The 144,179-nt window shown below is 43.4% G+C and overlaps 3 protein-coding genes across 3 annotated transcripts; all 3 read right to left on the bottom strand.

Annotated features, from left to right (window-relative positions):
- Positions 1–66,517: 66,517 nt before the first annotated feature.
- Positions 66,518–70,821, bottom strand: RPS15A (ribosomal protein S15a). The gene is made up of 5 exons (XM_058035617.1): positions 70,765–70,821; positions 69,572–69,709; positions 69,336–69,415; positions 67,793–67,878; positions 66,518–66,653 (listed from the first exon to the last, which is right to left on the bottom strand). Exons 2-5 carry the CDS (start codon positions 69,702–69,704, stop codon positions 66,560–66,562), a joined length of 393 nt encoding a protein of 130 aa, XP_057891600.1. The 5' UTR covers positions 69,705–69,709; positions 70,765–70,821; the 3' UTR covers positions 66,518–66,559.
- A 554-nt stretch (positions 70,822–71,375) lies between these two features.
- Positions 71,376–77,706, bottom strand: ARL6IP1 (ADP ribosylation factor like GTPase 6 interacting protein 1). The gene is made up of 6 exons (XM_058035899.1): positions 77,628–77,706; positions 76,011–76,144; positions 74,253–74,372; positions 73,326–73,443; positions 72,656–72,740; positions 71,376–72,436 (listed from the first exon to the last, which is right to left on the bottom strand). Exons 1-6 carry the CDS (start codon positions 77,661–77,663, stop codon positions 72,318–72,320), a joined length of 612 nt encoding a protein of 203 aa, XP_057891882.1. The 5' UTR covers positions 77,664–77,706; the 3' UTR covers positions 71,376–72,317.
- Positions 77,707–81,212: 3,506 nt separating this feature from the next.
- On the bottom strand, positions 81,213–142,168 carry SMG1 (SMG1 nonsense mediated mRNA decay associated PI3K related kinase). Its single transcript, XM_058035161.1, has 63 exons — positions 141,918–142,168; positions 132,996–133,159; positions 129,879–130,034; positions 127,204–127,340; positions 124,908–124,966; positions 123,993–124,206; positions 123,142–123,267; positions 122,975–123,047; positions 122,200–122,297; positions 120,553–120,726; positions 119,348–119,572; positions 119,135–119,236; positions 118,424–118,693; positions 117,747–117,877; positions 116,895–117,056; positions 116,341–116,459; positions 115,829–115,916; positions 115,645–115,746; positions 114,978–115,118; positions 114,486–114,685; positions 114,045–114,241; positions 113,222–113,389; positions 112,298–112,452; positions 111,701–111,846; positions 110,824–111,025; positions 109,783–109,892; positions 109,245–109,392; positions 108,719–108,878; positions 107,998–108,118; positions 107,115–107,363; positions 106,546–106,830; positions 105,408–105,552; positions 104,998–105,136; positions 104,477–104,707; positions 104,207–104,384; positions 103,427–103,588; positions 102,935–103,152; positions 102,606–102,760; positions 101,470–101,692; positions 100,512–100,758; positions 99,697–99,926; positions 98,896–99,144; positions 98,376–98,514; positions 98,179–98,288; positions 97,355–97,573; positions 96,734–96,924; positions 95,963–96,135; positions 95,300–95,579; positions 93,465–93,737; positions 92,670–92,904; positions 90,965–91,191; positions 90,148–90,298; positions 89,866–90,055; positions 89,176–89,645; positions 88,085–88,219; positions 87,076–87,228; positions 86,565–86,744; positions 86,135–86,362; positions 85,492–85,703; positions 85,184–85,290; positions 84,680–84,859; positions 84,442–84,548; positions 81,213–83,769 (listed from the first exon to the last, which is right to left on the bottom strand). Exons 1-63 carry the CDS (start codon positions 142,004–142,006, stop codon positions 83,692–83,694), a joined length of 10,986 nt encoding a protein of 3,661 aa, XP_057891144.1. The 5' UTR covers positions 142,007–142,168; the 3' UTR covers positions 81,213–83,691.
- Between the last annotated feature and the right edge of the window lie 2,011 nt (positions 142,169–144,179).

Below are 144,179 nucleotides of genomic sequence, written 5' to 3'. Positions count from 1 at the left end.
CCTGCCAATGGCTCAGCAGCCTCTGGGGTGTCAGAGGGAATTCAGACTCATGAGCTCTGCCCTGACCAGTTTGGTGAGGATATTATTATTATTTTGGCAAGCCTGCCCTGCAGCGCTGTCCTTGGGGTCCCACAGGCAGCCCCTGCTCTGCCTCAGCTCTGGCTGAAGGTTTTCCTCCTCCCCCATTAATTTTGGGTGATCTTACCCACCTGATGAAAGCCATGGCTCATCTGAGAGCACAATGTCCTACATGACAGCTGCTGTGTGGTTTTTTTTATCAATTCTTTTAAAGCACCGTATTCTGTTTCAGCTGGAAGCAGGACGCTGACTATGAAAACTGGCTGATGTGCCAGCATGGAGTCTGAGTAACACAGATTGAATTAACCTCCTGAGGTGTCCCTGTGGGGAAAAAACCATAACCATTGCTTCTGCTTAAAGTCTGGGCTTCCCCAAACACAGCTTTGAATTGAGGGGCATTGGAGAGGCTCAGGCACTGCAGGCTGCCCACAGGGCACAGCTGCACACCTGCCCAGCTTTCAGTCTCTGGTGTGAATGTGGACTCAGCAGGGACCAGCCAGGAGCCCCACAGCACAGGGACTGCCAGGTCTGCCCAGATAATGCAAATTTTCTGTCTGCTCCAGCTTAACACAAAACTTCTCACTCTAATGTAAGAACAACCTGGTCACAGAGAAGCCTCCAGACTCCTCAGTGTTATTTTCCTTCCAACAAATGCACAAATATTTCCCTTTGACAACCGTTATTTAGGCTGATACACAACAATGGGAGAATCCTCTGGTTACACAGTGTTGGTGCTGCAGAGCCTGAAATTAAACTTTGATTCCTTTACAACTCAAGACAAGTCCCAGACAGTGGGCTGAAAATACATTTCAAACAGATCTTCAGCATTCAGGACCATCTGTTTCTTTTTTGCGTGAAGTATTTTTATTTGATGCAAGTAATGATCTTAAACAGATTTCAGGAGATTTGTTATTAATAAAGGAATGTGAAAAATTTACAGGAAGGCAAAAACCACATTCTGTACCTGCGCCTGCTCGGGAGCCTGGGCATTGCTTTGAAGACTGTGCTCTATCACATCCTTAAATCCAGATTTAAGTTTCTGAATAAAACAGGTTTCATCTCCAGCACTAAACCACCCTTTGTGTAACATTGTTCAGGAGAGGGAGAGAGGAGCAATTTCCTCACCTGAATCTTCCTGGGGAGCATTCAGCCTGCTGGGCAGAGTGCAATTAGCAGGCTGGAGTATGGCCAGGCCATTAAGGTTAATGGCCCTGCTGCTGCCAAGTGGCACAGGATGTTAATGAGTGCCAGCAGCAGAGCAGCCCCAGCAGGTGACACCCAGAGCCTGGCACCTGCACCTGCCTGCTGTCCTGCCACAGCCACCCTGGGGACAAGGGACAGCCTGCTGCCACCCCAAACCCACCCAGGAGCCAGGGGACAGCACCAGGGAACACAGACAGGGATTTAAATGGGATAAATGGGATAAATTTCCTAAAATCATATGACAAGAAGCTGTATCATCGCTGGACATTCAGCAAGGATTTAATACAACCAACACAACCTTCAGTCAGTGCTTCCTCACCACATCTATTATTAAAGCTCTGTTTTGGCCAAGACAGATGTATGAAACACATCACACCAACTAGAACAAAATGCATTATCTGCCTCATTAAAAAAAAAAAAAAGAAGAAAAGAAAAAGAGCTCCCCTCTCTTTTCAAGGTGCAGCTTTGCTGCTATGACCCCTGTGAGCAGCCAGGCCCAGGGGAGGGCACAGTGAGGTCCCTGAAGGAGCTGGGAGCACTCTGCTTTAAGAATCCCTGCATGGGAAGGGACAGATACCCCATAGCTTAAGGAAGACATTTCCCATTCAATATCTGTATTTCCTTACAGATGCTGGAAGAGCCCCTGCTCTGTGCTGTGCACCCCCCTCAGCCCCAGGACAAGGGCACTGCTCCACCTCTGCCCTGCTGCTGTCACCCACAGCAATGGGATCATTACCTTTGGGTGGGGGCCACTGCTAATTCCAGTATCTGACCCAAAATAACACACTGGTACAACAGCCATGAAATGCCAAAGCTGGGCCATGTCAGCCAGTTACTGACTGCAGTCAGTATCTGTTTTGCAGCTGCTGTTTGCATAGATAATGAATCAAGCAATAAATCTGGCAGGATGACCAAACTCTTCCATTCAGCTGCTCTTGAACCAGTTAAATTCTGCTGTGTTCATATGCCCCAGCCCCAGGGAGACACTTCTGGGGAAGGGAGGACTGGGGGCTTTATTTCTGTGCCCTCTGTGGAGCATCCAAAACCAATCCCCCTTCAGCTGCAATCCTGCTTTCTCTCATTTTTATTGAGGCAGGGAGCAAGACTGGGACTCTTTTGAGTGACTGTCTTACCCTCCTCCAGGCACAGGTCACTGATTCCAAGACAGAAATCTCAGATGCTCAGGTTTGCTTTTTAATGAAAATCTCTGTTGCCAGCTTTTTGACTGAGGCAATGCCACCAGAGGTCTCCTGCTGTTGTCCTTCCAGCCAGAACCTGTGCCACAGGAGGGTCACGCTGACCTGGTGGTGTGGGGAGATGCCACCATGTGCCACGAGGCAGGGCTGAGTGCCAGGCAGGAGCTGCTGGTGACCCCAGCCTGAGAAGAGCCTCTGGCACCAATGGCAGCAGAGCCTGGCAGGTACAAACCAGCAAAGGTTTGGTAAATTTAATATACAAACAGCCTCCAGATAAATAACAGTCAAAAAAAGATGTCTAAATAAAGCCAGGTTTGTATCTGGAAAAAAATCCCTTCCTGTTTCAATTCATTGCTGTTTCTGGATTGCATGAACTGCCAAAGCTTTGTGTTTCTATAGTAGCTTTTTCCAGCAGAATGACCTCTTTCCATGACATGGATTTTACCATTTTCTGCAGTCCTTATGCCTTTTCTGGATCTCATCATGCTCGTGGCATATTACATGAATTTCTGCTTGCCCCAGCTGACTGACTTGTTAATAGATCCTCTATCTTTGGCATATTTCTTGCCATTTCTCCACTGTTGAAAGAAATTATCCTACATAGCACTGAAATCACAGTTACACTAATGATCAGCTCTGTAGTGTGATTTTTCTTGTTTTAATCATCAGGAAGAAAAAATCAGCATGTTCAACATGCTATTCAGCTACCTTTCTGTCATGTTTTTCTATTTCAAAATAATTTCTATTCTTTTACCACAGGCTCAGTTTGCACTTTACATATCTCCTGCATCTTCATTTTGGCTTTGGGTTTTTTCTTTGTTTTCACCCTAAATCTTGAGCAACCAGTCTGGGGGGCATGTCCCTAAAATGTGTGAGACATCAGGACTTGCCTTTTATTCTAAAGCACCAGGATTTTTTTTCTTTTTTTTTTTTTTTTTTGCCATCCAACTTTTTTTTTATGCAGGAGCACTTGATATGCAACAGTGCACAGGCTGCCAAGGAGACTCTGACCTGGGACAAATCTCCAATCTGTATTTTGGATTTGGAGCCATAAACACAACATGCTGGGAGCTCAGTCCTGCTCTGTCCTCCAAGCAAGCCTCTGTGTTCTCAATGGCAGATGCAATCTGATCCAGCCCACTGCACTTGCTATTAATACAGAACTAAGGTGTGCTTTATCAATGGCTGTGAGTCATTGTTCTCTTTAGGAAAATCCAAAACAGTTTTAACCACTACCCAAGGAAATTCGCAAATTCATTTATTTACAAAGAATAAAAGCTCCTTTTTTCTTGTTCTTAGAAGGCTTTTTAAACTGCCAAAATCTACCTGAGAGAAGGGTAGCAAAGATTTACCCAAAAACCTCAATAAAATTCATTTGGCCCTATTTACAAGACAGAATCTACTTGTCAGGTATTTTTTAAGAGCTCAGTTAGGAAAGCAGTAAATACACAACCCAAGTTTTAAAAAAAATAAAATAGCATGGTATTGTTCCCCACACTCCATCCTACCTAACAGTGCTTTAAATGTAGTTGTGAAATTCTCTAAATCAACGTGAATAAAGCTGCACAGTCAGTGCATCAGTGCCCAGTGCTTGGGCTGGAACAGAGGCAGCAGAGCCCCTCTGAAAAGAACTGACAGCAATTGTTCCACAGGCCTGGGGTGAAACCTGCTGCAGCTGGAGGTGGGATGTCTGCTTTCCCATGGCCCTAACCAGGCTTTCTTCCCACCTTTCTGTCCCAGTTTCTCCCATGGCTCCGCACATACCCGAGCTCTGGGTTCAGATACCTGGAAATCTCAGGTGCCTCAAAGCAGCCCAAGCCATCCCTGGTGGGGAAGGGCCCATTTACCCACCTGAAACATGGGTGAGGTGGGGTGGACAGGACATCTGCAATGTCCTTTCCAAGGGCACTTTTGAGGCCAAGCCCAGAGGGGTTTTCTCTCAGGCCCCAAATGAGAGCAAACAGCACAGACAGGTGGCCAGAATGGCCTTGGGCCAGCTCAGCTGCCAAAGCCAGGTGTGCAGGCAGGGCTGCAGCTCCCTGTGCCTCCAGCCTGGCACACCCAGAGCTGTCTCATCCCCTGGCCAGGCCCATGGCGGCTCTGTGCTGCTCCCCTTGCACTCTCCTCTCTTCTGCTTTCACCAAGCAGACAGCAACAAATTGCAAGCAATCACCAGGAAAACCCCTCAGTCAGTTCAGGGAATGCTGTTACCTCATGGTGTCCTACTCCATAAATGATATTAAACTGCTTCTTCCATCAAAAGGGGGATGGATACTGTGCCTGTGAGCCCTGCAGCTGTGGCCACATCAGAGGATATCCATGGAAGTCATTAATATCTTTTAAAATAAATACTTCTTTTCTATTGACATTCTCTTAAATGTTTTTAGTCTCTAGAACTTCCTTCCTTCCTCCTTCAGCACATATTAGCCTTTCCCTGCCAGATCTTCAGCTGGAATAAATCTGGCCTCCCAGCCCTGATTCATTAAATGCTGTGAATTTGTGTGTTCAGTTAAACAGGCCATTCACAGCCTTAATGCTTAGAGATGAATTTTGGCTTGCTTGGCTTGAAAGGTTTGGCACGTGTAGGGCTCCAGTTGCCATTCCAATAAGGACATGCCAGAGCCCAGCCTGTTCACCAACACACCTGTGCCACAGCACATTCCCCAAAGAAGTTTTTCCAAAGCAGGAAAGACCCAATTTCCCAGGCTCTTGTTCAATTACTGCCAGATATTGTGGAACACAAACATCACTGAATAACATCATTCCTTCAAACACAGAACAGTGATGTTTGAGTAACTGGAGCATAAATATAATTCACCTCAGGCAGGAGATAAATTACATTAATAAAGTGTGGTAGTGTTCTTTAATTAGTTTGATTAGGCATGACAGAAGATGGTATTGTTCAGAAAAGCTTCATTTCCTGAAGTAAGGAATTGTCACTGTAGATCCCAGTCTCTGGGGTTTCGGTGGTTTTTGTGGGTTTTTTTTTTTTTTTTTCACAGAGCAAACATTAGCAGGGGTTGATGCTGCTGCACCTGTCCTTTGGTATCCATGACCCATTTCCCTCTCATACCTAGATCCAGTTGTGCTCCTCTCCAAATGGATCCTACAGATCCATCTTCACACTCTGGGGAGGTTCCAAGGCTGCACTCTCCCTCCTATTAACCTCTCCCAGACTCATGGGGAGACAGACAGACTGTAACTCACAGTCCCCCTTCTACAAGTCCATTTATACCATCCCTCTTCTACAAGTCCATTTATAATATACAAAGAGAGAATTTTTTTTAAATAGAGTTGCTATTCATCAAGGTAAATGAAAACCTTCCAAAGACCCTGCCAAGTCACCATGCCCATTCTCAGTAAGACACAAAGTTCAGACATGGCTCCCATCCTCTCTGCTGCATGTTATTTATTTATTTACTAAATTTCCTGTGCCATTAGGGTCAGTAAGACCTGCTGTGATGCTCATGCTTTGCAAAAGTTGGAAAGTGTGAAGTGTCAAGTCTGGAAGATGTAGTTAACAGTGGCTTTATGGTGCCAGACCTGGCTACAGAGGAATTGCTCAGACCCCTGTACCATACTCTCCACTGTAGCCCTGAACTTAAAAAAAAAAAAAAACCTGTGTGCAAGTTCCTAATCCATTCATGTACATGAATAAATAAATTCCAAACCATATCTTTATGTACCTAAATATTGCTCTGCAATCTGTGCAAATTCTTCCCTTGATTTTGCTGTAAGAAAAATCATGCTCTTTCTAAACTCAGCAGCTGATTTTCTACTCACATACAAGAAGACAAGATTGTGGTTAAAATTTAAAAATTATCAATATATGGTTCCAGAACAGCCTGTGTTCCCAGACAGGCGAGAGCCTGTCCTGCCAGAACGTGGCACCTTGCTGCCACCAAAGCCTGGTGCTGTACATCAGCACTGCTGAGGTGGATAAAGTGGTCTTTCTTGCCCATTGATCACACAAATCCAATTTGTAGCCTTGTTTTCTCTACATGACAGTTACAGGAGACAGAGCTGATTAAATATTTCTGTTCTGATCAAGGAGCTCTCACAGGCAATCCTGTGACTGCACAGCAAATCCCTCCCCAGAGCTCAGCTGCACACTCTGCCTGATGGGCTGTGCCCAGCTGTGCTTCCTGCTGCCCTGCTCTGACAGCCATGCACAGGGAGTTTGGAACTTTAGGAGCAGGGATGTTCACACTTGGACAGCCATGCACAGGGAGTTTGGAGCTTTAGGAGCAGGGATGTTCACACTTGGACAGCAATGCACAGGGAGTTTGGAGCTTTAGGAGCAGGGATGTTCACACTTGGACAGCAATGCACAGGGAGTTTGGAGCTTTAGGAGCAGGGATGTTCACACTTGGACAGCAATGCACAGGGAGTTTGGAGCTTTAGGAGCAGGGACGTTCACACTTGGACAGCAATGCACAGGGAGTTTGGAGCTTTAGGAGCAGGGATGTTCCTGTCCTTGAGATGCAGCAAAGACTGCTGGAAATTGAAGGACACTCCAGGTTTTCACACCTTTCCTGGAGCACACCCAGGCAGGATTTCAGGCACTGCCCAGGCTCTCTGCTCACTCTCTCCCAGTTAACCTGCTGCAGACCCAGTGCTTTATGAGTGCCCAGCCAGGGCCAAGGCTCCATGTGCTGTTTATACAGCAGCACCAAAACTGTACTAACAAGATGATATTGAACTCTATTTCCATTTCAAGTGCAGCCTGTTCCCTACAGCAATGTTTCATTACAGGTCTTCTCATGGCAGGAGAGCAACAACGGGTGGAACACCCTTCCTGCAGCCAGTGCCTGTTTGTTTGTTGTGTTTGTGACTGCTCTGTAGTGGGTATTACAGCCTTGATGTTGCTCTCAATTGAACAATTGAAATTAGCTCCTGTGACAGCAGTGTGCAGCTACCCCAGCCCTGCATTTGGGATCAGAACAGGCACTAGCAGAGCTGAGCAATTACAGACAAGTAAAGGATGGCAGAACTCGTTGGCTCTGCTGCTTTCTCCCAAAGGCTCAGTGTGGATCCTTGTGGAGGAGTACAACCCAAAGCCCTGTTCCCACGGGTGACACCAGTGCCCTTGCTGTGGTGCAGAGCCTGGCAGCTCAGAGGGAGCCAGAGCACTTCCCAGGGGGATCACAGACCCTGCAGCGTGTTCTGGTTCCTGCCCCAGCCTCTCCATCGTGCTCAGCCCATGGCTGGGCTGCCCCACAAATCTGGCAGGCTGCAGCTCAAACCACTCTTCTCATCCTTCAGCTCCTTGAACAATTCCCTGACCTATTTCCATGTCATCTGGAACATCTGAAGTTCTCCCTGACATGGGTTATTAGATGGATTTGAAAGAAAAATTCCCCTAAGAAAATTCACCTTTGAAAAAATTCTTACTGGAAAATTTAGGAGTTCCCAATGGAAACAGGGACAGCAGGAGGAAAGCAGATTTCATTCTGCTAGAAGTGTTAAATAAGCTTTTGATTCCAAGCTAAGTTATACATTTTCGTAAATGGAAACACAATTTAAATAATTTCTTTTTATGCTAAAAAAAAATATTGTTTTCCTGCCAAAATACCTCATTTTAATTGGTTTTTCTAAGATGACACTTTAAGGCACAGACAAGACCAACAGCCCTCCAAATTCTATTTTCATAAAACCCTTTCATTGCATTTCTTTTAGGTCATCAATACTTATTACTTGTATTGAAAGAATAAGCAATAAAGGCACTTTGTGTCTCTCCCTTGCTACCTTTTAATACAATCTCTCCACCACTCCAATTGCTCCATCTTGAAGCATTTCCATCTCCAAAACAAAATTGCATTTTACTGCTAGGATATTCTCCACCCAAATCCTTAACAGCTTGTAGCTAAGTATTAATCCATAAAAAACAGAAAACAATGTCTTATTAATTCACAAAAATCAATATTCCAGTACACTTTTTGGTGCCAGTTCATTACATATAAGTCTAGATTTATATGCTGCTCAATGGAAAACTGTCCAAAATGTATCTGTTTACCTATAATGAGATGAACTTATTGCTAAGCCTCATTCCACCAAGAACAAGCTTTGTGACAGAACTGTGGTTCAGGGAAAAAGAAAAAGTGATCTTAGAGTGTGTGTAATCCTGATGCAGTGGCTCTTTCTTCTTCAACAGAGGATGGAACAGGTATCCTTTGGTTTTCTTGCTCTTCTTCCCCTGTGGCCAGGATATTCTTTTATAAAAAACCCAGCTCTGTACTTGTCCCAGGGGCAGTTAATCATGAAGGTTGTCAATGAAAAACCCTTGAAAAAGAGATGTGGCATGAGAGCAGGTTTAATTCCAACAGCCTGGGTGTCCCATCACATTCCTTTGAATACTGAATCCTATAAAGGCTGCTTTTCCTAAATAAATATAATTTCTTCAGAAATACATGGGGAAATAAGAACAACCAAAAAAACCCCACTTTTAAAGACTGTATATCCTATGGAGGTGTTTATATCAGCAGTCAAATGCAACAGCCATAGATACTGATAAGGATTTCTCCACTGGTTTCAGTATATATATGAGCTGAGATCCTGAAAGCAAATGAAGCTTGACATTCCCAGAAATAGAACTCCACTATTACAGAAAAAAATGCTCATAGATATGTATGTATGCATATATATGTGTATATGTATGATAAATGATCATATTTCATTTGCCAATAATGGGAAGAAATCTATTTATTTTTATTTATGTATATAAGTTTTTTCATTACTGACTACTGAAGTCTGATCGTTTTTCATATGGTGACATCAGGCTCTAAGAGATTCCTTCCCTTTCTTTTTAGTTCCCAGAATGAAAGTGGTTCATGAATCATGAAGGTTAAATACAAATAACTTGCATTACCACTCACAGCAGACATGTGGTTAATTGCTGTGTGCCTTTATTGTTAATTGCTGAACATCAGTGCACTGGCACACCTACCACATGCTTCTGAAGATAAACACACTATGCCCTAATTGTTTGTGTTCCTTTTACAATACTTTTTCTTCCAGAACAACATGGGTAAAATTCACAGATCATGCCCCTTTAATGTCCTTTCCTTTTTGCTTCTCATGGATTTGTCTGGCTGGTCACTCCTGTGTCACACCAAGGCACACAAGGGCCAGGCCAAACAGAAAGGCTTCAAACAGCTCCAGTAAATTAATCCATCCAAGACCAAGATTTCCTCCTCAACCCTTTCCCATACACAAGCTTTGGATAAGTTAGTTCTTAGTTAGTTGGATAAATTAGTTCTGATTCCTTTGAAAATGCTGAGCTGATGTTCCTTCTACCCCCAGAGTATGACATGATCATACCAGACATATCCAGCTCTGGAAAAAACCCCACAGGATGGAGGAAAAAACCCTCACCACAGAGGGGTTTGGGGAGATGGAGGAGTTCCACCATTGCATCAAAAATTTCTGTCCAGTTTCAGTCCCTTGGAAAGAGGAAGGGATTCCTCTCCTCAACTGTGCTGGTGTCTGCAGCCCCTGCAGGGTCCCTAGGCCCTTCCCTGGGTTACCTGAGGGATTTCTCATGACCAAAGAAGTAAAAAGATGGCTTATCCAGGACAAGGGGCTCTACAGGACATGAGGGCTCTGTGAGACCGAGCCTGGCCAGGCAGGAAGGCAGAGCTGCCCTGTGGCAGCAAACACTGCCCTGCAGCCCCTGGTGATGGAAATGCCATTGGAACCACCAGATGAGAGGCATTGTCAAAGCATCTCTGAAAAAGAGCTGCACAGATTAGAGACAGCTCATTTCTCAGATCAGATCAGTGGGTTCAGACAGGAAAATAGCCCAAGTGTTTGCAGGGAGGATTTGCCATCTGCCTGGTGTTTCTCTTGGGTTCCCATATTGGGTTCTCATTAACTTCCTCACTGCTAACCCCCGCCTTTTTTCCTCCCTTCTTCATGACATTAACTGAGTTCTGTTAGAGAGCAAGTGCTTCTTTGCACCGAATTTCATTTCCTCCCTGTAGAAACAGACTAGCAAGAACCATATTTTCCAGTCTATTCTTGGCCATAACATGTTCCTGACAATCAGGCTGAAAAAACTTAGAAGGCAACAACCTTGCCAAAAAATTCAGGTTGGGATGTAATGGAGATAAAATCAGTAACAGAAGTGATTAAGGAGTTGTAGGTGCTACTTTTCCAGGAAAGACTGAAAAAAATAATCTGTATAACCAGGATGAAGGATAATTAAATTAAATCAGCACCTTTACAGAATATTGAAGCATTAAAGGCAAATCTCCAAAGACATGGAAATCAAGAGGATTTGGGCCCCTGAATGGTTCTGAGAAGTCAGGTGAACATGCCAGATTAATTCTTTTTTCTCCTCAGGCTTTTGAGGAGAATTTTATTTCAACTTCCTGTCATTGAAATCATCAGAGTCACTGGAACCTTAAATAGCTCCCTACTTGTTACAGAAAAAGCAACAAAATTACAGCTGAAGAAATTAGAGGATGTTTAGAGTGATCCATGGAAATGCTACCAAATAATGGAGTAAAAATGAAAGGAAAAGGTCAAAGTATAAGGTGAAAATCCTGTATTTGCAGACCAGCGACACATTGAAAATTGGAGTGGCCAAAAGATGAGTGAGGACAGTGTTGCCCTAGCAAGTGAAGAAATATTTATACCCAATTTAAATTCTGTATTTATAAACTGCTTTATCACTCAGTAGCCATTTCTTGAGAGACAGAAAAGGGGAAAGGAGGAAGGAGAGGAAAGGATGTAAGGAACCCCAAAAAGTCAATAGTCAAGAACACATTTAACAGGTATGGAAAGCCTGGAGCCTCCCTCCCTTCCTGGAAGGTATTTGGAGGTCTCACCCCTCCTCATTTTCCTGTAGGAAGAAATGGAGCTGGGGAGGGGGGTGCCCTGAGTGATGGGGGGCACCCAGGAGACCAACAGCAGAAACAGCAAAAGGCCCCAAATCTGCAGAGCCCTGCCCTGAGCCCCTCCCTCTCCTCCCTGGCTGTTCCCATTCCTGCTAGCCATCACTCGTTACAGATGTCATTAAAACCCAAAGAAAACACAGCAAATACTTATTATTAATTTCCAAAAGAATACAGGCCTATTTTTCCCATTGATTCCTGGCAGATCCTTTCCTGAAATTTGCCAGATTGGTTCAAAAACAAATACATATAAATTAGCAATATACGACACGACATGAATGAGAACATTCACTCTCTCTAATCATTCCCACAAGCATTTTGTCATTTTTCTGTCAGTTCTGCTGATAGGAAAGGAAACTGCTTTGCAATTTTAATTTCTTTTCCCTGAGCACATTTTGTTCTTAAAGTTCACTGATATAAAGCGAACGTATTGGAAACGGGGGAGGCTGGTGAGAAATATGGAAGAGTTTTTTTTGTTTCTCCCTTTTCCAGAGTGAACAAACATCCACTGGCACTTCTTCAGGCATCTCACTCCTGCCCCCATCTCCTCACCTCCTTAAAACACGCAAAGGCATCTTCTCTTTGAACCTCTCTGAGAGGAAAAAGGGTGGGTACTTCCTCTTGATTAATCCAAAAATTTGAACAAAGCCACAGCTGACCTTGGTGTCAGGCTCAGAACTGAACAACTGTATTTTCATATGTTCAAAACTAGACCACATCAAAGGCATCTACACATTGCCTGCATCTTCATTTTCTGGCACCAATTACGTGGAAAAAAAGAAAAGAATGGTGAGCTCAAGAGTTGGTTATGGGCACCATGGCCACACCATCCTCCCTGCCCAGCCCTGGGGAAGGCTTTGTTTATTGCCACATTTGGATTTCAGTTTCTCATGTGTTTTCTTGCACACTACAGAGAAAGCCTGGAGCTCTGCACAGCATGTCTAGAGATAATAAAAAACTGATGAGTTTATGACACAAGTGATGTAATTTGACATGCTGCAATAATGACTATTACACTGCACAGAAGGGAACAAGAATGGCTGGGAAAACACAAAACTATAAATTATATCACTATTTGTTTGTCATGAACTGAGTAAGGTAGCCCAAGAAAGGAAGGGATGAAGAACTGCACCTTGTGCCCCAGAAGTCAGAACAACTCTAAGCAGCTGCAACAGATGTTGAATGGGGCAGCAAATGAACAGTGAAGCATTGACAGATTTTGGTTAATTGGGCCCAAAAACCTGGAGTAATCTTCCAGGGGGGAGTCTAGATCCATGGGATCACGAGTTTGGGTCCCTCAGATATGGAATTTCCTCTTCAGAAAGGGAAACCCCCGCATAACATGTCCAAAACACATTTTATAAACCAGAAAGACAATGAGCTCTTGTGAAAGAAGGTGTTCAGCCATTCCCCAAATCAGAGACATCTAATAAAAATCTGCTCTCCTATCAGTTTAGATTGCATTTCTTGGCCATTTTCTATGAATATAAATTACGTTTTGTGCCTATTGCTTTATCTTTTTCATGCCTCTCAGACCCAGCTATTATCCATCTTGCCAATAGTTATTTATTACTTTGTGATTATGGGCAAAGTAGGTAATGACCTATTAAATCACAAACCCACACTTATTATCACCAAACTCAAACTCCAATTGCTAGAAAAGAATTGCTTAATTTCATATTCAGTTAAGAGTTTACTTTCCTTGCAGCCAAGATAATAGATGGCCATGGCAAACATTTTTCCCAGGAAAGTGGCAGTTGGAGTAAATAGTCTATAGCTCATGTTTAAACTGTAAACAGAGGGATTGCTCTCGATACATATTCCAGGAACAGACCTATACCCAGGGCAGCAGAAAACAATAGCAATTATATTTCAGGTTTTATATTACAATGTGTTCTGAAAAAGTGCTGGCATTTGTCAACACTTTCTCCCTTGGAACAGCTACAGGTGGGTTATGCAGACAGGCACAAGGCGGGGACACACACACAAACACACCCCCTTCCTCCAACCATTTCACATTCTCCCACAAAAGCAGCATGACCCCCTGAATGAGGGCCAGATCCAGCACACGGGCACATTTCTCCCCTTGAAACAGAACAAATAGAGAGGCAAAAAGAGCACCAAGCTCAGCATGACCTTCCCATGGAGATGCTCCTTTTACCAAAGAGCCAAGCACCATCACTTGTGCATTGATGTTTTTGGGATCCTTGATGAATTATTAGTACTGGCTCCGAAAAGGACACAATCCTATTGTGGCAGATACAAACCCTAGCAAAAAGTATAGCAAGAAACAAACATGACAGATATTTAGATCAAGTGCAAACCAGCTGTGGGTGTTCTACATGAGAAACTATATTTAACTAGTAATGAAATAATTATCCAGGAAATTCAGTTAGCCAGAGGTTAAAAAAAATCTTACTTGGAGAAAATTCAAAATCAAGGCCAAATTTAAAAAAAAATGAAAGTGTAGTTAAATTTGACATGCTTACACGAAAACTTTTGTGATAAGTAGCAGCAAGTCTCCTGCCAAGGCCTGACTGACTGCCAAAAGGTTGTATTTAGAAAGGTTGCAAGCAAACCATTGGCTCAGGTCTCTATCCAGAAACCTGTGGAGTTGTAAAAAACTCTTTGCAATGTTCAGTGACTTACTTTCCCCACTCCCAAACGGCAACTCATGTTGAAAAATAGCATTTATTAAGCAAAATAAGAAAATTCCAGTGCAGTAGGTAAGCCCATCACATAATATCTGGTTCCTGAGATTTAATTAAAACTATTTCACAGTTTCTCCTCCAGCAAGGCAATCCTTACCACAGCTGGTTGTTATCTTCCTTTTGCAACAGCCCTGCAGCCCCAGGCCGGGTCTCAGTGAGCAGCAAACCTGATTGGAGTCAGCTCTGCAGGGGCAGGAGCTGCCCCTCTGCTGCCAGGCCATTGCCCCCTCCTCTCTCCACCCTTGCCAACCTTCCCAGCAAAAACACACTACCCCCTTCAGAGTTAAATTTTGCTTTCCAGGTTCCAAAATCCATCTCGGACTTCTCTTTTTCATGCTCAAACCTTTGCATGCTAATAGCAGAAGCCACTGCCTGGCTGCATTTAGGGAGACACGGAGCACACTTGGGCATAATAAATCACATGCTAGTACACTGGAGAACCTTTCATTATTTTATGAGCCCTTTCTAACAGAAATTTCTCTCACAGAATAAAAAGAAAAAGAAAAACATTAATGTTTCAGACACTTTGGGCCCTCACATTTATCTTTCCTTCCCTCCACCAGAGAGTTTTGACTGTTTTGGGATTGCCTTGCCTCTGAAAATCCAGCTCTAGGGAGAGAATCAGTGGGGGGTTTCTTTTGTGTGAGACTGCAGTCCCCAGGCCTGTGCAGCCCAAGACAAAAAGCAGCAGGGCATTATTCCTGACCAGTTTGGATCCACTTCTGCAGCAGCATGGGATTTAAAGTAATTTCTTGTGCTCACTCTAAAGGCTGAATCCTCAGCTGATGTGAGCAGGCACAGCTCTGCTTTGACTCCTGCACGAGGTGTCAGATGAAAATGTGTCCTGATAGCCCTGGAGCCCAAAGTCAGGTGTGACCCCACAAACAGCCCTGCAGACAGAGGGGTGCACAAATATGTTACTTATTTCTCCTCCAGGAATGGCCCTTTTAGCCTGTCAATAAAATGGCTTTTTCAGAAGTAGTCAGTTGTACAATGGAGCAGAGAGATCCAGAAAATCTCCAAGGTGCCAGCAGAAAACAATGATGAGATTCCTCAGTCCAAGAAAGCACATAAAACATATTAAGTTGCAGCATGTGGAAAGTCCTGCTGACTTCTCTCTAAAGAGCCCAAAGGGCTTTAGATTCCAGGAAACTGCTTGCTGTTATGGGTTTGTTAACACTGACGTGAAATTGGGGTGCTTTGGGCTTTGTCTGTGTGAGATCCAATGGAAAGATTAACTGTCCATTTTTTTTATTAGAGCCAAATGCTTGTTTTTCTTCTCGCTGTTCTAGGCACTTTCAAAAGTGAAGCCCAAGCAGAAATGTGTTCTGGGGGTTCCCAAACTCCTGCAGCTGAAAGAAAAGTGCAAGGGAATTATTACTAATTCTATTTATTTATTTAACTTGAAATGCTGCCCAGAATGCCATATGTCACGATGGGATGCAGGATCTCTACAGAGAATAATGCAGTATGAATAAAGGACCAGCCCCTCTGGGTGCTCACACTTTGCCAGCCACTTCTCAGGTGTTATCAACGCAGATGCCACACCAGGACAAGAAACACAGATCTTCTTTTTTCTGTGCCTGTGCATGGGAAAAGACTGGGAGGAGTCAGGCTGTGATGCCTGGAAACCCAGCACAGAGCAGAGGCACCCCCTGAGCTTTCCTACATTTGCCGGATTGTCCTGGCAGCTCTTTTCTGCCTTCCTTGCCAAGGGGCTGGAGAACCTTTCTTCTCAGCCAAGGTTATGTGCAACCCATGCTTGCAATACAGCAAAGAAACACAAAAAGTATGATTTCCATTTAAAATGGGCTATGCTACGTTCTCTGCACAAAAATAGTCTTTAAGAAAAAGGAAAATATCTTTACAAGTCAGAGATACTATGGACAGCATGCCTTGGTAGAATTTCTCTTCTCACCAAAAGAAGCTCAACAAAAGAACTGGAGAAAGTTCATCTCCACCCTGAAAAGCAATCTCCCTGTTTGCTCATTGTTGGCTGTCAGTGCTGTCAGGTGATTCATTGGGAAAATTTTTGATAAGAGTATTTGCCAGAACACTTTAAAATGTGTTAAATACTCACAGAACCCACCCAACTGAGAAACAATACACAGAAACAGTTGTTCTGCTGAGTCCAGATTCAAAGGCCATGATATTTATAATCTCACAGCATTACAGATATATTTTAAGTCTTATAATTTCTTAAGGAAAATTGTAGTTTAAAAGAGCGATGCTGGGAAAAAAATCTCTGTGAAGCCACAGGAGCTCACCTCTTTTGAATTCCAGCATATATTTACACATGAGTGACTGAGATGTATCCATTAGCTGCAAATACACCTGATAAATTCCTTTAACAGAAACCACAGGCCTGGAAGCTAGTGCATCATGTTAATGTCTAGTTCTTTCAATTTCAGAGGGAGTTTCTGCAATTATATCCCCTGCAGCCCAGTGATCTATACACCAGTGTGTAGCAGGTGCTCCTTCATGCCTGGATGTTTTGAGAGACCCAACCCTGAGAACTCTCATCCCTGCCTCACCACAAAAAATAAAAAAAACACAGAAAAACAACAACAAAAAACCCAACACAAACACAAAAACTCCCAATTATTTCCATCCTCATCTGGTGAGGGTATGGCTGCCCCTGTCTGTAGCTCTGGGAGGCAGTGCCTGCTTGCACACCCAGTCCTTCCCCCTCAGCATCCTTTTGCTTGAAGCTACCTAGTACCTGCAGAATCCCACTTGCAAATCCAAGGGCACCAAATTCCCTTTAAAAATACCTTCTTTTTTTCATTTTCAGAGCCTTTTTTCAGCTGAGGCAATCATTACTTGTCATAAATAAGAACTGCCAGCTGTGAAAAACATTCCATTCGCTGTTCTAAAAATGCTTTCTAATTGTTTCTTTCTTCAGCAGAGAATTTTCTGACTACTCTGTGGTGCATTCAGACAGTCAGGGGATGCAGTGGGAGGATTTCTGATCAGGCTATCCATCACTGTCACTCAAAAGGATTGGACCCTCAGAGTGCACTCACAAGCAGAGAGGTTTGCAGCACGCTGGCAAATCTCAGGATCCCACTGCAGGTGAGGATGCTCAAGAAATGTCACCACACTGAATGAAAAATGGTGTCCATCATGCTAAAATCATGCCTTTATCAGAGCTGGGGTTGGTTCTTTGCTTCTAAACTGCCATTCTGAAAAGAACATGTGTGGATTGTGTGAAGAAACAAACAAGTGGTTCTGGCAGTTAATGCCCAGGACTGGCTGAGGATGAAGACTGAGGCTGAAGAAGACATGAGGGCTGCAGACAGCACTGCCTGCAGGTGGAGGCTCCAAGAAAGAAGCCAGCTGACTGAGAAAATAGATCTTGCCTTAAGTAACTTTTTTGCAGTGGCTGAAAGAGAGCTGGAGCATGGGAAGAGGAGCTGCTCAAACTTTGCTTGTCAAAAAATTCAGATGAACTCAGGCAGATTTTAGTTTGTGAGAGTTTTACATTTCCAGATTTTTCCTTTTATATTTATAGGTTCAACAATCCCAAAACGCAAAGGAAAAGAAGTCTTAGTTTAAATGAATGGGGCCCGGCAACCAAGAGAAGTGATGCTTCATTCACCTTTCATCATCCTCTGAGATTTGGGCTTTTTGAGAAAGCCCAAAAGGGGGAAAGAGTTGGAAAAATCAGCACTAATGAGTGGCTTCACTTTGCTTGATCTACAAAAAAGAAAGCCAATCGGAGAGCTTAGTAGTCTTTTTATATATTACAGACCATTATTAAAGGATGATGAATTCTAGGTTATATCCTGCCCTAGTGGCTGAAAAAACAGGAAAAAAATAAGAAATAAAAAGGGGCTTTATTAGCAGCAAAGGCTCTTTTAGGATACTAAGAAAAATATTTTCTTAAGGTAATAGGGATTGAGATACACTGCCTTTGGATGTGCAAAAATCCCCTCAGTGCAGCTGTGGAGAGCAGTTAAAGTGTGATGTGTCATGGGAGCTGTGTGGGCTGACTTGATCCTTCCTCAGAGCAGCACCTTGGGCTAGAAAGCCTCTGGAGGCTCCTTCCAGCCTTTTCCTCTCAGCTTCCTCTGTGATACCCTGATGCAACATCAAGGGGAAACATTAATTCTGCCAGAGTTACAGTGGTAAATATCTGACCAGGGAATTGAGAGGAAAACATCTTCCTGCCAGATGAGACTGTGGATGACCAAGATGGCCTTTGGGCCAGGGCCTGGAAATGAGGGAACAATCACAGAAATGCTCCCAGCAAACCCAGCTGTAACAGGCAGCCCACAGCCTGAGCAGAGGCAATCCAGCTGTGAGGGACAGGATTTCAAGGGGAATTAGCACTGCCATGGAGAAAGGCACAGGCTTTGTGAAATGAAATCATCTCAAATGAGGTCACGGTTTCCACAGCCAGGTTTTGGTGGTTGCACAGATGCCTACTTCCACTACAGGAGAATGCTGGCTGAGAGGCACACTGAGTTTGTAATGCTGGGTCTCACTGTGCTGTCAATAAAATCCAAGCACTTCTTCTCCTGCCCAAACCTGTCAGCTCTTGGAGGCTATTCCAGCTCTGATAAAACACAGGCAGGAACAATCCCTCCCTCACACCAGGCAGCACAGTCACAGTCCTCCTAAACTAATTGCATCTTCTTTCAAAACTTTGGGATGAAAAAATACTAATTAGTTATTTTAGCATGGCTGCAGGGAGAGCTGGATGAGAGCCTGTGCTCTCCAAGGTGATTTGTGAGCTTAGATCTTCCTAGGCTTGGGAAATTCTAACAGCTCCAGCTCCAGGAAGCCAGGGGACCACATCCTTTGGGGACACATACATTAGGATGTGGGTCTGAACATGAGAGGCCATCTCAAAACTCAGCAGAATCCCAAATGCAGAGTGGTGCTTAAGTCTAAGCAATCCAAGAAGAAGCAGGGAGCTGAGGAGTCTCAGGTGGAAGAGCCACATGATCTGTGTGCAGAGGTACCAATCATGGCAGAGATCCAGCTTTGAAACACTCAGCAAACAGTTCAACACCTCAGTGGAGCAGCAGAATGCAATTCCTCCTGAAGGTGGCTCGGCCATATTAACAGTGAAACTGCATTTGTCCTCGGAGCATATGCCTTCAAAATGCTGAGAAAATGTAAATCTGTGTCAGATGGCAGGACCCAGGATGGGTGATTTGGATCCCTCAGAGCCTGCAGGGGAGCTTCCATGGCAGGGCAGGAATGTTTGCAGCTGCCCAGTGCCACACACAAAGCCAGCCCTGATCCAGTGGTTTGTGCCCAGTATTCCCAGCTGGGAGATCACACAAGGATGTGACAATACTGTGTCAGCTAAGCAGGATGCCCAGGAGTACTTAAGCATGGATTACACAAACCATGGCAAAAGAGAAACACATCCCCTTGCCAGGAAAGCACAGAACATCAATAAAATAGGTTAGTTATTGCCAATTCAGGGAAAAAATATTCTCAGTTTGGCCTCATAAGCAGCTGCCTGGTAATTTGACCACATCACTCTTCCTCTTCATCCCCTGAGATCCCCAGGTACAAATACATCATCCCAGCACCTTCAGTGCCCTGTTCACCTCTGCCTTCCCACACCATTCCTCTCTTGCCAGCTTTCAGGCTGGCCCCACATCTCCTCAGTCTGGGGACAGTCCTGCTGTCACAGGGTCCACTCAGCCCCACCTTCACCCCTAAAGGTGAGGCTTTATCCTCCCATTTTTTGTCCAAACTGATGGGGCCACTCTGGACAATCACTTTGGCCACAAAGAGAAATGAATCACATGCAAATTGTTCCTTGCAATTCCGTTTCTTCTAATCCCTGCCTGACTGCTCTGGCCTCCTTCAGACCATTCCCAGGTCCCTGAGTCTGCTCAGACCATGCTCTGGCTGCAAATTCCACAATTTCTTCTCCCACCCCACCTTTCCCCCTCTGCAGCTCAGAGTGACACGCAGCCCACCCAAGGGATTCGTTGGTTTGGGAGAGAATGACAACAAAAAAACCCACCCAGCCAGAACTGCAGAGGCAAGGTGGGCATACACAATGAGGAAAAGTGCAGGAAAATGACAGGAATGCTCAAATACTTCTTTAATGCAAAAGCTAAGACACATAAATTTTCCCAGCCTAATTTCCAGCAATGCTCATCACCTGTCACTGATGGAACAGCTTCAGGAAGAGCCCAGTCATAGCCAGCAAACACCTGACTTTCAGAGAGGCTTTCCATCAGTTGTTTTGCAGGCTGTGATTTGGATCCACAGCCTTGTGAAGCTCAGAGAGCTAAAATTTGCACTGTCAGACAGGTGCAATTAGCCCCATCTGTTCCTGCAACTCATTTACTGGTTTGTGTAATTTCTAGTGCAAAACTGAGCTTGAGGGGGAAAAAAGAAAAATTATTTCAGAAAATCATAGGAGATAGGATTTGCTGTTTCTACAGTCTTGAGTGATGGGACAGGGAAATCAAACATCACTGTGCAGTCAAACCTTACCCACAGCAGCTTGGGCAGTCCCTACATGCATTGCTGAACATGAACCTGCCCAAAACCACAAGGCTGAGCCCAAAAGCTGCTGCCCACGATGCTGTTACTGCCCAGTCAGGGACTCTGCAGGGCCAGGCTCACTCTGCATTCTGTGCCCACAGCCCAGGAGCAGCCCCAGACCCTCCCTGACCTCCTGTCTGCTGGCAGCCAGCACTGCACTATCACCTGTGATTCAGTGCTGTAAGGTGGGCTAAAGAAAACTGAATTAACAGCAAACTCACGCTTTGTAAATTTGGATTGAATTCAGGCAGCACTTAATCAAAGAAGGAGAAGCACTGAAAGCCTACTAGCCTTACTTTATATTTTCAAGATTCATTACTGATATTGCATTCCACTGAAATTTTGTTCTTTTCTTTTTTGCAGCAAAAGCAAAAGGCTTAGATCATTTGAAAATAAAATTACTTATTCATTTCAAGCTGAATAAAACATCTGGGTTGGAATGATGTTGGGTTTCATTTTACCTGCATTTCCCCCAGAATTAATTTTAAAATGTTGTCCTTGTAAGAGGCAATAGCATGATTGTGGCACCCACTGTCTTTCAAGGAACCTCAGGCTGGTGTGTTCATGGTTTGAAGCCAAGAACCAAAATCCTGTTTTATATTTACAAATGGATGCACAAAGGGCTGTTTGTGTACCACAGAAAATGACAGCTACCTCTGCTCTGCTGCTGTGAGCAGTGAAAGGGGAGCTGCAGATCCATGTACAGCTTAGATCTACAAATATCTCAATTTGTTTTGGGTACCAAGGCATTTCCACAGATCCTTTCATCAACCTGCAGAGAATGGATCCCACCACATCATCTTACTGGTATTAAAAACAATGGGCTGTATTTCCATTATGACAAAAAACATTCCCAGCAAGTATCACTGCTTCTATAGGAAGGTTTTTATTCTCTGCATCAAATCACATTATTTGAATTGTTATGATTTAGCCTGTCTTGGATACAGGTGCCCACACCTTTCTAAGATGGTGGAGTGACTGCAATGTTATAAAGATGAATGGATGATATTAGTCATCTCTGTGATACACAGTATTTTTGGAGGAATTGTGCATAAAAAGGACAACCAATCCCTTCTTTTCAGGTGTATGAAGACACAAAGGAGTGGAGATGGAGCAGTGCAGGATGGGTGTGGGGAGTGAAAAGCACAGACACACCTCTCACCTCCACTGTAACACCACACAGCTGATTTCTGGGTGGCCCAGGGCTGGGAGAGGTTCACACACCCTCCTAGCACTGATTTATATCAATTTTAGTGTTAAAAGGGACCAGAATGGTCACTGATTTCTCCACCTTGCCTGTGACAGGATTTCCCCTAGTAAGTCCTTCACCAGACACCATCTCAGCAATGATCTTATTTCCAGAAAAAGCACCAGGACTACACACAGCAATGAATCCAGCACAAGCCAGTGTAAATTATTCAAATAACCAATTCCTCTGGCATCAAAAACATTCACACATTTCTAGGCCTGATACACCCATTCCTTCTTCACTGGTTCTCCAGTACCCAAGAGATGTTTGCACACCCTGCTCTAGTTTTGTGGCCTGGCCAGGAGCAGAGACAAACACAAACAATGGGAGGGTGCTCAGAGCACAAACCCAGCTTGTGGTTATAAATGTGCAAACACAAATGTGCAAACACAAAAGCTGCAGCCCAGGAGCCTGTGCCTCTCTCTCCCTGCCAGGCAGAGCTCAGCCTGCAGCCTTGCACTGCTGAGCATGAAAGCTCAAAACTTTTCCATCTTGACAACAGCAGTGATTTACAGCAGCACAAAAGCTCCGTAGAGCAACTTAAAGCAAGGCTCCATTAGTTACCAGACAGAAGATAGGAGTAATCAATTTTGCTCAGTCTGGACTGAGGTTCTGGAACTTTCCTCAGGTTCAGAAGAAACAAAAAGGTGTTTGAGCATCATTTTTTAACCTATTGAAGAGGAGATGATAAAAAAAAACCTCATAGGAAAAAACCCCACAGCTTGCCCTTCTGCTCAGCTCTTCAGCATGTATAAATGAAATTTAAACAAATAGCGACTTTTCAGCATGTATAAATGAAATTTATACAAATAGTTGTTGAGATAAATGAGGATTGAGTTGAGAGTTTTGTGTTTCTCCTGGGGCTACTCTTTGCCATGCTTCCTGCCATTAAGTAGGACCTTGTTCCTGAAACAGTTCATGGTGAACAGCAAGATTATTCAGAGAAAAAACTCTTTATACAGAAGGCTACATTAGACTAAAGGGAAAGTCAGGATTTGAATAAGAGGGGGCTTTAGGCAACTGGACTTCAGCTGTGCTGAACTATATCCTTGGACTGCTCAGTGTGTCAGCTGCATATTGTCTCATTTTATCTTCAGTAGGTGAGTCAGAAACCATGGGAAGAAGCAGAATAAAGAAAACAATGAGAAGGAGACTAAAGGAAACAATGAGTGATGATGAGGGCTTTGAACAGGAAGAGGTTTGTTGTGGTTCTTTAAATGAAATACTTTCACAGAAACGTTTAACAAAATTTACCTATGCTGTAATACCCTGCTAGATTAAAGGCTTAAGCACATTTGCAAAATGAAAATGAATCCTGTGTTTAATCATTCTATTATAAAATTCATTAATATTGCAACAGCTTTGAATTACACAAATATTTTGCATTCTATGATTTGATTCAGTAATCTCATTTATTTTAGATTTTATTAGCTATTTGCTTCAAATTGTTCAGTGAGATGCTCATTTGCTGTGCTTCAGAATGGGAAGGATGATTTCTCCTTCCTAATGGGAAGATCAGAACCAGCCCTCATACCTCAGGGCTGTTCTGGAGACCAAGTTTCTTCTCCCTGGAGCATTGCTCCTCTCAAGGAAATAAGTTAATCTCCTACCTTTTCCTAATTTTCTTGAAGTCGAGGAAATGGCTTGAATAAACAACTGGTGCTTTTTGCTTGTGGAGCTCCTACCAGCTCCCCAAGGGTGCTGCTGCTTCTTCCCCTCGCTGATCTGGGACCCATTGTTGTCCCACAGGTGACAATCCCTGTCCCTGGGCATCTCCCCCACTTTTAATGATTTCCCCTCTCCTCCCTGCACAGCACAGATGAGGAGCAGGGGTTTGATGCTGGGATCTGCTGCTGGGGGCACAAAGGGGCTCAGAACTGCTTGGGCTGCTCTGCTGCTGGTGTAAAGGGTGAGGGAGGAGGATGCCTCAAAGCTGGGGATTTCTCCAAAGCCTCAGAGGACTTTGGATTGACTGTGCAAAACTTAGAGACCATTTCCTCCCCCAATACACAGGGATTAAGCAATTTAGCTCATGATTTTAGGTTAACAGTCCAAGTACACAAAAAATACCAAAATGAAAGTCCCCATGGGCAGACCCCCACAAACACAAGTACTCTTCCTGAGCACCGGATCTGCAAAGCATTTTGTTTTAACAATTTAACAATCAATTATATGGAAAATATACCATTTTAAGTGTATTTGCAAAAGCAATGGTTCCATTTCCTCATCTACTGCTGAGGCATCTCCACTTTAGAGATGACTTAAACATCTGGAGACCAAGATCACTGGGTATAATCCTTCCCTGGCCTTAGTGAATCTGTAAACAGATAAGAAATGATCTCTCCAGCAGGTCAGCCTACACACACATGCACACACACACACTCTCTTCCTCTGTTCTAAAGGTTCAGAGTATTTTGTTAGCTGCAGGTAGGATTAAAGAAGAATTAAGTCCCCCAAAGCCTTTCCCTAAATGTGAACATGTGATAAGACTTTGAGTTGAATCATCAAAAGCAGAGAAAGTTGGGACTGAGAACAATAACAAAGTCAGTACTGCAGATTCACATGAGCAATGATTCACATGATCAGCTCTTTGTAGGGGTTAAAAAATGGATCTAGCAGGATTATTGCAGCCAGCCTGAGGCTTTGAAGGCCCACACAGACACATTTCCAAGGTAGAGGGCTTCATTCCAACTTGAAAGGCAGAGGGAGGAAAGAAGAAAATAACAGGTGTGATGTTCTAGTGCATTGAGAACTGAAAATCTGCTTTCCACATTCATTACAGAAGAACAAACCTGGAGTCACAACATGATATACCCACACGAAATTAATAAGATTTGCAGTTTATACAAGAGTTTAAACCAAATTTTCAAGCCCCTTTAGGTATTTCTAATTCGTAGCACTCATGTATTTCCCTAAAATATTTGGGATGTATACCTCATTGTCTCACACACACACAGGTAAGGTGGCATAGATGTTAACCAGAGTGCAAATCTCCCTGTAAACTGCTCTGTCCTGTGAGAGGGGTGAGGGCTGACCCTGTTCTGAGCACCTGCACCACCTCCCTGCTGCAAAGCCATTCCAGGAGCTGCTGGGGGACAGGGCATCCAAACTGGGCTCACCCCCCTTGCCTGCAGACACAGCACCCTGCAGGAACACCAGCAGCAAATGGACTCAGCCTAATCCCCCTCCTAAGGGAAAGGAAAATCTCAGGGAAGGCTTGGCAAGACAGCAGTGCCTGTCAGTGATGTCTCAATTGTTATTGGTGGAAGGCTAAAGCACTGTGGAATTCTCACCTCCCTTTTTCCTTGTGAGGGTGGTATCCAAACCTGCTCCCAGCACAGGCTTGTGGTGCTACAAAGATGTAGTTCAGACACCAGCAAAGGTCTCAACAATTTCCCCACACTGAGAAAGCTCAGCTGCCTTTGGGGGCAGTTTTGCCCCTCCCCAGGAAGAAGGCTCACTTGCTTGACACTCCACAAGAGCCTCTCTCAGGGTCAGAGTGAGGCATTGATGGGAAGGAGAAATTCCCAGTTCCAGATGTTCCCTGCTGCTGCCCATCTATGCTGGTGGCCTCCAAGCTAAGAGCAGCACAGCCAGGGTGTGGAACCTCAAAATCCTGCTCAAAATCCCCACTGCCCTTGGGAGGTTCCTCACTCCTCCCTGGTTCTCAGCACTGCAGAAGGGATCAGGTGTGCTGCTTCAAGTGTCATCCCCTGTGAGCAAGCCCTGTCCCTTCAAAGGACAATAATTTATAAATATGTAAGTGTGCAGCATTTATCTGGAGCACTGGCAAACACAAACAATTGCTACAAGGTCACTCAGACAAGAATTTATAATACTTCACATCACCTCTTTTCACTGGGTATCAGTAAAGAATGGCTCTTACTGCCTTTGCAGACCACTTTTAAATGGTTCAATTCTATAGAGTTTGTACACAGAGCATTGCATTTTGACTTATAACTTACACCAAGATCAGTAAGCCTCTATTTCTTGAGGGTAAAGTTTCATTTTTTCACTTGAAAAAACACAAAGTCACTTCAAGGCAGGGAACATCTTCATATTGTGTATATGGGAACCCCAGTCCCTGCTTAGAGGGAGGGAAAAACATCCAAATGCATCCATGGGCAGCATCTCTGCCATGATGCAGGGCCTTAAGATGGGTCTTTACATGCACAAGGAGCAGTGGCTGTGGCTGAATGAGAATCAGGCCATTTTTTTGTCACTGAAGCAAAGCTGCAAGGTTGATGATGAACTGAAGCAAATTTGATATCACTGCCTTATATCCCAGCACACATCTGCTGGGTATTTCCTCTGTCCAAGCCCCTTTCCTGGCCCTGGTGCCACAGTGCCTGGGAAAGGGGGTGCAGAAAGATTAAATGGTTTGTTCAGAGTCCTGCAGGACAGGTTTGAGCTCCAGACTGCTCCATCAGCTGGGCAATCCCCCTGCACTGAGCTGGGCTTTATTCAGCACCATCCAGCCATTCTCAGCCTCACAGAGACACAGAGCCAGCCACGCATGGCAAGGAAATGACTGTGCACTGCAGGCAGGGGGCTGCCACTAGCAGACATCTGAACCACAAAACCAAAACTAAATTAAAATTAAATCTCCCTTATTAAACTTCTAATTGTCGTGTGATGCTGTGTAATCATTTTTAAACCACTGGCACATTTTTTTTTATGTGACAAAAGTAGAGGAAAATATGGGCTGAATCCAAACCTTTGCTTGGCTTTATTATGTGCAATTCCTTTTTTAGCATTCTGAGCATTTAACCTTGAAAAATAGTGTTGTTTTGCTGCTGTGTTTTCTTATTGTTAGTCTCAAGGCATCTCAGTGGCATCTTTATAAATCTGCTGTAGCTGGTAAATATTTCTTGTGGTCCAGAGCTGAGGACTGAAAAACCCAGATCACTTTTAGCTGTCAGGCAATTAATGTAATCCAAAGGAAATGAAAGGTATGTGCAAGTGGGACTGCTTTTAATAACACAGGGTTCCTGACTCATGCTTCTAGGGGAACAAGGAAAAACATCAATAAAAGAAAGCATAGACAGGGAGCTGGAAAAGATCTTGAGACTCTGAATGCCATTTCATTGCAGATTATGTGACAATATTGAGAGAGAAAACACTATAAATGTATTTATTGATATCCTGCTTCAAACAACAGCCATATTAGAGTTGCACAGGGCTGCATCACCTCACACTATCAGTTTCTAACTCTTCCTCTTTTGGGTCATTCCTTTTATTTTAAGTAAAGCCAAGCACAGGAGAAAAGTATTTAGGTTTAGAGATGCAGGGCCAGTACTGATGGCTGTTCTCAGCCAAAAGACAAGGGGCAGAGGGAGCTAAACTGAGGAGATACAAAGGTAGTAAGGCACAGGAGCAACACACTTTGTATATAAGCCAGGGTCAATTAACAATTAATAATTAGAAACTATATCAAATAACAATTAGAAACAAGCTGCAGGCTCCTTGTGGGCACAGAGCTGCTGCACCTTCAATCTGGACTGCAGGGGCAGGGATTTCAGCCTTCACCCAAGTGGTGCCATCAGCAACCTCCCAGCAGGTACCAAGGGAGGAGTCAAGTGCTTGGCACTTCAAAACTCAAACCAAAATCTAGGGATATGGCAATCTAACAGCAATTCAGGAATTTGGCAATCTAACTAACAGCCTTTTTATTTGGTCCATAAACACTGCCCGTGCCACAGAGGACATGCAAAAGGAGTGAGTTCAAAAGCCTGGCTGGGGCAGGGCTGGAGGTGAGCAAATCAAGGGACAGGTTTGGTTTTGTGAGCTTCTCCAAAGTCCCCTGGCCCAGCTGGGGATGGTCCTACTTGAGCAAAACAGGGGCAAAACCTGGTGGGACACAGGAGAGAATCCTCTAAGCTGGACAGTCCCCCTGAGCAGAGCTGGGACAGCATCAGGGCCTGTGGCTAGCAGGACACAGCCCCTCTTCTCTGGATTTTCCATGCCCTTCACCCCCAGAGCCTGGACAATGTTTCCCTGCCCAGTTCTGCCCTAAACACTGTACAAGAAACCTCTGGGGCATCTCTGCAAGCCCAGAGCCACAGCATTCCCACCTGCATCTCCTGGGTAGTTCAGCTTGCAGCTCCCCCTCCTTTCCTCCTCTGCAGTCAGCAAGAATATGTCTGTGTTAGGGGGGCAGGATCAGGCCCTTTTATGGTACTGCCAATATAGAATAATTAAAGCAAACTAAATGAATAATTCCAGCAGATGAAAATTAACTCAGCCACATAGGCAGATAAAAGCATCTCCTTTTATTTGAAGTGTCTGTGGAGCTGCACCTTTAAACACCATGGCAACCAATACCATTACTGAGTTCTTTTTTAGCTCTCATTTAAAATGTAGGAAAATTGATGCTTTATTCACTCTGGGTTCTCTCTTTTTTTTTTTTTTTAATGAAAAAAATTTTATTTGGGTATGGTCCTGCTTTTAACAGCTAAATCCCTTTTTCTTGTAGCAGCTGTCCTCACCCTTCTGCTCACAGCTTTTCCTTCTCTAGCTCCCTGCAGGCTGACCATTTAACCAGCACCAAACATTCCTCCCCAAGAACCCCTCATTGATCTGTTTTCTGCTCTTCACCACATCCTTTCCCAGTTCCAAAGGCTGCACTAAAAGCAAAGTTAGTACAATTTCATCTTGGCACCTGATTCTCTCAAGAGCCCACAAATGCTACGTGGTTTTAATCAACAAAACAATCCCTCATTAGTCCTGTGTGCTGACTGGGAGCAAGAATTCCCCTGGCTGGGAAAGGGCAGTGCTGTGCTCACCCTGCAGAGTGAGGGGTACAATCCCACACAGCTCACTGGGGATTTGCTCTGCCTGGGTTCTGTGTGTGAGTTGTGGTCAGCCATTCCCTCTCAAACACCACTGCAGCAGCAGCAATGGACAGAAATCTGGATTTTTCTCCCAGAAGATTGAGCTTTAAGCACAGGAAGGCTGGAAACAGGAATTGCTGTATGGGATTCACCAGCCAAGTCAAGCATTTGCTGACCAGTCCCAGACACCTTGGGAAAAGCTGATTATTACCAACCTGTCATGAGAACAGACAATCTGCCTCTCCATCACACTCTGCTGTCCCTGCCTTCACCGTGGCTGCTCTGGAAGTGCATACAAGGAGTGAAAGGTGCATGAGAGCTGCCAAAAACCAGACCAAGCCTCTGGTTTGCACAGACCCAGCCACAGGACAGCAGGCAGCTCTAGGACAGGCTGCAGCAGGACACAGGAGATCTGTTCTCATTCCAAAAAAGCTTCACCTGAGCCACCAGTAAAGTTTAATTCACAGCCTGAAGGACAGCACATGAGGTCCCTTCCATCAGCCTTCAGGATGTTTTTGCTACTGCAATTACAAGTTCAATCCCCTTTTTATTCTTTCTGTGTCTTGGCTGCAGTGCTGCTGCTCCAGAACTTAACCCCACTGTTCCCACCCTGCTTGCTGTCATTATCTCACTGTTCACAGCCTGCTGAAAAGGCCACAAGGCTGCTGCAGCACTGAAATATACAGGAGGCACTTTATACCAGAGTCAAATATAAAAAATCCCCTTAGGTCCAGCTATAAGCTACAACAGAGGCATCACACTTTTAAGTCAAACTGTTCATTAAATAAATTACTTGCTCAAGAAATTTAGCCCTTCTTCAGCTCATTAACTGTTCCTCCAAAAACAGATTAATTTTTACATGTTTGTTCATTACTAACAGCTGCTCAATATATTCAAGAGCGTAGACAGCTCCCAAGGTGGATATAAAGAGAACCTGAACTGTTGGTGTGTTTGCTGCTCTGAATTTACTTCTGTGTGCCAGCGGCTACTGGGTGCCAATTCTCCCAGCTGAATTGAACACTTCTGATTCATCCCAAAATAATTTTTGGTTGTTCTTGATACATATTCTGTTTTATCAGACCCACAGAAGGAGTTTGTCTTACCTTGAAAAATTCCCTAAATTAAACTGAGCAATAGAGGTGTCCATGAACAGTAAAATGGAAGATGAACAAGCAAATAAGTTACAGCAGAACTTATACAGATCTATTTTCTCCTCAAGAGAGTTAAAAAACTGCTGCAAATTCTGTTATTTGCACTTTTCTACTCATTTAACATAAAAGTAATAACATTTTCTACTCAATTCTGCACACTCTGAGTTAAAGCAGCAATGGCCAGCTCTGAGCTTTCAGCTCAGGGGAGTAAGGTCACTCTTTGCCACCCCAGACAGAGAGACAGAAATGTTCAGGGGTGCAGTTTGCACTGCTGGGCTGCCTGTCCTGCTGGCAGAGGATGCACCACTCTCACCCAGCTGGCAGTGCTGACACAGGTGCTGCTCAGGTGCTGATAGAATATTTCCCAGGAAACACCACACTGGTGCAGTGAATGCTTGATCAGCCAGGATCAGAATATTGGGAAGAAAATTCAAATCAACACCACTTAGGAATTTCTCTTGCCTTCAGCTTCCAGGAAATTTGGTTCTACTGCATGGCTGGAAGAGGAGCCCAGCACTTCACAGAGCTCCATCCTAAGATTCAAGAAAATGCTAAGATCAAGAAGGAGAGCTGGGTGAGAGAGTGAAGGACTTGCTTTGAATGGTTGATTTTTTGAGATTTATTGCCAGTTATCAACAGGCTGTTGGATTGGTGTGGCTATGCTAAACACAGGGGCAGGAAAAACAACTTTATCTTTGCTGTTGGAGAATGTGTCCAGTCAGTCTGAGCTCCCCTCAAAGCCATCTGCAGACATGGAGCTGAACCAACACTTCCAGTTGCCATGACTGTCATCCACAGTACCAGTAACATTTTTCCACTAACAGCTTGTTTAGCACATGAGCTATTGCACCCATCTACCAGCAACATTTCAGATTTCCTTGGTAGCAATTTTTTTTAAATGTCATTTGACTGAGTGACCTAAAACATGTCTGCCACCACTAAATGTGCACATGGATGCATTGTTAGAAAATATTCTGAAGAACTGAGGAAAATGAAATATTGTGCTATAAGCTGAAATGCAATCTTCACAGAGCTTCTTATTAAAATCTGAGAAACAGCCTTTTTAGTGCTCTTCCATCTACTGATATATGGAGAAGTGCCCAGGATAGCAAATTAACTCCCCTTGGTTGTTTTTATCAAATAAGATACATTGCATTTATATCTGTGATGTTGTGTGCACTTATGAACACTTGGCCAAATTTAGCCCTGAAATAAATGTGTCATTACAACTAAAAATCATCGAGCTTTTCCTGTCCAGAAAGGAATTTGTCCTTTTGTCCTTAAGGATACATTTTGTTAGAAGGTCACATGCCTTCATGGAGCTGTCTTTGACCCCTACATGGGGGAAATAGGAAAAACCCCAAAACTCTTGCTGACCTCTGTATACAGCTGGCCAAACACTGAGATAGATCAATACTGTTTCTATTGAAACAAACCATGATATCCCCTGGATTTTCCTTCCTGAAGAGAAAATAATTTTTTACTAAAATAAAAATTTTCCTCCAAATTTATTTTTATTTTGAGGAAGCAGGAGCAAGGGGTTGCTTGGGCATTTAGTTTGAGGATTTTGCATTTGCAATCTACAGGAAAGTTCTACCAAATAAATTCCTGTTACAAAATCAGCACAAATTAATAAATAAAATCCACAAAACACAGTAAGACAGCCCTCACTCAGCTGATCCAATGTAACTTCCTATAAAACCCACACACTATCTTGCATAGGTGAAAAAGATCAGCTTCATTACAACTTGCTGACAGCTCTAATGTGCTGTACATATGTTTTGTAGCACAGAAACTCAAACATTGCTGATGTGTCCACACCTCCATGTCCCACAGCAACACACAATCAATCATCCAGAGTCACTTTTGCCATCACAAACAAATCAGATGAAGTTCCATGACAAAGATATTTCTATAATAAATAATTGACACCCACAGAACCCAAAATTTTCCATCCTTTGTGTACAGACTTAAGCTCTGCAGGTGCCCCTGATGAATTTCACAACTGCATTTAAACTGAGTAGAAAAGTTCTCATAACCAATGAAGATTTGCATGCCCACAAAATAAATATCAAGTGAGGTAAGACAGTGCTGGGATTTCAGAGGGGTACAGTGGGACACATAAAAGGTTCTCTGCTTTCCCCCAGACCCTACTAATATCTGCTTCCACAGTAACTCCTTACTCTCTCTCAATGTTTCACAAAATAAACGTGGTTTAACAAATTTCCAACATATAAATTGTAAGAGGATGTCTTGGACATGCCATTAAGGTTCTGTTTGGCTCTACTGGCTCCATTATTTCTCCAGAAGAAGCATATTTATTGATAAAAGACTTCATTATTGCCAAGATGCCTCACCCTTCCTAGGTCCTTTCTAGGATGCTGGTGATACAATGACACAGAATGTGTCTTGATGGCATCAGCAGCAACAGGAAAAAGACATTTACTAATTTCCTTTTGGCTCCAAAACAAGCAGGTCTGGCTGTCAGAAATGCTGCATTAGACAGCTCCCAACCTTCACAGTCACACACTCAGGGGATGCAAGGAGGCAGAGGGAGGCTTGGAGGTATAACTGGGAAACAAACCACCAGCAACTCCCAGGCTGGGCAGAGAAGGAAGGGGCCAGCTCATGGGGAACCTCTGGAGACAAATCATCTCCTGTGAGGAGCAGGACGAGGGGCTGAGACACCTTATTCACCTCCTGAAGGGGATAACCTGCGCAGGATGAGGGGCTGAGACACATTATTCACCTCCTGGAGGGGATAACCTGAGCAGGGTGAGGGGCTGAGACACCTTATTCACCTCCTGGAGGGGATAACCTGGTCTGACCTGCCCAGCTCTACAGCTGGTTCCACCAGGGTGGCCCAGTGCCTTGGTGCCAGCAGCATGTCAGGTAATTCACCTGCCTATTTCTTACATTTCCCCATCTTCTGTTCTTCCACCCCCCCCCCCCCTTTTAAATCATTCTCTCAGCTTTCTGCTGCACCATCCTCACAAGCAGCCCTGAGGAAAGGATCTCTTTGCAATGGGATTTTCTGCCCTGACAGCTCACTATAAAGTTCCTCATCAGCCTGGCTCCATCGTGCCTGTGCCACTTCACATCACAGCTTAAACAATAGGAATAAATCAAGTAAATGAAAATATGCATCCTGAAGGCCTAATGCAAGTGATTTCATCCATTTTAAGAGTCACCAGCTATGATTTACCTTAGAACCTTGCTTCTGCCTTGAGGGTGCCTCTGAAGTACCCTGTGACTAATGCCCCTATTTTTAGTTTTGTAGCAAAAGCCAAGGAGAAATTAAAGAAATAAAATGGAAAAAATAATGAGAGCTCATTTCAGCTTATAATGGTATTTTCTCAGGTGACTAAACATTCATTTGACTTTTGGTAGTGTTGAATTTGTTCTCCATTAGGGCAAATATGATTTGGAAGCTAGCTTGACCTCTGAAGTGTAGAGCTTTCCTTTATCTTTATTGCTGGCTCCAGTTATTTATCAGGTCAGTGTGCCTGCCCAGGTTCCAGGAAAACAGAGCAAAGAAATGAAATTAGCACCAAAGACAAACAGTTGGAGAAGCTGGCTGCTCACTCAGATGAGCAATTCCTTTCAGACTGTCACTACCCGCAATACAAGATGAGATGCCTGTCAGAGTCCAGTATCTGTCATCTAAAGATTCATTTCACTGAATGATGGGAATAAGAAAAAGCCTTTTTCTTTTTTTAATAAAAGAATTTAATCTGGAAGCATTTACAATATGCTTCACATATACTTGCTCCTTTTTGCATGGTCCTACTTCCATAGAAGTATTTAGAAAAATCTAACAAACCCTAGGATACATATTTTTAGGAACTAAGATTGCTGTGAAAACCACATTTATTAATAAATTTCATATAGAAGAAACAAATGTTCTTCTTGAAATGCAAAGTCAACCCATACTCTGAAGGTGGACAGCTTATTCTGTCTGTTCATCTGTGAAAGAGAGAAAAAGAGGGACCTGTTTCAGATTCTCTGTGAGAAAATGACAGATTTTTCTGATTCAGATCAAAACATTTCTGTATCTGCCCAGCAGGTCTGAGGCCACACGTGGGGAATTGGCTGCATTAAGGCTCAAACACAGCTTTTCTCCCAGCCCTGCTTCAGGCTCCCAGGAAGTCTGAACCACCCATGGGGGAGAAGAGATTTTGCTAAGTAGAGCATTGCTAACTTATTTAGCAAAAAGTCATCCAGGACAAAGACCTTGCTGGAGCCAGTTTTGCTGAGAGTTGTGTTATGAAGGAAGAGACTAAAGTGGGTTGGAAAAAAGCTATTAGTAATCCTGCCTTGTCCCCTGAGAAACACTAAGCCAGATTCAACAGGACTAAGAAGCTCTCTGATACAAACAAAAATGGTTTCCAGTTGCAAGGAAAGGAAAAAAAAGAGCAGAGCCCAAGCTGGCTCTGTCAGTGGGAAGTGCTCCATTTAGCAAATTCAGTTCTTAGAAATGCAAAATGCAAACTATAATGCTCCCTGTTGGATAAACAGCACAACTGGCTACCTTTAGCCAGTCTATATGAAAAGTGACATTTTTTCCCAGGAATACCTCTTGTAAAATTAAGGATTTTTGGTGGTTGTTTTTTCACAGATCACAACAGGAATTTTTGCACTAGTGAAAGGTGCCAAAAGCAGCTGCAGATAGTCAAATCCAATTTATTCCTCAGCATGAGCAGAGCAGCAGCAATGCAAGCCTCTGCAAACATGCTTTGAAAATGTCCTTGAAAGAGCCATTCCCAGAGGTGGCCAGGGAGCTGCAAGTCCCAGCTCCACAAACATCTGCCTCTCACAGGGTTTTGCCTGCAGGAGTGTCAAACACAGCCTCTGCAGGGCACAGATGGGAGGGAATTCCTCACCAGGGAACAGGGAGAGGGTACAGCAGATTTCACCTGAAGGGAAACAAAGAAAAGGTGTTTTTCAGGCTCTGTCCGTCCAAATCTGCATGAGGAGGTCTCATGCAAGCTAAGCACTGCTAGTGGACCAAGGATCTGATCTGCCACCAGGGCATCAGGGGGACAAATTGTTCCTCACTCCCTGCCACCCTCACTCACCTCATGGGGAGGGAAAAAGAGGGGGCTTTGAGTGTGAAAGCTAGAAAATGAGGAATCACCTCCATTAACTGAGAATAGATTGTGTAAGGAATGATTTCTGGGTGGCTGTGCCTCTCTCAGTACACATTATTTACCTGCTGGCCATGCTGTTCAGCTCAGTGCTTCAATTAGATGTAATGTTTTTCTCAACTGTTTGTGGGGTTTTTTTGAGAAGATTCTTCCCTATCAAACTTCTAACTCCACTCTGCTCCATCCTCTGCAGATCCCAGGTGTGTCCTTTGTTCCAGCCCCACGAGCAGCAAAGGAAGGATGACAGTGACTCTGTGGAGTGTCCCTGTGCCCCAAACAGCCCCAGCTGTGCTGTGATTAATGGTGACACAGCCCCCTGGGCAGAGGGCTGCACAGGGGTTGGAATTAATGCTGAAAGGATAAGGGGGATCAACCTCACTGCTGCACCAAGGGCCAATACATGACAGATCTCTGCTTGAGGTTCCCAATTAGATAGAAGAGAAATTAATTTTCTCAGGAACATCCTCTTTGGGATGACAGGGATGACCATAATGGCTATTTCAGCCTCTCCAAAGCAGCACAGCAGTCCACAGAGCAGTAAATGAGAAGCAGAGGGTAAGATACTCAGCTCCAAGGGCAGACTGTAAGAGATCAGGACCTCAGCAAATCCTGCAAGAGCAGTATTCACTTTTTGAATCCTTTTCAGAGAACTGAGGATTCCTCCCATCAAGAATTCCTCTCTATGAAAACACTAATTTCTTGTCTTTTAAAAAAAATTAGTCTGTGAAGGCAGCTATCCTGCTTTGGGTAGGATTTCAGCTTTTGATAGCTGCTCCTTCCACTTATTTAACAATGTAAATTATAGTCACAGTGCCATGTCTTCATTCCACCAGTCTAAGAATTTTGCCTCCCACAATGAATTAGAAAATGCACATTAGGAAAAAGCTGGCAGACAGATTATTGTGATTATCTTAACAGCAGGTATTTAAAGCTCATTGTCACTAAAGCTCCTTGCCAATGCCCAGATTCTTTGCCACAGTGCAAGGTCTGTGCTGCTGGGATGCTGCCCTGACAGACATCACCTCCACTGGAGCTGCTCCTTGTTTGGACTCTGAGAGCAGCTCAGCAAGGCTGCAGCAGTGCCACGGTGACATGGGCTGCTCACAGGGGGAGATGTGACCTGCCATCTGCTCATCCTGCACTTTATGGTCTTTAAATTGCACTGTAAGGATTTCCTGGCTGTCATCCTGGAAGGAGATGCAAGCAGTGTGAGTTCAGCCAGCCAGCAAGGCGGAGGTGAGCAGAGCTTTCAGGCATTAAAGAGGAGAATTATTCAAGCATCAGGTGCTGGAAAGATTCTCTCATCTTACACATGGATAAAATGAGAGGAAAGGAATTATCTTCTGGCCTCCAGCTTTCCCCTCAACATTTGTTCACTTTGTAGCATGTGAGGTGTTTCTGAAGAGGACACTCAGTGGGCAGGGACTGGTCTGGATCCAGCCCAGGAAAAGCACAATGACAGAGGGAGATGACTTGAAAAGAGTTGCAATAAACAACTTCCCATCACTCAAATACCTGGGGCTTTAAAACTCTGAAGTTACAAAGCGTATAACAAAGTACAAGGTAGTTAAGGGCCAGCTTGGATCACAGGAAGATCACCTTGCACCTGAGGTTTTGAATAAGAAAGCTGCACCCCAGGAAAGGTGTGACACAGAGGTGCCTTGGGCTGGGGAGGGTGAGCTGGACAATGTCTGAGGCTGCTGAACACAAACACCAGGTCAGAAAGGCAGGGAAGGGCAGGACTAGTGCAAAGCAAGAGGCAGAGTTTGCCTCCACACAAGGCTGCACTGGATGCAGACAGGAGGAGCTCCCAGCAGTGTTCAGCATTCCCAAGGGAAGGGGAATATGTCTGAAAGAGGAAAAAAGTGCTCAAAGACTGAACACAGACCAGGTTATGATTTTTGCCTTCTCTATTATTTTTCCTTATTGAACAGATTAACAGCAATTATGAAAGCTCAAATGCTAAAGGTCAAATTTTTAAAAAGAGGCAAGAATAAAAAATTAGCCAACTTCCAGGGAAACAGTGTTATTAACAGTGCAGACACAGCAAACACTGGAGCACAGCCCAAGGAAACATAGGATGCTGGCACGAGAGTCAGATCATTTGGGTTTCCTTTAGTTTTTTTAATTTCCTCTCCTCTCCAGCAGCAGGCAGGGCTCAGCCTGAGCTCCCTTGTGGCTGCAGCACCTCACACCAGCCCTGTGCTGTGCTGGGAGGCAGCCAGGTGACAGCAAAGCTGGGTTTTAGGAGGGAGGAAGGGAAGGTGAGAGCTGTGAGGCCACTGGTGTGCAGTTCTGGGTCTGGATGTCCCCAAGTGCCATCTCCCACAGCAGCCCCAGCCAAGCAGCCACAATGGCAAATGCTGGCACTTGAATCACTCCTGCCCAGGGAGACTCTCATTGCAGTCAAATGAAGAGAAATGCACAGGGAGAGCTCTCAGGTTATTGCAGCTGGGACAGCTCTTTACCTTTCCTTGCCAGAAATGTCAACACAAACAGGGTGAGCTATGAACTCAGGAGAGTTGCTGGTATTTGCCAGCTGGCTCCATCAAACTTCATGAGATGTGATAACAGACATGCCACACTGCCTCCCATCAGCCAGCTCCTGTCAGCCTCATCACAAGCAGAAATTATTGCTGTTTTTAAAAATTTATGTATTTATCTATTTGCTTCTTCCTTTTTGGGAATCTGTCCAAAAAAGTGAAAGCAATTCTCCCTTTTCCCAAGCCCCAGATTAAAAGAGATCAGAAGCACTTAAGAATGCAGCATGAGAGGGACTCAGACCCTACAGCACAGGAATCATTGTGTTGTGTGTGATACACATTAAAAGTGTGAGGTGAAGGGAGGGTGTCCTGTGAGAGATGCAGGTCAGTCTGTTCTGTGAGATGCAGAACAGAGAGGGTGGTTTGCAGCACAGGACCCGAGGCAGCTCTTTCTCAGGGCTAACCACCTCAAGGGCATCAGGCCATACCCTAAGGAACATGCTGCTTTGTTCCAGGTCACCCTCCCCTGAATCCTTGTCAGGACAGTGGAGTGTGCTCCCATGTTAATGACCAAGTAGCTTGAGACAGAACCTACTGTTTGAAATAACCCATTATTCCTGCATTCATTAATTTGGACACTTTAGCAGTAAAGGAAATTTACAGTGGGATGCAGCACGATATGTTTGTGCTTATATTTACAGAACATGCCATGGTGCATTTTTGTCTCCCCAGTAAATCACACAAACTGCTGCTGTGTCTCATGTACTCCAATATATTAAATGCAATAGTCTCTTTTATATTCTTCAGCACAGAGGAGGATCTCACACTGGCTATGGAGATTGCTCCTAATGTCATTGAAAGTCAGCAGCCAAAAATCTCTGAAGTACTGAATGTCACTGGCAATATTATGGTACATGGACAGATGAACGTGATGTCAAGCTCCATGTCTGCTCCAGAAGCTGGAAGAAAAGCTCTGTGTGGAGAACAGCAGCCTGAGCAGGATGGTGGCTGTGCTGCAGAGGGATTCCTGGAGCTGCTCTCATGATAACTCTCACACCACAAATCCTCGTTTCACAGCACTGCTAGATAGCCTCATCTCCTAAGGGATGATTCCTAGAAAACTCTTATCAGCAGTGCAGAACTGGCTGCTCTGCAAAGCCACATTGCAGTTCTGAAGTCCTGGACAGCCACTGCCACTCAGGGCATGCCAGGCTCACCCAGGAAAGGCAGTGCAGCTCCCCATGACACATGGGTTCTGTGCTGGTACTCGGGACAGCCACTGCCACCCAGGGCATGCCAGGCTCACCCAGGAAAGGCAGTGCAGCTCCCCATGGCACATGGACTCTGTGCTGGTCCCCTGCCCCTTGGAAACATCCTGTGACTTTCACAGAAACCAGAACTGGAACATCAGCTCTCCCCTTGCAGAGCGCATCAGGGCACTTCCATCACAGGGATGGGGACACCCTTCAGTGCCTGGTGCCAGCAGCACAGGGATGGGGACACCCTTCAGTGCCTGGGGAAGGTGTCTGGAGGCAGCAGCAGCCCCAGCGCTGGGCAGAGGTGACACTGAGCACTCCAGGACTGGAACCTTCCCGCGGGATCCCTGCCAAACACGGGTCACACAGCCCCAGCCTGACCACGGGGCCCTGGCAGCAGAGATTAAGGCGACAAAAGGTCCCCCTGTCATTGACAGCAGATCTGGCCAGGAGAGAAGCCAAGGCCGAGCACGGAACCCTTCCCGAGCTGTGCCGCACCGCAGGTGTGACAGTGCCATCTGCTGACCCTGCCCCGGGCACAGGGACACTGCTACCCAATTCCAGAGCTGCACAGCACAGACAGGGGTGATGCACCTCCCTGCACCCAGCCAGGTGCAGGACAGATCAGGAGCAGGAACCTTTGGGGTTTCACTAATTGTTACTCCTGTGTCTCTCCACATCAGCAACCATGGCACAGATGCAGCACAAATCACTCAGCAGGGCTCAGCTGTGGGGACAGGCTGACAGACACAAGTATGTCCTCATGCTTTTAAAAGCCACAATAACATGCAATAGTCTTAACTTATTTTAAACTAACAGAGGCAGAATGAACTAATTGTTGATGCCAGTGCAGTTGGTCTGGGAGCTGCATTAACCTAGGACAGCCAAGGTTCACAAAGTGAGCAATGTGACACTTGCCACTGAGCTGGTTTGGATGGGGACAGGGGCAGGAGAGCAGTAAAGCAGCAGCAGTGTGAATGCCAGCACCTCCATCCTCATCAGCAGCACTGCCTTTGTGTGAACAGCCCATCCTGAGCCAGGCAGGCTGCAGTGGGGCCACACGCAACTCTTGGTGAGAGGAAGAGTGCTGTGAAACGAAATTTAGACTACAGCAGAGAAAATGGTCACACCAGCCTTCATACCAAGCTAGGCAACAAAACCTCCACAGGCAGAAAGCAGCACAGTGCAATACAGGAAAAAGTGCTGTCTCCTTTTTACCATCCCGTGGTGTTTGCAAACCCCCGGGGTGAAGGAATGCAGATGGAGCTCTCTGACAGCTCCCTGCAAGGAGCACAGAGGAGCTGAGGCTGCAGCAGGGGCAGAAAGGGCTGCCAGCATCACAGCACTGAGCCCAGCCCTTTTCAGCTGCTGGCACAGCTGGTGACATTTGCTGTTAGGCTCCCATTAATATTTTCAGCTCCTCTAACATTTGCTAGCTGGACAGGCTGGGTGGTGGCTTGGCATCGGAGTGCTGAGCCACAGCAGCACCACCAGACACAGGCGACGTGGCCAGGCTGTCCTGGCTTCCCATCCTGAGGCCGCCTCTTCCTCAGCTCCCAGCCACACAGCACTTCTTATTTGCTCTTTTCCTCTCCTCCACCAAAGAATATGCCCATATTTTTTTTCTTTTCACTGGTAATATTTAAAATTATCTGTTGCCAGAGACTGATCCCATCCTGCTAAAACCCCAGTGCATGGGCCCTCTGTGCAGGCAGCCACCTGCCCTCTGCAAATATCCACCTGAAGGTAGGTTCTGAACACCACACCCCTCTATTCTTTGGGCTCAGTCGCTCAAGTTAATCAAAACTCAGGTCACAAACCAACATCTCAGTTTTAAGCACAGATTAAAAGCAAGTTTTGTGCTACCTGCACTTCACACTGACTGGGGAACCTGAATCCATATATTAGCCACTCAAGAAACTAATGAATTCCACTTGCACATCATGAACAGCTTGTTCTGGTCAGACTAGGAATTACTTAGGGAAGAAATTCAGAATTTTCTGCAATGAATTTTTTGAGACTTTAGCAATCTGCTCACAGGCCATTTTCAGAGAGAACAAAGGAGGAAGTCATCCAACTTAATAATTGCAAATTAATTTCTCATGTGTAACAAAAGGACTTTCCACTGAGCTGTACCTCCTATGCAAAAGTTTCGGAACACTTTGCACACAGCAATGCAGCACAACTACACTAAGAAAGGAGAATCTTGCTCTGTTATAGAAACTGAAAACAATGGACCAAAGCTAGGCACTAAAAGTAGCTAAAATACCCAAAGAAAAGAGAAACTGGAAATTGGGACTTTCAGAAAATGAGAGCTCAAAAGTTTTGTGGGGGAAACTGCAGCTCATGTCCTGCAAGGGGAAAAACAAAGAAAAAGAAAACAAAAAAAGACATTTCCCCTTCCATAGTTAATCACAAAAGTCAGGTCAAGACTTCAACATCTTCACAGACAAACAAAAAAAAAAAAAAACCAATAAGCTTTGAGGAGTGTCATCAACTATCCTGGATGCTCTATTGCAGAATCAAGCAGATTTGCCAAACACATTTTAAAAACAGAACTTTGAATCCTGTTTCTTCAGTTTCAGACAGTCCCCAGCAAAATCTGGTTTGGGAGACTTGCAGGAACCAGTACTTCCCTGTGACCTCCCTTCCTGAAAAACACTAGAGCATTTTTCACTCTAATGTAAAACATTAGAGTCCCTACTTTAATTCCAGAGAGAATTAGAACAATCAGAAGCACCCAGCTGATAAAACTGAGCTGGGATGCAGGGGGATGAGCATGACCAGAGCTCTCTGACCCTCCTGGGACGGTGGGGGACAGCAGCACAGGGTGGGGGATGGCAGCACAGGGGGCCCTGAGGAGCAGGAGAAGCCCAGGTGTGCTCAGAGAGCAGCCAGCCCAGCCCAGCCCAGCCCTCCTGCAGAAGGTGCCAGGCACACTCAGGTCACCATGGCCAGCACAGCCCTGCACAGGCAGCACCCAGCCCAAGGCACCTCAGCTGAGCAGCTACCCCCAGGAAAGGCTTTGCTCTTTGCAGGGTAGTGAGGTTAAACATGAGTGGCTGTGTGTGTTCCTGGGCCAGCCCAGGCTGATGGCTGCACGTCACTGAGATCCAGAGCTCTGTGTGAGAGTGCAGGTGACAGCAGCTGCTGGTTTCAGCCACCAAAAATGGCCTTTACACTCCAGCAAAGGCTCACACAGAGTGAGGCCTTAGACATGGAGCTACAGCTGAATTCACTTTCTAAGAGATACAGGTACAGTCACAGCTGTGCTCCCCTTCACTGAAAACTGATTTCTCAGCTCTGTGCTGAGCACTCTGCCACTGTCAGTGACACAAACCTGACTCAGTGCATTCTGGTTTCTAGCTTTGATGGACACTTGGATGTGTCTGTTTTCCCTCCTGGAGGAGAGAGGTTTGTTTTCCTCTGTGTCACCAAGGTCTCCTCACCTTCCAGAGTGAGAAGGCCAGGGTGGTGCTGAGAGGCTTCACACAGAGAGGTGAGAGCACAGCACACAAGGACACAGCCAGAGGGGTTTCACCCCTTTGAAGTAACACTACCAGACAGCTCAGCTTCATCCAGGCAGCTGGGAGCAGTAGGGCCCAAAATGTGTATCAGTATCCTCTGCTTAAACCACTCAAAATCTGAGACCTCTAGTGTCAGGCATAAAATGGATCTTGCATGGTGATGTACTTATCTAAAATGCACCCTTATATTTAACTTAACTTTCAAAAATGCTCAGCTAGAATATCCTGTCAAAGGATAAAGCAAAGCTGGAATTTCAGAAGAGGCTGTTCAGTTGTTTTAATCATCTACTCCAGTTCTAAGTTCCTATTGTATAAATAACATGTATTTTAATCATGTCATATAAATTAACTCCACATACAAAAGTGAAATCAAATACTTAATTAAGGTTTGTGTGATAGAAATATCCTCATCTAAATGAGCTCAAAGGAAAGCACTCTCAAGACTCAAAAATCATTTTCATTCTTTATCTCAGCACAGAGAGAACAGATTTGAGTTGAGGAGGTTGGGGATGTGCTGCTCCAGCAGTTCAGGGTGTCCCCAGTGCTTTGCAGAAGCCCTGAACCTTCTGGCCCTGGCTGCCCTCAGCTCCTCTCCTTCTCCCATGTCCTGCTGTGCTGAAACTGCTGCACCAGGCTCTCCTCCCACCACTGATAATGCCCCAAGCCCTGCCGAGGAACACCTCTGAGAAACACCTTTAATTTCCCTTATCTCCTTGGGGTTTGGGCTGTGTCCCCTGGGACACCCTGCACCTTTCCCACAGGGGCAGCTGCCTGGATCCACACCCAGCTCTGCTCCCCTCCCTGCCACAGGTGTCAGAGACCCTAAATCACTTGGTGATTAATAACACAGCATTTAGTCCTTGTCCCAGCAAAAATCCCACACCATCTGCAGCCCTGAAAATACCTTGCAAAAGCTTTATCATCATCACCTGAAAATTCCCAGCTCAGTGAGAAACCCAGTGTTCTTCCAAAAAGCCAGCACAGGATTTTCTTGTAACAAAAGAACAGGTGACATCAGTAGCCCAAGAACTCCCATAGATTTTTTTAAGAATCCCTCAGATTTCAGAACAGTTTTGGCTCTCAAAACCTCTGCCTCACAAAGGTGATTTTTGTGGCTACTTGAAAGCAGAGCAAACTCCAATTGTCACACAATCAGCACAGCCAATTGAATTAGAGAAGCATATTTATGCACCTAACAAGTTGAATCTGAATCTGCACCTAACAAGTTTGAACCTGCTGGGAGCAATTTGAAAAGACTAATGAGACTTTTCCCATCAGCAGATGGGTATATTCTCCTTTAAAGGTTTATGAGCATGTCATTTCGTTTCACTACAGCTTTTGCAAAATCATTAATGAACTTGTTAAAACAATTAGGGAGATAAAAGGCCAAGAAATTTATGTGTTAGCCTGAAACCTCTGATAATTCAGAGTAGGCTAGGCAGAGGAGAATGCACTGCTTTGAAGGCATCAGACAGAAGATCCTAGTGCCTTATGCCTTTTAAAATTATCATTCCTAGTTTTGTTCTTGATAATATTTAAGTGGAAAAATATCTCTTTAGAAATTGATCTTGGAGACTCTGTTGCTTATTAGAACAAGAGGGACAGCAGAACAATCTCATTAGGGTGAGCAGAAAGACATGACTGTCAGGCCATATAAAACACACCTCATTAATATCTGCATGAACTGAATGGCAGAGCCATGAATGCTATAAAGACTGCATCTGCCTTTGATCTTTTGAAGCTACCTTTGAATAAGTCCCAACCAACTACAGATTGCAGAAGAAAAGCAAATGTTCAAAGGGAGAAAGGACCCAGAATCACAGACTCAGTGCCACAGCAGTCTTTTCTTACTCTGGGCATGCATGGATTACTTTAGCAAATGAGCCCACCAAACGCTGTAACCAGTGAATACACTGAGTACTTTCCCTTGCAAAGGCATTTTCTCTTCTTTGCCAGGATTTCAGGAACAGACACAGAGAAAGCCCCATTCTGCTTTAGAACACCCCATTCTCCCTGTGAGCCACTCCAGCTCCCAAGCAGCACAAACATCCCCCAGGAACGTCTGTGCCCATCAGAGCTCTGGGCACCAGCACATCTGAGGCTGCTACACCTGGGCCAGGGCTGGACATGTCACCAGGGCAGCACATGTCACAGCTGAGATGGCCACAATACACAGAGTATCACCACAGAGTTTCAGAAGGCTTTTAGCATTCCCTCAAACACAGAAAACACCTTACCTCATCTGAAGGCTTCAGGCACCTGCCCACAAAGAGTAACATCCCTTTGGAAGGGTGCAAGCATCTGCCCTGCTTGTCCTTCAGCCCAGCCTTTTATACCCTCCTGTTGATGCATTGCACCTGTGTGCCCCTCATGGCTCATGCCCTGCACCTGTGTGCCTCTCATGTTAATGCATTGCACCTGTGTGCCCTCTGCTCTGTGATTACACACCTGGGCACTCCATGGCTCGTTGCTGTCAATGCTGCTCACCTGCTTCTCACAGCTGTAGCCCATTGTGGATGAGGTTCAGCCACAGCCACATTCCAAATTACCCCAAACTGTGTGCCTACAGCCACCAGGGCAGCCCAGGGTGCTGTCACCAGCCCAGGACTGAGCTGCAGACAGGTGTCCCACCTCCCTCCAGCTGTCAAACTTCCCCAGTGACCTCCTGGGCAGCCCTCAGCCCATCTCCTGCAGCACAGACAGGACCTGCTCTTCAGCTCAGTGCCCGTGCTCCACCCGATAGCATAAAACTCTTATTTGTCTCAACCAATTAATTGTAGAGAGACTGCTCTGGGAACCAAAAAGAAAGTAATGACCAGCTTCCTAAAGTGACAAGCAAGCTACAATTTTTCTCTTCTGTACATAAAGATTGTTGGATTTTCAGCCCTGTGCAACTGAGCCTGTGCCCTGGCATTCACCATCATTCCTGCAAGTGGTTTCTCTTCTTCACTGGCTCCTTTCAGACATACAATTGCTAATTCAGAAAATGCAGACTGCAAGCTTCACCTCTTCCCTTTGTAGCACCACAAGTTTGGCCAGCTATGTGGCAAAAAATACACCTAAATACAGGTCAAAAAACAACATTGATTCTGGGTGATTTACTGGTTAAGCTTGAAGATAAACTCCAGTAGAAACTCGCTGTCTCTGGGAAAGTCTGAAAATTGAATCCCTTCTCCTGTGCACATTAATGACCTGGAACTGGCACATGGGATCCCAGCAGTCTGTCCCATCCCAGCCTCAGGGCTTAGGTAATGTCTGAAAAGCATCTGCTCCACAGGAAGGGGAGTGTTCCCAGTGTGGTTTCAGGGCTTAGGTGACTATGTCACTTGCAGAAATAGAGCTTGGCTGCCTCTGTGATGCCATCATTTATAAGTGGTTTAACCTACGTGCTGGGCTCTCTTTCCCAGTAGCTATGGACAATTCTAGCCTGGGTCCAGAGTCCCAAAGCTCTGGACAAGCACACTGAGCTCCTGGCTGGGAGTCAATCATCTTGGAGCAAGAGAATGAGTACAAATGGCTCAGAGTCAACAAACAGGGATAGAAAAAAGTAGGACATTTTACCATCCCCTGCACTCACACAAACTGGACTGCACTAAGCAGGATTGGTCCACAGCCCAGAAAAAGTACTGGAAATATTGGCAATGACTCCAGTGATTTTAAATCACTTTGGTGGTGAGTGAGAAACCCTAGCTGGGATCTCCAGCCCCTAGGATCCACCTCCAGGATAAAGCTGCATTTTATCTTCTGCTGCAACAATCAGCATCCTGCACAGACCACCCTTGTGCACACAGCTGACACTGCAGGCCCTGCTGCCACTCTGTGAATCTGCAGGCTCCAATGCTGGCTCCACACATCAGAATCTGGCCCAGCCTCTGTGTCTGGCAGGGAAATTTGCATTCAAAGGTTCTCCACACTAGTCATTTCTTCCTTTGTCAACATGCTCCAGTCTTCTAATTGCCTTGTTTGGATTCTCCTCTCATGCCTCAAATCTTCCTGATGGGAGTAAAATACACAGTAGATGACAACTTTCAAGTAATTTTCATGTCATGTCTGATAGCTGTGGTAGGAAGGTTATTGATACTGTTATTAATTCTTTCATTTCAATTTCCCCTATACATTTCTGCCCCCAGCAAACCCTCAGTACAAAATGATTTCCTGAACTGTTTCCAGCCTGTTCCTGATGTTGCTCTCAGAATGATCTGGAGACAGATAATACAGCTGTCATTTCTCAAGGCTCCACTGCCATGCTTTGACAAAACCCAAATTGTGGTTTTGATGGTGCCACACTTTACAAGCCTATTAAGCTGTCTCTGCCAAGAATGGTTTTCCCTTTACAAGTTCTGGGCTGACACAGGGTTTCCATGCTCTCCACAACATTTAACATCCCATCTCTGCCCAATCCTCTGCCTTTTTTTTTTATTATTATTTTTTCTTAATCTGACTGCCATTATAGCAGCAGACTCAAATGAGAAAATCCACAGCACAGTCACAAGGAGCAATCCCTTTGTTTGTCCTCAAGCAGGGTGTCAAGGACAAATATTTGCATTTAAACAGGAAAATATAAGCTATATATAAGATACCTGCCTTCTGGTTTGGATCTCTGTACCTTTTCCTCCTGCTGAAAGATCTCACATTCCCTCCTAAATCTCACAAGTCCCTCCTAAATCTGAGAAATCAGAAGCTCTGCATATGGCCAAGAGCTGCACTGAAATCCCAGCAGCTTTAGTGAGCCTCAGACCCTGCAGACAGTGGAGATGTAGAACAGGTGGGAGGAACAAGACCTACATTTCATCCCAGCCCTGTCTGATTTCTTCAGACATTTACTCTTCTCATCTGCAAACTGGGTCTTTCAGGACATACCTGGCCTTCTCCAGTCCCCCTGGATTTTGCTCACTGTAAAGGGAGCAGACACATCAATTTAACCTTTACTTAAACATCAGCTCCTGGGTGTGCCACTCATCTTCTGAGAGCTTCCAAGAGGCTCACCAATTCTTGCTGTAAGGTGCCAAATAAAAGAGAGTTTCTAGCAAAGGAAAATTATTCACCAAAAGCACAGGTGGCTCCCCTGACCCCAGCACAGCCTGCCCATGGCAGATCTGCTTTGAGCCACACTCTGCAGCTGTTCCCTGGAGGTGCCTGCAAAACCTCTCACACCCAAACCAAAGCCCAGCAGTGCCCTCGTGCTCCATGGCGGGTCTCAGACACAGCTCCCCCTCCTCATTCCCATCCCACTTTCCCCCAAAGCCCAGTCAAAGGAGAGAGAGCAGCTCCTGCTCCCCCTTTGCTGAAACCTCTCCAAGCCTGAAGACATTTTCTAGCTGGGAATTTTCTAACTCTGACAAACACCAATTCTGTTGCAAAGCAAATTGTTGTGGAATGGAGGCCACAGGGAGAACTTGCCCATTTCCAGGAGTGCCAGACAACAGAGCTGGTGGAAAGCAGCAGCCTGGCAGGCTGTGCCAGACCCATGAGAGCCACACACCCCAGCTCCAGCCAGCCCTGCTGTGCTGTCTGCAGAGGTGGGCTCAGGCATTGCTGGATTTCCTCTGCAGGGTAAAACACAAGGCTGTAGATTTGGGATCCAAAAATTCAATGTTTTCTTTACAAGACAGAAAATGAGGATTCAGAGAAGAAAGTAATGGTCTCTGCAATGCTGTGTCATTTTTGCATGACTGAAGAACCAGGCAGCATGAAAGAAGAACCTGGAGAACCATTCCTGCAGACAGACATAAGGAATTTAATGTGTCTGAGTAAAACAAAGGCACAACTCAAATGATACTCACCAGTGCTTGCACAGGGAAGAGCCAAGAGTGAGCCTCAGCAAACAGGGCCTGATGGGCAGAAAAGAAATCCAGCTTTAAAATAACAGCTTGTTTCCCAGCACTGAGAGTAATTAAACTGTAGCTTCTCTGGGGAAGTGGCAGACTGGGAAGTGTTTTCCTCCTATCCTTTGGTCTGTTTCACCTATCCCTGCACATCCAAGCATGCCAAACAGACATTGTTCACTGGTCCCGTCCCACATGGCCTGGCCCAGGGCTGAGGGCTTACCTGGGTCCTGCAGTGAACCAACAATGCGAAGCCCAGGGGCACCTTCCCTAGGCAGGGCTTGGCTCCCACTGCCCTGGCTGAGCCAGGGGGAACCTGGGGACCTCCAGGCTTGGAGCTCCTGAGCTTTTACACCCACAGACACATCCTGTTTGGGGTTTTTAGAACTATGAACTATGCTGAATAAAAAGTTATATCCAAGCACTTATAAGTGAATCACATGACAGATTGCAGGTCCCTCAGCCATGCCACCACTCTCCCCTTCCTTAGGACTCTCTCAGTAGGTGCACTCTCTGGAAGTGGCTGTGGTCCCAGAGATGTTGGGCTTTGCTGTCTTTCCTCATAAAAGGGTCTTCTCCCAAAGGTCATATTCTGGCCAAAAGCTCCCAGAATGACAGCCCAGCACAGAGAGGTGATGTGCCCCTGCCAGCAGCACACAGCCTGTGAGCTGAGCACACCTGCAAGTCTGCCCCAGCTCTGCAGTGAAAGCAAAAGGCTGGGACTCTGCACTGGCACAAGGGAGGACAGACAGACACAGCCATCTGTGCCATCTGCTGCTAGACCACTTAGACGATCCCCAAACTGTGCACTGTGCCTGCATCATGGAACTGGCTCATTTTCCCAAACACTGAGGCAGTGCCTGCACTGGAATGTGCTTCCCAAGTGCACTGCTAGGGCACCCAGCACAAGTTTGTACTCTGACTAGCAAGACCAGAGTTGCCTTCAATGCAAGGTTCAGCAACACAGTTCACTTCAAATTCTTCCCTTCCAAGCTCCTTAGACACCTGAAAGAGCCAGCAAAAAGAGGGGGACAATATTGCTTGTTCAACTGTTTTTCCATTAGATCCAAGAGACTGCTCCAACTAGATAAGCAGCTGAGCCACACTTACACTTGCTCCTAAATCACAGATTTCCCACTAACTGCTTTAGAATGGCAAGAACATCAGGTTAAGAAGCAGTAATTTTCCATCATGAAGAGATGAGGTCATATCTGCCTATTCTGCTTTAGATTTTCCAGTGCAGAAGTGAGCTGTTGCTTTTTATGCATTGCCTTTCAAGCATACTGTAAGTTGTTTTCTAACGAGCTGGAACATCCTGCTTGATGACATCTCTGTTTAAGTTGTTATTTTCCTCCAGCTGGGTCAGGGCTTTCTGACTGATACAATGAGAAAAGCACACACATTTTCCATGATTTATATATTACAAAGGCTGGAGCGTCCACGCTGGCAGATGCAGCACTCTGGCATCCACCCTTCTTCCAACCAGTTGCTTCCCCTTTCTCCCAACAAGGGGATATTCCCCTTTCTCCCTTCAGCTTCAGGAGAGCAGAACCAGGCACATGATGGTGTATGTCATTTTCCTGTCTGGCCCACTATTGTATTTGCTGGGAAATGCCCTGACAAAGGCAGGAATGATGAATCTGACTCCATGTTTTCAGAAGGCTCATTTATTACTTTATAATATTATATTAAAGAATACTATACTATATTATACTAAATACAATATAGTATAGTATATTATACTATATTCTATTTATATAATATAATAGAATAAAGAATTTCTAATTCTATTATAAAGAATACAGAAAGGACACTTACTAAAATGCTAAAAAGATAATAATGACACCTCGTGACTCTTTCCAGAGTCCTGACACAGCTTGCCACTGATTGGCCAAAAAGTGCAAACAACTCACAGCAGAACCCAATGAAACAATCACCTGTGGGTAAACAATCTCCAAACACGCTCCACATGAGCAAAACAGAGGAGAAGCAAATGAGATAAGAATTGTTTTCTTTTTCTCTGAGGCTTCTCAGATTCCCAGGAGAAAAATGCTGGGATTTTTCCAGAGAATGTGAATGCCACAGCCCAGCACACCGTGTGACAAAGAGCCCAGTCTGGCCCTGGGCAGCAGCAGCAGCACGTGCAGCAGGTGCCCTGCACAAATGTGTCTGTGCCAAGCAGCCACCAGCGTGTGACACAGCCAGGCTGCTGCCAGCTGAGCTCACCTGTCACAGCTCTCAGATCCTCAGCCAGCACTTGGCCAATTTGCAGTTATTTGCTTTCACAGTGTCTCTTGCTTGACAACAAACCTACCCCTGCTGCAGGGTTTCACAAACAGCCATGCAGGGCTTTTACCTTCAAAGGAAATCCCCACTGAGGCCACTGCTTCCACTCCACTGCTCTTCCTGCACCGGCACCAGGTGTCCACCCTCCCCAGCAGGCACAGAGCAGCAGATGTGTGCCAGAGCACATTGCACAACTTGTTAGATCAAGGCTAGAAAAAGCAATAATAAGCCTGTCTCACGGATAAGCAGACCTGTTTAATTACAGGTGTGTTCTGACTGAAAGAATTTGCCATTCAAGCCCTTCATGGCACTCTCCCAAAAATAGACAAGGACCCCAAAAACATCAACAAACATTTCCTCACATCACCTCTGCTGGGTGAAACAAAATCCATTTTACAGAGAGGAGCATGAAATGGGGTCTGTGCCTGCAGAAATCCATGACACACAGAATTCACCATCTCTGATGTCACAGCAGCAGAGCCCTGTTGGAAAGTGAGGCCTCCCATCACAGCTGGGCAACTCATTTAAGCCATGTGCAACATTCTACCTAAAATGTCACACTGTTTTATTAAGGTCTTGCTGTTGTGCTTGATTTATCATCAACAAAAAGAGAGTAGAGGTGATTCCTGCCTTCTTTCCACCCTCCTGGCCTGCCTTCAGATTATTCAGTAACTGGACAGAATGCAAAATCCTTTCTCTCTTAGACTGGTTCTTGCTTTACACTGGTCACATCAAAGATGGCAAAAAATATCAAAGCATGGTAAAGATGTCTCTATCAAGTTGCACCAAGGGAGTTTTAGGTTCAACGTTAGGAAAAATCTCTTCACTGAAAGAGTTGTCAAGCATTGGAACAGTATGCCATGAAAATGGTGGAGTCATCATGCTGGAGTTATTTAAAAGATGTGTGGGAGATATGGTTTAATGGTGGACTTAGCAGTGCTGGGTTAACAGTTGGACTCAATTATCTTAAAGATTCTGTCCAATTATCTGAAAGATTCTACTACTCTAAAATTCTGTCCCAGCAAACCGCAGGAAAGCTCTGCCCCTTCAGTCACAGAGAGCTGTGAGAAGGCAGTGGAGCCACCATCACTCAAGCAATGTAGATTTTATCTGCTCTGCAATTCCCACCATCCATCCCAGGCAGCCCAGGCACAGGAGAACAAAATGTCACCCAGAAATGGAAAACGGGATATCTTGGAAAAGGGATAGCAGCACAACACCAAAAAAATCCTGCAGGGAATGTGCAGCCTAAACAAGATCAAGCTCTCCAGGGGCAGCAAGGCTCTGAGGGTGCACACAGAACAGCAAGGCACAGCTCAGCAAGAGTGTGGTCTCCTCTCACCCTGACTTTGATGAGGTGCTCAAAAAAATGGCAAAATTGGAATTTTTGGGTCTACTTGAAAGTCAAAGGACAGCTATAAGGTAGAGCAGCACTTCAGCGGGTATTTGGGGGCTGGCTTGTGCTGCCACTCTTAAATCATTGAGCGAAGAGCTCAACAAATGCACTCCTGGACACCCTGCTTGTGGCCAGACATTATTTGGTGGCCACTGCCACCTCGTGGCACTGTCACCTGCAGAGGGGCCCAAGTAAAGGATCCTTCCTCCTGTCACCCAGCCATGAACAACACTGCAAAAACCAAGGAGCTCTCTGGGCTGCACAGTGGCATAGGAGCAAGAAGAGACCAGACTGTGTAGTTTCCCCCAGCTGGAACACCCTTGCAAAACATCCCCTGCCTAATTCCAGGCCAGTTTATTCAGGCCAGGACTTTGATGCCTGTGCCTGTCCAGACATTTTTACCAGTACAACAGAACAAAGCAGGTTCTGCTGCCTTAAAAGCACACTTGTAACTAAGATTTTTTTACTTGTGGTACAGTTGCCCTTTAAAAAAGGGAAATTTAACATTTACAAGAAGAATAAGGCCTGGAGAGACAAGAAGTGTTCAGTCCTGATGCATGCTGAGAAAATGCAACACCTGTACCACTAGAGAACTTGTTCAGGGTGTATTGGGCAGCATCTCCTGCAGATAAAGTGCTGTTGGCATTGTCCCAGCTGTCCCTGCTGTCTCAGAAGTTCACTCAGCACATATTTGGTAGGAGCTGATGCAGAGCACAGTTTTCATGGTCTACACACAGTCCTTTGGGCAAGAGTCACCACAGGTTAACCCAGGCAGCACAACAGCACAAAACATTTCCTCTAGGGGCAAATAAAACCTTTTCCAACCTTCCCCTCCACAGCCCAACAACATAGCAAAGTTTTTGTAAAAATGTGGATGAAACATGCAAGTTATACCCTTGAAGATGCAGCAGCCACCCTCAGATGCCCAGCAGAAACCAGCCTGACCATGCCTTGTTTTCCCTTGCCAGGTTATGTGGGAGGGCATACACACAGAGCAGGCACCCCTGCAATTATCACTTTCATATGCCCAGCCCCAGCTCCTGGGGAAATGGCAGCAGAAAACCTCCTCTTGCTGCTGTGTGACCCCTGCCCACTGCCTGCAGTGACATTCACTCCTGTGGTCCCTCTCACTGTAGGCTGACTCCCAAAGTCTTTTCATTTTGGAATGTGTCAAGTAAATGGAAACACTGACAGGGAGAGTAATTTAAGCATCCAGAATCCAAACTACCATTAAAACACTGGCACACACAGGAGCACATACTGATATCCTAAGGAACTGCAGCCAATCTGAAGAACAATGGGCAATTTTCCTCTGTCTCCTGCTCTTTTTATGGCTCATACTACCTGTCATAAGTAGCTACTAAGGAGCCCATACCACAGCATGGCAGAGAGGAGGGGGAAACCCAAAGTATTCTACAAAACATTCTCCCTCAAATCCTGCCCATCAAAGGGAATTTAATCTCCAACTGTCTAACATTTTAAAAATATCAAGTAAAATTGTGAGAGTAGACTGCAAAATGCTGGGCTTTGCCATTATGCTCACTGCTGAGGGAAACGTTTTTGATGGGGTGACCTTTGCATGGAGCTGTGTTCAAACTGAAATGCATTCTGCAGACCATGAAAAAAAGCTGCTCCTTTTGACAGCTGAACTCAATACATAAGAACTATTTAAGAGAAGCTGCTTTACAAGCAGTGGGTGGCAGATGACAATTAGGTTTTTTCTTCTGTTATGGTACTGGGGGGTATGGGAAATTATCACCATTAGTCACAGTGTGCTTGATGCAACAACAAAGAGGGACCAGGCTCTCTCTGTCTCCTTTCCCATGTTTTATTTTCCCTGTGTATCTGCACACATTGCCTTTATTCCTCCCTACATGCACACACACACTCATTCTTCAGTCTGCTCCCAATTTTGTCTGCCTTTGCTTTAATTCAACCCTAAATATGTTACACATTTAAATATTTAAATATGCTAAATGCAAATCTGACCAGCTTCCTGAGCTGTTGGAAGCATTTTGCTTTGGTCCTTGAAGATCAGGATAAAAAAGTTGAATCCAAGCAAGACAGGGATTAAAAGAGGAGGAGGGGAAAAAGAGAAGAGCAGGGAAGAGAGGGGGGACGGCGCAGATCCTCCCGCAGCACTCAGCTACAGGGACAGCAGGAGTGGGACAGGGAATGGGGAGATGGGACAGAGGGAATGGGGGAGATGGGACAGGGAATGGGGGAGATGGGACAGAGGGAATGGGGGAGATGGGACAGGGAATGGGGAGATGGGACAGGGAATGGGGAGATGGGACAGGGGGAATGGGGGAGATGGGACAGAGGGAATGGGGGAGATGGGACAGGGGGAATGGGGGAGATGGGACAGGGAATGGGGAGATGGGACAGAGAATGGGGAGATGGGACAGGGGGAATGGGGGAGATGGGACAGAGGGAATGGGGGAGATGGGACAGGGGGAATGGGGGAGATGGGACAGGGGGAATGGGGGAGATGGGACAGAGGGAATGGGGAAGATGGGACAGGGAATGGGGAGATGGGACAGAGAATGGGGAGATGGGACAGGGGGAATGGGGGAGATGGGACAGAGGGAATGGGGGAGATGGGACAGGGGGAATGGGGGAGATGGGACAGAGGGAATGGGGAAGATGGGACAGGGAATGGGGAGATGGGACAGAGAATGGGGAGATGGGACAGGGGGAATGGGGGAGATGGGACAGAGGGAATGGGGGAGATGGGAGAGCAGCAATGAGGGAGCTCCAGCTAGGCAGGGCTGAGGAGTCCTGCCTGCAGCCCCTTAAACCTTGTGTGGGCCAGGAGCCGTGCTGGGCCATCAGCTCATCCTCCTCAGGGGCACTGAGGGCCTCCAGAGGTGCCTGGCCCATCTGAGCCCCCAGGCTGGGCTCAGCACCAGGAGAGCAGCCTGGAAAGGGCAAAGACCCCAAAATCCCTGGGAGAGGGGCCCAGTGTCCCCTCAGCCACAGGCAGAGGTGGCCCGGGAGGGAACAGCAAACCCAGGTGCTTCATGGCCACAGAAAGAAAGGCCATTTTCATGGTTTTGGAAGCACCATCCCATGTGGGGATCCCCAGAGCATCACCTACTTCTGTGAAGAGCTGCTTATGGTTCTCCTCTGCCCCACAGCTGGGCCTGGAAGCACCAGCAAAGCCAGGCTGGGCTCAGGGACACCAGCAAACACCAGCAAAGCCAGGCTGGGCTCAGGGACACCGGTGAACACCAGTAAAGCCCAGCTGAGTCTTCCATCACTCCCCCCACCCCCAGTGGCCCCAGCAGCATGGGCCCTGCTCTGAGCTGCCATTCTCACCAGGAGAAGCTGTAACCCTCCCTTGCTGTGTTCCCAGCTTGTATCAGCACTGCATGGTGTGCTGCACTGGATTTGGGGACACTTCCTGAGCACCAGACAATGGCCTGGACTATGTGGCACCTTTTTGCTAAGAACAGGACTAATTTCAGCAAACTATGTTCAGTAAAGTGACTTTTTTCCTCAGCTTGGCACACAGCACATCAGGCTGAGGGGGCAGAGGCCACAAGGGCTGCAGGCCCGAGTTCAGCACAGGCCTGAGGGTGCTGTGGGAGACACACACAAAGGCATTTATTGAGCACATTCTCCACCAGGCAAGAGAGTACACAAAAGGGCAAGAAAAACTAATAAAAAAATCCCATCAAAAAGTTATTTGGCCATAAATGAACATCAGGGTGGCAGCATCAGATATGATGGCTCTCAAATACTTTCCTTTCCCCTGAAGGTCAGGCAGCGCTTTAATAAAATTTGAGAATCACAGCTGTAAAGTCTGCTCCTGCCTCTGTTCTTTGCCTGCAGAGAGAATATATATGCATGAGTCTGTATTTCTGATAGCTGGGGCTAAGGAAAACTCCAAAGATCTTCAAAAAAGGATAAAAACATCCTTTGTCATACAGCAGCTCCCAAGCCATGATTTTAGTAGAAAATAGGCAGAGTTGTATGAAAAGCTACACAGAGCATACAAAAGGCAACAAACAAAAGTGAGTGAATTCAGGACACGGCTGAATCATTTTAATATCAGCTGAAGCTTTGAAAATGTGATTAGCATATAGTTAGGAGACACTTCTCCTTTGCATCTAAAAATACCTTGGCAGCTCTGTAAGAGAGCAGCCACCAGCAGAGCAGGAGTTGCATAATCCTCCCTCAGCCATTGTCTGCAGGGAGCAAAAGGGCCCCAGGTGCTTCCTTGGTGTTGTGGAAATAGCAGCCAGTTAATTTAGCAGTTTGATTTTTTATGACATTTAGCATAACAAACACATCAAGGTCAGCCTGGAATAGTCAAAAGACATACATATTCACACCAGACACTGACATCCTTTGATAAAAGGCTGCACATCTCCTGTAGCACTTAAAAATTAAGGAGGAAACAGCATGAGGAGCCCAGGTTTGTGGCTCTGATTTGCATAGGTCCCACCTTGCAGGGACAACAAGGAGGCTATGGCTGCTCTGAGGTCAGCCCAGCTGGCAGTGCTGCCTCTCTGGGCCAGCAGAAACCTTTCCTTCCACTGCTGGAGCCCTGCAAGGGGCCTGGCCTGCACAGCCCTAAATGTGGGAGATTGCTGAGGAAGGACAGCTCAGCTCAAGGCAGATCTCAGGCAGGAGCCAGGATCAGCCTTGTCCCTCAGACAGAAGAAATCCCCTTATCCTTCACACTGGGTGCCAAAGACAAGCACCTGGATGTCCCCCAGGCTGCAAGGGAACCCTGAGACCCTGATCTTCCTCTGTGCCCCCTCTGTGCCCTCCCAGCTGAGCACTGGCACAGCCCAGCCCTGCTGCTCCCCACACCCCCTGTGCCTCCCACAGGATCTGGGTGCAGTTCTGGGCAGCCAGCTGGTTTCACTCAAGGCAATTCCATGCTTTTCATTGTGTTTTTAATTTTCACTTCACTGAGATTCACTCCCACGACCACGTTTTCTGGCTTCTTCCAGTTTCTGTCCTTTATTTTTACTGCTGGAGTCAGAGATGATTATCTCCAAGAAAGAGATTTCAGCTGTGTTATATTGATGGTAAGTGCTGTTTTTCCTGCTCTGTCTGATTTTCCATGCAAGATGCTTTTGGTATAGCTTTAGCTGCTGCAGATTGTTTGCCACGTCTGGGAGTTTCCCTCTCCTGCTGTGCAAGGTGCCAGCATTCCTGCAGGAGGGATTGCAGCCTCTGGAGCCCCAGAGGAGCTATCTGCTCACTTGGAGAGGGGCACAGGAACAAATGCAGGCTGCTTAGCTGGAGAGGAGCACAGAACCCCCACAAATCCAGGCTGCTCTGGGGCACCATGCCCTCCCCAGGTGGTTTCCTGGTGTCCCCAAGCACCTCTGTGTGTGTCCCAGGCAGGAGGGACCTTCCTGTGCCATGCACAGGACATCCAGGGGACCACAGCCCCCAGCAGGAGCCTGTCCCACTGCTGGGGTACAGGCAGGGACACCTCCATCCTTGACAGCACAAAATAACCAATCCAATACAAGATACAAATCTTACAGCATTTACATACAGGTTAGAAGAATCATTACATTACCATACTGTGTTACATTTTACACCCTAAAAACTACTCTTTAGACCCCTTCTGCTATGCTAACAAAGTCTGCTCTGATCTTTGGACCTGTCTGCAAGCAGAGGGTATTGTTTCATCAAAAAGAGATGACTTTCAGCTGGCCACACCATTGTTTTCCAGTTGTTCAGTAGCTAAAGTATCTCAAAGCTTGCTTTCATTTCAATCTCACTTATAGTTTCTATATTCTCAAAATCTTTTGCCAAGCAATCATATTTATAAGGCTTTCCTGTTTCATCTTCCCCAACACTCCACCCTACTGGGAAAATGCCCAGGCAGCAGGGACACACTGCTGAAGGCCAGGACTGAAGGCACTGATGCCATCCAAAGTCACCATGAGCTGGACCTGGCCAAGGCCATCTCCCTAGAGCATCATTTTCTCCACCCCAGGGGGGTTATTGAGCTGCCACATGGATCTCCAACTCTGACTAAGCATCTTCCTCCTCCTTTCAGTCAGAGACGGCCTCCCCACCTCTCCAGCAGCACTCTGTGTTAGCCTTGCCCACCCTTCTTTCCCAGCACCAATGTTGGGTGTTTGTGCTCCAGAGCACTCAGGTGCTCCCCAGCCACCCTTCACAGGTGAAATCTCCTTCCCCAGCCACCTTTCACAGGGGAAAGCTGCTCCCCAGCCACATTTCAGAGCTGAAAGCTGCTCCCCAGCCACATTTCAGAGCCTCCAGGAGCCTCCAGCAGTGGAAGTCCCTCCCTGCTCTGTCCCAGCCCTGGCACAGAGGCTGGCAGTGCCAGGAGCTCTCTCACATCCCTGCACTGGCACAGCTGGGAGAGCAGCCCTGTAAGGGAAGCACAAGCAGGAAAGCAGTGTCCCCACCTTGTCACAGGTCACCAGCAGCCACCAAAGATCCAGCCAGGCTCCCTCGGCTGTCACACTGCCCTTGCTCTGCAAGGGACACTCTGTGACTCCAGCCAAGCCAGCACTGTAACCTTTCCCTCCCTGCAAAGCCAAAGCCAGCAGGGCTGTGCCCAGAGCAGACCCTCACAGCATCCCCCAGGCTTGGGAAATAATCTTTGTCAGGGCAGTGCAACAGAGGAAGTGCTACTGAAAGTTGCTGCTGCCTCAGCATTTTTATTTTCAATCAAAGCAGCATTTTTTATTTTTGTGTAATAGTTTTTCCCCCTTTGGCATTTTCATTAAAAGACCAACAGGAAAAAAATTCCTCAACAATCCCAGAGTGGAAGTTATAAGCAGCCTGACACCTGGTAATGTGATATTTCAAGCTCTGGTCTGGCACTTTTATGGTATTTCTGAACCAAGCACTCAATCAAGTGGGCTTAAAACAGAAAGTTTGTTACTCCCAGGTTTTTCATCTCACATTTCAGCAATGGAAGAGTACAGTACAGTAAGGCAGAGAAATACCTAGGAAGTAAATACTTTTACCACAGTATAATTATTCCCCTCAACAAAAAGACTTGTGAGATGGCTCCTGAGACAGTGCTCAGCACTCACAGCCCACCTGAGCGCACCTTGGCTTCTTATTTGAAATGCCTCTAAGGAAACAGGGCTCTAGCAGTCCCTTTGTCCACCCTGCTGTCTCCCCCTCACCAAGAGCTGTGCAATCCACCAGACACCTTCACTCCAAGCTGGAGCAGGACAGCAGAGGTCCAGTACTGTCCATATCCACACATTCTGACATTAAAATGCAGAAGAGAGGAGAAATTGCTGTCTCAGAGCAACAACACAAAGGTGATGCTCACTGAACCACTCACATGCCAGATTTGTCTGGAAGCTCTTGCAAGGAGCTCCAAGAGCTCTTGCAAGCTCTTCCCTGTGCTGGCTGGCAGTGTCTGCCCAGCACAGACTCCCAGCAAAGCTTTCCCTCCCTCCTTGCTCCAGGGCCTTGGGGAGAGAGGATATGGCAGCAACAGTGTCTGATGCCCTCACTGAACTGCTCAATGTTTTTTAAATCCCTGCAGGGTGAGAAATCCATGGGGGTGAGAAATGCCAAACCTGTGGAAGGAGAAGGGGCAGGGCAGCCAGACCCTGGCACAGGCAGCACCCCCAGCACCAGGAACAGGGCAGCAGGACAAGACTGAGGTTCCCAGGAGCAGGAGGGAAGGTAACCTGCACATCCCAGCAGCCAAACTTGTCCCCACCTGGCTCCTCAGGAGACAAGAAAGCCTTCAGCAAGTCACCCTCACACCTGGGGCTGATTCCTGTGAGATAATCAGAATGTTTCCCAATCCAGGCACAGTTCCAGCTGAGCCTGCTGGCTGTGGTCTCCCTGCCAGGAGCCCTGGGGAGGTGGCAGGGGCTGCTTTGCCCTTATAGGAGCCCTGCAGCACCCAAAGAAGAGTAGAGCCCCCAGGGGCTGGCACTGAGGGGGTACAGGAGCCAGCTGTACTGCTCTGCTTTCTGTCCTGTGTCACCACATTTCCCTTCACAGAGAAAAGCAAGGCACAGTTCTTCCCAAGAATATTTCTGGGTTTCACGTTCTCTGAACCTCAGAGAAAGGGAAAACAATTCTTATCATTTACTGTGTCTGTGTTTGTGCCAAAGTAGAATGCAGTGTGGAGATTGTTTCCCCACAGAGATGGTGTTTTGTTTCCTTGGCCTGTCAGGGCCTGTCAGTGTGTGTGTGTGTGTCGGGACTGTCGCTGACAGTCACAAGATTCTGGGCAGGGTGTGCAGAGTTGAGTGCTTGGCAGATTCAGTTTAGATGCAATGTAATATAGTATAGAATAATATAGTATAATAAAGTAATTAATTAGCCTTCTGAGAAGATGGAGTCAATGCATCATTCTCTCCCCCTCATTAGGGCAAAAATATCCACAGTAGTCCTGCCTGCCACAGCAAGGAAAGGTTTGCCCAAAGCACAGGCTGGGAAGTGTCACAGACATCTTTTATGAAAAATCCTTTCCTTAGGATTTTTTCTCTTGAGAAGCTGAGAGGCCTCAGGAACAAAATGTAAACAATCATTGTCTGCTGCTATGAAATGCAACAGGTGCATCTGTGATTGGTCTCATGTGGTTGTTTCTAATTAACACCAATCACAGACAGCTGGCTCGGACTCTCTTTCCAAGACAGAAGCCGTTGTTATGATTCTTTCTTTTTCTATTCTTAGCCAGCCTTCTGATGAAATCCTTTCTTCTATTCTTTTAGTATAGTTTTAATATAATATATATCATAAAATAATAAATCAAGCCTTCTGAAACATGGAGTCAGATCCTCGTCTCTTCCCTCATCCTCAGACGCCTGTGAACACGGTCACAGGGAAGGTTTGCCCAAAGCTCAGGAAAGGAAGGTTTGCCCAAAGCAAAGGGAGGGAGGGTTTCCCCAAAGCTCAGGAAAGGAAGGTTTGCCCAAAGCTCAGCCATGCCTGGGCCCCTCTCTCAGTGCCACAGCAGCTGGCACCACCCAAACACCAGAGCTAATTGCAGACACAGCAGAATCATCTGCATTCTGCCCAAAACAAGGCATTGTTATTTTTATGCACGCACACACAGACACAAGTAAAGAACCCTTCTCGTTTCAAGCTGTGCTATTATGCTAACTACAGAGAAATAAATATGCCACACTGTAGCTAATAAGTGTCATTCACATCAGTATTTATTCCAAACATGTTTCCCCCATCACGTCTGTTCTGCCTGGAACTGCTCATCACTAAGGAGGAGACCTTTATTTCTAGTGATTTAAGCAGACAGGAGAGAGTTAGCAATTAAAGCACACTTTTGTACAGTTTAATTCTTTTTATTTCAGCTATCAGGGAGTGTTATGTGCTATCTCTGTATCTATTTCTGGAGCCACCACCTACCAGCACTGGCTTTGTAATTCAGCAATTTGCAAGATGGGCTCTCTGGCCTGGGGCTGGGGCTGGCTCCTGATGTGCCACGGGCTTGTGGCTCTCAGCCCCACATCCTGCTCCATAGGACAGGCTCTCTCTCAGGGAAATGGGCTCAGAATCATTTTTGTTCGTGCTCAGATGCCTTCCTGCACTCCAGCACTTCTCTCTCAGCCCATGCCTGGGTAGGTGGTGGCTGCAGGTGGCTGCTGTCCCTGCAGCTGTCCCAGGAGCTGTCCTAGCCACACTGGGAGCTGCCAGCAGCCCAGCACAGATCCAGGCACCTCTGCTCTTCCCTTCAGGGATTATTTCTCTGCTCATCAAAGGCTGGCAAGGACTGAATGTCATTCAATAAAAGTATTTCAGAGCTAAAAATAGTCTCCTGATTTTTGCTTCCTTCCCAGAGAAAACACCTGCCTGCAGATGAATTCAGCGTTCCTATGCACACATCTCCTCTTTCCCCTGATGTAACACACACTGCACAAGGCTTCACATAAAACCCCAACTCCTGCTGCCTGAGCTGGACTATAAACTGGAAATAGAACCAGAAATCACCACCAGTCATGGAAATCAAGCAAGGCTTTGGCTTCTGCCCAAGAGGGACAGACCCATGAGCCCATCCTGGACAGAGCACAGGTCCCAGCACAAACACCACAGGTGTGCAGTCAGCTCTGACACCCACAGCCTCCCCAGTGAGGTGGAAATGGTTTCAAACATGAGGAGGGCAGGTGATAACTGAGGGGCTAATGCTGCTGCCCTAAGGAAGGAACCCCGGGAACTGAAGGGGGGCCAGAGCTGATTTCCTGCTCACACAGACACAGGGATCATGTGCTGAGGATCCTGTTGTGCAAGAATACACCTGGGCATGTTACTGCAAGTGAGGAGACAAGCACCCATGTGCATTGCAGAGGGGTAGGGAGAAAAGGAAAAAATAACCTTTAATTTCTCCCCTTATTTTCATTCTTATGGTTAAAGGCCTAAAGTTACCAAAAACCAAAAATACCAAAAACCTAAAGTTGTCATTGATGTTCCTGGACTTTGCTTTTTAAACTGGCACAAACAGAACAGTGAACCAAACACAAACTGAGCTCCATCCATGGATCTAATGAGTGTCAGACAGTGCCCAGAGGTGGCTGCAGCTTCTCTCTAACCTCATCCATCACCTACTCTTGCCCCACTCCCAGGTATAATCATTGCCTCTTCCTGCTTACAGCCTGGTCCAGCTGAAAGCAGAGTTAACTTGCATCAGGGGAACACAACAGGAATGGCTGTGCCATGTTTCTTCCCACAAATGAAGGGGCCAATCCCACTCTGATCTAATGAGGAGCTGAAGATGGAGGAGTGCTGCACATACACATTTCTATCCAGGATCCCATACCAAGTATTTTGGTACTTTTGTCTTTTTCATATTTTCTTACATTAAGGCAAGAGAGACATCTAGAGATGGCAGGCAGGGGATTGCAAGCTCCTGGAGAAAGAGTTTCTGGAGAATGTGTAGCATGGTTTGTTCACAGAGTGAGAACAATAAATCAAGTTAATTAAATATGAAAAAAATCAACGCCTAGTCATAAATTATAAAAGTCCAAGAGGAAATAGCAATGGATTACAGAGTGGCAGGAATGCTCTCTATTTCCATGGCCCTCACACTGAGTTATCCCCAATCTGTTAAAAAAGCAGTCTGAAAGGGGAGGGAGGGGGGTCACATACCCTGCTAGAGCACCTTGTCCAAAAGCAGACAATGCCACAGGAATGCACACACAATGATTCAGTGCAGCACCAGCAGATAAAAGCCTCGATAAAATATAAATAAAACCAGACTAGGAACTTGAATCCTGCCCCAGCACAAATGTACCAACAGCATCAGTGTCCCAACTCCATCACATGCCTGATCAGATGGGCTGTCCTGAGGATGAGGATAATCACAGCCCATTACTGCATTAATGACACAAGAGCAGCACCTGAGCAGAGAAAACATCAGAGGCACGAACAAGAATGGAGGCCACCAGCCTCTGCACCCTCCAACTTCACTAGAACAGTTCCCCAGACCAAACTGTGGTTAAATCCACCCAGATATTTACTGAGAGCAGGATACTTACATTAATAGGCAGTTAAGACATAGCTTTGACTTAAATCTAAATTAGCTAAATAACATTAGACAAAAGGATGAGGAGGAAAAGGTGCATTTCCAGTCACACACCAGGCTCCTGAGCCTGCTGCAGTATTTTGCAGATCCACACTTATTCTCACCTCCAATATTACCTTAAAGTAGGCTCAAAGCATCAAGGACAGAGAAAACTCTCACTGTGGACCGGGGCACAGGAAGCAGGATCCTCCTCTCCATCTCCAGTGACTGAGGCCGGCTGCTGCCCTCTGCTGACACCTCCTCAGGCACCAGTAAATCGCTGTTGGGATCCGCAGCACCCAAACAGTTTGAGCATCCTTCATCCTCTTCTTTAGCCACGGCATGAGGAGCAGGGGCACCCCAAAATACTGATCTGACTGCTAGGTGAGAATGGGCTGTACCTCACAGGGGCATCACCAACCCTCCCCCAGCTGCATCCAATTTACTCATTTTCACATCCAAATTCAGTTCTGATCCATTGTGCCCCTGGGGCTGGACTGTGATGCTGACACGTGGCTGTGAGCAGGGGACAGCAGGATGGGGCTGCAGGCAGGGCAGCTCCAGCACGGGCTCAGGGTGAGCTCTGGGCTGCTCCAGGCATGGATAGAGGGCTCAGATGGGTGTGCAGGGCACAGAGGTGACACCATCACCTTCAGTGTTAGACCACAGGGGACCCAGGACAGCCCCAGGGCAAAGCTGGTAACTCAGGAATTCCTCAGGGATTCCCACCCTGCCCTGACAGCTGCTCTGTCCCTCAGCTCCTCCATCCTGATGTTCCCTCTGCCCACAGGTACCAAACCCCTTCTCTGAACTCTCACCTGCCCCGATCACCTGTTGCAATCCACACTCACCTTCAGCTTTGTGCCATTTTCCCTCCCATCTCTAGCAATCCTATTCTTACCCAAAATGCTTTTACCTCCAGACTGCTTGCCCAAGGCATATAAATGCCCTTAGCCCACTAAACATCACCGAGGTTTAAAAAATTACACCACTTTCAGATTTTAAACGTATCTGGGAGTAAGAATTCCTGCAAACCCATTCAAAGCTGTTGTGTTGTCATGATCTCTCCTGTCAGCTCCCAAGGCCACCTTCCAGAGTTCATGGCTCTCAGCCAGCAGCAAAGCTCTCACCAGTGAGGGTCAAGCTCAGAGATCATCTCATGAACCCCAATCAGCCACATCAGCTTCCACGTGTGGTAAGCCTGGATGCAGTCACTTCTGTAGATATGCTGTGGAAAAGGTGCTTCTGCTGCTGCTTCCTTTCCTCCAAGTCATTCCTGTTACATCACAGCTCTAATTTCCATTTAATAAGTCTATAAAAGTCACTGGCCTGGCTGCTGGAATAAATTTACAGTTCATTCCCAATTGATCTGTCAACGGAGAACACCAGAAATTGTTACCTCAGGAGTCTCTGTGGGAGTAAAGGACACACAGCTAAGCTAGGTCAGGAAAACTGCCATGTATGTCCTGTGTAAAACTGATTTAAAACAGATGTCAAACTAGCAGGAAACTTGCCATAGTTAATTCATCCAAAGGAAGCTTTGAAACTGTCATTGGCCTTCTTCTACTAGGTATGAGAAACGTGTTCTATTCTAGACTTGAGAAAAATCAAGATTTTATAAAAAGAATAGTGAATCTTGATACAATATTCAGGGTTACTCTGAGCAAGAACAAAATCTGAGCTGTCAGTGCCTGGTACTGCAGAATGAAACGCATTAAGGATAGGAAAAACCCACCTGTCACTAAATAGCTCCATTTGACAACAAACAGTTTGAAACAGCCTCGACTTTGTAACTACTCTAATTCAGTGTCCAGACCTGCAGCTGAGCAGATTTGTTTCCAGCCAAACTGAGAACCAGTGATGCCATTTGAATGTTTTGTCTCCAGTCCATCAGAGCTGTGACCCAGCAGCTAGACCAGTTTCATCCTGTGCCCCTGCTCTTCTCAGCCAGGCCCAGGTCAGGGTGCTGCTGCCACCACACCCCCTGTGAGCACTCTCAGAGCTCTCATGTTCCTTGGGGAGCACCAACCACATCAGTGACACTGCAGTGTCTGCCCAGAGTGAAAACCTGCTTAACAGTAACACCTTGTCCTTTCCTCCATCAAGAGTAACAGACTGACCCAAGAGAGGCTACAGAGTTATTGAGCTCAGACCCAGTGCCTGAAGAGCCCCTTCCATGGCAAGGTCTGTGATGAAGTATCACCTTCAAGGCAGGACACTTCCAGCCCAAGCAACTGTACATGGAGGGCATGGAGATGTATCACCAACCAGGAAAACTTGGGTTCCACCTGTTTGTATCAGAATCACAAATTTCAGCAGCTGGTTTAGAGTGTGATGAAACACTTGCTGCATCTCCAAAGGCTCCCTCCTGGTAAGACTGACTCTAAACCACGGCAGGGCAGGTCCAGCTGCTGTTGGACAATGCCACCAGCCCAGCTTGCTGCCCATCCTCTACCAAGTTGTGCTGCTCCAGGTACTGCCTTGCAACACACCTGATTTCTCTGCATCAAGGACACTGTGCTGTCATGTGCCTGAAGAAAACACCAACTCATTCAATACTATAGGTTCAGACCACCTTATTTCCTCACTCTGAAAATGTAAAGAAATCCCAAACAGTTGTTTCTGTGTGCCAACATACAAAGCAGCTGCAGAGCAACTACTCTACCCAAAATTCTGGGGTTTCAAAACACTTTCAAAGGAGAAATTTGAAGGAAAAGAATGATTCACCTCCCAACCTCAGTTACTCCTTTCACCATATGATGTGGAACAAGTTAGTGATCTGAAATCAAAACTCCAACCATTTTAATTATTCCAGAATCCCACATCCCACAACTTTTCTAACCATAAACAGGAAATAGCTTCTGGCAAGGTTATTTCTATTATTATCAATCTTCTATTATTATCAATCTTCTATTATTGAGGCAAACGGTGAAACTCTAGAATCACACACAGGTAACTAACTGCAGACACATGTACTGAACACCTGGGAGGTGAGCCCAAGCAGGACAGCTGGGATGAGCATTAGAGCTCCCCTGCTGAGGCTCTCCTGTACAGTGACCCCCAAATGCCACTCCAGTGGTAACTTTCACAAGTACATTATATCATTAACAGAAACAGAACTGTGACCAGGGATGGTGTGGTACCCAAACATCATTTGAAGTGAAGCTGGACCTCCAGCACTACTGAAGAGCTGTTACAAGCACTGTCACAGGCAGTGTTTGAAGTCATTGAAATACCCACTGGAAACACCAGAGTCCATTTGAACAATTTATTAGTATCCTCTTTTTTTACAAGTTTTAGAAAAAGAATCCCAGGATTTTGCCTCCTGTGTGTTTTCGTCTCGCCTCCTCATGGTCCATGATGCCAGCTGAGGTTGTCAGGACAATATACCTGCCAAGAGAGAGCAAATGTTCAGGTTATCTCCCTGCTCCAGGCTGCTGCAGAGCTGAGAGCACCACCTCCATCTCTGTCACAAACAGCAGGGCCTGTTCCTGTAACAGGCCCAGCACAGTGAGCCTGACTACCAACAGTGCACAGCAGCTCCTCTCAGGAGCACGGCCCTGCAGCACACACAGGGCAGGAACAGACTTCTGCTCTCCAGCTATTGCCTCTTTCCCTGCACATTCCCACTGGGCACTCCCTGTCCAGCTGCTGGACAGGTTTCTAGCCCAACTTCACTTCTATCCCCACAGATGCTGCTGCAGGCACAGGTGCCACAGTGCCAGAGCTCCTCAGCTGGGATCTCTGCCTGGTGCAGGGCAGGATCTGCACCTGCAGCAGCTGCCACTGCTAAAGCCAACATCTGCAGTACCAACACACTCACCCACAGCCCCAGAACCTCCTGTCCCATCACTGTAAATGCTCTTAAAGCTCCCAATGACAGAGTAGCTACACAGGGCCAGCTGAAGCAGGAGTTACTGCTGGAACCTTTAAGAACAGAAGCAGCACAGAACTGTTTTAATCAATCCTTCCTTTGATGGGACAGACTGGCTGAGGCCCTGGAGACTCCTCCAGCTCTGCCATCCTGGTGCACTGGGAATTACAGCTCTCAATTCCACACACTTTGTGAAGGAAAGGTACATTGTGTAATAGTAAGATTTCCTGTGTTGTGGAGGTTTGTTTAACAGAGACTCCAAGTTCCTCATCACTTCATATCTGATTAACTTTCACACAGGATGTGTGAATTCAAGTAGTACAATTTACTTTCACTGACCTGGTAACTTACATAACTCCTTCCCCACTTAAAAACAGCCATTCACAAAACCAAAATAAACATGAGAGAAGTCCTGCTTTCCATTAAACTGTGAAATGGTCAAACAAGGATTTACCAAAGCCAAACAAACATATCCTTGCTTAGCAGTGCCCCTGTAAAACTGCTTTAAAAGGGCATTTATATGGAGGATGGATTTTGACACTGGAATTTAACTCCAGGCTATCAGAGGAAAAGCTGCCAGGTGAGTGTAACCCAGGCAGTTTGTCAGTGTAACATTTTCACACACAACACACATCTGACTCTTCCTCATACTCACCCAAACTGACGGGAAGGCAGCAGGTTGTTCTGCCACTTTTCCAAATCCTTCAGCTGCACATCAAATCTGGGACTGATTACACCACACTGTAAGTAAAAGAGGATTCCATTATAAACTGAAGAACTTCATGGATTTACAGATGTGTGATCCCAGCTCCCTGCCTGCAGGGCCTCACCAAGTGCTGTCACACACACTCTGTTACACCAGGACCTCACACCCAGCAATTCCACTCCCATTCCTGCCTCAGCCTCACTCCTCCTCCTCACCTGCACAGCCTAAACTGCTGCTGAAGCCACACCACTCACATAATGCCCACACCTGGGGCAAGCACTAAAGCACGTTGTAACATCAGCAACATTCCTGGGATTGCTCAGGGATATTCCACCCCTAACCATTATACAAAGTTAGCAAAAAAACCCACGTGGATTTTAACCAGGAAGGAATTTCCATGCTACTGGAATTTTCAAGGTAATTGTATCACTGACCAAGACCACCAGCACCACGACCAGTTACCTCACTGGCTCCAATCATTTTAACAACTATCCAACCCCAAACCAGAAGCACACCTTCCTGCACTATGCACTTCTCTGAACTAAGCAATTGTTCCCTTACTGCTGTGATTGGGAGAAACATTATATCCATGAGCCTGGAAGATCCCTATCATCCTGGAAGAGTTCAAGGAACACTACCCTCAAACCTGACCCACTTCACTTTTATTACAGACACATAGCACTGTGTCTACTGTAATTACTGTAACTACTGCAGTAATTTGGGGGTGTCAGCATTATCTGCCTTATACACTCTGCAATTTTCACATGGCATCTTCATCATGAGGACAGCCCCAACATATTCTGACCAAGAAATATTTTTTTATTTCTTTACTGAAGAGCCAACTCTGACTGGAAGAGCTCAGCTGTAAACAAGGATGCACAGCAAGTCACACAGAACCACACAGCTCAGTAGTTTGAGACATAAGCATTTAAGAACTTCCAAAACACACACAAATGCCTCACATGCCCCAGGAACCTCACAGGCACCAATTAATGTAACATTCAACTTCTCCTCACTGCAAGCAAAGCCCAGCTGGCAGCAGGAGAAAGGTTTGTCTTCACAACTGCAGCCATCAAACATCAACTGGAAACCAACTCAGCCCCTATCTCTAAGACAAGTCTTCCAGACAGCTTAAATATCAAATAAACTGAGAAAGCACCACATGGCCAGAAAGCCTTTGAACAGAGAGAAGTACACAGCACTTGCAAGCAGACTTCCCTGAGAGCGTATCTTACACAGAGTTTAAGAGAAATGTAATTAGTGACCCACACCACTGTGAATCCAGACAAATTAACCACCCTTTTAACTGATAACATCCCAAATTAACCACCCTTTTAACTGATAACATCCATGCTGCTCTTCTTTACATGGATTCAACAAATACCACCTCCTTTACAACAAATTCTTTTAGAAATAGAGCAAACATAAAATTTTTAAAAAGTCTTATTTAAACACTTCTTTAGAGAACTGAATTCAGGAAGACAAATCCTACCTTGTTGAGTCTGCCTGTGAGGTTGACAACAATCTTCCCAGCTCTGTGATCATCAATTATCTCGAATTCACCAATGTAACCTGCAGGAGACCAGCAGACAAGAGACACACACAACGCTTAGCTACAATAACACATCTATTTAACTGTGTTACACGAAGCTACTTCAAGCACCTCCATTTCCATCTTTTACCCCAGCAGCACCCACGGACACGCGGGGAAGCAGGGCCGGCACTCACCGTGCTTCATCATGACGGTGAGGAAGCGGACGATCACCTTGGAGCACGGCCGGATGAGCACCTGGCGCTTGCCGCGCTTCTCTGCGTTGTTGATGCTTTTGAGAGCATCGGCCAGCACGTTCATCCGCACCATGGTGCCTGCGGGGACGGCAGCAGTCACTGCACCGGCTCCTCGGCACGGAAACGCCGAGCAGCGCCCCTGTCAGGGCTGGTGTTACACCGAAAACACCCAACACTGACAGAAAGTTGTATTAAACCTCGAAAAGCAGTCTCAAGCTAAAGAAGCGATCACACGCTCAACTGTGATCAATAAGAGTCACCACTACCATAACACGTCAGGAAACTTGACACGGTTAAATTTGGCTCTATCAAAGCACACACAGGATTTCAAAAGCACCATCCAGACAGCTGTCAGCAGTGTGACAGCTCCGCAGGTAAATCAGTTTGCCCTTAAAACCCAATTAACACCCAACTGCACAGTACCGATCCTGTGCACTAACTACATCCTACGTGGTATTAAATCAGCAGATGCTGCTCAGCTCACTGACGTGCAAAAACCCTGCAGGATGCACAAACACAACGCTTCGCAAAGGAAGCCCAGCAGCAGCTCTCAGAGGCTCGCAGGAGGAGCCTCGGAGCAGCCCCAGCCCGGCGGGGATGACTTGGCACGGCCACCGCTCCGACAGAGCCGGGCCGCTGCCCGAGCTGTCCCTGTCCGGACACCGGGGCAGCTCCTGTGGCACACGGGGACTTTCACCACCGGGACACCAGCCCCGCGCAGCCAACTCCCGCCCGCGGCGAGAGCCGCCAGCCCGCGCAACGGGGCCGCCTCCTCCGGGGCCCGACCGCGCCCGCTGCCCGCGCTCCGCCCGGCCCCTCAGCGCACCGGCTCCGCTGCTGCCCCGCGCCCGGCCCGGCCCCGCTCCCCACAGCTCCGGCCCGGGCCCGGCCGCCGCTCCCGCTTCTCGCCGCGCATCGCTGAAGAGCGCGGGGCCACCGGCGGGAGGAGCCGCCCCCCACCCCGCGTTCCGGCGGCTCCGGACGGCGCCAGGGCCGGTGCCGGCGGCTCAAACCGGGCCAGGAGGGTGGCGCGGTGCCCGCTGCCCGCGGCGGCGCGGGCGGGGCGGGCGCGGGGCGCGGATGGCGGCGGGACGGGGCGGATGCTGCGCGCCCGCGGCTCCGGCCCCACTCACCGAGAGCGCGATGGCGGAAAAGGAAGAGCCCGGGCCGCGCGGGCTGATGGGAGGGCCAGCGGCGGGCGGAAATATCGCGAGACTTCGCCCCTCGAGCCTGGCCCTCCCCATTGGCTGAGACCGCGCGCCGCACTTCCGGAGCGACGCCGCCGCCCGGCTGCCATGGCAACGGGGACGCTTCGCTCGCGTACGGCGGGGCGCGAGGGACAAAAAGCTGCGCTCCTCCGGGCAGAGCGCGCAGGCGAGCCCACGGGCTGGGACAGCGGAGCAGGGACACGGGGACACCGCGACAACGGGGACACGGGGCTGCGGTGAGCACAGCCCCCGCCGATGTATGGGCTGTGTCTGTAGTGCGCTCGCACTCCGAAGGAGCACAGGGCACTTGCACTGTGCCAGCAGCCGGGCAGCAGCCAAGCCAGTGCCGGCGCATTCTCCACTCTCGCACAGCTGGGGACACCGCGCCGTGTCACCGCCCGCCTGCACACAGCCAGGGTCTCCTCACCGACTGGCTGTGCCCTTCAGCACTCCCTCAACCCTTCCCAGACCCCCTGCTACACTGAAAAGTGCACTGACACCCTTCTCTGGACAGGGACAAGGAGCAAGTCTTCAAGTAGTTTCTCTTTAGTCTGTATTTACCTATTCAACAGTTACAATAGACACTGAAGAGAGTTCATTTAAAACAGTAAACTTTTAAAACATTAACACAGGTTTTAGCTTTTTAAAGAAAAACAGTTCAGTTTTAAAAAAGGAGGGAGAGATCATAGAAAAGCACAAACAATTCAGGCTTATTTACAGAGTCAAACTCAGCATATTCAGAGTGATTTTGTATACAGACAAACATTCATAAAACCAAACGTGCTACAAAGGCTCCATGACAACAGCAGTTCCCAGAACAATCAGCTTTTAAAGTTACACACACCCTCACTCATTTTCTACAGTCTCAGTGCAATGAGTTTACACTACAGCTAATAACTGAAGTACAAATTTATATACTCCAGACCCCTACTCCACACATTCTCCGGTACACACAGCCAAACAGGCTCAGTGAGACAATGGAACCTTCTGCCCCATTTTGGATGTGCACCCTCAGCCATGACCATTCTCACTCTGCTAATTGTCCTCCTGCCACAAGGATCAGTAGTAACAAGTCTCCAAGAAGCATCAGCCTTCAGAACTGCCTCTCACACTTGCTGCAGCCACAATTAATGATCAGCAAATCTAACACAGTCACAGAAACACTATCAAGGCATTACAGCTCTGCTGTTGGGGTGCTTATGCCCAGGGTGTTTGATGAAGACACTTAACAAGCTCCATACATCAAAGAGGATGTCTCAGACAGGATCAGCTCCAGGCTGCAGAGCCCTACACAGCACAGGAAGAGACAAACCCACAGCAGCTGCTGGAATGACTTTTTCACTTCATCAGGGAGCCAATTAAAAAAAAAAAAAAAAAAAGTCAGTGAGCAATACAACTTCTATTGTCTTAATTATACATTAATTCTCAAAACTGTTCCCAAAAAAAACCTTCTACTAGAGTGAACAGCACTTAAGCCTTCATTCATTTTTCTTTTCCTTGTGCTTGAGAAGTTTGTTGATCTCCCTTTTTGCCATTCCAATGTACTTTGTGATGATCCCATGCTGGTTTAGTCCAGGAAACAGCAACAAGAAGCTTACTAAAGAGGAGAAGGAGGAAAAAAAAAAGCCAATTAATACTCCCTTAACAAGCTTCTGTCACTCTGCAATTCTTTGCTTCTCTTAAGCCCCATTAATTGCTTGAAAAGAGAAAAACAAAAACACCCCACCACACTTAATCAAAAATTACTTCTACCAGTCTCAATCCATTTCAGGCAGCTAACAAGAGAGCTCCTTGTGTTTTGCATGCCCACACTTACCAATAAGATAGGTCAGAAAAAGATTGTGAACCTGCTGTCCAATCCAGGCAACCACAGCAAGAGTGAAGACCATGGTCATGAAGTACTAAAAGTGAAAAGGGAAGAGTTACCACAGAGCTGCTGGGGATTCTGCCTTCCCTTCAGTATTTGGCAGAACTTCAACATTTCAAACTAACATGAAGCTCTCTGGCTCTTCCACCCATGATACCTATGCACAGGCATGTTAAATCTGAGATTACAGGATCTGTAATTGGCCATTCTCACTTTTTTTCAGACCATCAGCTGAACAGTGCATGTTCTTTTTTGCCCAGGTTTGGGACAGGGGCTCAGTAGCTCATGCACCAGCTGACACACTATTGAAGATCCAGGGTTTTGGAGTTTGTGCACACTGGAAACAGCTTTTTTTTTCAAAAATTTACCTATCCAGAGAAATCCAGTCTTCCTTTACCTAACTATCAAGGGTTTGCTCATAAAATACATAGAAGTGCAAGTTTTTAAGTTTTGTATCTTACCACTCCAGGTCTGTATAAATGTGTGACCAAGTCACAGCCAGAAGCACCAGCTGCTGGTTTGGAACACCAGTTCATTCAGGCCTTGCTAAAATACTTCAGACAAAGCTAAATCACACAAAATTTTAAGAAAACAAGGATTAACCCCTAGAACTCAGTACCATTTTAGGCTTTTCTTCCTTCAGAGTGAAGAGACGCTTCCACCAGCCAACAATCCGGCGGCGACACTTCACCAAATTGCCACAAATCTCGTGAAACCTCTGCTGCTGCTCCGTGGTCCTTTTATTAAAGGGAGGGGGAAAAAGCCAGAATAAGAATTCAAGATTTAATTTTAAATTTTAAAGAATTCTCCATGGCATTTTTCCAGCAGTAAAGAAGTACCCAGGGCTTATCCTGGCACTTGCTTTGCTTAGCTTGAACCTCAGTGAGCACTGCAAGGAAGTGCCCACGTAATTTTCCTGCATGCTGAATGTTAATTAAATTGACTCCCTGACCTTAATCTGATACCACTGTGAGACACACAAATAATGCTTATCTACATAAGAACATTTATCCCAAAGCAGATACACTAAAATTCACCTTTAACTCAAAATGTTGTTCAAATTAGGTTCTTCTTCAAGTTATTTCTTTTATACAAGGCTTGCCTTTTTCAAATCTGTTTCACTCACAATCACATTCATACTCTCTCTGCATTATTCTCTTTTTTATCACATTTACTACTGCTTTTTTCCAAACATGAAATCAGTACTCTTCCACATAATTTCACTTTTCAGTATATAGTATCTATTACTAAAAACTAGTCTAGCAGAACTAACTAGCGTGCTTAATGGAGAGTAAAGAATGTGCCTACTTCTTAAAAAAAAAACAATCTGATTTTTCCAGAAGAAATAAGTAAGTAGTAGTAGCTCTCTTCCAGAAAAAGAATGAAGAACATGTTGCTACTGTCTTCACTTCATGTATTATAGAGATTGCTGATTTCTCTCTACAATGACTCTACAAAGTAACTATTTGATATCCACAAATCAGATATCCATTTTGATAAAGATCATAATTACACTCAGTAAACTTCCAATTGAAGCTTTCCTCACCACTTATTAGAGCCAAAGATCCGAGGAGCAAGAGCAGGAACCAGGTAATCAGCCAAACAGAGGAACATGACCAAACAGGAGACACCTGAGAGAACTGAAGGGTCCAAATAGTAGATCATCCTGCAGAAAGAAGAGAAATTATTTCTGAGTGCTCCAACTGCTCAATACTAGACATGCTTGGTCACTTCTTCAGACTGGCTCAGAGCTTCCTACATCATAGCTCTCTCTTGCCTAACCTCAAACAAAATTACAAATAACGCCATTTTCTCTTAATAGACCAGATAAGAATATGCCACAAGCAAATAAGGTACAAAGTTCAGTAGAAGTAAAATTTCATTGTTATTATTCTCTCAGAAACTGACCAACAGTGAACTTAACACTGATTGAGGGATGATGATGATGAGTGAACAAATGAAATAACCAGGCAGAGTAAAAGCTCTAATTTTGTTGCTCAAGTCACGGAACTCAGATCCACTAGAGGCTGTCATTTGCTCTGTCTCTCCTGGGAGAGCCAGCCAAACCTGTTCTGGCCATCAATCTCCACTTAAAGCAGTGCTGCATTCTCCATATTCAGTCTGCCATCACTCAAACACAGCAGAAGGGCAACTGGATAAGAAGCAGCTGATCTCCCAAGTGTCTGATAACACCAGCTGGGCCCTCTGCTATCCAACTGCACTTCACAGAACTTGCTGAAAACTGAAACAGTAAAAGCAAAGAAATGACCCAGTCCATGGTGGGGCTGTTCTGTACATCTGCAGAGTGCTACTGCAGGGCCATGTGCTCTGTACATCTGCACACTGACACTGTGCTGGGTGTTCAAGGTCATTGTGGTGAGTTCAGAACCTCAAGTAGGTCTGCATTTCCATAAAGTATTTCTCAGCACAAGATCTTCCCTGCTATAATCACAGAATTTATAACAGAATATCCTCAACTTCACACAATTACTTCTTTTAAAAGTTACTTCTCAGTTTCCATTTGATTTCCATAATCATCTCCCCTAAAAGGAAAAAAAATTATATTAGCCAAAAGACCAATTATCCCTGCCTTACCTGGCTGAACATTTATTTTTGTAATTTCTCTCCTTACTGCAGGAACAGACAGAGCTGGCACAAACAGCTGTCTGAGCAAGGCTGTCAGGTCATCTTTACTACCATGTTACATAAAAGCACATCCAAGTGCCTCCAGCACCTCCAATCAGACAGGCAACATCTTTCCACCCTGCTGATTGAAGTTACCTGCAGTCTTCCCTTTTCTCCTTTCTCAAAAGACATGACAGAGACTATTAAAAAACCCTAGCTGTGGAAAAAAACCCTGAACTTATCCTGAACCCACAGCAAAGAGGGAGAGTAGGATATTGTGCTCTGTGGAAACAAGCTTTCTGTAAGGATACTGCTGGTGCTGTGGGGGGAACCAAGGGAGATCATGAGATCTGACCAAGAAGCAGGGGACAAAGAACGAGGGCAGAACATGAATGCAGCACTGAGGAACATTCAGCTGAGCACAGGAAAAACCCCAGCAACTACTGCTGGCAAACAGCTTTTGCAGAAACCATTCTGAGCAGGATATGAATCATGTGACTTCCTGCTTTCACTACTTTTGTTTTTAATTTCCAACAAAGTTCACACGTTTTAAGAAAAAGAATCTAGAGTAAAACCATTCCTATTACACTTCTCCAGGTGCCTCACTAATTTTCTTAATAGGCTTGGCCAGAGCCATGAAGATGCAATGATGCTGCAGCTCCCTCCTGCAGGTACTCACAGGAAGGAGAAGGAAACAACACTCATCAGTGCCAGGGGAAACCAGGCTCGCTCCCAGCGCAGAACTTTATCTGTCATCAGAATCACTTCTCCCCATCCTTGCAACTGCTCTTCCAAGCTTGCAGTTTCAGCTGCCTACACAAAAAGAGAAGAAAATTCCTTTAACTAACCAGATTATCAAATTAATTCCCGCTCTGAAGTTGCTAAAAAAAAAAACAACAGTGTAATAATTAACACAAATCTTTTTGAGTAATTAAATTAGTAATAATACTGTGAGTTTTGTACTAAGTTATGACATTGTAGCAGTGATGCCTTTATATAGTTAAGATCCTAGCAGCACGTATAGGCCAAACAATACCTCCTCCCAGATTTTGCCAAGGTGTTTTCCCCTAATCTCCCATTTACCATACCCCATCCCCCCCAAAATGTCAAGTTTTAAAGCCTCTCAAGTTTTCAGTGTCAATGACTGGAAAACTGTAATGTGAGAACTGTTTAAAAATAAATGTATTTTCCAAGACAACTCTACCACATTAAATTGAAGCTTTCTAGCTGCTGTCCAATGCTAGTTTATTATGAGGAAGATGGATAAAGACTCAGAATCCACAGTACAGTAACCCAACTGATGACATCTGGACAGCAAGTTCTCCCACAAACTGCCCAAGACAACCTTTCAACTCCAGTTCCTATGTGATTCCTACATTCCTCCAGCAACGAGGCCCCACCTGTGCTGCCACCAGCTTGCTAAGCAGTTCACCTGAGGTGTTCCACATTTAACAGAGCTTAACAGTGTCCCCTCAGTGCGAGATGGCATCTCAGAGATTACAAAACTCAGGTAAACCGTGAGCAGAACCGACCGCTGCCCGAGCAGTGAGAGGTGACAAGCCATGAAGACTCGCACGTCGGCCGCGCAGAGCTAACAGAACAGGTTTCACTCCCAGCTATGTGCTACACTTAATTCCAATGAGAACTCCGACGGCACTAGAATAACAAGCACAACACAGCTCGTGGATTTTCTACAAATTCCGGAGCCTCCCCCCAAGCTCGGAGCTCCTGGAGCTTTTCCCTGTGCCCAGGCTGGGTGTGCAGCACCGAGCGCTCGAACGCCTCCAGCCTCTGCCCCGGCACAGCTTTTTACTGCCATTTCCCACGGCAGCCGCTTACCAACTGAGGCATCACTATATATATAGCCTTGTGTTTATTTAACTATTCCAGCATATCTTGGCACGTTTAGTTAAGCTGAATCACCCAACGCCTGCCGCTCTCCGGGATCGCGGCGGCGCTCGGTCCCGCAGCGGGAGGGAGCACGCACACAAACAGACACACACGGACGCGGACTGACAGACGGACACAGGCTGTAACCGCCGCAGATCACGCAACGCCGAGCGCTGCTGGGGGCTCCGGCCCGCGAGCAGCAGCGCAGCCGCCGCTCCCGCGCCCCGGGCCCGCACTCGCCGCGGGCCCCGAGCCCACCCCACACCGAGCCCCCAGCGTCGAACCGCGGCACACACAGCGCCCCCGCTAGCCCCCACTGCGGGCAAGGCAGGGCAGAGCGGGCCTGGCTCCGGCTCTGCCGCCGCCCCCAGCAGGCCCGAGCGGCCGCCAGCCCGCCCGCCCTCACCAGCTGGTAGACGCTGTTGTTGTCCCCCTCCGCCATCTTGCGCCGCTCCCGCACCGCCGGCCACGCCCTCCCTCCGCAGGCCGCGCAGCCGCCTTTTATAGCCTCCGCCGGCCTACTGAGCGCTGTGATTGGCCAGTCCCTGAGCCCTGCCGGCCGCTGGTTGGCTGCTGGGATTCGAACCGCGCGGGGCGTGCGCGTGCCCCCCTGCGCGCCGCAGTGCGGCTGAGGCGGCGCCGGGCCCGCGCGGGGAGCGCTGCTCGGCTCCGGGCAGGGGCGGCACCCCCACCGAAAAGCGCTCCCTCCGCTGCTCCAGCCCCGTGTCCTGCTCTGAGCTCCCTGTGTCCCAGTGAACACCCTCGGCTCCCTCAGCTGCTCCAGCCCCTTCCCCAGCCCCGTGCCCTGCTCTGAACTGTGTCCCCAGTGAACAACACCCTCAGCTCCCTCAGCTGCTGCTCCAGCCCTTTCCCCAGCCCCTTCCCCAGCTCTGAGCTCGCTCCAGCCCCTCAGTGTCCGCTCTGAACCGAGGGACCCTGACCTGGTCACACCACCTGAGGTGCGGCCTCAACAGTGCCCAGCACTGGGCCAATTCCCTTAGTAACATCAAAGCCCAGCAAGGTGTTTTATTTCCTTCAGAACTTGTGGCAGCATGGAAATAAATACAGGAGAAAGGCGCTGGGATATAAATATTGTTTCTGACTCAGCTCTCTAAATGCTTCAGGCACGTGAGTTAATGAGCGTAATCACCGTGCCCAGGATGCAATGCAAGGCTATAATGAGAGCAAAGAAAACATCTCGGGCACCAAAACTGCTCTGGCACCAGCTTGAGGGAGCCAAAAAAGAGAAGGACTAAGGAAGATAGTGTAAAAGCGAACTCATGTCTGTCCTGAATGGTTTGGTCTTTCACAGGGTGCTTCTCACTCATTCCAGAACATATGTAAAGAACAGATGACATACTGAATAACTTTCAAATTCGTTCACATGCCACTGAAAGCTAACAGTATTTTCATGTAACATTTTACACTTATAAATTGTGAAGTTCACTATCAAAATCTGTAATTTTACCACAGCAAACTCACACAAAAGATGATTTCATAAGTAAGTGATGATGGCAGCAATAATTTTATTAGTCTTTTAAAAGAGCATGGAGCCATACAGAGGCATGACCTCATAGCAACCTTCCAGTGTCTGAAGGGGCCTCCAAGGAGAGGGATGCTTCATCAGGAACTGTGGTGACAGAACAAGGAGTAAAGGGTACAAACTGAAAGAGGAGAAATTTGGGTTAGATCTTAGGGGGAATTCTTTACTGAGGGTGGTGAGAACAGGTTTGCCCAGGGAGATTCAGTGCTGGGAGATGTCCCTGCCCATGGCAAGGGTGTTGGGACCAGATGGTGTTTAAGATCCATTCCAACCCCTCACCATTGTGTGATTCTATCATGCATTACAATTTCTGCAGGTATTTGCAGTGCCCTGCAACAACACTGCTCTGGCTATGAGATACCATCAGCCAGCTCCTGGTTTCATCCATTTATGTGATTCTCACCACAAAAAACCCAAGTACTTACCAATGGAAAAGCAGGCACTGCCATCATCTCCAGCCAGTCTTTCACCCCAGCCAGGTGGCATTGCAGCTTTTCTCCATCCAGGGGGCCCGTGGAGGTGCCTTTCCCTCCTATTAGGTGTTGCTCCGTGCCTCAGAGGGGCAGAGGGACAGGTCTGGGTACCCTCAGGCCCAGCAATGCCAGAGAGGCCATGGCACACAGCACAGGGCACCTGCCACCTGCCCACCCCTCCCTCGCTGAGCAGCCCGGCCTGGAGAGGCACCAGGTCACATTAAAAAATGTGTGCATAATGTAGAAGTATTCATAAATCCCATTGTTGAATCTCAGCCATGGTGCAGGATCAGCAGCAGCTCAGCACCTCCTACCTGAGCTACACCCAGCTGTTTTGCTTGCCTGGATGCATGGCACAGACCATGCTGCAATGGGATCCATTCTTCCTGCACCAAGATTCTCTCTTAGCAGATGCACAGAACATTAAATCCCCAAGCTGGCTTCAAAGCACCTTTAAAAGGGGCAGTGCAATTGCTCTGTGCACTTAGAACAGGCACACAAAGTTTACATGTCAAGCCTCCACCCTTTCAGCATACCTAATATACATTTATTATGCTATTAATAAAAAATTAGCCTGATGAATGGCAGAATTGCTCTAATCAGGTATGTATTTATGTACACAGCAGTAGTTTGTCGCTAATATCTGTAATTTCTGTGAAATCCTTTAGCTAAAATGTTAACAGTATGCTCGCAACTTCACTAAAGAAAAAAAGCATTTTATAATTTGGGACCACATTAACAAACACACAGATGGCAGGTCCTCTGAACTATTTTTCCTAGTCAAATTCTTTAACGTATAAAGCGTGTCTGCTAATTTTAGAAAAAGCTTGACAAAAAAGAAAAAAGGAAAAAAAGAAAGCAAAGAAACCTTTGAAGTACTTGAGTGCACTAAAACAGAATGGCTAATGTACCAGGCACAGAACAACGATGAATAATTGAAGTAAATTAACCTTAAAGACTACAGCACTTAGAAAAACAGGGCTTCAGCTTGAGGGACTTGAGTCTTTTACAGACATTTGAAAAATTAGACAAAACATTATTCTATTTAAATAGGATAATCCTTGAGGGCAAAACCAATTGTTGCAAAGCAAAACCAGACCATGAAGTCCCTAAAAAGTACAAAACTAATTTCTGTTAACTGTATAGATCTGTTGCCTTTTCCATTTGTATTGACTGTGCCATTGTCCTACCAAAATAACCTAGGACACCACTAATAATTCCAGTTTAACACACCCCAGCAACCCATTTGGCAGAGCCATGCTCACATCATGGCTTTCCAAAAGGGGAGAAGGAAGAGAGGCAAACAACCAACTCCATTTTCAAATTTTCATCTCAACCATGAGCCTATAGAATTGTGAGTGGGTAACAAAACTGCTGAACATATGTGGAATTTGGCTTTGAGAAATCACTTTATAGCATGGTCCCTTGGTTAATATTTACTGCAGGTAAGCTGCAGGTACAAAATTGCCCTTAGTTGAATTGTTTCACTTCTATAGCTTCAGCTGGTTTGTATTTAGAGAGGTGATTCTAGAATTGCATTATTCTAGGTGTGGCTCACTGCACAGAAAATAAACACCAGTTCTACTGAAAATAAAGGAAGGACCCTTATGTCTTTGTAAGAAGCATTTTTTAAGAGAATGTAACTAATGCAGTCTTATTTACTATGCAGGGTGTGTGAGCAGAACCTGAATTTTAGGTTTCATCAAGACTGTTCCAACCTCCCATACTGTCAACATTTCCAAGAAAAATGTGTCAGCACACATGTGAACAGTGCCAGTCCCACTAGCTCCAGCACATCTGAGCTGTCTCCCTTGCATTAGTTATGCAAATTTAAATCTCTAGAGAATCCTGTTCTAATTTGGGGTTTGGTTTGTTATTTGTTTGTATCAGGCACTTTTATTCCTCCCTGTAATTTTCACAACCCACACAGTGTTGCACAGAAGGAAATTAGAAACACGTATCCTTTTTTATTTTTTAAAACTTTATTAAATTACGCAGTAAGAACCCATCTCCACACAAGTGTTTCATTTCTGGATGGCAGAGGTATAATACATGAGCCACAGGTGAGTGCATTACCCCTCCCTTCCCCCCAGCTTCCAAGAAACAAAACAGCAGCTACAACACACTCCTGTCACTACACTTCTCCAACAGATTGTTCATAAGGTCATGTTGAACTGGAGAAAAATGGAAAGGACCAACAGTGCCAAGCGTCCTGTTGTGCACATGAATGTTCTTCACTGCAGCATTCCAGCAGCGTTCCCGCGGCGAGCGTGGCACAGGGTCAGGAAGCGGCGGCAGTGGAATGCGTTTGCACGGGGACTGGTAGATGCAAAGCCTGCGACTTCCCTAGAGGTAATCAGGCAATCAGAGTGCAAGGAAGGCCATGTGACTGTTGAAAACTGTTACACTTCAAAGTGCATGTCCACAAAAAGTTGGCAACAGAGAAGAAAGTGAATTCTAAGACCTACTGCGGAGGCAGAGCAGTCAGCATAGTGCAATTACTGAAAGGAAGAGAAGTTTGCTGGCATTGTCCAAAAATCACCAGCCAAGCTTCCTACTCAGATGAACTGCTGCAAACCCTTTCAATTAAATTAATTTTATGCCAGTAGTGGGCTTGGCTCAAATCTTTTAATACTTGGATTTTGACTGAAAAATGCTGTATTGAAAGTGTGGTTTTACTCTGAAAAGTGACTAAAATGGCATTAAGGATCTTCCCACAATTTTCAGCAACTGTCCATAATGAATTCACCAAGTTTACAAAAGAGAAACTTTTTATACAGAGCTACAACGAATTTATCTGGGTTCAGAATGCCAGAGTGCATTTCTGCTTTAGCTATCAGCACCTTTACAATTCTGCAGTTGTAGCTGAATTCTGTTAGGTTTGTTTCTCTAAAAGGAAGTTGCCTTTTCCTAAATGTGTCCTGCTTAAAAAATAAAGCAAGAAGGCTTTCAGACAACCAGCAGACAAGCAGGACCTTGATCCAAGGAAGATGATGCCATTTTTAGAGAGACTTTTCTGACCATAATCACACTTTGAGAATTGATTAAAAAAAACCTTGGTGGAAGATTCCTTATGGATGCATTACTGAATAGCCATCAATAGAAGAAATATGGCAAAGGAAAACTACTTTGCAGAAATCTTTACAGATCTAGTCGAACAAAAATTTGAGAGTCCTTCATTTCTTGGATTATATGTATACCCCTGTGAAGTGAAGCACTAGAATTCACAAGTGTGAACTAAAAGGATTAGGAAAATGAAGTAAAAAGCATATCACTCTACCTCCACCAGAACATCACTTTATTGTTTATCTGTCATCAACAATGTAAAACTCTACTAGATACTCTATCCTGGTTTTTAAAAAGGTAAAGATTACATTGGATTAGCTACGTCGTACGAAAGAAACTACAGCAATCACAGTAGAATGAGATTGGAGGGACAATTTGAATTACAAAAAAGTGTACACTGCAAGCAGAGGGAAGTGCACATTAAATCAAATGCCTGTAGGAATCATTACTTTTAAATGCACAGTGACAATTTTGAGAAACTGTACATAATAGAATCACAAAAATGACTTTAAAATAACCAAAATTACATTTTGCATTTGACCATCCAACTCATAAGTAATCGTTGATGTTCTATATTTTCAGTGCTTTTGGAGAAATTGTTTACCAAACAGAATTTAAGTTGTTAATTTGACTAAACTGTGAAGTAGAAGGATTGAAATAAAAAGTATATTGGAAGTACGCCTAACCTACAAGAATAAGCCAAGAGGGGTGTATGCGAGGAGAGGCTGGGAGGGAGGAGTAAAAGGAAAGAGGAAAGGGAGAAGAGAACAAAGGCTTTTTCTTCTATCTCAGAAGTTCTTCCAATGCAGCGTGTATCTGATGTACAGCTCTTTGCTTTCAGTCCATTTCTGAAGTTTACGTTTTGTAGCCTTTTCCCGTACTAACTGGTCAACTCAACCAGCACTGCTGCCACAGAACAAGAGGAACGAGGATCTGAACGCCTCAAATCTGCCCTTGCTGTGATTTCTTCATGGCCCCATTTTTCTGTTTTTCTTTGAACAGGGTTCGGTGTTTCCTGAATTGTTCACAGGGTCAGGTGGAATTGAGTTCCAAATCACTCTGCCATTTGTAGCATCCTGATTTCTTTCTGCAGCTGACCCCCAGACACGTTTGCAGTTCTTCCGTAGCAGAAAGACAAACCGTGTTGCTCAAGCGGTGAGCGTTCACCCTTGACCGTGGGGGTTGCAGACCATTGTGTTTAGCGTATCCCTGAGTGCAGCTATCCTGCAGGATTCACTTCCCAGTGCACCGAGATTTCCTAGGTTTCCTCAGATTAAGCCCCAGTATGCATCACCACCGACTGTGGTGCGGCTACGGATGCCTGAGGCCGAGTTGATTCTGGTGGATGTCTGACCTCGCTGAACCAGACCGAGCTGCTGTCTCCCTACTCATACCCAGGCAGTCCAACCTTCATACAGCTGAGCCAAGTTATCTAGATTAGTTGCTTCCTTAATCACAAAGTCAACCTATTAAAAAGGTCAAACAAGGAATTAAAAATAAGCTAGAATTTTAAAAGAGTTTAAGTGAATTCTTATAATTTACTGTCGAATGCCACCTGTAAATATTTCACTGAAAAAAACCTGAAGTAACTGTACACATAACTTTGTGCAGTCCACATAAGAAACAGGAAGCTATACTGCAAAAAAAATCACATTATCATCTCATTCACAGCCCCTATCTTGGAAGTAGCCATACCATTCTCAAATAGCTGTGGACAACTGACTCTGTGTGTCCCCTGACTCCGTTGCCCAGAGACAGGAGTTGTGTGTTGTGTTAGTGAACACAGACAAGTTCTGTCCCTTGGGCAGCTGTACAGATCTCGTGTTCTCCCTGGCTACCAGCAGCTGTGGAATAAATGTTAGCTTAGTGACAGACAATAGACAATTTTATCTGATTCATGGCTCCACATAAACCTCCCATACAAAAAAAAAAAAAAAGCATATGACAGTAAAAAAAAAAAATGCAGCAATACAAGGCAGTTGCAGCAACATTGATTTGCACTGCAATAGCTCCCATCCCGAAAGGAATCCCCATTCACACCAGGATTTCAGCCCTGAAGGCACAATTCAGCACACACACCTGCTAATTAGCATGTATTTAAAGCAAGGACCACTACTGAAACTTTATTTTTAACTCACCTGTTCAGCCACAGACATTCTCCTGTTGGGATCCACATCTCGGCCCTCTAACTTGGCTTTGACCCGCTTCCACACGCTAACTGCGTAGGAATTCCTCTCCTGCACAGCTACAGGTACAAAACAAAGTTAATGCACCTTGACACTCCTGCACAGAAACTCACAGAGGTATTTTTTTGTTGCTGTCACTGGTAGGGTTGTTGGTTTTTTCCTAGTTGTTTTTTTTAAGGTTTGTATTTACCTTTTCCTGTTTTAGGGTCCCTGGCTGTCTTTTTGGGACTACAAGCAACACTTTTGCCAGTTCCTGGGACTGTGTTTGGAGGAGTATCTGCTGATGTTGCAAGATTTTTCTGAATTAGCTTTCTTGCATTCTGTGACATCACCTCTGGCTGAGTTTTCTGCCCTGTATTGCTACGTACAGCTGTAAAGAAAATTTAAAAGTGCTTAAAGTCTTCAAAATAATAGCATTTTATAGAAGCAAGAAAAAGCACAATTAAATGCATAGCAAGTAGACCTATCAGTTTTTCAGAAAAAATGCATTTTAAATTTGCATTTTAAATTCTGCACCAGTTTTCAATCTTTCAATTTTCTAATTTCTTTAGTTTCATAAACAAGTTCTATTCCACTGCTAAGAATTTATTTATATTAAGCAAATTGTCTGTATTTCAATGTTCAGTAAGAGCTATGATTCCCTCTCTAATATCAAGTCCTGGTGGTTTCATGTTCATACTTGTGCAAGTATTACCTGCAGCAAAGGTTGGCTGATATGTAGCAGCTGAAGTTGGGCTGGAGCATTCATTTGCTGTATCCGTGACTAAGGGTGATGCAAACCCCACCAGATTATTGTAGACACTGGGAAACATAACACAGTTGGTAAATACTCATGCAACTACTTGACTTACTGAAAACCCAAAAATTCAATTAATTCAAATTTTGCAAGAAGATTTCTGAGTTCTAAGAAAATCATCAAGCATGTGCTCCATGATATGTTCCTGCTACATGAAAGCAGGTCTGCAAAATGCCTTTTGTCACCTGAGACAAGTTAACTCTTACCTTTGGCTCTGTGTTTTAAGTTCTTTCAAGGTGGGAGTTATCTCCTGCAGCATTTCAACATGTTCCTGACTGCGGACTTGACCCATAACCTGAACTAATGTAAACAGAACTGTCTGAATATTATCTTGCCATGATTTATATTCACCCAGGAACTGCCTAACACTGTTCTCATAGGGAACATCTTCACCATCTGCCAGAGCCGCTTCTTCATCCTGTAACCAAGATGTGCAAAAAGGTCAAATGCCATATTTTGGCTAAGAGAATAAAGCGGAGATTTCTAAGCCCTTTCAGTCTCCTTCAGTTTGTCATCTGCTTACAAATAACTATAATGTTCAGTAGTTATGTATGAATAAATAAATTTTTAAATGATAACATTTTTTACAGATTTAGAACCAAAAGGATTTATAAACACAATGTTTCAACTGCCAAGAGAGAGAAAAGGTTCAGTTCAACCAAACCCTGCTAAGGCTAATGCTAGAAAGTTTTATGAATTCTTGAACATGAACTTTATGTCTTGAACGCCATAGACACAAACATTTTACTGTTTCTAGATACTTTACAAAGCACAAACTACAACTGTTATTTTTCTTAAACTGTACTGACACAGGTTTGAGGAATAAATTTAAAGATGTTTCAGGCATACCTTTGCCATAGCTTTCAGTAGATGTTTGACATCTCCAAGCTGTCTGTTATGACCCGTGAGCACAGTTTTAATACTATCCACCAGATTCTGAATTGTTTCACAAAGTGTTTCTATTTGCTGTTCTCTTTCTGTTTGTACTGTTCTCTGTGTAGATATTTCCTGGGTCAACTGCTTGTGAGCTGAGTGAAGCCATTCAGAGCTGCCAATAGGATGTTCAAGACCAGTGCCCTAAAAATAACAGAAACATTTCTTTATCTGTACCCAGAGATAAAATGCACTTGCTGTGTAGACAGCACTGCCAAGTGTTTAACTGACAGCATGAACTCTGCAGCCACACTCCATCTGCAGGTACATAACCCAGAGAATGAAGGCAGAGCTGAGAGCTCCCTGCAGTGACTCTGAGGGGTTTCAGGCCCTGCCCTGTGCTCACCACCCTCTGCAGCAGGCGCAGCTCCAGCTCGGACACGGAGCTGTTGAACTGGGAGGCGAAGGAGCACATCTGCTGGCAGCGCTTGAGGAGGTCAAACAGGGCAGCATCCAGGTTCAGGGCTTCTGCTGTTCTGGTGCGCAAACTCTCAAAGTGGATGATATTACTGCAAAGGAAAGTGACCTGGAAAGCAAAGCCACAGTGAGAAAAATTATTTCACTTCAACTGCCTATTAGACAAACACTGTTTTTTTCATGTGCTTTGAAGTGAGGATTTTAAACAGACAGAAACTGCTCTGTTACAGTAGCAGTATCATCCCAGGGTCATCCAACCCTGCAGCAATTCTCACAAAGATTATTCCTGTTGCTTTCAAGTGGGATTCCCAGAAGTATTTGATTATCTATGCTTGCTCTTTAGATGCAGAGCAGAAAAACATCTTCTACATAAACCTCGAGTAGGAAATGAAGAGTGAATACACTCACAGAATCAAGAGTACTGTACTTATCCATAGTACCTGACTTGCTCTTTGACTTTCTTTCAGTACAAGGTTTCTTCTTTCAGCAATAGTGGCATCAAAATCTTGCAAGACTGGGGCCAGTGCAGGATTAGCACCTCCTGCCCATTTTAAACGCTGCTCAATACTTGCTTCAAGTGCTGCTAGTTTCTCCTGCATTGGGGAAGAAAAAAGCCCATATAGATAATTCACAGTGATATACAGCATTCTAAGCCTGGCTTTAAATAAATTATGCATACATAACACATGCAGACATTTTCTTATGCCATATATGTAAAATACTGTGGCATTCACAATTGACAAATGTTGGTTTATGCTGTTTAAAAGTTTATTTCCAGTACACATCACAACTGGATTTGATTATTACATAAAGTCTACCTGTCTAGACTTTAACTCACCAAAAAAAGAGCGAAAGCAATCAGATTTCTAGACTAAGAATTATATAACATCAAAGAGTCCCTCCATTATTTTGCAAATAATTCAAGAAATTATTATAAACAGTACCTTCACAACTAAAAAAGGAAATTAAAATTCAGGAAGCTAAGCAGTATTTAACAAACAATTAAACATTCTCTATTACTAGTACCAAAGGAATCTAAAATACTGAGCAAAGCCACAGCATACAAACCTTAACACACAGAAGAATAAATCTGCCCATTTCTACAAAGGGAACTTCTGACATTTAGCTATGAAAAATGACAGTAAGGATGATCTAAGGCACACAAACTTAAAGAAAAGGAGCATTAGTAGCCTTCAGAAAGAAAGGTACTTTGCAGAAAAATACAAATCTGTGAAAGACATTTACTGCTATTCCAAAGAACATTTTGGATGAGACAGCAAAATCAAACAATGTAACAGTATCCATCAGACAAACTGAAAGAGATCAACGACAACACCCCCATATTTGTGTAAGACAGCAAGCCATAATTTGAATGTGGCAGATGATTTTGCAGTTTGTGTTTGCCACATTTCAATGTGCTGCTGGACAACCCTCCCCAGACAGCCATACCTGGACCGTGGCAATGGAAGCTTCAATCTGACTGAGCGTGTGAAGTTTCTTTTTCATGTTGGCTAAAATTGCAGAACGAGGTGGAGTGACAGAAATAGCCTGGGGACGATTGATGAGCAGATCTTCATGCTGCCACTTTAAGAAAGCAACAGCAACACTTGATTATCAATATTGCTCAGCACAAAATACTTTACATCACAAACAGCAATTCCAGTGCTCTGGTACCCTTTATCAACAAGGGCACTTAAAAGGGCTGCACATCAGACAGTACCAGAACATCTCAAAGTCCTAAATCATTCAAGAGTATTAAATTATACAAGTAGTTGTAAACTATGTTTTGCTGGCTTAGATGTTTATACCATTAATCAGATGTGATTTACACACATCTTTTTAATCTAAAGGAAAAGCCATCAATATTCAGAAACAATTCACTTGCGATACCTTAAAACCAAGACAATTTTGCTTATTGGTCTATGAAATGGTTTAACAACTGACCAGGAGAAAGCCTTGTCCCTTATAAAATTAAGATCTCTGATAGTACAACACAACTGGATACCTGTGTAAAGGTACACAATAGCATTTATCTAAAGCCTCAGAGGAGCATTTTTCAGGACTGATACTGCTGCTATTTGTATTTTTAATGAAATAAAGAGTGGAGCAAGGGGACAGTCAATGCATTAAAACTTTGAAGGAAAGGTACAAAATGACATTCAGCACCTCATACCCTCTGTTCTAAGCCATCTCCTCCCTTAAAATCATAATCTGAGAAAAAGGGGGAGAACAGGACAGCATTGCTGCTGGTAAGAAAGCCAGAGAATGACCTATTTTCTAAAAAACAACTTAATAGCTATTGAAAAAAATTACATGTATTGATTAAAAAAAATGTATATGTTGCAGAATTTGCTTCTGTAAAGCAGCCAGTCTTCCAGAAAAGCCACCAGTAACACTGTTCCTCATTTATTATAGCCAGAATACCTTATAAAGCCCACTAAAATACCTTAGAACTTATTCAAGAAAATAGCATGTTCGTTGTGCTCTGACACTGTAACTCAGGCTGACTTTGCCCAGCCCCAGCTGTGCTGGGCTCTCACCTGGAACATGGCAATGTGCAGCTGCACTCTCTGCAGGCTGGTCTTGCACGAGGAGATGCTGGTTTCCAGCCTGCGCACCAGGTCGTGCTTCTTCCAGGCCGTGTCGTAGGAGCTGGCCAGGACTGTGGCCCTGTTCATCACCAGCTGGGAGAACTTGCCAATCTGGATGTTGTGCTCCACGGCTTTCTTGCACAGGTCATCCACAGAAACTTTGCTTTCTGCTCCAAAGTCTTTAGCCTCTACCTGAGCAATGATATCGACACCCAGAGCGCTGATGAAACTGCACAAGGTCAGTCCCAAAGCTTGATTTGGAAGGCCAATTAAAAGCTGCCTCACAAAGTCTGCTGTAAAAGCCTTAATTGGCTTGGCCATTTGATCTTCACTAAAACAAGAGTTCCTGTAAAGGGCTTTCACATTGACAATTTGAACAGGTCCATTTACTGCATTCTGATCTTCAATTGAACTGATTCCTTTTAAAGGGAAAGAAATAGTACTTTTGTTATAAATAACACATTTGATGCATCTAGAAGAATAATACCCAAATTACAAACACAGCAAAAGCTCAGGAATTAATTTTTAGTTGCTGCTTCCTTACCCCATATTTAGGGTAAGTTACTACTTTATGTTCTTCTGAACAGGATGAGAAGTGGATAAAGGCACACTGAATATTTGATAATGACATTTATTTACCTGACAGTGTCTTAGAAAAGGTACCACAGAGCCTGAAAAATTCTTTAATTGTCTGCAGTCTCTTCAGAAAGAATATCTCCTCCAGCACCTGCCGATTGTTGTCATCATCAAAGAAGTTAACCTGGGTGCTGCGGGCTTCCCTGATTATGTCAATCTTACGCCAAGCAAGAGGTATCTCCATCTTGTTTAGCTGAGCAATGTAAAGGAAATTAATTAGTTTGGTTTTTTTGGAGGTTTCCTAATGCTGACTCAAACAGTACTCCAAAAAGAACAAATCCATACCTTTTCAATCAATAAACCAAAGGCAGTTTCCACTTGAGCAAACATTCCATCAAAAGCTACCAAAAGCATCTGACCAGCTGACATTTTGGGAGTTTCATCAACTGAACCATTTCTGGGCTGAATCAGTTCACCATACTGAGCATGAAGTACTCTTAACAGGAAAAAAAGAAAGAAAATTTACATGGTTTCTCTTAGTCCACAATAAACAGAATTTTCTTAAACTGAGTGATTCCACAGATTCACTGTACCACTGATGGACCCACCACAACTGGCTCAAGGGGAACACCACTTGCGATTTTGAATTCGTTTGTTGTGTACCAAGCACCTACCCAGAAATTTACTGTCCCACGTTACAAGATGCACAAGTCTTTGTTTGCTCAGTGTTTTGTCTCATTTTGCTTTTTTAATCAAGTCACTGACTCATTAAGCAAAAGCTGCTCATCAAACACTCCTGATGAGGAGTGCCATGGTTACAAGCTCTCCCTTTCACAGGTTCCTCCCACAAACTAATGAACAAGTTCCTATTTTTAGTATCCTTTCACTTCAAATATAAAATCACAGCTACATATTTGGAAGAAGTTGACTACCAAAAGTCAGTTTTAGGCAGATGTAAGTGTAAATTGCCACAGCTCCATATTTCTGTGTATGCACGTGGATAAACACACAAACACAGAGAAGGAAACAAGTGCACACTTTATACTGTACAATCGATGCATTCTTGGGCAAGAAAAGCCTGTATCTCAAAAAATAATTTTATACAAACTAATGTTTTCAGTCTTCACTCTCTCATATGTGAACTGAAAAATAAGTGATTTACCTTGCAACATCAATGTAATGAGTGTGTGTCTCCTCCTCTATACCCATAGCAGCATTTCTTAGGTAGGCTTGAAGAGATTCAACCAACGTTTGCAAAGGGACTCCATCAGTTGTTTGCTCTATGAGATTATCCAGCTCATGGAGCATACTTTCTAAAGTGTACTCTCCTTTCATTAAGCACCTCAGTGCTTCAGGGAAAATGATCTGCCTGAAGTTGGAGTTCAATTCCTGTTGGGAAGTAGGTATGAAAAAGTAAGAACTTTTCCCCCTCAAAAAAATATCACATGCAACATCTTTTGTCATTTTAGTACTACACTACCATGCAGCAGACATTATCTAAAATATAACATGATGGTGGTCAGCCAAGAGTCAAAAGTCTGCTCTTGGATCAACTTTGAAGAAATTAAGAATATATTAAATCCTGTACAAGGCAAAAGGTCTGATATCTGTAGCAACACAGCAACAACCATCTCCACAGCACCAGCAACAATACCTGGCAGTTATCCTCAGCAGAGGCTGGGGGACACAGAGTTCATAATTTGTGAATTGGTTTCATCAATGTAGGCTTTTCTTTTCCATTACATAACTATGAGCAAATTAAATTATTTACTGAATTTATGATTTCTTAAACTGATTGGACTAGAAAAAAAAAATAGAGAAACTTGCCAGGGAGTGATAATTTTGCCACAGAAATCAATGCAAGGAAGAAAAACAGTACCTTAAGTGGCACAGAGCAATTCCGCCCAGGAAGAATGCAGCAGAGGGCTAAAGGCAGCTATGGAAAGAACCAATGTGCTCTGTCTCCAAGAGGAGATGAAACACACCAAAAGGACTGGTTATCTTGACTGCCAAGTGAGCAGGGAGCTCAGTGAGTACATCTTATCTGAGAGCTCACAGGGAGGACAACAATGTGTGGGTGAAAGATCCCCACTGCAATGCAGTGAAACTGCTGCCATGCACATTTCTGAAACAGTTCTGAAATGTTACAACTTCAAAGAGAGAAAAAAAAGTGATGAAAATCCAAATGCACTGACGCAGTTTAAGAGGAAAATATTTCTCAAATCAATACAATGGAACCAAAAGTCTCACAAATCTATTTAACCAGCCACAGTGTATAAAGCATGTTAGTTTTCAGCAGATATTTCACTCAGACTGCCCTTCATAGGTTTTTTATGTTTTATTAATGTGGAAACATTTCGGAATCACAAAATTATAAATGCATTTTACTCCTACCCAATATTAGAGACAGGGGCCTGTACAACAGCTTTTATGAGTTTATTTGAAACTATTTGATTGAGGTGAAAATAAGTAAAGTTTAGCAGGAGCAGAAAACAGAAAGAACACATTTTGAAGAGTTTGGAAGTTGATCTGGACTGCCAGCAACAGAACAGAAAAATGAAAAGGAGACATGAAGCTGGTGTGCCTATAAAGCTGATACCAACATCTTCCTCATGGTTACTTACTTGACAGCAGTTTTTTGTAATTTGTCATGTATAGATCTAAACAGTTTCTTATAACCAATAAAAATGTAAATAACAGAAGCAAATGCCTGTTCAGCTCAATCAAATACAGCAATCAGGAGCAAGACTTGTGAAAAAAATCTCAGCAGCATCATAGACAAACATTTAGCCCACTAAGGAAGAATCTATTAAGAATGACTTCACTGAAGCCTTGAAGGATGGGGGAAAAAGTAACAAAATACTCACCTGAAGTGAAATATATACTCCATTGGCTAAGTGAACAGCTTCTGATGCTTCCATGGGGTTGGGAATGTCCAAGTCCTGGGGTACAAGATGGCACTGCTTCAGCAGCTGCACGAGGCACGTGACATTGCCACTCATGCTGCAAAGCTCCTCCAGGAACCAGGCTCCATCTCTGGATGTCAAATCAACCAGCTGCTCTCCAGCACTGGATGCTGCACCTTCCATCATCAGGTTTCGCCTGGATGAACAGAGACACTTAGACACGGCGCCTGCTGCTGCTCTCCTCACAGAATCCATCACTGACTGGTCCTGTGATGTGGCCTCTGTAAGAAACTGTCTCTTGGGCTGTTGTTGGAGTCCACTCTGGCTAGCTATGGACTCTGGCCCACACAGTCTTACGTGGACAAAGAGAAACGCTCTTCTCCATGTGGGGACAAGTGTCCCGTTTATTGGCCTGGGAAGGGACACTTCAGGCTCTGGTGACCTCCCAGGTGGAAAAGAGGGTGTGACCTTCTTGCAGGGGACCTTTATACCTGAGGCAATGGGGGCAGGGGAAGAGAACCATATCCAGTGGGATACCACTGAGGAGGAGCGAGGGGAGGGGTAACCAGAGCCCAAACCACCAGGGGGTAGGTATAGCAGAGGGAAAGACCATGTGATGGGAGAAGAGAAATAACAATCTATGTGACATAACACACTCAGTACAAATTTCCAATCACCCAGTGCAAAACAACAACTAAACAAACTTTTGGTGCAATACAACAGGCCTCCAGCAGGAACTCTCTCCAGGGAACTCACCTGGTGAGGGCGCACAGCGCGGAGATGATGACGCTGGCCAGGCTGAGCGAGCCCTCCTCGCCGTTCTCGTGCAGGAACACTTTGATGCAGCGCTCGATCTCCTTGAGCTGCTCCTCGCACACGGGCACGGTGACGGCCTCCTGCTTGAGGCGCTCCACCTGCCGGATCAGGCGGCTGTTGATGTCGGCCGCGTAGCGCTGCAGCGTCATCTCCGTGGCCGTGATGAACTGGCACACGCTGGGCGCGGGCTGGGGCGCGTACTGCATCTCGTACCTGTGCAACACACACACACTGACCACGCTGCCCTTCTCGGGGCTAACAGCCTGCTTTCTGCTCTGCACGTAGGAAAAACACTCCCTGTTCTGCAGCCATGATATTTTCTGAAAAATCCCTTTGCCAGGATTTTTCTCCTGAGAAGCTGAGACGCCTCAGAGGAAAAGAACAACAATAATTATCTGCTGCTGTGGAATACAACAGGTGCATCTTAGATTGGTCTGATGTGGTTGTTTCTAATTGATGGCAAACCACAGTCCAGCTGTCTTGGACTGTCTGGTGAGTCACAAGATTTTATTATCATTCCATTCCTTTCAAGCCTTCTGATGAAATCCTCTCCTATGCTGTTAGTATAGTTTTAATATAATATATATATCACAAAATAATAAATCAGCCTTCTGAAACACAGAGTCAAGATTCTCATCTCTTCCCTCATCCTGGAACCCCTGTGAACATCACATTTGAACCTAAATCACCTATTGTACCCAGTTCTGGCCCCTCAGTTTGGAAAGGATGTTGAGATGCTTGAGCACATCCAGAGGAGGGCAACAAGGCTGGTGAGGGGCTTGGAACACAAGCCCTATGAGGAACGTTGAAGGAGCTGGGGTGGTTTAGCCTGGAGAAGAGGAGGCTCAGAGGTGACCTTATTGCTCTCTACACCTTCCTGAAGGGAGGCTGCACACAGCTGGGGTCAGTCTCTTCCACCAGGCAGCACTGACAGAACAAGAGGACACAGTATCCAGCTACATCAGGGAAGGGATAGGTTGGATATTAGGGAAAATTTTTTCACGGAAAGAATAATAAAGTATTGGAATGCTCTTGCCAGGGAGGTGGTAGAATCACCATCTCTGGATGTGTTTAAAGAAAGACTGGACATGGCACTTGGTGCTATAGGCTACTTGAGGTGTTGGGGCATAGGTTGGACTCTGATCTTAGAGGTCTCTTCCAACCTCATTATTCTGTGATTCTTAACTCTAAATACTGCAAGAGGTTGATAACTTCCCTAACAATGCTTTTGTAAGGTCCTAAAATGCACCATATTGCACACCTATTTGCAAGGACATAAGACAGCTGTCCTTGAAGCAAAGAATGAATAGAAAATAAAAAGAAAGGAAAAAGATTTTAGAGGAAATGCTCAAATATAATCTAGATCTCTTAAGCCAAGCCATAATAATGTTGAAACAACTTGATTCAAGATGAAAAAAAGAACCAGAAGCTGCTTGAAAATCTACTAGATTAAAAAAACCTTTCCATATTGATTTTTAAATATTACAAGTTTCTAAAACTCAAAATATCACTACTCTGAAGCCACATGAATGCTCCATTTGATCGTTACAGGACAACATTACTTGATTTTCTTGTTGAAGTACACAGATTAAATTCTGGAATGGTATTTTTAAAGCAGTTTTACATACTTACTCCAATTTTCTAGAATTACAATTTAATGCTGGTTTGCTTTACAATTAGATAGGTCCTTGCAAAAGTATTTATTTAAATGATAAAATTAGGGTAGTAGCTTAAAAATTATGTTCTTTGAACAAGCCATTATTCTGCCAACTTACTTCCTAAAGATATCCTGACATCTCTCTATTGTCATGTTACAGATGAGCTCTTCCATCCAGGTTTTCCACTGCTCTATTCGGTGCTTCTGGAACACAGCCTTTGGGTACTGCAGAGCCACTGTTGCATAGTTGTGCAGTTGTTCCAGGCAGCCACGTAACACAGATCTTCTCTGCTGCAGAAAAGCACCAACCTCTCCTTCCAGCTGCTCACACTGGCTGATTAGATGTGCCTGGCCTGCATTTTGCAGAAATGCTGTTGCTGGGACATAACTTGGAGGACCTTTTAAGAAAGAAGGTTATGAATAAAGATATGTCTGAAAACACGTTTTATACCGTACAAATACTGAGCATTAACACCTTTTCAAATTTTTTTTTTTTTTTTAAATTGTGATAAAGGAAGCATAGAGAATTCATACTGAGAATTTTGAGCACAAGGTAAGAGAATCTAATGCCCAGGTAGGATAAGACAGACAAGTTCCTTCAGACAGCTTGGCACTGAGACCTTGAACTGCTCTCAATCACCCTTTGAAGAAGCTCCTTTCTTTTAACTTATTACATACAGATCATTGCCGTTAAGTTAGAGGATACTCATAATGCCACCTGATATTAAACTCAAGTTATTTTCAAACCATTAAAACCACCCCCAGAAATACCATTTTGTACCTAGGTCCATTTGTGTGCTGATTTCTTGGAGCAGACTTGCAAGTTGTGTTGCCTCTAAATTACTGAAGGCAGTTTGGTAATGGGTTATCCACTGCTCAAACTCATTCAGCTTCACCTGGATGGCTTCCTGGACAGCTCTTTGTTGAGACTGCAACTGAGTGTGCTCAGAATACCTGAATTATTGAAGCCACAGAATCAAGTAAGTACTATGAGAAAGAAAATACTTAACACTATAGAATACAGAAGAATATTCAACAATGCAACTGTTAACTAGAAAATGAACATGTTTTCATCAATCACATTAAACTAACAGTGTTGCATTATTAATGAATTCTGTTTTCCTACAAACTAATTCATGCCTGTGCCTATTCATGCAATTCTGAAGTACTTGATTCATTTCAAATAATCTTCAAAAAATAATTAGAAACCTACAAGAAAATATTTTTATGCTATTTATCAATCGCTCCCTTAAGTGAATTATATTGATGAGACACCACTTTCAGAATATTCTCTCTCTTGTCTTGAGGATCAAGTGGGGAACTTGGACTAGCACAAGTTATATTGATGGAGTATGAGGTGCAGGACATAAGATTATTCAGTAGGAAAAGGTTTCAGTAGTTCTGTACCAGGAGAGACCTGCTTACTGCAATAGCTTTTACCCAGCTATTCACTCATGTACAGATTTCTAATATTTAACCCATAAGCACACTGCTAAAACACCATCTGTATTGAACTGTGAGATTTCTGGCAGAATTCTTGGTTCCTCCATACCTGTGCTGAAGTGTGTGGGAGGGATGATCCACTCCTTCTGCACCTTCCAGAAATTCTATCTCTTCCAGTAGTTTTCCTTGCAACTTTTCTACATCTGTTAACTGCTCCTGCAGGTTCAGGTACTCTTCTAAACTACTGTCCAGTTTTGGCAGCACAGCAAGCATTTCATCTCTGTTCTTAAACCAGTTAACCTGCAATCAAGACAGAGATGTTACCAACTGCACTAAATCCAACAGGCAGCAGAAGGTAAGGATATGGCAGAACTTAACCCTTCAACAATGCCATTCATCTAGCACTGCTTCCAGTGCTACAACTGCCAAATCTTAACACACATTCTTTATTTAAACTGCTCTTTAAACCTCTATTGTTATTCCCTAGCCCAGATTCAAGCAAAGCACTAAAACATATTTTAGAATTAAGCATGCAGAAACTGAAAATTAAATACTTGCAAGTTCAATATAAACACATCCCTTCACATAAACTGAATTTATCACAATAAAATTCATTAACCATTGCTGATAGATGATCTCATCTTCCCCCATTCCCAAAATGCAAATAAACAAAATGAAAGTGCAGAGTCTACTTTGGATTAAAAATAGAAAATTCTTGCAGTAAACTCACCTTTATCTCTGCCACCCTCGAGGAAAAGAGACTCCGTGTAATATCCCTTTCCATTTCCCTTTTGCTCTGTTTGTTTTCAGCCTGCTGGCCACCACCACCATAGACAGCCCCAGCAAATCCTGCCTCTCCTCCAGCTGTCCAGTCCACCAGTGGATCATAAACAAAAGCCTCCAGCAGTGTAAGCAAAGTCTCTCTCCCACGCCGCATTATATGAAGGACCTGCATCGTATTTTAAACAGACTCGTTGTGATTCTGTGCTATCCTTGCAGAGTAGTGGAAACTCAGAGGCAAAATACTGTACTTGAGTAGGTACAGAAATCCATCATGGATGGTAGTAGTTATGCCTAACTACTACAGAGACAGGAAGAACACCACAGGAGGTACAAATGCAGCTAAGCCTGTAGAAGATCTAGCCTTCCATACAAACTCTATTCACAAGCCATAGATGCTTAAGGAGGAAAAATCTCCCTTCTTCAGAGCATTTTTCTTTTTAAAAACATATCTGTCATGTTTTTACAGAATGAGTTCTAAAGGAAGAGGGCAAGCAAAACATCTCAAAAAAAATTCAGGAAAAACATAACATTTTAATCTATATCTAGGAGTCCCCCTTTCACCCTAAATTTTAGTTGTACCACTACTTGCATGGGCACTTATCAGACAATCTCATGTTTCTTAAATACCTACCACAGGATATAGCTAAAGTAAGGCCAATTAAAATCACAGCAGAAAGGTGAAGGCTCTATAAACCAGCAGCAAAATGTAGCAAACTTCTAAGCCAGTATTTGGCCAGTGATGGCCCTCAGTTTTCAGATCTCCAACCATACCTGCTCACAAGAAAGCCTGAACACCCCCTCCACTCCTGTCACTCCCAGCGCTGTTTCAATGTTGTGCGTCATCCGGAACGGAACCTTCTCTGGCACCCTAAGGCTCTTCCCTTCAAGATAAAAAATTAAGTTGTTTCTTTTAATTGCCAAGAAAGAAAACCTTTTATTTGAATAACATAGAGCATTTTTTAAATTACCTTTTTCAAAGCAAACATTATAATCTATGTGGACAACTTCTCCTGTAGTCATATCTATAAGAACATTATCCAGATGTCTGTCTCCAAGACCAATGATGTAGCCAACCATGGACATAACTGCAGTGGATCTTGCATACGACTTAAAAGAGAGTTTCAGGAAAAAATTATTTGTGGGAATCCTCTGCCAACACATTGGACTGACTACCATCTTAAAACATTATTTTAAGTGTAAGTGTAAAACAAATCAAGCCCAACTTATTCCAAGCAGTTTTCTATTTGTTTTTTGATGGTATCTTACAAGAGTTCTCATTTTTTTTGGCTGGTAACTCTAGTATAATAACATAGACTTATCTGGTCTATACCCATGTTTAAATTCAATGGCACAACTGCCAACATTTCCTCAAACTCACAGCAGCACCAGCTCTCCAAACTCACAAGTACCACACCTCAGGCAGTTGGTGCCCCTCATCCCATTAAAACCACAGCCTCTCCTATGTAAAATACAGCTGTTGTAACTCACCTGTGTAACTCTCCACCACTCATCTGGTGTGGTACAGGATGACCAGAGCTCCTTGGCAAGGAGATTCGGGGGAGTTGCTTCCATCAGCTCCTCCAGAACAGCCCTCATGACATTCAAGGGCCAGTCACGACGTGACACGTCGAGACTAAGCCCAACTGCCTTTAGAGCAGGTCCAATTTTACTGTAGTAAAGTTCACTGGGTCTAGGAACTATTCCAGGGTTCTGAGGGGTCTGGTAAGAGTCCTGGGCCTAGAAGAGATAAAAATGGTAGTTGATGTATTAGTACAGAAATATAACCCAAATTCAGTTTTGGTGAGAATGAAATATGAAATCAATGCTTTGACTGAGCATGACTTCTTCAGCTCAAAGACTGCTTTCAAAATTCAGTAGTTAAGGTCTAAATAGATTGAAAACACATTGTTTTGGCCTAATTCTACTCTCAAAATAAATAGATCTCCTAAATATAACTGCAAAGACTGCATTTAGAATGAAATGAGTAAACAAGATATAGAACTAAAATTATTTCAACCAAGGTTAATTCTATTTGTAAAAAACAGTTCTCTTGAATTATCATGCCAGAAGGGCATTTTTATGTTACATACTGTGATTATATTTAAATAATAGACATGCAATTTTATTGACTTCAGGTGAAGTCCCAAGATACACGAACACACAGAACCCTCCTGCATTATTATGAACAAAACAATCCTTGTGAGACCACGTGACTTAGAATCACAAAGCAAATCAAAACAAGCACTTCTCCTCTGCCTTACTCCACTTAGCACAGAACAGAGGTGTTACCTTTTGTGCCTGCAGAGCAGCTTCCCGCTGCTGCCAGCGCTTGTACAGCCCAAACAGAGGCGTGGCTCCATCCACCCACTGGATGAGGCCTGACCTTGTCCCCAGGGGTGTCACCGAGTAGTGCCGCGCGTGGAACCGCGGCGTCTCTTGCCGGTTGATCGTGGCAAACATGGTGTTCACAATGGATAAGAACTGCATGATCCTCTCATCTAGGTGCAAGTCTTCCAAACCTGCAAGAAATTTGTTTAAAATTAAGCTTCTAGATAAAAGAATTCTCCTAAAGCCCAAAATTTCGTGGTTTTTTTTAAACCTACTACATTTCAGACTGTGAATATCTTCATAATATGTAGATTAAGGATGAGTTGTTTGGCCTAAAGCAAAGTGTTTACATGGCATTTACCTACCAGTTTATGCCAGCTTGCTGTGTGAGCAGCACACACAATCATTACAACATAACAAACAGGCCTTTCCCTTGCAGGCAAAACAAGTCTCTAAAGTTGTCTTTTAGGGGCTACATTAAGCTTCTGGAAAATTGCATCCAGCTAATCCTATCAACATCCAAGCAGAGCATTGCTTCTGATGAAAGCCTTGTAAAGAAGAGATTTGACTTACAGTTTCACATGGCAAAATTCCTTGAAAAATATCTGGAGAAGTGGGAGGTAGGGAAGAGAGAGAGCAAATGCTTCAAACTCCTCTTTCTCTTTATCATTCAGGCAAATAAAACTAGAGTTGCACCACACAATCTTCCTAGCTTTAATACAGTCTAATTTATAACAACAGACAGTAGCTGGTATGAGAAAAGTTCTATTACTTACCTTTGAACAGGTAGGGATAGTTCTTCCCATCTGAACCCAGGAAGAGCAGCTTTTTAGGTTTGGTTTTGGTGGGCAGGATGGTGATGGTGCTGCCCACACTGTGGATGGTGACTGTGTCCCTGGTGGACACCTCTCCAGGAAGTGCTATCTCAGTGTTCATCATGGCAGCCAGCCAAGGACTGATTTCTTCAAGCCTTAAGAGATAGCTGGCCCGTTTCTGTGCTCTTTGCTGCAAGCTCAGCATTACCTATTCCAAAGAAAGTTTTTTCCTTTTAGGCTGACATTCACCTTAACAGTTAGAAGTAAGAACAAAAACACCATCAAACCAGACTTAATGATGGTCATCTTCTAGAAAACAAAGGTTTTTCCTAAACTCCTTGGCACCCTTGCCATGCTGCTAATCCACAGTTTAGGATGAAGATTACAAAAACTAAACAACATCCTCTATGCAGCAAATATACCCTGTGCAGTGACAAGAGTAAAATCACAACAAATCGTGCTCCTCAAGAGGTTGGCTCCTGTATTTATAAATATCTGAGCTGTAGTTAAATGCAGCAGCATTCAGCAACCTCCTGTTTATATAGCTGAATGCTTGTCTGTTCCGCAAAGCAGAAGAGGAAGAACAAGCAAAAAAGGTCTATTTGCCTGTAAAACCTCTGTTCTGGTTTTAAAAACACCAGGCTGGCTCTGGAGAGACAAGTGAATATTTAGTTTCTCTTCAGATCCATAAACTAAGAGAAGATGACATCATTGACAAAGGACCTCTGGGAAGGGTTGATCATTTGAAGGTTGCTGCACAGCCCAAGGACTATGCTTAGATGAACAGAATTAACTATTTAAAACTTAAATTAACTAAACACAAATACCAGAGTTTCAGAAAGACAGTATTTAAAAGAAAGCCCTCTGCTCCCAAAGCTGACAGCATCCCACATTGTACTCTTCCTCTTGCATGTGATACCTCTTTAAATGGGAGCCAGCTGCTTCCAGGTTTAGCAGGATTCAAAGGATTCTTCAGCTTCTCTAGTGCATTTTCAATTGCATCTCCATAGTTATCCTGAAACCATTTCTCATGAGGAGTTTCTGCAGGAGCTGCAGTGATGCTCCTCACGTGCTCCAGGGCAAACACAATGGGCTTCATCAGAGCTGTGTGCTTCTCACGCATGATTGCTATTTTCTCCTCCCTGTTACAAAAAACCACAAAAAACTCTTCTTGATGCCATAAAACCAAGTTCTCATAAGGACAGCATTAAACAATAACAGACATTGAAGAACTCACAAAAATTATTACTTCTCTAAAATGAGGTCTTCAGTTATGATCATATTAAAATGAAGAGTATTTCATTCCATATTGAGTAAGTGTTCCTCTGAACCACACGTTTCAATAAAAACATTAAAAATGCATTGTTCATTACCAGAAACCCTGATTAGAAGCTCTGAGAAGAAATCACTTTAAGCAAATGATTTCCTTTATTAAAGGACCTTTTCACTACTACCTGTTGAGGATGCACCACACTATAAAGAAGAAGAGACATTCAGATCATTCTGTTCCCCCATTCCATGTCAGTCCTGACTACAGAATACAAGAGGCATTCTTAAGCTTAGCCAGGTGCCCAGTGAATGGATCTGCTCTTCCACTACTCTGCTCACAGGATAACCCAGGTGAGGGAAAAAGACAGACTTGTTCAACACTGAAAACTAAAATCAGATTAAGATATTCTTGTTTGCTCCAAATATCTGCATTTACAGTGATGTCTAAATAGATTAAGCATGTTGAATGGTGTATGCTCATTTCATCTGACTTGGAAATGGAGAACTATAGGATCTCATCATCCACAGTACAATATACATTGGGTTCTAACATGTTATTGCTAAAGAAATCACAACATGGATTCACAGGTAGACTGTTTCACTCATTTGACTGGAGAAGTAGCTGTAGCATAAAATGTTCCTGAAATAAGGTCCCAGACTTACAAAGCAGCAGCTGGGATAGTATGGATTCACAAACAACACCACTGCTGATTCATTTGACTGTTTACTTCCCCCAGAAATAAACATTTGTTATGATTATCCCCTGTGTTACTGAAACAGACATACTTCCGTAGAGTGTTGTTGTTTTGGACCCTCTTGACTTCATCTTCCAGCTGCTGAATCCGTCTGAGGACGTACATGTGCTGCTGCAGGAGAACTCCCAACCACAGCTCATCCCAGAGAACTGTGACCCTGCGCAGCTCAGCCACAAGCATCTGAACCTGCAGAAAGCAAGAGTCACTTTTCAAAAGAACTAAAATTCAGATTTGTTTCAGTACATGAACAAGTTGGAACAAAGACAGAGACACAGCAAACTTTCAGTAGGCCAACACCCAAGACATATAAATTACGTATTTGTGGTTCAAGCACCCAAGCAATACATTTGAATTATTTACCTGCAATACCATTGTTGGATTTGCAGCAGAGAGTTTTTCCACAATTTTGCTGTAGCAATCTTGCATCATTGCTTGGTCTTCATTTAATCCAGCTTTTGTATCATCTTTACTACTTTCCTGGGAAGCTGGAGCGCTCCCTTCATCACATTCACCACCCAACAGTTCTTCTCCTTGTATATTACCAAGCAAAGTAGGGATGGCAGAAGGCAGCTTGTTTCCTGAATTAAAATCAGATGATAAAATATTAGCTACAGTAAGATGTACCACTCCACAGTTTATTCACCATCAGGTCCCCATTAAGTACTGGTGAAGTACAAGAAAAATTTGCAAAATCTGGTAAATCAGATTAAGGATATCACTGAGTTCCCATAACAAAAATATTCTTAAGATCAAAACTGAGAAAAGAAAAACACACCTCAGCATCATCCTACCCAGTATATAAAAATATAGTAGCTAAAGTTTATTTGAATACATTTTTCCTTTTCTCCATACCTGAAGTCTGGGATTCACTGCTCAGTGAAATGGTTCCCACTATTGCAGGATAGAGGATGAGGTGAGGAGAATCCTGAGCAACTCGACAGAGCAAGTTGCAAATGCTCTGACGTACGTACACCTCTGGGTGATTGAGGCGGGAGAAAAGCTGGGGAATAATTCCTGCAGAAAGAGGAAAGGGAAATGTGCTAATTCACTTCATTTCTCTTCAAATGAGATAGAATTTTATTTTAAAAGCATGTCATTATTTTTGCATAGGGAGAATGTAAATCAAAGAAGTACAAATTTACCAATTTACAAAAAAGCCCAAAACAAAGTGCAACTTTAAATAGGTGGCCTCCTCTTCTTTGCCTCCCACAGTAACACTATAACCTTTGAGGGAAAGTCCCTGAACAACCAGAACCTGCAGTGTAATGACAAACAACTACTTCTGAAACGTGTGGCTTTAGTCACACATCTTTCTCAACTGTAACTAGAAAAAACCCACCTCGTTTGTTTTATAGAGTGGCCATGTGATGTAATACTTCACAAACCACATCCCCTTTCTCTTTTCTATGTCTTCAGGTGGGGGAAGGAGGGGATCAAAATCTGTGCTACTTATCTACTTCACAATCAGGGCGTGTGGCAGACTTTAACATCTTCAGTGACATCATTTAGTGAAAGACAGGGTCTCCTGTCTCACACTTAAATAGAAATTTTATCAATGTGCAATAAAGAGCTTTCTGCATTTAGAGAAAATGTCTCAAAATCAATTTTAACAGCTAGATAACATATGTTTACCTCTCCAAGGAGCAGTAGGTGTAGTTTCTAGCCCATGCTCTAGATACTGTCTAAGCTCTCCAGCATGCTTCACAAGCAAGCGTAACAGTCTCAGGGTTGCCATCACAATTACATCATCCGTGCTTTGTTCAGAGGTGTTTCTTAAGTGCAGTCTGGGATCTTCTTCATCAAGTGGAACCTTGAAAAACAGAAATACTCCTCTAAATTAAGTATATAGATCATATCCTCACTTTAAAAACTTTGTAACTTGGCTTCCACATCAACACTAACCTGCCCAGCATTGAGTTTGAGGAATGTAAAGTATGCACTGCAGGACAGTTTATAGAGACTGAAGATTCTGTCTACAACTTTCCTCCAGACTTTAATTAATCCTTCTGTTGCATTTTCATCAAGATCTGAAAGCCAGGGACAACTTGTTAATAACTGGCGCCATATCACATCCACCATATCATCTTCTTCATTGTCCTCATTTTCAGTGATTTGTAGAGTCATATCTTCATCCTAAATGCAAATAAAGGGAAAGCAGGTTTGATTAAGTCCTCCAATAATTTCTACAAGCAGTCTTAGCTCCTAAGTCAGTTTTTGCCTAGCAGCTCATGCAACTGCATTACTTGATCACATTACCATAGTTCATCCAACAGGTGGTTACCACATAGCTAACAGATGGTTTCTTGTGCTGTCTGAATTTTAACTTTAAGACATTTACAAGAGTTAACATGAACTGCAAGAAGAGGAAAATAAAACTCATGCTGAAGCTGAACATTTTTTCACACAAACAAATCTTCACTTACTTGGATGCCAGCAGGCCGACACACTGCCTGCCCAAGAATGCCATAGATTTTCTCTTTGTCCTCCTCTGCAATGTTGTCTGGGAGCAAGTTCTGAACCTCGGACTTCTCCCGGGGCAGCAGCCGAACACCTTCTCCCTGACTGTAACAGTCAATGAATTATTGATCCCCATTACATGAGTATTTGTGGAGCTACTGCAAGTCTATCTATAAAACTTTTTCAAGGAAGAAATCATCTTTATCTCAGAATTAAGTTTGCTTTGTTTTACAGAGGCAACCAACCAGGAGAAAATTCATTTCTCTGCTCACAGCAAACTTCAGACCACATACAACAGCAATCATAAATACATAGGTAAGTTTACCTTAAGAAAAGCAATTGTACTGCACAAATTCAAGCACTAGGCTGTATTTACCTGGCATTATCAACTACTTTGCGGCCCCATCTGTAAGCCCAGCTAGCCAGGGCTGCCCAAGACTTGGCTACTTCAGGTGCCTGCACTGAAGACAAGTGATACAGCTGGCCCAAGATAAAGTCTGGCTCTCCAACTCCAATGTTTACTGTGATGGAAGAAATAGAGTAATATGTGTTACAGTGTAAAACCTACTTAGGCCTTCCTTAGCACAGAAAATAACACTAATAAATTATGGGCATACAGTATTTTTTTAGTGAAATTAATACCCAACAGTGCAAAATTTTCCAAAATGCAATTATTTTTCAGTTCTGACACAGCTTCAAAATAAAGTTTAGTTTCCATTTGCCAACAACCACTGCAGACACTCTAAAATTCCTTCCTCTCTCACAGACAGGTGGAATTGAGGGAAGGAACTCATGACCTCCAGAGGAGCAGTGCTTCAGAGAGAAGACTTTATGAAGTACCCAGGGCACTGAGGTTTTATTTATTTGTGTATGTATTTATGTTCTTTACCATCAAGTCAGAAAGCACCTACTGTTTAACATCCACAAACAGCTCTACAATAATTCTGACTTTGCATGAGAGGAATGAAGTTATTTATGAAATCCAAGTTTAAAGAAACACAGAATTTATCTTAACATTTAAAGAAAATGCTGGAAATTAGGAATGAGAACACATTCTGCAGTAACAGAAGTGTTCAGATTAATTACAGATTAAAGATAATGAAAAATCCTGAAGTACTTTTCACACTTATGGGGGCCTTCATAACAAATCCTCTCCATGCTTAAACCTGAAAGATCTAACTCAGACTTTAGCAGATACACAAGCTGAAAGCAAACACATACAGGACAGTAACTGATATCCTCAATGCAAAATAAACATATCCCAGTTTCTTTCTCAGCCCACCATTACTTGAATGGGAAAAATGTGACAGAAATAGGAAATATCAGTGTTAAGAAGTTTAGGTTTTTAAACTGTGTATAGCTACCTTTTGCACAAAATACACACCCTTAACACATGTATTAGGAAAACAAATACATGAGTGATGGAGCACTTAGTCTTCATCAATATAACTTATGTTATATCCCTCACTATATTTATCAGTAACTATTTTTAAGAACAATGAGAACAAACATACCTGTAGATTCACTTTCAATCCTAGGATATTCATCTTCCAGTGTATTAACAGCTGGCAGCTCAATCAGACTGTATATGTTTTTAGACAAGGTGGTCAGGCCACTGTGGTTCTGCTGCTGTTGAGCTCTATATACTTGTTTCAACTGTCCTGAGATCTCTTTCCATTCTGCTTGAATCCATTTAGCCAGTGTGAGAATAGATTTAGCAACTGCATATTCAGCTTTGGCAGATTTGCAGAAAGATATGGCACAAGAACTCAGCATTTCCATGGCATGTGTTGACTGACCTGCATATCATGGAAAGCAGATCTTCAGTACACTGCTATTATTTAAAACTGTTCTGAAAGTCAGCACATTCATATAAAACTTGTAGCAATACATTTTTACACAGAAAATTCTCTTTTGAAGAATGATAAGCATGAAAAAACTTAGGAAAACACGTTCAGACAGACAACAGCTAATGGGATGAAATCAGTTCCTAGTGATACTGCCCTATTGTGACTTCAAGGTGAGAGGAATCAGCCTGGTTATAAGGAAAAAAAACCACAATTCCCTACAACATAACACTCACCTGCTGTGTATAACAACTTTGTTTTCTCAATATCAAGTTCAGGACCCCATTTCTCATCTATCTGACCTGGTGCAGACAGTTTTTTAAAGTGCTGGACGAGGTCCTGTGCAGTGGTGGTTTTCCCCAGCTGCACCTCGCTGCACTGCGCCAGCAGCCGCGTGGCCAGGGCGATGTTCCCTCGCTTCCGTGCAAACTTCGCTGCTGTTAAGCCCAGTTCCATGAGATGGCTTTTAATTGGGACTGTTGGTTCTAAAGAAGGGAGCAAGACATGGTAAACAGAAGTATTAAACCACTGTCTGGCACACAGAAATTTCTGTCCAATGTATCGTGTACATGGGCATCAGTAAAAATTGCTTCAGAGATTTAGATGACTTATGTCTAGAATATTTATATAACCCATCTGAAACCAAAATTCTATCCATAGATTATCTGCTCGGCAAAAGATTTTTTTTCTACTTATAACCATTCTTCTTAGCTAATAAGCCTACTTTTCCTCTGACAGAACTTTTTTTCTCCCATTACTTCTTTTCATACTGCACATTTAAAGGGCATTCATGACTGTTTGTGAAGACCCATTATTCATTATGTTGAAATGTTCAAAAGTGAAAGCAGTTAAAGTATGAAGTGATGAGCAATTAAGGGGTTATTAGGAGAGGAGTATAAACACTTCAGAATGTTGTTTTTCTTGTTGACACTGTCTACATCACAGGACTAATCAAGACATGTATGACTAGTAAAACAAGACACCTGAAGGAAAAAAACTTGGCTTTTAAAAAGTACTTCATCTAAAATACTAGAAAAAGACAGCTGCTGCTTTCAGCAGACAACTTAAGTTCAAATTCTGCATTTGCTTTTCACAGCACCATACTGAGAGCTCACACACCTTTAAGCTTTTCCATCAGTTGATTCTGGTACACCGTGTACCTCAGGGCATGCATCCATGGCCTTACATCGTGCTGCTTGCATGACCTCAACGCTTCATTGAAGAGAGGTATCAGACAGTCCTGCAAGAGGCACAATTGTCTTGAGAGACAACTTTACTACCATGCATGTCCATTAATTAAAACCAAAGACCGTTTTTAGAGCAAATACACATTCTTATTTATATTAGTAACCACACTTTATCACTAGGAGATATGTTTTATGTTTGGTTTGAGAGGACAACACTAAGAACTGTTGTCTTCTGAACAATGGGATTAGAAATTACATCCAGAACATTCATACTGGTTGAAGTCTGACATTCAGTTCTTAATTGCTGAAGTGATTTTTTATTAGAATACTAAGTTGTTTTGAAAGTAAATTAAGTGCATGTTATAATGTATTCAGAGAAGAAATAGCAACACTTTAAAAGGCAACTATCAATAACACTTCAAAAATACTGTAAGTATAATTCAAAGAGAGGTATATTTATAACTACAAGAGAAGTCCAATTAAGATGTAAACTTATAAAAACTGGGGTCAAGGCACATTAGAAAACTAAATGTGGTCTTTTTACAATACAATTAACAATCAAAACAATTAATCTATGTTTTATATTCAATACTCCACAATATGACATGGCAAAAGACATTTTCCCAATTTAGGTTTTAAACACAAAGAATTACCTCTGATGTCAGCCTGTTGCATACAGTGTTTTCCAGAGCAGAAGAACAGTACAACTGAAGAGTGCTCAACACTGGTAAAGACTGAGACACGGTGAGCGTGGAAAGCCTCAAAGGCCCAATGGCAATGCGGGAGGTTTGCTTCAGGTACTTGATAAGATTTCTGAAATTAAAGGGTCAGGACAGTCATTTTTCTTAGCTAGACTGTAAGAGTGAATAGTGATATCAAAATTACTGAAGAAAAAACAAAATCAGTATCTTTAAAAGGATGGTGAGAAAGTGTTGCAATATCATACAAGTTATGTTACAATACTTTATTATTACACTGACACAGAAGTACTTTATCAACTCAAGTACTTTATAAACTACATGAATTCCATGTTAAGCAATCTTATTTTTCCTCAGTAAGCTTATAACTCACAACAGCTAGAACTGCCATGGATGCTGAAGCTTTACACAAAGTTATGTTTAACAAACTAGAACAGGTTTTCACAGTTTTCACATTAATTCATAGCACATTTCAACTTACTCAGATATTGACTGCCACTTTTGCTCCTGTTCTATGTGGTTTACAGCTGTTGCCAGACATACTGAACTTCTCAAAAGCTGTACTTCAACTGCTTTTTGAAGTTCTCTTGGATCAGGACTTAGCATATTAGGAAGGAGCTTCTTCATGTCTACATGGAGATTAAACAATTGAAACCAACTAGAACTGCCAAATTTTATCATGTTTCACCATCTGATAATGCATTTTTCACAGTAAGGAAGTTAGGAAAAAAACCCTCTTTTAAAAATATATATTTTTATATGTGTATGTATTCATAATATTCTATTATGAATATTCATCATAGTTTACTTATAAACAGTCACATAAACTCCAGAAAACACATTTGCATCAACATTTAGGATGACCATTGCCAAACATTTTGAAGCTTGATTATTAAGGGTTATGGTCAGTCCACTGAACACAGCAAACTGCATTCAATGTTTCAGTCTGTCATTTATAGAGATGCACAAAGAATTATTTATTTTGCATTTGAAGTAAATGTTAATTTATGCATTTATACCTATTTTTTCTTTGGATCCCCCTGCAAGCAGGTTGATATTTTCTCCTGGTAATAATTCTAGTTGTTCAATGCATTCAGTAAGTTGTCCAGATTCAAAGCTGCTCAAAGATCTGCAATTTAACATTTATAGTTTTATTTTCATATTTTTTACTTCACTCTAGTTGCCAAGTTTATTACACAGCAAAAAGAAAAGACTCAAGACTAACTCCAAATCCTACAGAGCACTTATGACTAATTCTAAGCAAAAAATCTCAATTATCACATACATCAATAAAAGGCACTAGTTCTGCAACAAATGAAAGAATCCAGTACCAAAGGGAAAGAAAAGCTCCTTTCTCTGACAGAAGCAGTCACCTTTTCAGATCTGCAGATTTTATTTCACTGCTTCCTTCTGTGCTTTTTATTTTCAAGTCAAGAAATTTCAGCCAAAAGGATTTTACTATGTTTACCACAATCATGCAGGAATGGAAAGCAATCAAGTTGTCAAATAAAAAGAAACTATACTTAAACTTTGAAGGTCTAATCAATGTCACAAGTATTTTTTCATTAACTAGAAAAATATCAAAGATCAGGAAATAAATGCACAAGCTACAATTCTAAATTTCATTAAAAAAAAAAACCAAACTAAAAAACTCATAGGAAACAAGTGGTCTTGGCCACTACTTTTTCCATTAATTAGTACATTAGGATATTTTTAAGAACCACTGAGATACATTTTATTTAAGTTGTGCAAAAGGATTCATTTTTTGCTGAGTAAAGCAGAATAAATTTGGCATCTTTTTTTCTTCAATGAAAAGATTTATCTCTTGAATACTAAGCAGCCTCAACAGCCAGAAAGCTACAGTAGCTATTTAGAATGTTATCTCTTCATCTGTAAATGCCATGGCCAAGTTTTCACCCTCCCAAGAACACCCCTCTCTTCTTTCTATGCCTCTACTTAGAAACTGACATCCAATTTTTAAAATCCATTAAAACTTTAATATTTCAGCTGCAAAACAATGAACTCTTAGGTACTGTGGAAAAAATGAATTATACCCTTACTTTATGTAGTTAAAATCTGCTTTCAGGTTGATTGAGGTATTACTATTGCTTTTCTTCAGTTCATGGACCATGTTTTGCCACTCCTGAACAGCAGACCAGTCAGCAATGGAAATGTAACATTCACATGCCTTGTTACCCAGGTAGTTTATCACTTCAGGTGAAGACTCACTTGGCTTAGTCAGAACAGTTTTTCTAGTTTCTCCTAGGGAATGAAAAAATTTTATATAAACACACACTTATATATATATTTTCAAACAGCAGTTCTATTACTCAAACATTATTTCTGTATCTTTTGTCAAGAAAAACTATTAATTTTTAAAAAAATCAAAGGTACACAAAGATACACAACTTTTACAGGATTCTTCCACTGACACTTTTTCTAAGGGAAAAGAGAACCTTTTCAGATGAGGTTTTGAAAAAATTTAGTTTATATCTGTAAAGGAACATCAAAACAGAAAAACAGAACTACTAAATTAGGAACAAAGGATGTTCATTTTCAAAGATGAAACAGAATACTGCAACCAAGTCTTAGAAGTTAAAAATCTCTGAGTAACTAGTGCATTTATGATACAATTATGTCATAAACACTAAGGTTTACGTTATGATGATCTAAAATAAACTAGATTTAAATTAGTAAGTTACAAAATATTTTACCTATTACCTTTAGTTTCATTCAGCTAGACCTCAGTACTGCAAACCCTCCTATCTACACATAATATTGGTTTCAAGGGCATTAATTGGTTCAGTTTAACTGCAGACAGAAACAGGTTTTCAGATTTCAGAGTCAGACATCACCATGGCTGTATCACTGAATGTTCTTATTTTATGTACACATTTACACAGTTGTATTTCTCTTAAAAAGAAAACAAACACTGACCATTCAGGGAATGCTTTGGGCTGGCATTGTTCACACTGTTGGAATTGGCCAACTTCAGAACAGTCTTGTCAAAGCCTGTTATACAGCAATCCACTCCAGTCATGGAGCAGAGGTGCTCCTGGTATTCTGCAGTTGCTTTTTCAAACCTAAAACAATTCAATATTTCAGTCAGCATCTTAAAGAACGAGGCTGGGTTTTTGGTTTTTTTGTAAATGAACTAGATTTTGAGCATTATTTTACTCCAATACTCATATCACCTTCAGCAAAAGAAAGGGATTAGGATAGGATATGAGGTTGCTGGCTGAATTTTCAGGTTATAGCATTTGATAAAAGCTTGTCCATGAAACTTTTAATGTAAACTTCAAATCAAGTAGAAAAAGAAAGAAATAAATGAGTTTTATATTTGCCTGTCACAATTTTAATCTGAATACTGATTAAATACATATAACATCTCTGAAAAGATTCACTGAGTATAATTGACATGGAAGTTCATCAGCAGCCTTGACTCATGCCACAGTTTAAAAGACTCAAGCAGAACTTTTCCTAGAAGGAAAAAACATCCAAGTTTGTAGCATCCAATAATTTGTGAAAGCTTACCGTCCTTCTGCTTGCTGAGCTACGGAATTGATCCAGGAGAGGCTCTTCCCAACTACAGCAGAAGACCAGACAGCAATCCCCTGAATAGCTTCAGGACAGTGAAGCTCACATAATGCTTCTACCAGCATCATAATTGTCACTTCCAATTCATTTCCCTAAATGCAAACCAAAAGCATTATTTAACAAACTCATCTAATGCAAGAGCCCCCTGTCTGTGGGTGAATGCTCAGAAATGGTGAAGCAGTATTTCACTATGCACATCTACAAGTGCTCCTGATCCCATCCACTGCACTGCTTTTGGAAGAGCAGGGGAGCCAAGGGAAGAGTCTGTGCTGTGAACCCACAGCCTGAACACCAATGGTGAGCAATCACTGTGTGGTGGCTTTGTACCTGTATGAGAATTTGTAAGGGAGCACAAAGTAACAAAGAACTAGCAAACCTCCTCTGGTAAAACATTTAAGCAAATCAAATCAATTACTGAAGAAAGTATTCAACCCTTTCAAGAAGGCTTTAACTACTTTATCCTTCCATCCCACCCTTGAACTTGGCTGCTGCTAGTTAGAGGAAGGGTACTCCCATGACACAAAAACATCACACTACCACAAGTTTGGTATGGCCTCACACAAATGCAGCACCAGTTTCACAAGGTTTCCACTAAATTAGAAATTGCTCAATTAAAACTGTGAATTAACTCTAGCATTCGTTCCTGTGTAGTATATGACCACATGTGTTCAGTACATCTTAACCTCCAATCCACAGTATCACAACCACAATAAAAACATACAAATTAAAAATGTGGCTTTAAATAACTCATTCTTTTACATACCACTTGGTTTAGTAACTACTGGTTGCCTTAGCTTACTTCTTTTAGAATATCATAGTGAATATTTCTGCAGTAGTCCACAGAGGTTGAAAAGAGAGTACCTGAGAGATACTATTATTAGTTTTCATTTCTGTGAGTAAATCAAATCCATGCCTGACTGTGACAGCAGGCTGGCCAGCCAGCAGTCCCACTCTCATGATGGACAGTCTAATCCGTGTCAGCCAGTCCTGGCACGTCTGGCGGTTGGTGTAAAAGAACGTCCTGATAACCTTCAGAGACAGGAAAGAAGTTTCACAACAACATCCCTCTGCACAAACCTAAACAGTTAAGTACTTAAGATTGATATCAAAGGCAGGAAGGTTTGTTTTCTCCAGTCTTCAATTAATCATTAATTTTATTAATGTAAGTTGTGTGAAATCACATGTAGAATGCAACTGGCCAGGAACACTGGCAGGCCAGAAGTCTTAATATGCACTGACTATAAATCATGTATTACTGTCACATCAAAGTCTGGTAATTAAACAGCTTGTTTCTACAGTGAAGAATGCTTTGCACTTAGAAATACACAACGGGGTATGTTGCTTATAAATAATTACTACAGTCCCCAAAAAGCAATTAAAGCTTTAAATAACTGTGTTACTGTATAATAGGGCTGCTGACAATCTACAAATAAGTGACTGGTACAAATCAGAGGTACTACAGTCTTGCTGGATTTGTACCACTATGCAAGCTGGTACTCCAGAAACAAAGCCTGGTTTAACATGCTCTGTAGGAATATGCCAAAGTTAAAGCCAAAGTGTTTTAGGAGACTCAAACGTTAAGAAGTTTTTCTGGAATTCCATGGCTAAGAACTGAACAATCCTGAAGACACTGTTCATTCACCAGACTGTTCCAACCAACATCAGCACTGCAAGATAAACAAACCTTGGGTGGAGAGGTAAGGGCATTGGCACATCCTTCATATGCATTGTACATCAGTTTTTCCAAGTTCTCCAAATACTGCAGAAGGAGAACAAGCCTGAGCTGGTTGCTACTGTGTCCTTCATCATTGTCTGCAGTAGTCCACTGGCTGACATCTTGATCAGGGTTTAATGTGTGGGCTGCAAGGCTCCTAATAATACCTGCACATTTTACCAAAACATGGGGAAAAAAGAGTTACCAAAGGGTATTGTATTTAAATGTGCAAAGGGATAGCAATGCTAGCTCTCAAAATCTACCACAAGTTAACAGTAATTATGCAGAATCTTTAAAATCTCTATGCACTGAAAAATAAATCCATTGTGCCTCTTGCCTTAGACATGAACACCTTTGCCTCACAACCTTACCAAAAAATCTCATCAAAATAAAGTATATTTTTTACTTTACCTTCAATTGTTTGAAATGTATCTTGGGCTCTCCCCAGAGGAGTTCTTAGCTTTGAGAGCACAGTGAACTGAGCTGCTTCCCAGACAGCCCATTGCCACAGCACAGCATCAGTCTTCAGCAGGTTCCGAGGGATGGTGGGCTGATCTCTCTTATCCAGCCTTTGACAGCTATAGAATAACCTTTCTAACCAGTTATCCTTCCTGAAAGGAAACATCAGTGCATTGACAAGTTCATACTGTACACACTTCATCTCCCTATTGTTCACAAACAGATCTCTCACAAAATTAACTTCCAAGCAGCAATGTACATAGGAAAATATGCCCAAAGGTGTGTATGTAAGACATTCATAAATACTTAGAAGTATTTAAAAAAGTTTGAAAGTAAAGCAACATAGTTTATAATGATAATTACAAATTTTTAACTAAATGTAACTTGGACTTGTTTACTACAAATTCAACACCGATAGATTTCAGTTCTACAAGGAGTTCTTACCCAGTTCGGTGGAGGTTTCCATACAAAATAAAACTGATGACATCAGAGAAATCCTGTGGGTGGAATGTGTTACTTGGAGCTTTGCTCATATGACTTCTTATAGCCAAAGAAATTTCTTGTATTTCAGTGTGGGTACGGTTACTGCAAGAAGAGAGGGAAAACAACCCATGCTGTAATGTACTTGAATAAACCAAAACAAGGTTTGTAAGAGAGTTACACACACATTATATCTATAGGTAATGACTAGAAGTAATTACATGCCTTGGTATTAATACCAAGTTCTTTCAGAGTTCAGGTCTTCAAGGCAAATTACAGGACATAATATTGCTGAAGCTCTGGACAAAAGGGACCTTACAGATATTCAGTGTTTGCTTCAAGAAGTGATGCAGAACTAATCAAATTTATTAATTACTTTGTGTACTACATACTGTTCTTAGACCAGTAAAAGCACAGGACAGATGGCAAGACACTTAGAATCACAGAGGGTTGGATGAGACCTTTAAGATCATCAAGCCCAACCATCAACCCAGAACTACCACTGTAAGTTCATGCTTTTTGATTTTGAACTAAGACAACATGATGACAGTCCACTGGCATTATTTCTAATTTCAAGTGTCCCTGAAAAACTAAACCATTATTTACACTGAAGTTGGTCTGAGCAACTCACCTCAACACAACATCCAAACGAATTGACTTCAGCAGCTTTCCAAAAGCTTGTCTCACACGAGCACCACTGTGGACAAGCTGAACACGACACACATCAACACACCTGCAGCATCAAGAAGGGAAGAAGGGTGAATATCACCATCATCAGCAGAATTCTAATAACTTACAGAACTCTGTGCAAGTACCTCTGTAAAAGGTCATCTGGAAGGGAGGAAGACAGGGCATGGAGGCTACTACATGCTTGAAGACAAATGTTCACATCTTCCAGAAGTGCTGAATTAAGGAGTTGAAAGGAGAAAAACCAAGTTATTCTTGCTGGAATTAGGTAACTTCTGCACTACTCTGCATTTGTTCCCATATTATTTACAGATCTTGGAACTGAATACATCACAGAACTGGGCCGGTGCTTTTGATAAATGGTTTGTGACTGGGAAATTGATCTACCAAAAATGTCAGTGATGCATCAAATCTCTTAAGATTACAATTTATTTTAAGAAAATTAATTGTTTCAGTAACAGGCAGGGATCCACTTTAAAAAAAAACATAAGAAAAGTCTAAGTTCTTGCACAATACAACCTTGAAGCATCCCTAAAGTAAATGAAACAAGTACAGTTGCTACTATCAGTGGGAAAAGGCAATTTATGCACTTAATTTTGAAATGTAAAAGACAGTTAAGTAAAAATATGCAATATCTTACTGTTTGCTAAAAGTCCTTTGCAAAAGTTGTGAAAAGATGGGAGAGAAAATAACGGTGCATATGTTTCTGACTTCTTCATCAGAAGAGCCACTTCCAAAGCCCATGTTGTAAGCAGTTTCCTTCAAAAACCAAGAGTTTAGTCACTCTACAGAGTTACAGAAAGGTTCTTTCAAACCACTTCACGTTGTACATCAGTATCACACCATAGCTCACACTTTCTAAACAAGTTATTTCTTAACTTTAAAGATGTCCCCAGCTTTCACAGCATTTTGTTAAGGATGCTTTCAGTGAGCAAACGCTTTCTTCCAGTGAATTTTGATAGTTCTGCTTCTACTGGATAGATCATAGAAAGGCTTCAACTTCTCTAGTTTTCATATATAAAAACAAGCAGCTACTTTTTTCCACAATTTCACTAATAGTGTATAATAAACTCAAACATTTGACAGGTTAAATTTACCCCAAGTTTTACAAATTCAAATTACCCTGGTTTCTGAATTAATGTATTCTACTGGGCAAAAAAAAAAATTCCCAATTTCTAAGAATATTTTCCTTACCTGGTATCTTGAGTAAGGTTATCCTTCTTAAGCAGTAGCCCCAAAAGGTTCAGTATGATTGAGAAATGTTTTTTTGTTGCTGTAGTTACAGTACTTATAACTGCTCCATCAAACAGAGAGGGAGAGGAAGAACTGAGGCTACTGGATATGAAATGGTCGTGCCTGGAAAGGCAAGGAAAAACAAACTGTAAAACCACCCCAAGATTTGAGATACTTCCCTGAAGTTTACAGGAGGAGAAAAACATCAACACTCAGCAAGAAAGTTAAATGAACACATGCACACACACACACCATACTCGGTCAAAACCTAAATATTTTGATCCCTAGCCTAAAAGAAAAAGCTACAATTTGCTATCAGTCCATGCAGGTCAGTAACATGTTCTCAACTGCATCTGGTATCCAAAGCTTAGTGAAAAATCACCACAGCTAAGAACGTAGAGTAAGAGTTAAAACTGTATATTCCCTTACTTTAACAACAGTTTGTATTAATAAGGTCTAAAATGTATTTACATCTGTTGTTTACATCTCATTACCCCTCCCAGATCTCTCATTAAGGCAAAATAGTAAATAATCTTTCACAATTTACTTTCAGTGGAGTTCTCCCTCAGTTATCTCTATTCAAACAAGATTTCTAATCTGCCTTTGAATAAAAGGCCAACTTTAAGCCAGGATATGCTTTCCTGGCTGAGATACAGCTTCTCTGCAATTAATGAAAGTAAAAATTAATTAAGGAAGTTTGGGCAAAAGCTTGATTGTAACAGCCTATTCCATTTCATCCCTCCAACAATATATTCTATCCACATCAGTCCATCCTAGTGCTCTTAAAATATGCTGAATTATCCAACCCCATACCTGGAGCAGTGTGAGTACAGTGTGTAGAGCACTGCATACTGGACAGCAGGGAAGTGAACTGCTATGTCACCATGAACAATCATCAGGTTTTTACTCAGCAGTGCAAACACAGTTGGTGAAAGGGCCCACATCTATAAAACAATCACAGAAACATAAAAACTAGGATCTACTTTTAACTGTAATTTTCATAGCATCATATAATGTCTTTCCCTTTTTCCCCACAGGAAATAATTTAACTCTATTATTTTCTGACTGTAACTATTTTCTTTCCCATTGTTAGAAGTCTGTTAAAAGTAGTTAATGTTTTTATATGGAAAGATCTGGAAAGCTTTTTCATATGTCTAATATACTACCAAAGGACACTTTACAGCTGCTTTTATCTGTCTTGAGTTTCAAAAGCAATTACTATGATGATCTTGGCATTAAACCCTTAATAACCCTGATAAGATGCTCTTCCCTAGAAACTGCTTTTCATTATGCAACAACTGGAGATACAATCCACCCACTGTTTCCCCTGAGTTGTAACACTGGGAGTTTTTCTAAAACTTAGGAAGTTGAGAGACAAATATGATCATTTTAGTTATACATATGTGCCCTACTGGTGTAATACATTAATTTTAAGTAAAGAAGTATTTTTTACACTTATTATATGAACTGTCTGTTGAGTTTTTACTCACCCCAATTAATGAGTTTTTAGCATTTCCAATAGTACTTAGAGCACTGAGGTCAAATATAACAACAAACTTGGCATTATCCACATTGGATATAAGCTTCTTGAAAGAGTCATGCTGGATTTCAGAACAGGCCTCAGGAAGATGTAAACTATGGAGTAGACTATTTAAAGCACAGGTCATTTCTCCTAGAATCAACCTGTAAGCAGTCTCCAGAACAGGAATGTTCTTCAGGCTCAATACAGCTTGGTATACAGCAAGGGCTGCTGCAACGACCTTGAGAACATAATTACAGCAATAACTGATTAAAACAAACAATCATAAAACACACTAATCAGCAACAAAGACTTTAAGATCACTCTTCTTTATCTATGAATAGCTTAGTCTGATACAGATACCTATCTTCAGTTTTCTGTACCTCTTACTTACAGACTCTATTAATTATTTTCTAGATCATCCACCCAACACACTGAGTATCAAAGCCAGATGAACTAAGGCTTCTCTACCTGGCATGATAACAAAAACTTGCCAATTTCTTATCAAATCTAAGTGCTAAAACAAAGAAGTAACTATATCCGCCTTTCCAGAAGTTTCAGATATTCAGTTAAGACTAAAAAATGTATTGAAGATGAGCTTTACAGCTTAAGTTTTACAGCTTAATTCTAGGAAGTGCATGAAGGCTGTTGGAACACACCTGTAGAATTTACTTCCTCTTACCTCTTTCTCCTTATGATAACGAAGAACAAGTAGTTTAGACTCTGGTATAAATAATTTCTCTACAAATGATGATGGTAGTTTTGTATTTATTTGTTCAACAATCTGGGGATAAACACAAAAATAAGTAACTTTACCTGAATTTTTACTAATTATTAAAGATTGATCAAAATATTGTTTTTCTAGTCCCTTACAAGAATAAAAACATGTACAAACCAGTGTCAACAGATTCAGGACTGAAATGACGTAGTCAGTGCCACAAGTCTGACAATTTTCCATCTGATCTAATCCATAGGTGATGACCATGTCACAGTGTATGGTCATACTGGGATCCAGGCTGCCAAGTAAAACCCCAACACACTCATTGGCAGCTGTAAGCACAGCTTCAGAAAAGAACACTTGGTTTGCTGCAGTCACACATCTCATTACTCTGTACAGAACCTGCAAAATCAAAAACACAACTGAGTTAAACTCCATTAAAGAGAGATGCTAATTAATTGTATTCACACCCATTTGATATCCTGTCCCATCACCTGCTCTGCAGCTTGTTCGATTCTATTCTGAAAAATGTCATCTTGACATTACACTTTAGAAGTGTAAGAAAAAACAAACTTTCAACTGCTTGGTTTCCAATTCAGTTAGAGATCTACAAAACCTAAATTCATGATTCACAGTTCTGTTCAGCTCCAACTAACATCAACAGAACTCCCCTTGAAAAAGACAGATGAGTTTTCTTGAACTTTTGTCACAAGAATCCCCTGCAGATTAATGCAGAAGTTACATAACTGTCTTGTCTTCAAATGGGAAATCCATACACTTATTTACCCAAGAAGTTGTGTCTCTCACAAAATTCTCAAGGACATAAATTCCAGCTGGGCAGGTCATCCAGCAGCCACAAGAGTTCGAGTGCAGGTATTTTTATCTTATCTCCTCACCCATTACAGAACTATATCAGCTACTTTGCATATTATATAATATTTATTCTGAGTTTCCACCATCCTATACTATAAAGCTAGAAAAGTTTGCTATCAGATTCAATAGATAAAATTTCAACACAAATAAAAACCATCACATTTTATAAAATCAAACTCATAAGTAGAATTCAAGTTTCCATAGTGGCATAGTTATCTGAATAAACAATAACATGGTCTCAAAGATAACACGCAAACCCAGCCACATGAAGTTAAAATGTCTAAAAAAGTTAATTTCTGATACAATTTTCATGTGCCACTATTACAATCTATACTTTTATTAAAGCATTGTAGCATATTTCTTGGAAAAAATAGATTTACTCAAAGTTGAGAATATACACATTCATATAACGTTCAAAAAGCCTAAATCAGCTCAGTCAATGGCATGCATTGCTGGATGGTGACAAAACATTTGAGTAACCAAGAAAGGCACAGCAATGGAGCTCTTACATCAGTTACATAAGCTTCTGTGATGGGTGGTCCCCTGATGGGGCTGAAGCGCTCCCCGATGCTCCTCACCACGGTGCTGAACACCCTCAGCAGGGCGGCCAGCTTGGGCAGCGACACCGACGGGGGAGGAACGTCCTCATCCACCGACTCCCCTGACGCCACGTGGCTCAGGTCCTGCAGCACACAAGGTTTGTGTATCAGCACACACCATTAACTCATACATGGGTAAAACATCCAAATGTGAGACTGAAAGTACTTCATCTCTTTTCCAGACATTAAACTGTACAATCCAATTACAGGTGTATTTATCCAGTATCTCTTAACTACACACACATGAAGGTGGAATATAAGCGCACAATAACAAGAAGTCACAGAGTAGCAATGAGTTTAGCCACTGAAACAAAGTACTCAGACTATATCTTGTAAATTAAACCTTAGGCTTATGAAGTTCCTGGTCTCTGGAACATAATCATCTGTATTGCTGCACTGTTACAACAGTTTTCTGAACACTTTTACCAGTCTTCCAAAAAATTCCCATCCCCAAACTGGAGTGGAGATGTTTGGCCATTCCCATCACATATGTGAACTATGTTAATCTGGAGACCAATAGTTCACTAACAGCCTACCCCATGCCAGCTGGCACCAGCGCCTGGGAACATTCCCAGAAGTGCTGATCTCATTAGCAGAGCTGTAGCCTTGCTCTACCCCACTGTGAGATAAACACACTGGCTGGAAGCACCTCCTCCACGTTAGCACACGTTATCTTAAAACTCTTCCGTGACTAAGAATACACACATTGAGCAGAGCAGCAGCCAGCCTGATAAGCAGTGATTTACTGCTCCGCCCTGAGAATCCTAAAGCTGCCCCAGCAAAGGCCCTGCTGCACAGAGAAGGACACTGACCAAATTATTGACTCTGCTTTGAGTGACACCAATTATGCTCCAAGTACAATTTTACCTACAGGGCCTGTATATTAACATACACAATGCAGTATAATTGACCTGTAGGTACATATTCATATGAGCATATACACCTTAAAAGACAGCACTCCCCCCCAACCCGAAAGCTCTTCCTTTAATGACAGCATCAGACAAATTCTATGCCCTGTTAACTAAGCAAAGGTTACAAAGTCAAAATTAAGTACATTAAATGTATATAATCTCATTTTCCATCAATTCCTGCTGTATTATTTCCTGCACAATGTAATCTGCTGCATTATTTTAAAAAGACAGATTTATCATTAGTCTTTTGAAGAATTAAGATTTCCTCTCTCTCCCCAACAGTTACTAGTTCTGAAACACTCAGAGGTTGGACAATTAGAGAAAGCACCAAGGAAAAGTCATGAGCTGTCTTCACATCAGCCCTTGAAAAATAAAGGCATTCCTGCTTGGTCAATTGTTTATAGTTTTACTACAACACTATATTGTCAATCAACAATGGCTAAAAACCTGGTTGTGATACTAATTAAATAGTTAATGAGTATTTGTGCAGCTGGTCATTGTACGTGACTGAATTATACTCCATAATTTGGTCCTCTTTTCCCCAGGAAAGCCTACAAAAGTAATACAGCCATAAAAATCACAGCTGTGGGTTTATTAATAAAACCATAACAATTAACTCTGGTATATACCATAAAGTCTTGTTTACCTCAGCATAAGCTTCCATATCTTCCAAAAACTGACCCAAAAGTGTGGTAGAAAAAGTTAGATCAGCCACCCAAAAGGGCTCCAAGCTCTGCAGCCATCCTGTACAAAAATACCAAGCCAATTAATACAGGGTGACATACAATCATTAAATTTTAGTTGCATATTTCTGAGGGAAAAGTTGCTGAGCTAAGAGGTCATCCACATGAAAATACTAACACCAGATGTTTTTAAAAGAAATACAAATTGTATCTCTCTCTTCTGTCCTTTTGCAAAAATCCTTTTAAGGTACAGTTCTGCCCCACATCAGTAAACATCAAGGTCAGAATCTAGGGCTATGACACAAGAATAATAAACTTGCTGTGAATAACTCCTAGAAAAATGATAAAGCAATTGGAAAAACTCTCCCCATTTTTAAATGCCAGTACAGTATCTTTATGAGGAAGATTTTCTAAAAGTACATACAGAGAAAATATATCCTTTCACGGAGGATATATTAAGACCTATAAATTTAAGATTGTTATAAGACTGCACAAAGCAATTGGTGTTTAAATGTACCCTGAAAAAAGCATCCCATTTTTCCAGAATCAGCAAAAAATGGAAAATGTAAATTTGCTAAAAAGTTAGGAACAAAGTATCATGCTACACAGCCAAAAACTCAGTTTGATTTTGTGTCAACTTCCGTGTCAGAAGGCCCAAACTGGTGTAAGTAAACCCCCAACATCTGCAAGCCAGAGCAGGCTGTGAGACCCTCCATGAGCTCCTCTGGCCAAACTTACCAGAGACCTGTTGTGTCAAAGAAGGTTTCTGGGTATGATCTATGTGCCACCCAACCAGGATGTCCACTGTGTCCTGCAAAGCAATTGTGAAAACAGAGCCATTACCCAACTTAATGCACCAACATTTCCACTGTAGAAAGAAAACACAAAGCACAGAGAAAGCTTACCCTAAAATTGGTGCTGAAAATGTGTGGGTAGCATCGAGACACCAGAAGGATGCACTTGACACACTTGCACAGTAACTCTGGTGTATCAACATTCTCTAGGATGGACTGCAGGCTGGTCATTACAAGCTGAAAAGCAAAGGCACCAGATATTTCATATTAAACATGAGAGACAACACACTGGAACAAACTGCTTTTATTCAGTCAACAAAACTCTACTCCTTCTGCAGGAACAAAATGTAAAAGGCATCACATACACTGCATGAAAATAATCACTTCAAGGGGGCATTTGCTTGATATATGGCAGGGCCAGGGAACACTTTTCTTTAGCTCTTTAGCCACAGAACAACTGTGTAATTTTAAGCCCTATTTCTTCTGTCAAAGCTTTCTGGCTCTGTAAAGTAATTATTAAATTGGAGCACAGACCTGGCCATAGCTCTTCTACACCCAAAATAAGAAACCCTAAAACTTGTACAAAGGGACATCACCTTGTCTGCACACATCCTACTCCTTCTCAGATCTACCCATAATTCCAGTTAGAAATTGTAAATAGGAGGTGGCATATAACAATCAAAAGGTTGGGTTTTGTGTACCATTCCACATAAGTTTATCTTTTTGTTTCAAAAAGATTCTTCTTGGATTTGCTATAAATACTAGAAAGTTGCATCAAAGTATGTGACTTGTCATTCTTTTCTAATTTAACCAGAATCAAATAATCCCATTCAGAAAGTTGTAATGATATTTATTTATTATGTCAATATAGCATTACTTACTGTTCATTCCAGTTTAAAAACTTCATTCAAGCATTGCACTGAGAAAATCATTAATAATCATGTTTTAACTTGTAGTCTTACCTGCATTAAAGATGAAAATGCTTTCTTTTCTCCTACAGTCTCTAGTGCTTTGTAGGTTGCACACAAATAAAGAAGTTTAACTTCATCTTTTGTGGATGAACTGAATTTGCTAAAAATCCATTTAAAGATCTTCTCAGCCTCGTAGCTCAGAGAAGCACAAAGAAGGCCAAGACAGCAAGCTCCTTCCTGTCTCAATTCCTGAAGCAATTTGCTACTGTAATTTTGGAGAGAAAAAAAGAAACTTGGGATCTCCAGCCATGGCAGCAAAACAGAAGCATGAACAGAATTATGCATTTTCTAAAGCAAAAGAAAATAGATGCAGAAGTGAAGCTGCTTCTCTCCTACTTAACGGCAGCAGTGGCAAAGCTAAGATAAAATTCTAAGAAATATTATTTCTATGGAGTAAATCAACTGGAATAAAAGTATGCAAATGTGCTGTTTTATTAGCAACACACTACCCAATAGAAATAGTTCTTAATATGCAGCTGAGTCTGGGAAATAACACTGACCTAAGCACCTAAAAGCCCACACAAACCTCAGCATCCTCTACACACATTCTTCATTGGATGTAAATGACTCAGCTTGTAAAAAAACTCATTTCACTTTGGAAGCTACCCCAGCACAGCAGTGCACAGCTCCACCAGCTGAGTGAGCACACCTGAGACAGACTCCACACTACCCACAGCACCAAAGCCACACTTGTGCCTCCACATTCTGTCCAAGGGAGGTGTACTCTAGACAGCCCAACAGAACTGTTGATATGCCTAAGAGCCTTTATTTCCCCCAATTTCATTCTGTTCCTGCAATGGGACACCCATGCAAAACTAGCAAATCACTTTCTCTCAAACTTTTCCCTCTCTATTTCAAACTAATACTGACATTATTTTTCCCCTTTAGAGCATTTTTTCAATTTACCTTTCACTGAGCACATCATGAATGGCAGTCAGGATATTATCCAGTTGTTTAACAAGTACCTGTAATATAAGATACATAAAAGGCATAAGCACAGCTATTGCCCAATACTGCCTCCACAATAGGTCCTGCTTACACCCACATTAAACACAACACTCCCAGTTCTCCTTGAATGCCATCATGCTTTCCATGGCCACTGCAGACTAGCATCAACTATATTAAGCAACACTGCAATATTATCCTAGATGTTATATTTGATATTTATTTACAGTAGCCATGAAAATACTGGCAGCCTGCTATCAAGGTCTGTTCCATGTTTAGTTCTTGCTGATAACATTACATCATCATGGAAGACACATCACACAGTTCATGAGTAGCATCTACTAAAGCCCAAATTTCTAACACTAATAAATCAATTGTATCACTGGAAAATTTTATGGAACTCATAATCTGAAGAATTAAAGTTTCTATTTAGGCAACCCTGCATTTTAGTGAAATGGAATACAATTTTGGAGGTGAAGCATTATTGATGAACGAGTGCTTCTCAGTAACCATAATCAGAAAGACCTGTTTTCCTAACATGCACTAAACCCACTGCCACTTTAGTGATCTGATTGAAAAGTCACACATTAGCTGCAACTGTGTAACATATTAACAGGAAGTTTTCTTGACAAGTTAATAAAAAGGTTCATTCTCTTTTCTTCAGAAAGACATTCCTCTTTAACACTGTGGATGGTAGCCAGTTTTTGTTTAAAAGTTTTGAGCAACATCATGCTTTTGAGGCAGGAGGGACAGAGATCCACATGCTTGACCCCTCAGAACTCATAAGGGCATTTTGAAAATGTGTCTGGTACCTGCAAGACAGGCTAAGAAGAAAAAGACATCTCTATAATTTAGAAGCTAAAGCTGGACTCCATTAGATAACAAGAGACTACTGACTTCTACCACTTGACTCTGAACTCATATTTCAGCACTGAAGATGAAAAGAACTCCAAAGTTAAAGTACACTGTGTAGTGTCAAGACCTGCAGGAACTACTGCTAGGTTAAACACCATCCATTATGAAGTTTTGGCCTTGATATCACTTGACATCTGATCTTATTCTCATTAGTGAGCTCAGAGGAGCTACTAAGTGACAAACTTCTAATACTCTGACCACTAACAAAGTTTGTCCTTGCTGACTTACACATTACAATGGCAATTTCAGTACATTCTGAGATACCAATAAACCTAAATAAATGTAGCTACAAAATAAAATTTTAAAATGGGGAAAACCTCATGGAGAATAATGGAAGTAACTAAAAGTAACCACAGAATAACTGTGGAAAGCATTTACTTCCTAAACCCTTGTAGCAACAAGAGGAAAGCTGAAGTGTTAACCAGGCTTGCACAAGGGCTGCTTACACCTAGGTGCACAGACCAGAATATTCCCCATATTCAAGTCTCATGTCCTTTGGAAAAGAGCACAATTATCACTGGTTAATTAACATACAATGAGAAAATGAACCAATTTCTTATGAGTAAGGACAGACACAGATCCCACAGCTTAAGTATCAAAGCACTGCTTGCAAATGAGTGGCAGGATATTAAAGCATCACTTCCTGCTTTTTCAGTACTTGGAGAACTCTTAAGCTTTCCAAAACAGTGGGGGAGATGTGCCAGACAATATGCTCTTTAATATTTCATTTCAAAATACGTAATATTAAAAATTTATACCCACAGTGGGATACTTCCCTTCCCATCCCCATATCCTTAAAAAACACTTGAGGACATTAGAGACTTCAGCAAACCACCAGAACTCCTCAAGATGTAATGAAAACAAAGATTTACTTAATTCTCTTCCCACATACAGAGATGTTTAGTTAGAAAGCTGAGTAGCTCTAAGATGAGCTGTTCACAAGAATAAAAAACCTGTGTATTCTTAATTTAAAATACAGAAGCAGTTCTTGAACAAGACAACAACACTTTCCTTTCTCACTGTTTCCTTCCTGAGGGATCCAGAGGCTATTCCTAAAGCAGTCAAACAAAGCCACACACATGCCATGTAAATTCCTATAACAGCTAATCTACATTGGTTTAAGCATTCATCAGTTTAGCTTAAGGCAATACATCCTAATCAAACATTTCCTGAATTATGGAAACAAGACAGACAATCCAGGAATACACTTTCCTTTCGTGTGGAATGAAATTCTTTGTATACAAGATAATTCCTGCAGACACATCCCAATACTCGGATTTGAAAAAGACAATTTTATAAAACAAGAACTACCCAATGCAATGGAAAAGGAAGGATTGCTGACCAGTTTGTTTTCTGGTTGCTGAATGAATTCTTTCAGTTGCTTTACAGTAGCCAGTCTTCGGTCTCTGTCGTCTTCCCGAGTAATCCTCCGAAGAAGATTTGACAGTCGAGACTCGTCAGAATAAGACAACGGTCGCTCTGGAAAAAGAAATTCTTTATTTGTTCCCACAGCATTTATCAACAGTACTGTGTTGTCCAATACATGTATGAGTGGAATCAATAAGTCACAATAGTCATTTAAGAAAATAATTAAAAATAAAACCTGATTGGTTTTAAACTTTCATAAAAGGAAGTTAAATGTAAAATCCAATTTAGCCACCAAAATATTTCATTTCTTCATGTGCACAGCCCAGTACCTGTTGAACTCATTCAGAACTAAGCAAAAGTGTCTTACTTCTACATAAAAAATCTGGACTTAGTTTCCTTCTACATAAATAGAACTAAAAAAATGGTGTGAGGTAAGATTAAACCAGACTTATTGTAGAATAAACAAAAATAATTCAACAAACAATACTTTGAGAAAACCTTGTGGAAAAAACAAGCTGCTTCCCGAAGCAAAGAACCAGATTTAAGTTCAGGCAACTACAAACAAACAATATCTTCTCTCTTGACAGGCAGCAGGGTTCTGTTTCAAACAGGAAAACAGATCTGCTCTTCCTTGACTGAGGAACAGAAGGCCCCAGCATGAAGAGGGACCTGGCTGTTCACTTAAGCAGATCACAATGGGGGAGAATGAACCTTCCTAAGGCAACACCTCATCAAACCTGGCCAACAGCACACAATACCAGAGATGGTCACAGTGCAGCTCACCTGCCTCAGGGACAAATTACCTATGAATTCATACAAATAATTAATTGCCCTCATTTGAAAAAAGGAAGCAAAATTTCTTTCAATAAATTTAACATTAGATGTTTCATGGTGGCTCAAATCAGAGGATTCATGGAGTATGATGAGGCATTCTTAGTCAACATGACTAATGAGAAAATCCAAGACAGCTACAGAGCTTTCTGCTCTACTCTGCTAGACATCACTCATCTGGTGTGACTAAAGCAGCTTTCTCTTTATTCAGTTCATAGCTAATCTACATTGGCATTACTCCCCAATAGTGTCAGGTAATTGTTAAGTCACAATTACAACTTTAAGAAAAAAAAAGAAGCAAAAAATATTAACCAAGAACACAAATGAAGCTACACTAATCAAAGCACTAGGTAACAAATACCTGTGACATCCACTTTGTGAAAATTCAGCAAGGTCTCAGCCACACACTAATTCACAGAAGACTATTTTAAAAACAGTTTAATGAATACACTAACAAGAAAACATCAAAGAACTTAAAACCCAAAATCTTGTTGCAGCATAATCCCATTGTATTTTAAAGACACAAAAAACCAAAATGACTTGCTGAAACCTACAACAGTCAAAGACAGTCACGTTCAAAAGGACAAACTCTTGAAATCTGACATTTCAAGGAGAGAAAATATGCAAGTCATAGGCAGCAACTTCAGGAATCCAAAATTACATATCCTAACCTTTTAAGTATTAAAGAGATGCTCACATACCCAGGAAAACAGTCTGAATTAACTATTATTTAGTACTGGCAGAAAGTTTTTTCATTTGAAGAGTGTTCTATTTCCTCTACATAAACATAAAAAGACACTAAAAGGACTACATAACTTTAGACCAAGACACCAGAATGGGATTCTAAAGTCTGAGTTTAATCCATTCCTAAAATCACATTTTTGAAACAGTCATGGCACCACTTACACCTCAGCTCTTCCACTGCAAAGTACACTGAATATTCTTTTTTCTCCTCTGAAATATTAATTCTTGAGAAGAAACAGCCTGTCCTCATGTTTATAATGTGCCTGGCATAAAGCAGGCAGATTTTACCAGTGGCTCAACTACTACTTATACTAAGTGATGCAATAAGTGACAGTGCTTAGTCATAAAGTTTCTATTTCCATTCAAAAAATGCTTAGAATAACTTTTTTTTTTTAACTATGACTCAAACCTCAAATAGTGGGAAGAGTGAAGCCTTCTTCCTCAAAAACACAAGCCCAGCATTCCTGCACCCTCTTGAAACTCCAAATTTGTTCTTGCTGCATCTCCCCAGACCTTGCCCACATCCTTAGGATACTTCCAGCTCCTCCCTGGCCTCTGTTCCTCAGCAAGAGGCAGCAGGAGCAGTGGCAGGCTCAGGACACAGTGACAGGACGTGACCACTGCTTATCCTGCAGCCCAGGGAGAAGAGGAACAGCTGAGCTGCTCCCAGCCACTGCTGCTCTTCCCACACTGGAGCTCATTAATTACAACTTTTTACTCAGGCATCCATTTGTGACAAATCCAAAGCAAGTTCTCCTTCTTGGAGATGTCTCTGCCAAATCTGGCTAATCTAAGCAAGAGTACAAAAGCCATCTAAAGGAAATTGAAAGATTTACAGCCTAAGCCAGGTCATTGAGAGATCTGCCAAACCTATGGAGGAAGCCTCAGCACAAGGAACAGTAAAACAAGACAAAAAACGAGCAAAACAAGTTTCCATCAACACCATCTAATCATGTATCACAAAAAATAAAATCCATACAGACTGCATAACCACAGAACTTCTTTTCACATTCTGAACGTGAGAAATATTGCCCAAAGAGATATCCTCTTCCTGAAAATCAGCCATGTCCTTACCCTGTGATTTCCTCATGTCTTTTGTGGCTAAAGCACGATTCCCATGCGGAACACTGGTAAAATCAGGATTGGTCACATTGTTAACTCTCAGCTCTTGCCCCAACGACTTCCGACCATAAGTATTTTCCCCAGATCCTCCATTGACACTGTAGCCACCTGTGGACAAACCAATGTGACATTAGATCAGGCTCTCAGACCACACATTTCCCAGGGTGCTGAGCTGTGAGTTATTCAATTCATATGCAAATTAGCAGCTCTATCTTCTACCACCTCCTTTAGCTTCCTTCTTCACTTCCACATGCATCAATGTTTTGTTATTTCCTGAAAATTTCCAGGTCACACATTAAGAATCTCATCTTTTTTTTCTGAACACGAAAAAAAACACTATTGTCATAAAGTTTAATATCAATTTTGTTGCATTTAATGTTTTCTTATTATTACTTTGACATGAAAGGCCTTGTAAAATACAAGGTCAAACTGCCAGTACACATGGCTAGGTATTTTAATTTACTTGCTCCTTTATGTACATGAAATCTTCATTCTGCTTTTCCTATGAATCCACCACACAAGCTAAGTAAAATGGCCAAAAAATAAAGTTTTTGAAAAGACAAATATGATCTGCTTGCACAGATTGAACAACTCTCCTTAAACATAAAGGTCAACATTTTCAGTAATACTGGTATCATTCTCAACCAAGGAGTCTACATTCTACATTCTCCCACTTAAGATACATCTTTGGTAACAATAGAAAATGAAAATAAAAGCATAATTTTGACTAATTCAGTTGATCTTACTCCTAGATCCACCAGAATAAACCTACTCAAATGCTGAGACTGCAAATTTTCCAGCCTGCCACACCACTTTGAGGAGCAGGTTCTTCCCCTCAACACTGCAGAGAAGTGAAACTGTTCCCTGAGCCTGCCCAATCCTTCCCTCAATGTATTAGAGCTCCAAGGAACATTTCTGAAGTGCCTTCCCTGTCCAAGACAGAGAAGAATCAACCAATAAAATTAAATCTAGAACATTAAAAAACATGCAAGGTTTCCTTCAGAAAAGATATTTCCACAAGTCCACCTGCTTCAATGTATAAAAGGTCTGGCGAAAAGGAGAGGTGGCTCCCCATAAGAGGCTGCCTACTGAGACTAAAGGATTGATAAAATGTAGAGTTCAAACATTGAGGTGAACCTGGACCTTAGTGGATTTAACAAATGTTTCTTTAAGGCAAAACATTTGATAAAATGCAGATATTAACTACCAGTATACATTTGTGCATCCCTATACCCATGGGGCTGCCCTACCATTACAGAAAACCCTGTGCAAGGTCTCACTTGTAATTGGTTAACTACAATTACAGCAAAGATAGTTTGTATCCACTTAGATTTACAACATTATTTTTTACAGCTCAGTTTTTAAACAGAAACTAACAAGTGTGCCATTTTCACTTTATTTCATCAGAACAAACCACACTGTCCTATGAAGGAAGTAACTTCCAACAGCAATAATGCATTTGTGCCTAAACGTAAGAGTCACATCCTTGGAGGTTTTCAAACCTGAAAAACTTCCAAAAATCATCAATTTGTAAGTGATTTTTATTATTAACACCAGAAACTGGGGGGAGGTGGGTAGGGGGCGTATGGAAGCCAGGACAGAAAATCTCAAATGAAAATTCCATGCTGACAGCCTCCAACAGATGAACTGAAAAATCTCAGTAAACAGAGAAACTATTCTGCATCTTTATGCTTACAAATTTCTCCAATAACAAAAATGAGCTAGATACACCTGGAACTTGGTTTTATAGTTAGAATATCCCAATCACTTCTTTTCAAGTCACACCTGAACAGAACAGCACAAAGTGCTGAACTAGCAGAGACATGCCCTGCAAGGCACAGCACTGGAGGGAGAGCCAGGTACATTTATGTTCTCAAATGGCACTTCCCCAGCAACTTCACAAACCACCTTTCTGAATTTGTCCAAAACTTACTATTTCACTGCACTGCCAGTACATTCTTTAAATACCAGCACCCTTCAAATTACAAGAACAACCCCCTATGCCAGTCTGTGTTAAACACAGTACAACATTCCACATTAGCAGACAGACAAATACACTCACCTCCTAAGCAGTTTCTCTACTGAAGTAAAACAAATCTTAAGGTTCTCAAACTATGCAGATAAACATGCTTCATGCTTCTCCCACCTACTAACACTACCTTCTACTTATAAAATATTAATTTGCATCCAGCTGTAATTTCCCCTAAGATACAGCAATTATTTAGAGTCAGTTACAGGCCAGAGAAGTGGGGGGAGTTCAAATACTTTTTAGGTTCCTGAACAAAAACTCCCACACTACTATTCCTGTGAGATTGGTTCTTGAGTCTGGCCTGCCTGAGGATTTACATAGTCAAAACTGACTCTACAAGTAAGAAATCCTCCAATTTGATATCTGTATTTGGCAATTAAAGAAAGGGAAAAAATCAGAATATAGACTTTTCATAATTACAGAAAAGATATGATTCTGACTGTTTAGTTATTTCCTAGAGATAGTATTTACATCCTAAGGATAAAAAAAACCAAAACCAGTAAAAATGTATGAATCACACATCACATGATTTACATGAAGTCAGACTGAGGTACATGAAAGTAGAAACTGACATTAATTACAAGAATATAGAACTGATTGCTGAATAAAGATTCCAGTTTGGTGCAGAAAAGCTGCAACAGGCAATAGATCAGCCTTGTAGCCCATTTAATCCAATACCAGAAGTACTGGAGACTATTCAGGAAGAAATTACAGCCTGAAGACCAGACACATCCAGAATATCACTCTTCAGAAAAAAGCACTAATTCTGTTAACACATCAAGCTCTTCTTGCATTCTTCTCCTAACACAACTGCACGTTTTTCTCAGTATTCACAACAACCACAGCAATTCTTTGAGGCCTGACAAATCTCCCAAACACTGATACTGTGGCAATGAGACAAATCAGTTCACAGCTTTTTTTTGGGGGGGGGGAAGGGAAAAAAAAAAGCAAAACAAAATAAGAGTTTCTCCACCATTTCAGTTTCCTGCCTTTCCCTGCTCATCCCCTCACAATCACACACGAAACAGCAATCTGGGTACCTTTTTCTTCATTCTGTATGTCAGTGTGGACTCTGATATCATCGTGTCTTTGCCGAGACACCACAGCTGAATTTGAGGGTTGTAATCCATAGGAGGCAGAACTGCCCCGATCTCTGGATGAAGAATATTTTAAATTGTCCTGGTCAGCTGATGCACTGTCAGTTCTACAAAGAGAAAAATATTTTTTTTATGTAGGGATATAACAGGAGTGGGATTCACATTCACTTATAAATGCAGCATATTTAAATGACAATCCCAAATGTATTTCACTATGTCAAAAAAGTTGTTTGTCTAACCTGTTGCTTAAAAAGTGACCTTAAATTCACATTGGGACAGGAATTGACTAATTATCACAGCAACATGCAAAGGAAATGCATTCTAGTGTGCCAGTGCCTTTTCTTATGACCTTCTCAAGTCTCTTTCCAGTTGCATGTCTGTACAAGGAAAACATTACTTCCCAGAGGTGACAAATAAAACACAACCAGGTCCAGGTATGTATCACAGCTGGATGACACAGCCTACCACTTGTGAAAGTCATCACTGATCTACAGATGAACATTTATGTAATATGCCATGGGCCTTACTCAGCAACATAAACCCTCTTATTAGATGGAAGAATGTAACTGATGATCAGCACAAAAATCACATCTGAAGTTTTTACAAAATAAAAAAGGAAGGAAGCAGACTTCACTGTGAAAATACTTAAAGGTAAATTAAGAGCTGTGATCCTTAAGCGTAAATGTCTGCAGATAAAAGGCAACTTAAAAAGAAATCTGCATTAGGTTTGAACCACTCTCATATCAGAAAACTGATATAGACCAGACTAAACTTTTAAGGGAAAATATTAGAATTATGAAATCAACTCTTCTCCCTGGACACACTAAGTGGTTTAATTTTTAAACATACAGGACTTTAATAATAAACATGTGTGCATGAGACTTCAGAACACAAACTCAACCAATCACTTCAAATGCACTCTTACAAGCAATGATGGGGGGATGACATTAAAAGAAATAAAGCAATACCCATCCAAAGGGAGAGTCAGCAAAATTTCACTCAACTCCAGTGTATTTAGAATCAGACTATTCAGATTACTCACAACAAGCTTTCCCTACTCTAAAGATCTACTATTTTTACTTAAAGTTTTGGATAGTTCATTTAATTATTTAACAAAAAAGCAGGACAGATCACTTCTGTAAATTAACTACAATTTGTGTAAGGATAAACACCACATGCCCTTAAAGAAAATCTCTTTCATTTTCCCTTTCCAAGACAACACTGTAATTAGAACTGGTAGACAAATTCAGGAAAAAGGGAAACACATCTCAAGGCCAAAAGGGAAAAGCACAGGTAAACTTTTTGATAAGCAGTTGTTACTCAAGCAGTACTGAAGCCTTGCTACTGTCCAACACAGCTCGGCCTCAGCACAACTGGAAGAGCAATACCATGAGCACTGACACTTGCAAAACTAACTGGAATTAAAGACACACATTTTATTCTCCTGAGCATGTTAAAAGACACTATCAGTTTGGAACAATAAGAAAACTGTACTTTTCCCATGTTCTCACAGTGCAGGTTGATATTATATTTGCTTGGCAGGTATTATTCCCTTTTGCACTGTAAGCAAGTTCATTTTTAGACATACACAGTAAGACACTTTTTCTCACTCAGTACCCACTGTGCCATCACATCTACTGCTTTGTTGGGCACTTGCTTGGACTATTTCAAAAATAGGCTATGCTACTCTAGAGGCAAAGCCTTAGTAAAAATCTTTATTCATGACAGTTACTTAGGATTGTAAAAATCTTTATTCAATTGTTCCACCATCATTCACCTAAGCTATGCTGAACGGGAAAGTTCTGCACTTCACATGGTATGAACTTCAAATGTGACCAAATCAGGTACAGACATACACAGAGACCCCAGATCTCCCTACCCTAAAACCTCCCAGTTCACTTTGAGCAATTACATTAGCCTTTCAATGAAACAGGCTGACAAATTTTCAGCTGGCAAATTGAAGTACTGATGGCTTCTTACCTTTACCTTCCCAAAGGGCATTGCTTTTTTTTAGGCAATGTGCTGTAAACTGAATCATCTCTAATTGTCAGCCATTAACACTGAAATTCCTATGTCTGTAGAAAAGCTGATTAAATATACAATTTTTAACACTGTTCTGTACATCCCTATCAGCTGAAGGACTACACGTGTTCTCAGCTAACCCCACTTCCCACAGGACAGCCTGTGAACGCTTTGTAAAATTTTCCATTGTGGTAAAATACGTGAGTTTATTGTTTCCCCAGGAAAACCCACACACTCACTTCATTCTGGCTTCTGGAACAGCCAACTGCAAGCCAACCTGCTCACACTTTATCACCAACTAAAAGGTGAGTCCAATTTTAGTAGAAAATACGTAATTGTTCTCCTATATATCAATTTAAGAGACAATTATGCCCACTGACAACACTGTTCCCACTATAATAAATGTTTAGCTTCAATAGGATAGAAACTCCTGGCTATCTTTATGAGGCAGAGACAAAAATCATCCTAGAAAGATGCTGGTATCCTGTGACCAACCAACTGCTGTGGCCTGTATTGCCTGGAAAGGGGATTTCCAATGGGAAGGAGCTCATAAGGAGCTGCACAGCACAGGCAGAGCAGAGGACTGCCAGACCTGGGCATTTCCAGCTGCCCAGGGGCACTCACCACTCCTCAGGGGAAAGGGAACTCCAGAGCTGCACTGTGGGCTCCTGCAACACCACTCTGGGCACTTGTGGCAAGGGCTCCTCAAGAGCTGGGGCTGTGTCCCAGCACCTGCCCCTGTGCTCCAGACACCTGGGTGACACTGCTGTGCACACTCACAGGCAGACACACTCCATTTCCAAACCCATTTCTCAAAGATACCGTTTCTCATGACAGCAATGTGGTTGCTATTTTGAAAGACAGCCCCTCACAACTCAAAGGCAGGCATTCTGTGTGAAGGTACTTGCCAAAGTTTTAAAATAATTACATTTTCTGCCTCCCTCCAGCCATTCCCCCAGGCAATGGGCAGGACTGTAGTGCTGGTCACCTCAGCCCATGCCTGCATTTCAGGAGGGCACAGTTCTGCTCACATGGTGATATTTACACTGAAACTGCACCAAGCAGATGGCAGGTTACACGACAGACCTAATGCTCAGCATTATCCTATGTAACAACAAATTTAAGTTAAATACATTGACATTGCCACACATCTAATAAACATCATATATTGACAGAGTCTCAATGTACATTGTTAGCAACAGATAAGCAAAAGCAAAAATACAAATGCTATATTAGATGAAATCAAAATGGGAAACTACAAGGATGAACATGACTATGATTACCTTATACTGTAGCTTCCAAAGTTTATTTGGCACTTTATGAGAGACTACACTGCATTACTTCTACCTGAAAAGCCCACTGATGGAGAGTAAACAAAGCACTACAAGAGCTCACATGAGAGTTTTCATCTGTGTCTGGTTGTGGAGGAAGATTGCCCATCACCACCAAGTGGCTGCAGACACTGTTTTAGCAATATCTTTAAACAGAAGATACTGCATCCAGTTTTCTGCAGGGTGATTTTAAACCTGCCTTTGTCCAACAGGAAAAGAAAATAGTTCACCCACATAAATAAGCAGAAATAGCCACTAGTGTGTCCTCCCTCTCCAAAAAGGCTGCTTATTTTTTTTTCCACTGGCATACAAAAGGAAACAAACTTTTCAAAAATAAGTCTACTATCTTATTTCATCAAAAATATAAATATAATTTGACTTACCGATTTGTCTGACTGAACAGAGCACAGCTAAGAGCAACTAGTTTAACTTACCCAGAAAAAAAAAAAAAAGAAAAATAGATCAAAAATGTGTTGTTATTTTTGTTATATGGAAGCCTTAATAATTTTTGTCCAAGAAACTTGCTACAATCTAGTGTATACTGTTCATTATGTGTAGCTTTTTCAGAACAACCCTGCCATATGGACAATATTTTGAGACAAAAATCACTTAATTATTCTATTTGATTTTATTTCCAAGTACAGAACCTACATGAAAGATTTATTCCAAGGCAACTCCACTGAGTGAGCTCTATTATTACCCAAGTCAGTTGATTTCATTTGCTTACTTGCTCTATTTGCCAAGTTTATTTGAAGTAATGTCGATAAATTCTTCATTACTGAAATTCTTTATCGGTAAAATATTTAAAACTTTAAAGAGTCACTGTATTCACCCAAATTAACAGCTTCCCACCAAGTTTCTGCCTGTTCTGCCACTGGCATGCAGAGCTTCCTTTTGCCATGATCTTCTCATCACTTGGTCCATCCTGCCAAGCCAGAGCCCACCCCAAAGCCAACTTCTACTTCTTCTCTGTGCTGAGAAAATACAAGTGGCTGTGTTTCCTATTCATGAAATAACTAATTAACTATCTTCCTACTGCAATTCTGCCAGCTCCATTGCTGGACAATTACCTGCCATCACAGCAGCATTTCAAATCACCTCTGATTCTGTGTCCTTCTCTTCTTAGACAGTAGCTCACCAATTTCATTCTGTTCCACACTGGGCATTATGAGAAGGGAATGTCAGGGAAGGGTATCACATTTACACATCCTCTTCTTTTTCCACAGGTGAATTCCAACAGACATTTTGGGGTACAGGATGTTGAACTAGCTGAACCCTTGGGCTGATTTAGTATGGCTGTTCTTGAATGGAAAACAACCCACATTCCAAGTTTCTTCTGCTTCCCACTGACACACTTTCATCTTCTTTAATCTTTCTCACATCTCATTCTCCTCTATCTTCACATTAAAAACAAAGGTTCTTACATTACAAATTTCAGCTCCTCCATTTTACCAAAACCCAAAAAAAGCTTGGGAAGGTGTGAGATCAAAGAGTTATCATCATACTTAACACAAATGTGAAAGGAAATCAAGAATTATGGCGGCAACTCCAGAACTGAACCCATTCCTGTCCAGCATCTCCCACACGCAGTCCACTGAATCTCCTCCCAAGGCTTCCACTGATGTTTTCACAATGGAACCTTACAACTGATCCTACATCTCATTCTTTAAGCTGCCTTAACATCACTGACGACTTTTCTCTGTCCTGCCCTATCTCAGCCTTTGCTCTCCTCTCTCTCAGCTACCCCTGAAGGGGCAGAAGTCACATCCACTTTCACCCTGCATGACCCTACACCCATTCTTAGGTAATCACAGCAACATCCTCAAACACCTCCATGCTGCCAACTTTCAGGTCTCCCACCTATGCAAACAATGGTTTCAGCCTATTGCTAACAAATTTTACAGGTACTTTGTTGTACATGCAAGCACAGAAGAAACAGAGTCTCTGTTTCAACTTTCCTTCTACCCAGCACTGCTACCATCACCTGTTTGTCATTCACTGCCTGGATGCAGCATTATGAGCAGACAATTTCCACAGTGAGTGCTTGCTCTGCCCCTCACAGCCATGTGCAAAGCACTGCTCTGAGCAGCACTGTCCTGGGCCATTTGGTCTAATGAGTTTTTTTGCTCCCTGCCAGTATCTCCCAACCTGTCTGAATTAAAGACAGGGTACTTACTTGTCCTCAGTTACAAACTTCCAGACAATTTGCTGGAAGGGCTGCTTGGGCCACAATCTACCTGGAAGGAGACCATATTTTACTGTCTTGTCTCATTAGATTTAAACCCATGAGGACCAGGCAGCAACTTGGTTTGGCAAGCACCATACTAACAGAAATTAGTAACCTGTAACACTGACTTATGCTGTAGGAGAGCATTTTCATTATTTCAGTACTAAAACCTAATAGGATACTTCTGGAAATTTGCTCAGATATGAAAGATGTTGTTTTACACTTTTCCACATCCTCCCCTGCTAACCTACATTTATGATAGGTGAGGGAGAGAGAGAGGTCCTGTTAATTAAAATCTGATCTTCCTTTTCACACTTTCACCTAAGAATGCCATGGTGCACCCTGCACTTGCTAACCTGCTACCCTGCACTCACACTCCTGCATTTCCTCCCAAAGAGCAGGACTGCTTGTTTCAGTCCATAATTAGCCCTCAGCACTCTAACAAATGAACTCTGCTCACACACAAGGCCTGTACACTGAAATCATTTTATTTTTTGCCCCAAGAGTTGTAACAGGGAAAATGCAGTGAGATCTGCTGAACAAAGAGAAAAGAAAGAAAGAAGCAAAGGTCTAGACAGCTGCAAAGATTAGGAACAGGGGGAACAAAATCTTATCAAGTCTTCTCAAGAAATCCTTCAGTGTTCTCTGTCACATCCATCCAATATCTGTCTACAAAGTTTTTGTGTTGCTATTAACTGAGTCCGGCACACAGCAGTGCACAAAGTGATACCCCTGTACATCAGGACAACTTCTTCCTCTGTAACACAGGCAGCTCTATCTGCACACACACTGCTGGAAAACCAGCCCATGATGTATGACTGCATCCACACATACACAAAAGAAATCTCATTTTCATTAAAAACTACTTTTTCTTAAAAAAAAGCTGTGCACTCCAACTTTCAGTTTCACACTCTGTTCACCACAAGCCCCAGTGCTGATCAGCATTACTAAAAACTGAGAGGAAATCTGGACCTACTAATGAAAATCAATCTAGTCACTTTTACACACACAAAAAAGTGCATTTGAAAACAATCCATCTGATGATACACCCATGTATCAGCAGCTCCTTTTTCTACCCTTAGGAACTTGAGACAGCTACAATTATTACAGCTTTCACTGCTTGGGCCACTTCCTTCACCTCTTCCACACCCTGCAAGAAAGCATTTACCAGTATCACCTGAAGTAAATGGAACAAACAGCCAGCAGAAAGGGGAAGGAAAGAATATGTGGGTATATTTGTGTTGTGGGGTTTGTCCACGATCATATTTCAAATTATGAAAGAAACAAAGACTGTCAGTTTTATATAACAGATCTCCTTTCAACCGTGCATGTGAATCACTTCCAAAAATTAGTTAACACCAAATAGACAGACTGATTTAATCTCTGCACTGTCCTTAAATTCATAGTGTAGACTCAGGTTTCCCATCACCAATCTTTCTGAGATGTAAAAAAATGGAGCACTGCACATAGATGAAAATGTGCTGTGCTTGGGATTGTGTGAATGTTTCTGATTCCTGGTATCCATACTAATAATAATAATAATAATAATAAATTTAAAGGAAATTATACAGTTAAGTTCTGAGAAGTGTCAGGACCAGCACAGAGGTGTTGGCAATTTCTTAGCAGAAGCTGTTGCTCACACAGTGTGATGGAAACAGAACAAGGCCCCATCCATGCTGAGGCTCCCTTAGGCTGCCACACTTCCCCTGGTGCTCTCAGAGCTTTGGCTCTGCTGTGGCTTTGAGGCAATTTGTGACAATTATTTCAGCAGCCCGGGTCACACAGCTGCACTTGAGAGCTAAGGAGGCACCAGACTACAGGGGACACACCAGAGCCACACATGGAGGTGACTTCTCAAACCTTTCCACCAGGCAAAGCATTTCTGCAGCTACACTCTTACTGTCACCCTTAACTTTACTGAAGCCTCTGTAGGCAATACTACATTGGATAAAATCAGCTTACTAGCCCTCAGAAGATGTATTTTTTAGATAAAAAGACAGAACTCATGAAAAATCCATTTACAGAAGTCATCCACTGCAAAGACACATCCAATTTCTTCCAGGTGGAAAGGTCATGAGTTAGGGCCCAGAATTACAGACTGCAGCCAAGAAAACTGAAGTGAAGAAGTAGGTAAGGAGTAAGAGATCAGTCTTCTTAATTCTCTCCCAAAAAAATCTAGATGCGCTAAGAAAATGTCACCAATAATGTTCATAAGTTCTTAAGTGAGGAAAAAAGAGTAAATTATGTGACCAAGTATCTCAATCACAGAAGAAATTAGAATTTAAATAACCATGCCCCATACACCATTAAGAATTGAACAGCCTCTAGCACTGGCCCTAGAGTCTGAGCTGTTAGCCTGTTTGCTGTTCAAGCAAAAGGAAAGCTTCTTTCACAGTAAATGCTGAAGTGACCTTCTCATTTACCCAATTTTTCTACATGAGACAGGAACCATCACCTGTCAATACATTCCCAAGCATGTGCCACTTGGTCTCTACTGGAAAGTTTGTAAGTAGGGTCCCATGTTGTGTAAAACTTTTAAAAACTCTAAAAATATATATTTTAAAGAACCTAAGAAACACCATTTTTTTTAGGATTTCTACATGACAATTTTGACGCTGAAAACAGCAAGACTGAGGAGCAGAGCAAATACACTAGCATGAGATAGATTAGAAATAATAAGGAGCTGAAGTACACTCTCTACATCTAACTAAAGAAGTGAACAGATTTTGAATTTTACTAAAACGTGCCAGATGTAGACACACCTAAAGCCTTACAACACATTTTTACTAGGCTGGGTTGAGAGCTTATATAGATCAACTATTCTCCCCAGATTGTTTAAAAAAAATCCAAAATAAACCTATGTAGTATGGTGTTAACCCTCAAAAAACCACGAGTACTCCTGCAGCCTCAGCTCTTCCCTGGCCGTGCTCCAGCTGAAAACCAGGCTGAGAATACGGGACCCGAGCCCACCCCCGCTCCCCCGCGCCGCGGCCGCCAGGCAGGGACGCGCTGCCCGCAGGCACACACCGGCCACCGGCCGCACTCGTTACAGGCCGCGGGAGCTCCCACCCCGCCGAGCGCTGACACACCGGCCCCGTCCCGCCTCCGGCAGACGCGGCCCCGTCCCGCCGCCTGGGCCCGCCCGCCCTCCCGCGCTAGGCCCGGCCGCCAGGAAGTGGCTCCGCCGCCGCCCCGCTCCCCCAGGCCCGGCGGTGGGGCCCGGCCGAGCCGCCCGCCCCGCTCTCACAGCGCCGAGCCCGCGCCCCCGGCCCCAGCCCTGCCCACCTGGGTTGCCAGTCATTCCAGCCCCGCGGGTGGTAGTGCTGCCTGCTGCCGGTGCCGCTCAGCCGAGACCCCGGGGCTCTGCGGCTCATTACCTTGCCCGAGACGGCATGGCCGGCCGGGCAGCGGCGCGGGACAGGGCGGAGGAGCAGCAGGAGCAGGAGGACGCGGGGGGAGAGGCGCGGGCGGCGGCTCCTCACTCGCGCTCCGCGGGCGGTGCTGCTGTCTCACAGCGCAGGGAGGGGACGCGGCCGCCGCGGCTGCTCCGGCTGCTGCCCGGGCGCGCAGCACGCCGGGATGGCGGACATGAGCCGCCCGCCCCTCCGCGGGGCACGCCGGGAGGGCGGGCACGGGGCGCGGGGGTGGCGGCTCCGCCTCCGGCAGCCGCGGGACGGGATCCCCGCCCGGGGGGTCCCCGCTGCTCTCCGCCCGCGCCTCCCCCGGGAGCGGCTGGCCGGCGGCGGCGCCGCCCCGGGCGGTCACAGGGGTGTCAGCCCCCGGCCCTGCGGGGAGCCGGTGACAGCCCGCAGCTGCCGGGGGAGCCCGGACGGGAGGGCAGCCGGGGCGTCCCAACGCCAGCAGCGTGAAGGGATCCCGGAATCCCTGGGGTTGGAAAAGACCTCTGAGATCATCGGGTTCAACCTCTCTGCGAACATCACCACGTCAACTGTACCATGACACCGAGTGCCACGTCCAGTCTTTCCTCCGGGGACGGTGACTCCACCACCTCCCTGTGCCGCCCATTTCAGTGTCTAATCCTTCTTGTGAACTTCTTCCTAATATCCAACCTAAACCTCCCCTGGGCGCAGTTTAAGACGATATCCTGGGGGTCAGGGTACCCCGGGCCTCGAGGGCACCCTGGCGCCTGAGGAGCCCCGGTGTGCCCGCGACACAGAGGGAGGCGGCGGCTCCCAGTCCCCAGCTGTGAGGGGAGCCCGGGGATTCCAGATCCCGAGTCCTGGGGGGAGCCAGGGGATCTCACGCCCCGAGTCCTCAGGGGACCCCCGGCGCTCCGAGGTTTCCAAGGCGTGAGGGGAGCCTGGGGCCCCCTGAGACCCGGGAGCAGCCAGGGCTGACAGGACCGGAGCGGGGCCGGGGGGCGGATCCTGCCCTGCTGCCATCCCCCCTTCCCTCCGCACGGGTCTGTCCGTGCTGCCCCACGCCCGGCTGGAGTCTGTGGGGAGCTGTGTCCCTCCGGATGGAACATCCCCACGCTTCTCCCATTAGGGCACACCGCCCGTCCATCAATAGCGGGGAGTCTGATGTTCAGCAGCCATCAGCAGAAAGCTGACCAGGCCCACATCAAACACTGAATCCCTAAGGTTTCCCCATCTTCCTTACAGGAACCATTTAAAATGCATTTCAAAAGCCAAATAGTGTCCTTCTAAGCCCGGATGCACATCCATGTATCTCCATGGCTGTCCGTGCTATCCTCCAAAGCTATCTTCACAGCTGCCGGAAGGGCATTTGATGCCCACTGTTGGCAAAGTCTGTCTCTTACCAGGGAGGCAGACAATTCCGAGAAGAGAAAAAAGGTCATCTCCATTTGGTAGATATTCTAAGGACGTTTCCCAAAAAAAGGTGTATACACTGTCTCTGGCATATTTTTATTTTTCCTGCAAGGTCTGGAAACTTACATTAGCTGATTCATTAAGTCCAATTCCTGACAGCAGACTATTCCTTAGTTATGAAAAATCACAATAGTTTAGTTAGATATTCAGCAAAGAGACATGAGTAGACAAAATCTTTTTTTAATTGCAATATCTGAGGCTGGAGACCACTGCAAGACCTGAGGAGACTTCTGAAAATCTCCTGTGCCTATTTCCATATTAGAAATCCTTGTACTATGCCAGGGTTCTGTTGGAGTCTTCCCTCAGACAGATGGCATCCTGCCGCCTCCCTCGGACTCTGCTGGGCAGCCCTCACCCTGCTGATACACTCCTATTGCCTTGCACTCACTTAGCAATGCCTGCAAGACACAGCGATTTCAAGATCAATTTCAGGACAAAAAGAAAAAAATGCATCACAAGGCTTCATCACAATAAAATGCCACTTCTATGCAATGACCCCTGGCCATCAGTCTGACTTTCAACTGATGTACATTTGTGTATCTTAAGTGAATTGGTTTTGCAAAACCAATCAATTCCGTGAGCCATGACAGATTTTTTTCCTGTCCTTCAAAATTGAGATAGACATCCAAAATTACACAATACACCACAAAATTATTTTCTCTAAGTATAACAACAGTACTTGCTGCAAATTTGC

Source organism: Melospiza georgiana, chromosome 16, assembly GCF_028018845.1.
Source record: "Melospiza georgiana isolate bMelGeo1 chromosome 16, bMelGeo1.pri, whole genome shotgun sequence".
Lineage (NCBI taxonomy): Eukaryota > Metazoa > Chordata > Aves > Passeriformes > Passerellidae > Melospiza > Melospiza georgiana.
Note: the sequence above shows the minus strand (reverse complement) of the source record. Positions and strands in the feature narration are given on the sequence as shown.

Bases quoted from the DNA above. Each gene is read 5' to 3' on its own strand.
- RPS15A (XM_058035617.1), bottom strand. From the start codon at position 69,704: ATGGTGCGGATGAACGTGCTGGCCGATGCTCTCAAAAGCATCAACAAC. The intron at 69,416-69,571 runs GTGAGTGCCGGC...GGTCTCCTGCAG, and splicing joins CACCGTCATGATGAAGCACG to GTTACATTGGTGAATTCGAG. The intron at 66,654-67,792 runs GTGAGTATGAGG...CTCTCTTGGCAG, and splicing joins CTGCCTTCCCGTCAGTTTGG to GTATATTGTCCTGACAACCT.
- ARL6IP1 (XM_058035899.1), bottom strand. From the start codon at position 77,663: ATGGCGGAGGGGGACAACAACAGCGTCTACCAGCTG. The intron at 74,373-76,010 runs GTGAGTACCTGC...TTCTTTCTGCAG, and splicing joins GTTGTTTCCTTCTCCTTCCT to GATGATCTACTATTTGGACC. The intron at 73,444-74,252 runs GTGAGGAAAGCT...CTTTAATAAAAG, and splicing joins ATCTTTGGCTCTAATAAGTG to GACCACGGAGCAGCAGCAGA.
- SMG1 (XM_058035161.1), bottom strand. From the start codon at position 142,006: ATGAGCCGCAGAGCCCCGGGGTCTCGGCTGAGCGGCACCGGCAGCAGG. The intron at 111,026-111,700 runs GTCAGTGTTTGT...TTCATTCCCTAG, and splicing joins CCCAAAGCATTCCCTGAATG to GAGAAACTAGAAAAACTGTT. The intron at 92,905-93,464 runs GTGAGTTCCCTG...CTGTTCATCCAG, and splicing joins GCGCTGTGCGCCCTCACCAG to GCGAAACCTGATGATGGAAG.